The following is a 144,179-nucleotide window of genomic DNA, read 5'->3' on the forward strand; positions in this document are numbered from 1 at the left end:
TCATTGACTTAGGGGAAACTATTATATATTTTACGCATTGGTTTGAAAATAGAAATTTGTACTTGAGTAATTTTTAAGCTAGAGAGTGTTCTTGGGTTTCATATAAAAATTCTACCAATAAATTTCAAGTTGAAACAAACATTTACGTATTAACAATCTATTGATATCTATTACATTTTACAGAAAAAAGCCTAGCATAAACATTGGCAGTAATATACATAAACTTTAATTGCATCAAGCTGCATTTTATATGATAATAAAACAAAAGGGCAGTAGGAACTAAACTATATTAACTCTGAAGCAATAGCTAAGTTCAAATGTAGTAATGCATAAGAAATTAAATCCGTTCAAGTTTTGTAATTTGCCAGTTAGTGTCACAAAATGTCCAAATCTAAATTTAAGATGGTTCTAGTTTGACGTTTGGCACAGACATTTGTTCCAAATATTTAAAAAAAAATAAGATAGGAAAAGATCCTAGTAGTTTATATCGTCTTTATAAAAACGAAGTGGAGGCTGTTTACCATAGTTTGGGTTGGTAGCTATATATTTTACAAAATCTATTATGTTAGATTAAGAAGGGATGTCAATTTAATTTTAAACTTTAAAGAGAAAGAAAAATTAGCGATATTAAACAACTAGATTAACCAGATTTCACTGGCTTTTTTAAATACATGTATTACCTGTAGCGTGGTTAGAGTTTCGAAAGAAGTGAGGGCTCCAGCTGAGAAATAGTGTATCTACCACAAGTTCAGTAGTGAGTATTTTATTTGGAAAATGTGTAGACCTTAATATAGAATAAAATTAAAGCTTAACAAACAATGTCATTATCACTTAGCATTTCTTTTAACCATCCGCGTATTCCCTACGTAGGAAACTGTTAGGAAACTGCTACCTAAATTGAAAGATATGAATAGCATAAAATGGTATCGATACAAAGAAAAGAGTTTAAATCATTCATCGTTTCTCAAAATAGAAAGTCACCTTCTAAATTTCTCCTTTCTCTGGAGCCGTTAAGATTAGCTGGATAATTCAATAAACGGATCGGACGTTCTGGCACTTTAGCCTCTTCAGTTTGGTGGCTTAATAGTGAATTAATATCGAATTAATATCGAATTGTCGATACTCACACCTTTTCTTTTTGCTGCTTTGGATCATCATCATAATCTTTACTTCCTTCCATAGAAGACTGCATGATATAACAATAAATCATCTGGATACAATGAATAAGTAAGTACCAACAACAATAAAAAAATTAATATTAGAATACAAATTCTTACAGTATATCAATCAATAAAGTGTTCCTCAACTGCATAAGTTGCACGTTTTAGTACCTTATTTGCAGAAGATGGCTGCACACTGCATGCCAAAGTACGCTGCATACAGGGCGAATAGTTTGGAGTTTTCTTTGTCGATTACACTTGGTTGTAACCTTTTACCTAGAAGATGTTGTAGTTGCAGCTCATCTTCTGCATTAGATAACGTAATGTGCAGGCTCATTGGAAATTTATCAGTAAGGAAATCCCAGAAAGAGTTTTTGAAATTCGACATATGAGGACAAGCAACACAATAATGAAGTATGAAGTCTGTATAAACATTCCCACATCTAATACACATATCGAGCTGTGTTTGAGGAACAGCAGCCCATAGTTTAGCTACATATGTAAATACCTTAGTGTGCTGTCTGGTTTTAGCATACTGCCACACTGAGGCAGGTCGTAAGTATTCGTGTATCGAAGAGAATCTATCAAAATCTGCTTGACTAGACATACGAACTCTACAGAGACTATTTTCAAGACCAGCAATTTTCCACCTTACAATTTCTTTCCAATTTTGTTTATCTGGAATTTCGAAATGCTGTAAATAATCAGTTAGATACTCGAGCAAGTCAAACTTCTTTAACGTATAATATAAATTTGAAATTAACCCGTAGCTTAACATGCAAACGCTCAAAATGAAGTGAAATAACGCAACGTTAAACACACGTTTAATATGTACGCTATTAGGCATCAAACAAAATCTGTGTAAAAACATCAATTTTCTTCTATCAATTTTGGACTCCGCTGATGTCCATCCTAGCATTCCCAGGGCGATGTCTGATCTTGTATGTGTTGGGAAGCCTTGGAAATGTTTGGCAAAATACCTCAGAGTTTTATCCAATGAAGAGAGGTCACGTTTTGAAATGTTGCACCATAATTCACTTCCATAAAACATTGACGGAAAAATTACTTTTATGATTACATTTGCAGCAACCAAAGGATTTAAACCATTCGGTTTAATGCCAATACCAAACAGACTGTGAAAAGATTGTTTTCCTTTCTTGCATGCATAGAGTATTGCGACATGCAACGTCAGCTTTGAGTTAATCCGGTGTGCCAGGTGTGTTGCCGAATCAGTAACCGTCAAAAATGACGGCCCAAGATACCATTTCATATTGACATAATTCTTGTTTTGGGGACCAAAAATATAATGTATGACTTTGTGACACTAAGCTCGTATCGCTACTTATTACTGTAGGCGTATGCTGTATCTAGCAGCTTTTGTAGATTGCTAGGATATATAGCCAAAAGTGAAATGTCATCAGCTAGGGTTAGATTTCCCACAGCTAAGGATCCAATCTTTGCTCCAAATCCACTATTTTCTTACTGTAGCAGCAAGTCATTTATAAATATTGTGTACATCAATGTTGACAAAACACCCCCTTGTCTCACTCCTTGGCCAATTGAGAACCAGTCTGAAAATTGCCCATTGACAAGAACTTTGCTCTGTAAATTTTGTATACATGTTAAAAATATCAAAAGTGATTTACCCGTAATTCCCAACATGGATGATTTAAAAAGTAATCCTTTGTGCCACACGGTATTAAATGCCTTTTTTATATCAAGAAAAGCAGCCAAAACCCGTGAACCCATGTTTACATTATACTGTACTGACTGCAACAGCAAAAACTCCCTGTTGTGCAGCCTAAACCTTTTTAGTAACCATGTTGTTGTGAACTGGGTATATTAGAATTAGCATCTTTGAGCTAAGTTAATAAAAGTTCATGAATAATTTTCCCAAAAGTTTTTTTCTTGATAACAGGCATCAGACGTTCTGGCACTTTAGTCTCTTCAGTTTGGTGGCTTAATAGTGGATTGTCAATACTCACACCTTTTCTTTTGCTGCTTTGGATAAATAGTCCTGAATACACTTGATGTTTTCACATATAATCGTATTGTAATACTTTTCGAAATTACAAATAAAACCAGCTACCATGTTTCTCTGGCAGGTTGATCATTTTATAGGACAGTGTGTGTTCATAAGGCAGAGTCACAAAATATGTTACGAGGATATGTCGCCCTAACAAAGTTTCAAAATGGACTCCACCAGGGCAATATTTGTGTCAGCATCATTTCAATTTGATTAGTTATTAAGCATTTATGAGCAAAAATTACAATGAAGTTATATCTTGTATCATTGATTCTTTATGTGTATACAGACGGGGAACCTTCAACGTGTATGGCTATGTTTGTCAAAACAGGGAAAAACAATTTTAAATGCAATTGCTTCTTAACGTTGTAACACGGCTTCAAGGTGCGATATATGTCTGTCTCTCAAAGAAATGAAGAAAAAAAAAACATTCTCTTTTTCTCAGTAAAAAGGAATTCAAAGCTTGATTTTAAAAATTGCTTCGAGCACTCCTTCCCCTTTCTGATTTGTGACTATTTCCACAAAAAATGGTAGAATCTACATAGAATTTGGAGTCCAAATACATTTAGTGATTCCGGGAAATGGTTACAATTAGAAATACGTGTCACCTAGGTTGCAAGAGTTAAATTATTACAATAGCGTCAAATAATTTTGTTTTCTAAATGACATTATTTCGATCAACATAACGGGCATATCAAACATAATTTGAATGTTTCTTCGTTTAGAATTCTGAATGTTTCGCAAATGAGACGAAACTTGCATGTTGCCAGACATATAAACTTTCTGAAAGATCACGAAATTCATTGATATTAGAAATCGCATCCGAAACAAAAGTGGTTTTAAGTTTTAATAAGTCTGAAAGTTTGCAAGAGAATGGCGAATATTAAATATGTCAATACCAACTTGGTCTACGGTCGTTTGTTTAGCATCGCCAAACAACATCTAACCTACACAACGAATATTTACAATTGCTCAAAATAACGCATATATCAAATAAAGATAAGGCATTTAATTTTGTTACAACGCTTATATATCGTAGATAACTCAACATAAGCGAAAATATGTGACACTCAATACTCTACACATCAATTCAGTACTGTATACCGATTTTTCCCATTTGACATTAAGGAACCTATCCTACATAACGCTGTCTTCTCCAGACAGATAACAACGAATGCGATAGTGTTACTAATTAATCAGATACTGTGTGGACAAGATAATCTTGTCCTTTTCTAGAAACAAACCTCTTTAAATTTTCGTGCCTACTGGTATTGCTTATTTTTTATTTAATTCTAACCACCATAACTCCAACCTCCATAACGCCCAAATTTTAAACTCGATTTTTGGACATTTTTCAATGATAACAGAACCACATAACACCTCCTGAAGATGATTTTAAGCAGACGAATTTACAAAGTTGTGCTAGACGTGCCTTTGTTTATGAAATATTGTGGAATAATTAAGGCTGCATCGATATATAGATATATCGCGATACACATATGCCACGATATGATCGTGATACAATTGTAGCTTTTTGCAATATTTTGCACATATTTATGCACTATGAAGCAGAATATCGAAACTTAAAAAATGTTTTAAAATCTAAGCAATGACACGAATTATAGAATATTTAAACTGCAAAATTCAAGTTATTGTAGTTTAACCATGAATAAATCAACATATGTTTATAAGTCATGACTTTCTATGAACCCTATTTTATGTTAGTTGTCTCACTAACTTTTGACTGTTTTTGTTTCAAAGCGATTCAAATAAATATTAAATTCGTTGTCTTAACTTGAGAGACGTGACTTTGATTGACAACAATTCTTCATTAAAGGCATTCGGGAAGATTAAAAATAAATTCATAACAAATATATATAAACCTAATGAAAAATTGATTTCATTTTATGACGCTAAGTCCAAGCGGGCGGTCATATGGAAACAGAATAAGAAAAAGTTCCAAATATAAAAGCAAAAAGTCATGTTTGGAACATTTGAGCTGAGATATTTATAAGTTCTTTGTTGTTAAGGTCGTCAGGTTTTGCTGCATTTCTTAAAGACACTTTTAGGTTCTTTTCCAGTAAACATTTTTATTCATTTAAGCATATCATTTTACTTTAGTTTGTGGTGGTGTTATTTATTTATATAAATGGTCCAAAATATCGCAGTATTATCGCGATACGACATGAAATATCGCGATATGGCTGATCGTGTATCATTGCAGCCCTAATAATCAACGATCTATAGGTGGGTGGTAGGTAATTTGTATTTTTTATTTATCATCTACATCTACACTGTGTGTGATAAATAATACAAGATTTTTCAGGCATTTTTGTGTGTATTAATAGTCTGTTTCAAGTGACAACAGGGAATGCATTGTTGTCAGAAGGTGATGTTCTCTTGTGAAAGTGTCCGGTTTTGTCTACTACGCGGAACGTTATGGATGTTAAGTATTAGACATTGTCTTAATTTTATATATGTAAATAGCATTTCATAATAAATACTGATCTATATATTATAATTTCCCTCCCTAAAATAGCCTTTTTAGCTGCCTCTAGTTGGTGAATTTACAAGCATTTCTTACGGAGATTGTAAAATTAATAATCTTCATTTCTAGATTTCATTTCATATAAATTATGTACCTCTCTGGATTTTCCACTTAACATTTGATTTTTTCCGTCGTTTTTTTCGCAAAATAGCAGAATATACAGTTAAATATCCCATTTTTTCGAGCATTCATGTTTACTAAACTTGTTACGGCAGTTAGGTCTTTCATCACCGGAGTTTGATTTTTTTAAAATTTTGATTTAGTAAAAATAAACATCAGGATAGCAGTTCGTTTCAAAAATACTTATTTATAGACAATGGCTATCACAAAATTTCAGAAATTCCAAAACGATATCGTGAGAAAGATAAAAACGAGGATAATGAGGGATATTTAAAGAAAGAAGCCATTAAAATAAAGAGGTGTTTATATACCGTTACGGAAGTTAGTGTTTCAGACATATAACAATGAAACAAAATACTAAATTTCAATTAACATTGAAGTTTATCTTCGTGCAGGGATAGAAACTGCCAGTGTAAGAAGTTATAATATTCCCTTTGTCTGCACTGAAAAGTCGATTTTGTACCCAAAACAAAATTACATATGAATGTCAAAGTCGGCGATTAAGTGTTTAAGTTCTAGACTGGTTGATATTTTGGATTAATTGGGAGCATACAAAATCCTGAAATCTGATTCTGCGAATATGTTTTTATTTCTCTTATGGCAATGAAAACATATTATATTACCACAACATTAATTATTTTGAGGCAAAGACACCAACTTCTAAATTAGGTCTCGCGCTAGAATTAGCAAGACGCTTCTAAATTGGTCTATTAATCGAATCTGCATGGCATGGTTTTGCAAACACAATAATGTAAGAATAAGTGGGTATTTTGGGAGTCGGAAAGTGAGAGGAACCCATACAATTTTACTTTCAGCACAATCTAGTAATTATAACGTCTGATATTTGATTTAATAAATGGGAGGAAATTTTTATTGTTGCTATATAAGTGGTCTTAACCTTTAGCCAAGTATTTTCCATCACAAAACAATAATGAATTTCCTTGGAAACTGTCCACGTGGGCAAGCTGGTGCCTAGAGATTTTCATGGAAATAAATCTATAATGTTGTTGAGAATGTGGACACATTATTGGAGACTAAAATCAATAGGTTTATAATTTGGTATAAGGATATAATATACCCATTTGTCCAAGTACGAGAGTCTACGATTAAGCCTTGCTTGAGTCCTCAACTTGTGGATATTTGGATTTAAGAAAAAATGATGAACTCTTATTGTCGACTTAATTCACTGTTTTATTTATATCATAAAATCAATGAAGATATTGCTTTTTGTGAAAGTGGTTCATGTTCAGGTAAAATAATTACCTTTCAAATTTCGTCCTTCTCTAGGAGTTTTGAAGCTCCATTGCTCATTTGTTGAATCGTCAAAATGGCCATGCGGCTCATCAAATTGTCCTTGCGAATTTGACAGGAAAACTCCATTATTCTCGCTTCTTTCCGGCGATAGTGCACCAGCTTAACAAGCGACTCAAGTTTATAATGCCAATCCTTATCACTGTCTCTATCTCCTGAGAAGTAAACTCGGTTTCATACAGGATAAACATATGCATACATACACGAATCCATCCATCCGTCAATACGTAGAATGACACATCCTTTGTACACGTGGTTCAGGAGTAATTAAGAGGAACACATACATTCTCAATTTCCAAAAACTCTGTTAATTAGAATGTACGTTATTTAATTGAATACAGTACAAGAAAGATTTAAATTGCTGGTAAATGACGTTGACCTTAAGCCATTTACTTCCCATTAGAAAAATAACGAATTTCATTTTAAAAAAATACTGTCCACGTGGACATAATCTGGTGTGCAGAGGTTTCATGGACATATATATTCTAATTTTGGTGAGAATAAGTAGAAATTACTGGCAACTAACATCAACACGTTTCTAACTTGGTCTAAGAGTATAATATATCATTTGTGCAAATTGGAAAGCCTAGGATTAATTGTTGTTTGAATTCTCAATTTATGGATATTTAGATTCAATAAAAAATGTCGAAGTTTTAGGGCCGAATTAATGTTATGAATTTCCTGTAATAATAAATGAAGAAGGATATTGACTTTTGTGAAAGCAGCTTCTAATGAGATAAAATTATTAGCTTTTATTCTGCGTCATCCTCTAGAATTGCTCAAGCTGCCTCGTTCATGCATTGGATCGTCGAAGTAGTCAGGCGCCTCACTAACTTGTCCTTAGGAATTTGACACAAAAGTTCAATTTTTCTCACTTCTTGCTGGCGATTAGCGCACAATGGTTAACAAGTGAATCTGCTTTATAACGCTTATCTTTATTATTGTCGCTTTCGTTTGAAAAATAAACAGTTTCATACATGATAGATACGCACACACACACACACACACACACACACACATACACACACACACATACATACATACATACATACATAGGAAACGTACATATCTCGTTACAAAAATGATATCATTTTACTAAAAGTAAATGGAAGAATATCCTTTTAGAAAGAAAGAAATTAGAACTGTATTGGGAGAATTGTTACCGTCTAAATCTTGTATTACTCTAGGTCTGTTTTATCTAACTAAATAATCCACCAAGTATAGGAACTACCAAGTGCTGCATTGTCTTTCTTAAACGAAAACATTATTAGAAAAATATCTTTGTTTACGCTTCTTCTTTCTTGCGATAGGGTCATATTGCTATCAGTTGTTTTGATTTACTATGCCATGGTAGAATTGTGTCGCGTTTTGAAGAAACAAAATAAAGTTTTTTTTGTATCTACAAGTGACATACAGATAAACATAACGTTATTTGGATATTTAAATAGATAAGCAGAGAGATAAGTGTTGGAGATTTCCTCTGGTGGTACATTATCTTCAATTGTTTTTATCATTCTGACATGAAGATGCTTCTGTAGCACAGGATGGAAATTGACAGGCTCAACAAGAACATGTTCAGTGCAAGTGGACCTCGACATGGTATCCACTCTGTTCGAAGTTCATCTTCAGGAGGTACACTTGAGACCGGTATTTGTCTTGGATACGCGATTATTGCTCAAGCATATTAAGGATAATTTCAACGATTAGCAGTTAAAAAGAAGAAATGGTCTTCTCATGAACGTCCTGAAATTCTTTTAAGACCATCAGTTCCTCTGAGGGACCCTTGTTTATTAATTTCTTTATTTTCTTAAACAAACTGTTTGGAAAAGACTGATCAAACTTGTTTATCAAGGTAATGTGCAACACTTTAATGCAACAATCCGATGGTCATTCTTATTGATTTTGATTTTGTTAAGCATCGCCTTATATAAAGGATAACTACTGAAATTGCAAGTTCGATTAATTAGACCATTTTTCTGTTTCAGCCAAACATATCCGTGATTTCTGCACTTGCCTATTAATGATGCAGTCCATAAATGAGTACGTACTTATTATCATTATATTAAATCTAGAAATTCAATATATATGTGTGCACAAATGAAATCAAAATAAGATCAGAGAGTAATCCGACTAATGGATATCTCACATTTTGCCGCAAGAAGTACGCAAAATGTACACGGGAAACATTCACTAAGCCATAACCCAGTATCCAGGTTTCCCGCAGAAATGTCACACCTTGACTGAAAAATTATTTTGTTCCCACTGAATTTACTTACTGTGCCATTTCCTTTGAGCTCTTGCAAACCTCTTGCTAGAATCTTTCGAGTCATACTGGTGTGGTTAATTAAAACTTATTTAGAGTTAGGTTTCCAGTTTCTAGTTTCCAGTATAAACCAGGTGATCTGGTGACCTTCAACCATGTCATTCTACTTCGTCGAGATCAATGTTACAATTCGCGCTATGATACATGAAAAGTTTTCTTCGAAATTATTCTTTTTGTGTTTACATCATTATCAATCACACTTCGTTACTTTCTATTTTTATAATGAAAATATCTTCTTTTTAATTTAAAAGACTTTAGAATTACAATAAAATTATATTATTTGGAAATATATTTTATGAGCAAGCGTACTTGAAAAGGAATGAGATGTAGTTAGGCCAACTGAAGACCGAGCAAAACTAAGAGGCTCTTTGGGTGCACGCAATAATCAAGGTTAGGCTAGCTCTTTGCGTCCTAAAACATGAAAGATATGGAATGGAATATGAATGCATATTTTGCTGAATTCTACAGTTTGGTTTTATCTCTGCACATACATAAGAGGTCTACTGTCAGAGTTTTTATTTGCTTATTTAATCTAAACATCGTGAATAAACATCTTTTATGTTTTAGGATGCACAGAATTCTCCTAACCCTGATTATTGCCTATTCCCCAAAAGCGCCTTTTGACTCTGCCTCATTCTTGAATTGGGCCTAACTACAACTCATTCATTTTTAATTGCGCTCAAATATAAAATATAGTTCTGAATAATATATTTTTATTGTAATAGAACAGTCCTTCAGTTTTAAAAAGAAAATATTTTCATTAAAAAAAAAAAGTAATGAAGTATGATTGATAATTATGTAAACAAAAATTAATAATTTCGAAGTGACCACTTAACGGTAAATAAACCACTTTTATGTATAATAGCGCGAGAATAACATATATGTAGGTCACATGGTTATATGATAAACGTACCTGAAACTATAAACCTAACTGTAGCAAAGTTTTTATTAACCAGACAAGTATGAATCGAGAGAACATTGCAAGCGGTTTGTCAGATCTCAGAGGAAATGGCAACACTGAAAGTAAGTAAATTAAGTTGGAACAAAATAATTTTTCAGTCAAGATGTGACATTGCACGGAAAGTCGGGTTATAAGTTACGGTATCGTCAATTGACAACTAAACAAGATTTTGCATTGCACATTTTGACCATTTAGACATATTTGTTGTATACACGCTTAGTTAATACTATAAGTAATCCAGGTTTTTAAGCTCAATTATTATATAACAAGTATTATATAATGTGTGCTTTTGTAATTATTCGTAGCAAAGTATGGTAGCCCATTGAAGCGCGCTTGTAAAATTTTTCCCTGTGGTTGATATCCAGTGGACGGCATAATTTTCCCTGCCAGGTGCAGAAATTTGCAAAACTCAGCGGGAGGTATAATAGGGTTTGTTAGCATCTGTGGTAGGTCCTGGTCAGATTTTCGAGGGTCGTTTTAAGAGTTCTGGGTGATCAGACTGTGCGTGAGAAAGTCGTTTTACTATTTTACTAGGAAGTCCATATAAGACAGAGAACAAAGAAAAGGTAACTCTTGTTGATTATTTTTTTCCGACAATCAGCAATTTGCCGTCATTTCACAATGACGTTTTAAATAATTGCCAGGAAAAAATATGCTTTCCATAGTAAAGTTTTCTTGATCTTGTGTGGCCAAGTCAAGCGTTTCCTGCAGACCATTTTAAAATAATACTATTTAGTGAAGTCCAATAATAATAATAATAATAATAATATTTAGTAAAGTTCAAAAATAATAATAATAATAATAATAATAATAATAATAATAATTTGAGTGTGAAGCTACTGAGTTGTTTGTTACTTTCTAAAGCTATCGAGTGTTTCTCAAGGCTTTGTACATAAGTTGTTAGTTATTGTCGTTAACGACATTGAGCGTTTCCTAAGACTCTTTTTGAAGTTAACCCGTATACGTTAAATTAAATATATCTATGTATGTGGCATGTCAGCAGAGTACTGTCAAAGAATGCAGCAGGCAGTTGTCCGCACCTCGATCTGGCATGGACCATAGCCAATCGTCAGGTCAACTAAAAAGAAAAAACAAACAAAATGGCAATATATTTTAAAGAAAGAAAGGGTGGGTGTTATTTATATGTAATCAAAAGGCATACCAATTTATTGGTGTATTGTTTGCTGTGTTATTTATCTAAAATCAAGACATGCTAATGTACAGGCCTATTAATTGCTGTGTCATTTATATGTATTCAATATACAGGCGAATGTATTGGCATATTGCATGGCGTATTGCATGTTGAGTTATCTTTATCTAATTAAAAGACATACCAATGTATTTACGTATTGTGTGTGTGTGTGTGTGTGTGTGTGTGTGTGTGTGATTTGGATTTTTAACGTAGCTACCGACTGACGGCTTAGAGGCTGATATCTATTCAGCCTACTTTTCTGTAATTTTACATCATTTTCATAGCAGAATTTTTCAATGCATCATTCTATTTTATGTTTTATATACGTTTATGTTTTCACTGATGCCTGTGCATGTGTTCCATTATTGATACTTTGAATTTTAGAATTAGTTAATTATTTAGTGTCAAGCCAGACTCTTTCACATCATGTTGTATATACTGTATATGTTGTACATCACAGATAGAAGGCCTCAAGATAGATTAGTCCTGTAACTGAGTTACCTTTTCTAAATAAAGTCTTTATTATTATTATTATTATTATTATTATTAAAAACTGCACAAATTTGTTGCTACCTTTGTCTGCACACATCGGTGTATATTTGATACACTTACCCGTATTTCTCGCAGGTGTTGGGCTACCGTCGGCTGAAGGGTTCTTTTGGCAATATGTGCATATCATTTCCGGATCAAACTATATGTCTGGCGACTTGTAAATTCACGTGGAATAACACAAACCTTTGTTATGTGGCCATTTTGAATTTCGTGCTAGATACGTCTGTTTACAAATACCGGCAATAGTCTAAACGGTACTTAGGTTTGTTCCGGAAAGATTTGCATGCAGCAAATTTGCACATTTTAATAAACAGGTGACATCAGACCTACATGTCGTCCATCAGTACGGGCACAGTTTGGAGCGGGGGGGGGGGGGGGGGGGGCTGGCTGATAGACTAATCGCTACGATGTCTCCATTGTGGCAGTTTATAGTGATGTCTAGCAACTGGGCATCAAGCTGCAGACATGTAGCATCATGTCCCACCCAGTCACATTACCCTTACACCAGGCCGACCAGCTCTGACACTAACCTCTTAATGCTGAGCGTCAAGCGAGGCATCCGGCATCCAAGGGGGAGGCTCTAACCAATTAGGCCAACGGAGCGGTCGTATTGTATGCTGTGTTTGGGGATAAGAAGGATAACTCGTAAATAAACGATCTCAAGTGGTTCATATTTTAATATTGAATTTACGAAACGAGTTAAATAATGTCAAGCTTTTGCTAGCTTTGGAAAGAAAAAACTGGACATTATTCAACGAGTTTCATAAATTCACTATTAAATGATTACCCATTAGAGAGTCTTGTTATCACGTAGTTTTTATTTAGAGTAGAAAGAAATAGAAGGAAGAACCGATTTTCGGCTTTTCAGTCTGACTCAGACGATGAACTTATGAACTTTTGCGCGTGAAAAATAGTCCTAGACAGGAATTGTAGCAGTACTGAACAATTTTTTTTATCACAATGTCTGTATACTTTACTTATAGTGTGTTCAGTTTAATATTTTGATATCATAACATGTTAACATACCATTTTTGTGATTCTGATTGGTCAAATTAAGCTCATGAAATTCTTGTGCAGTAATGTCATTACCGATTGTTTGCGACCATGGGTATTTTCATCGCCCCGCCCATTAGAACTTCTTTATTTTACAGCTATTTACTATTTGGAAATGGACGCTGTATATCCAATAGGTACCAGAGTAAATTTTGGCAATACAAATACTATGGTAACAGAAACATATAGGAGAGGTGATGTGGTTTTCTCCTGTAGAGTGAAGTTTGACAACAAGAAATAAGCAATGATTCCAGCAGATCTGAGTCACATAGTTCTACCTCTAACTACACCTGAGGCAGAGCCACAGCAGCAGACGCTGACGACACAGCCGGCCATTGTGATAAACCTTTGAGGGAGTAATGACAATTTTCGATTTTGCCATAATTAACCAAATCCCGTAACGTCTCGTATTTTACCCATGTCTATGATGGGATACCGTCACTGAGCGGAATGATATACATAGCTTTCCGTCTCAGTCGAACGCGAATAAGGATGTTACAGTTGCGGTCGACTGCAATCAATCTTCTTTATAACCTGGCAGTCTCAGAGTTATGGCTTTATAGCATTGTGCTATGTATGTGCAACATTGTGGCTGTGTCTCAGATGCTAAAATATTTGGAGAACATTACCTTAAAGCTCAAAATTTTCAATGCAGTATACATTGACATGCATCTTTTTCTCCCATCACTGAAAATACCTTCTTGCTAGTACATATACAGTGCGAGTTTGTCTAAATACACTTTGGGGTCGTCAATTAATGATGTCAACAAAATGGGGGGAGGGGGTTTAAAGAAGTTTGACAATTGTTGACATGGGGGAGGGGGGAGTTCAAGAGAAATTGACGTCAACAATGTTATTTTTTACAATAAATTTAATCAATCAAAAAATAGGAAATTAGTCGGTGCGTTGGTATGGCACACACTCGCTCGCCCGTCAACAGCCCACCAGTTTAATCCTAAACCGGTTGAGCTCTTGCCAAGGAAGTCATAGTCTTGCATCATCATATTTTGTTTTTATTCAATGTAAATTGTAGACTGTAGACAGATTTTTAAGGGAAGCTTTATTTGTAGACCTTTTAATTTCCATAATTCTATTTTTAGCATAAAAGCCAGCCGTATAAAATATTGTTAGTTTGGGGGGGGGGCGGTACAATTTTATTAGGGGGGTCACTGAAAGTTTTACAGTTGTTGACAAGGGGGGTGGAGGGGGGGTAAAAAAATTGCCTAAAAATTGTTGACATAATTAATGGACATCCCCTTTTTGAATACTGCGTAAGAATAATTTTATAGTATAAGGAAAACGTTTGAAAATTCATGATGAAAGATAAAGCATTATTCTCTGAAAAATATTAACATAACAGATTGAAAGCGGATTCAGATAAGGACTAATTACGCTGTTAAATGTCGCAGCCACAAGGATCCGACTTTTTAAGCAATCGGACGTAAATGACCATAGCATAAAGACCCAATTCTTTGAGCACATTTACAGCGAAATTCCGGAAATGTCGTCCTAAAATGTTCTTGAGCTGAAGAAAAAAAATCAATAACGTGCAAAATGTCAACCATTTTTCAAAAGGAAAACAATGTCCTTAAAATGTCTACAGGATCAAATATGTCAGTAAAATGACAAAATATGGACCTTGAATATGGACCACAAAAAAACCCAGACGTATAGACTCCTTGTTTAAAGTCTTTCTGATCACCTTCACCTTGTGCATAACAAATTTCTTATAAAAATATCATGACAATTATAGACACCTCGATTAAAAAGAACAATAAATGTGTGGTACAAACATTTTAACCTGTTCATTTTGTTGTCTCTTGAGAAGATACTTCTTGCTGCTTGTGGGCAGGAGTCACAGTGGCTCAGTGGTTTTTTTCCCGTCTAGTGACCGAAAGAGTGCGTTTTTAAACCCTACCAACAGCCTGTGTTGACTACCACGGTTTGTCTTTGGGCAAGGCACTTTGCTACCCTTGCCTAGGCACTGAACAACTTCTTGTATTGCTTTTGCCATGAAATATCAAAGCAAACCAATCTTGAGCATGTATATTGAAAATTATTTTAAAAAGTGAATCGCGTTAGTAATCAGAGGTAGCTTCTTGGCAACGTTGGGACCAAACCTTCTGTTATGTTGGATATAACATAGGAGATAATACCAATCGATTATAAATACAGCTTAAAATATGAATTATTATTTCACTTCTCTTAATCAATGATTTATATGAATTCATTCATTAATGACAATATTCACCCCCAATTCAGTGCAGCAATATCATAATGTCTGTTATGTTTTTTGTTGGAATGGAATATGAACACAAATGTTGCTGACTTCTACAGTTTAGTTTTACCTGTGCACATATACGAAATATCTACTATCGGAGTTTCTATTTGCTTATTATATATATATATATATATATATATATATATATATATATATATATAGAGAGAGAGAGAGAGAGAGAGAGAGAGAGAGAGAGAGAATATAACGGTACTGAGCACGTACTCATTTATGGACTAAATCATCAATATGTAAGTGCAGAAAACACGGGTGGGTCAGTAGGGCTACGTTTGGCTGAAACAGATTTGGCCAAATCTCATTTTTGTTTAGAAAATATACGTCTGCTGATGATGATTTTAATGTAAGTGTCAATTCGATCATCATTGTGTACGTTAAGGTTTTACTTACAACTTTCGATCATAACTTAGACTGCCAAAATGGTGTAATTAATCCAACTTGTGATTTCAGTAGTTATCCTTAATATAACGCGATACTTAATAAATTCACTAGGAACAACCATCAGATTGTTGCACTAAAGTGTTGCACGTTACCTTGATAAACAAGTTTGATCAGTCTTTTCCAAACAGTTTGTTTAAGAAAATAAAGAAACTAATAAACAAGGGTCCCTCAGAGGAACTGACGGTCTTAAAAGAATTGCAGGACGTTCATGAGAAGACCATTTCTTCTTTTTAACTGCTAATCGTTGAAACTATCTTTAATATGCTTGAGCAATAATCGCGTATCCGAGACAAATACCGGTCTCAAGTGTACCTCCTGAAGATGAACTTCGAACATAGTGGATACCATGTCGGGGTCCACTTGCACTGAACATGTTCCTGTTGCGTCTGTCAATTTCCATCCTGTGCGACAGAAGCATCTTCTTGTCAGAATGATAAAAACAAATGAAGATAATGTACACCAGAGGAAATCTCCAACACTTATCTCTCTGCTTATCTATTTAAATATCCAAATAACGTTATGTTTATCTGTATGTCACTTGTAGATACAAAAAAAAAACAACTTTATTTTGTTTCTTCAAAACGCGACACAATTCTACCATGGCATAGTAAATCAAAACAACTGATAGCAATATGACCCTATCGCAAGAAAGAAGAAGCGTAAACAAAGATATTTTTCTAATAATGTTTTCGTTTAAGAAAGACAATGCAGCACTTGGTAGTTCCTATGCTTGGTGGATTATTTAGTTAGTCAAAACAGACCTAGAGTAACGCGTGATTTAGACGGTAACAATTCACCTAATGCAGTTCTGATTTCTTTCCTCTAAAAGGTTATTCTTCCATTTACTTTTAGGTAGGGAAATGAGATCATGTTTTAATGAGATATATACGTTTCATTCTATGTATGTATGTATGTATGTATGCATGTATGTATGCATGTATGTACCTATCATGTATGAAACTGTGTTTACCTTTCAGGCAAAAGCGACAATAATAAAGATCTGCGCTATAAACTAGATTCTGTTGTTAACCATTGTGCGCTATCGCAGGAAAGAAGTGAGAAAAACGGTACATTGCATCAACGAGGCAGCTTAAACAATTTAGAGGACAAAGTGGTTTAAAATGTAATAATTTTATCTCATTACGAACTATGTATTACAAGAAATTCAAAAAATTAAGTCAGCACCAAAACTTCTTAATTTAAAAAAAATATAAATATCCATATATTAAGAATTCAAACATCACTTTATCGTAGGCTTTCCAATTTGAACAAATGGTATATTATACTTTTAGAGCAAGCTAGAAGAAACCTGTTGATTTTAGTCACCAGTAATTTGTACTTATTCTCACCAAAATTAGTATGTGTATGACCATGAAACCTCTGCACACCAGCTTATGTCCAAGTGGACGGTAATTTTATGAAATTCGTTATTTTTCTAATGGGAAGCAACTGGCTTAAGGTCAACGCCATTTACCAGCAATTCAAATCTTTCTTGCACTGTATTCAATTAAATAACATAAATTATAATTACTAGACTTCATTGAAATTGGGAATGTATGTGTTCCTCAAACTACTCCTGAACCACATGTACAAAGGATGTGTCATTCTCTGTACTGATGGATGGATGAATTCATGCATGTATGCATATGTTTATCCTGTATGAAACCGAGTTTACTTTTCAGGAGATAGAGACAGATAAGGATTGGCATTATAAACTTGAGTCCTTTGTTAACCCTGATGCTTTATTGCCGGAAATAATCGAGAATAATGGAGTTTTCCTGTCAAATTCGCAAGGGCAATTTGATGAGCCGCATGGCCCTTGTGACGATTCAATAAATAAGCGATGGAGCTTCAAAACTCCTAGAGAAGGACGAAATTTGAAAGGTAATCATTTTACATGAACCTGAACCACTTTCACAAAAAGCAATATCTTCATTGATTTTATCACACAGATAAAATAGTAAATTAAGTCGGCAATAAGAGTTATCATTTTTCTCAAAGCTAAATAAGCTAAATATCCACAGATTGAGGACTCAAGCAAGGTTTAATCGTAGACTCTCCTACTTGGACAAATGGGTATATTATATCCTTATACCAAGTTATAAACCTATTGATTTTAGTCTCCATTAATGTGTCCACATTCTGAACACCATTATATATTTATTTCCATGAAAATCTTATGATAACCAGCTTGCCCACGTGGACAGTTTCCAATGAAATTCATCTTTGTTTTGTGATGGAAAATACTTGGCTAAAGATTGTCACTTATACCAACAATACAAATATCCTCCCATTTATTCAATCAAATATCAGAAGTTATAATTACTAGATTGTGTTGAAAGTAAAATTGTATGGGTTCCTCTCCTTTTCCGACTCCCAAAATACCCACTTATTCTTACATTATTGTGTTTGCAAAACCATGCCATGCAGATTCGATTAATAGACCAGTTTAGAAGCGTCTTGATAATTCTAGCGCGAGACCAAATTTAGAAGTTGGTGTCTTTGCCTCAAAATAATTAATGTTGTGGTAATAGGATATGTTTTTCCATTGCCACAAGAGAAATCAAAACATTTTCTCAGAATCAGATTTCAGAATTTGCATGCTCCCAATTAATCCAAATTATCAACCAGTCTATAACTCAGACAACACTTAATCGCCGACTTTGAAATTCATATGTAATTTTTTTGGGCACAAAATCCACTTTTAAGTCCAGACAAAGGGTATAGTAGAACTTCTTACAAAGGGCAATTTGTTTCCCTGCACGAAGATACGCTTCAGTGTTAATTGAAATCTAGTATTTTGTTTCATTTTTATATGTCTGAAACACTAACTTCCGTAACGGTATATAAACACCTTTTTAATGGCTTCTTTCTTTAAATATCCCTCATTATCCTCGTTTTTATCTTTCTCACGATATCTTCTTGACATTTCTGAATTTTTGTGATAACCATTGTCTGTAAATAAGCATTTTTGAAACGAGCTGCAATCCTGATGTTTATTTTTACTAAATCAATATGTTTTAAAAAATCAAACTGGCTTGACGAAAGACCTTAACGCCATAACAAGCTTAGTAAACATAAATACTCGTAAAAGATGGGATATATATCCGTTTGTTCTAATATTCTGGGATAAAACGACGGAAAGAATCACATGTTAAGTGGAAAATCCAGTGATGTACATAATTTATATGAAATGAAATCTAAAAATGAAGATTATTAATTTGACATCCTCTGTAGGAAATGCTTGTAAATTCACCAACTAGAGGAACCTAACATGGCTATTTTAGGGAGGGAAATTATAACATATAAATCAGTATTTATTAAGAAACGCTATTTACATATATAAAATTAAGACAATGTCTAATGCTTAACATCAAGTTCAATTGTTTCCATTGCTTACATTTTAAAACATTTTTAAAGTTTTGATATTCTGCTTCATAGTGCATAAATACGTGCAAAATATCGCGATAAGCTAAAACTGTATCACGATCATATCGCGGCAGAGGCGTATCGCGATGTATCTATATATCGTTTCAGCCTTAATTATTCCACAATATTTTTCATAAACAAAAGCACATCTAGCACAACTTTGTATATTCCTCTGCTTAAAATCAAGTTCAGAAGGTGTTATGTTGTTCTGTTATCATTGAAAAATGTCAGATAATCGAGTTTAAAATGTGGGCGTTACCGAGGTTGGAGATATAGCGGTTAGAGTTATGTACAAAATAAGCAATACCGGTAGGCACGAAAATTTAAAGAGGTTTTTTGTTTCTAGAAAAGGACGAAATTATATTGTCCACACAGTATCTGCTTAATCAGTAACACTATCGCATTCGTTATTATCTGTCCAGAGAAGACAACGTTATGTAGATTAGGTTCTTAAATGCGACATGGCAAAATCGGTGTTCATTGCTGAATTGAATGTTGAGTTTTGAGTGTCACACAGTTTTGCTTATATCGAGCTATCTACGATATATAAGCGTTGCAATTAAATTAAATGCCTTGCCTTTATTGAATATATGCGTTATTTTGAGCAAGTGGAAATATTCGTTATGTAGGTTAGATGTTATTTGGAGACGCTAAACAAACGACCGTAGACCAGCTTGGTATTGTAATATTTAATATTCGCCACTATCTTACAACGTTTCAGATCTATCCACTCTTAAAACTTAAAATCACTTGTCTCGGATGCGATTTATAATATCAATAAATATCGTTATATTTCAGAAAGTCTATATGTCTGGAAACATGCAAGTTGCGTCTCATCGGCAGCACATTCAGAATTCTAAAACAAAGAAAAATTCAAATCATGTTTGACATGCCCGTTATGTTGATCGAGACATTGTCTCTCAGAAAATCCAAGTATTTGACGGTATTGTACGAATTCAACTCTTGCAACCTAAGTGACACGTATTTCTATTTGTAACCATTTTCCCAGAATCACTACATGAGTTTGGTTCCAAATTCTAGGTAGCTTCTATCACCTTTTGTGGAAATAGTCACAAACCAGAAAAGAGGAAGGAGTGCTCGAAGCAATTTTTAAAATCAAGCTTTGAATTTCAATTTACTGAGACAAAGATAATGTTTGTTCATTTCTTTGAGAGCTAGGCATTTATCGCACTTTGAAGCCGTGTTCCAATGTTACGAAGTAATTGCATTTAAAATTGTTTTTCCCTGTTTTGACAAACATAGCCATACACGTTGAAGGTTCTCCGTCTGTATACAGACAAAGAATCAATGATACAAGAGATATCTTCATTTTAATTTTTATTCATAAATGCTTAATAACTAAAAAATTGAAATGATGCTGACACAAATATTGCTCTACTGGAGTCCATTTTGAAACTTTGTTGGGGCGACAGATCCAATATATTTTGTGACTCCCTATTGTACACACACTGCTCTATAAAATAATCAACCTTACAGTGGCAGATGGTAGCATGTTTTATTTGTAATTTCGAAAAGTATAGAATACAATTATGTGTAAAATGGTAACTCACTATACAGAGTGTCAAACAAGAATGATTTATACTGGATTTATGCTGGTCATTCACAAATCAAAACTGAACACGAAGTTGGTCAATTACATGAAACCCATTGAAATAATTAACATTTAAGGCCAAGGTTAAGTAGAGAAGAAATTTATTTCAGTACCATCTATTTCTCAGATTAATATATATTTTGGATATAATTACTCCATCAAAATAATTTTTCCAGGCAGAGGAGACGACAGTAACTCAGAGTCTGAAAACATCAAATGTATTCAAGACTATTTATCCAAAGTAGTAAAAAGAAAAGGTGTGAGTATTGACAATCCACCATTAAGCCACCCAACTGAAGAGGCTAAAGTGCCAGAACGTCCGATCCGTTTGTTGAATTCTCCAGCTAATCTTAACGTCTCCAGAGAAAGGAGAAATTTAGAAGGTGACTTTCTATTTTAAGAAACGATGAATGATTTAAACTCTTTTCTTTGGATCTGTATACTATTCTACGTTATTCATATCTTTCAAGTTAGGTAGCAGTTTCCTAAGTAGGGAATATGCTGATGGTAAAAATGAACACTTAGTGATAATGACTTTCAGTGTCATGCTGTAATGTTATTCTATATTAAGGTCTACACATTTTCCAAGCTAAATACTCTCTACTGCACTGGTGGCAGAAACACTATTTATCAGCTGAAGCACTCACTTCTTTAAAAACTCTAACCCATTAAAAATAATACTAACCCATTAAAAATAATACATGTATTTAATTAAAAAAACCAATGAAAACAATACAATAATCTGGTTGTTTAATATCGATAATTTTTCTTTCTCTTTAAAGTTTAACATTAAATTGACATCCTTGTAACAAGATAACTGGTTGGGATTTCGGATTTACAACAGAACACTTTTGATGGTGATACAAAATACAATGTTTAATAAAGAACGACTTGAATGAGCAATTAATCATAATTAATATTTGCATGAATATGATCCAAATATTGCACCAATTGACATAAAACGCAATGACTTAATAATGAAAATACAAATAAATGACCTACACAATACAAGGACAAGGGGTGAATGATTCACAGATATTTCGCGACGAAAAGATTGATGTGTTTTACTCAAATAGTAAAACAAATGTAGTATTTTACTCATATAGTAAAATGTATTCACTCAAATAGTGAAATTATGTAAACAAAAGGGACAGATATACAAATTATCTTTACAGTCCCTAAAACACACAGGGTTTTATAAACCCCCAAAATTAGCCCACGGCTAAAAGATTACATGTGTGGAGTTACACACTCCGTCACCAACACACCCGGCTACCAGTCACACTGGCCAATCAAGCCTTTAGTATTCCAGCTTGGTCTATCAAGCAATCAGCACCCACCAATCTTGGCCAGCAACGCCCGATCTCCTGCTACTCGACCAGCAACACTGTTTATTCAGCTCTACGGCTGCTATGGTTCAGCTTCACAGCTGCTATGGTCAACCTCTTATGGTTAGTTCTACAGCTGGTACCACGTCGACTCCGATCACTCCGATAACTCGGATCGTTCCGGTTACTCGGGTCACTCTGGTCAGTCCGACCACTCCGATCACTCTGGTCATTATGTATTCACTCGGGTCAGCTCAACAGCCGAAGATGTGCAAGTCCTTAAAGTAGACCGCTAACTGGCAAGACGTTCCGTAATGTGAAGATTTAATCTTACGGTGAGGCATTTATACACAGACGAAGTCGTCATACATTTTCTGTGCGCTGGAAGCATTCGGTTTTTCCCTTTGAAAGCACTTCGCATGTGCGGCATAGGATGAACCGAACTCACTATTTCGAAATATTGTACAATATATATAAATCACACTCGGGTGTCGTTCTACACAAAAAACGAAACCCGATTACATGTATTTAATAAATAAAAGGATTAATACAATTCCTTGATAATCCATTCTTAATCTAGCATAATAGATTTTGTAAAATATATACCCACCAACCCAAACTATGGTAAACAGCCTCCACTTCATTTTTACAAAGACGATATAAACTACAAGTATCTTTTCCTATCTTATTTAAAAGAAAACAAAAACTATTTGGGACCAAACGTCTGTGCAAAACTTTAAACTAGAACCATCTTAAAATTGGATTTGGACATTTTGTGACACTAAATGGCAAATTACAAATCTTGAACGGATTTAATTTCTTATGCATTATTACATTTGATCTAAGATATACCTTCAGAGTTAATATAGTTTAGGTCCTACTGCCCTTTTGTTTTAGTATCATACAGAATGTAGGTTGATGCAATTAAGGTTATTGTATATTACTGCCAATGTTTATGTTAGGTTTATTCCTGTAACAATTTAACAGATATTAATAGATTGTTAATACGTAAATATCTGTTTCAATTTGAAGCTTATTGGTAGAATTTTCGATGAAACCCATGAACACTCTCTAGCTTAAAAATTACTCAAGTACAAATTTCTATTTTCACACAAATGCCTAAAATATATAATAGTTTCCCCTAAATTTAATGTTTGTATTGTCTTATACTTGCAGAGACACATCAAATATATTAATGACTAGCCATACTCATCAAAAACATCTATCCAAATGTACTGAGTTGTTTTCAACATGATTTGTGAAAATGTATTTTATAAATGAAAACAGATTATTTATATAAAGTGATGAAGCTACCAATGTTTTGCAGTTATGATTTAAATGATAAAACCTTATTAATCAATTAAGTTGTATTGATTCGGTACTCTTGTTGTTTTATGCCATTATACCTTAGTTCCAGTAGTCTTTTATACATCGGCCAAATTTATTAGGGTTTCAATCTGAGTTGTATACTAAGCAGTATCTTATATTGCACGGTACTCAATTCTAAACCAAATTGTTTTATGCTTTCAGTGTTTACACCAGGTACATAAAACTTTACGAATTGCAGTATAAGATCTAATGCAGACTGGAGAGATTTTCACTGCCATCTAAAGTTACCCTATTACCTTTAATATGTACATTTTTCTGACCATAGGGGTCGTTATCTCGGCGCACATATTCAAAAGATATGTAGATTTTTCCGTTCAATATGTTGGTATAAATAATTATTCCATAAATGAGTGCAAATAAATTGTTACGAGGTAGAAGGTTAAATAAAATGGTAGAGAATATGATTATGTGAAGTGGATATTTATTAAATGAGCAGCGAAGAGGCGATAAATATACAAAATAATTTTGTGAACAGTTTATATCTGTGTAGTGTTTTAGTTTCAATTGGTAATAGCCGCAGTAATATTTTGTCGTTCTTCTACATCAGGAAACGATGCAGGAAACCGAAGCATATATAACCTGACTCGAGAAAACGAGGAGTTAAGAAGGAACCAATGCTGCATTGTATGCTTGACAAACCAGAGATGTGTGGTCTTCATACCTTGTGGTCACCTTGTTATATGTTTGTACTGCAAAAATCATGTTAAACAAACGTGCCCAATATGCAGAGGGAAAATTTCAGAAAAGATAAAAGTTTTATTTTAAATAGAGCTTCTTCACATTAGGGTCAAAACAGATATGTGTATATCAGGGAACAAAACAAGACAGTACATGCATTCATACAGAAACAAATATGAAAGGACACATTTATATATACGTTTGCATTCCTGTAGATAACTGTACACAAATACATACATGTTTATGCACGTGTTCTCCCTCAATTGTATTTATAGATTATTGCTTTTGTATGGGATTATATCGAGTTTTTCTGAATAATGCTGCATGACCTTGGGAGTGCAACATTAGTCCGAAGAAACAAGTTCATATTTTTTCCATACAAATGCAGTAACCTTTTTATTATATACTCATTTTGTTTTTCTACATAAGGCAAGTAATATTAATAATGAAAAGAATACCCTACAAGAAACAAAGTAATTGAATTCTGGTCAAAACAGATACGTTTATATCAGGAAACGAAAAAGACAGTACATGCATACATACATAAACAAATCGGTAAAGTCACATTTGTATATACATATGCATTTCTGTAGATAACTGTACGCAAATACATACATGTTCATGCACGTGCTCTCTCTCAAAATGCAAAGTTTAAATTTTGGAGAATGTATTCAACCATTATATGTTATGTAAAAGTGTGGAATTACTTTTACTGGGGAAGGTAGTAAATCATGCTTATTGTGCTTTCTGTTCTATTGGCTGTTCTTTAATCCCAATTGCCGTCGCTTCTGATCTCCTAACTGGTGGGGTTTTCTGTCCTTGCCTTCATTTAGCTACATGATGTCTGTGCCAATCGGTGTGAAGTCGGGGATTTCCAATATCTTTATGTCCAGAGTTTATAAAACCCTGATAATCAGTTTTGATTGAGTTAATGTCCTTGACCCAATTACTTTTCTTTTCAAACGTCTTTGTGGTTGTTTGGCACAAACCTACAACTCTGACTCATGCAAAATGTATTATCAGAGTCAACACTTTGTTATTTAGGAATATATACCCATATGGTATTTAATCAATCGGAATGTTGATTACGTGACATCACTAATAGTGACGTAAGCAATTGTTTGAGGCTATTGAAACAAGATTCTTTGAAATTTTATGACAAAGTTGCAGGAAAAGCATTACAAATGAAAGTGTTAGTATTTATTGATTTAGGCTTTAAAACGTTGTTGTTGACGAGTTATTACTTTTTATTGGAACACTTGGAGTTGCTTAAACACTATGCGGACGACATCCTCTCTCATGCTCATGTTGTTGGGCCCATCCTCACCGACAATCCCGGACCCACTCCCCCATCACAGGTGGTTACATAAGATGTGCATTGCTTTAATTCTCTCAAGTAAGTTTCTGTTTAGGAGAGCACAGGTTGCAGAACGAGGGCCATGAAAGTAGCATGCATTTTTTCAGGTTGATGTACACTTTACGCAACTTATACGTCATGTTCCCAACATTTAGACAAGTATATGCCACAGTACATATATTGTTTCAATATTACCGAGATATTATAGCAACTCCCCTAGCATAACCTGGAATCTACATGGCGCCTGATTATCGAACTTTTCCCGCAATTAACTTAATTAAACTGGAAATTAAATGCATTTTAGTTTAGAGCAAAGAACAACAAATAGACATTTAAAGTATCTTGAAGGTCAGTGGGTTTAGTTACTAATTTGCCGATCACTAACGTTAAGACCCGCGATCCAATAGCACCCCGGGCTAAGCAAATATATCTTGTGTTTTTGCTTGTTTCTCTCCTGTAAGGATTAATTGCGGTCCTTCACTCCAAAGAATGAGAGATATTGATGGCCAATTTAAATGCACTGTACACTTATAATAAAAACTATTTCTTGATGAAGGTGGTTGGGGCTGGAAGGATATTCAATCACTGTGATGATGCATATCATCAACGGCTGTAATGTTAATAGCACAAAGTGAATGCTTTGAGAGCAAACGAATGCATGCAGATCCATATCTGAATTAAACTCGATAGACACAGTTATCACTAATAAAAGTGTGGATTGGGATTGAGATGTGTTCGTGTAATAGTGTGCTACATACAAAAGAACTCAAAATCATGTTCCATGAGAATTATTTATTGTCGTGTGCAAAAGCAGTAAGCAAATACAAGCAAAATTGCACGCCTGGTCCACCGTAAGTTGTTGTTGAGTTGAAGCATCAGTGAAAACTCTTGCATGTACTCTAAGAAGAATTTTTAAAATGGAAATAAAATTCTCATGTATATTAAAACATTTTTCATATTGTTTATGTGCCGATGAATCTATTTGAGAGGATGTTGAGACTTTTTATGGATCAACATTGCAATGTCATCCACGTCATGAAAGGCTGGCCCTAGGTAGCAACCAATCATCGTTGCGCTGATTAATATGCTGACTTACTCCAGTGTAATCACATTAAATATTTGACAAGGCTTAACGAACCCATTGATGAAACATTGAAAATCATGCAAAGATTCCAATAATCGAAATGTTTGAATTCAATTTGATACAACTTACCTAACGAAACAAATCCTGAAAGATAGCAGATTTTCTTTTATCAAAGGTGACTTACCCTGTAAAATGTAAATGAATATAAAGTACCATTATATTCTTTATTAAATCTGTTTATTTGGATATGAATTTATCATCTGCATACAAGCATGGGCATTGAGTAGGTGTATTTTTTAAAACATATTCATCACTGATGGGAAGATAGTTGCATTTTTAGTGGAATTAAAAAAGTTGAATTTGCGTCTTCTGAATTCGGGCTAGAATTCACTCAACCGGTTGCTACATTTTGTTTGTAAAGATTCTTAAAATTTGTTAATATAATATGCAAATTTGCCATAGTATTTTCATTACTACATTCTTCAGTTATATCAAAATTTATTCACAAAGGTGGCCCTCTGTGAACTGTACTTTTACAGACTAAATAACCAAATGAACTTAATAAAATTGTGTTTCCACATTTGTTATGTTTTGTTATTGGGGATTTGTTGTTTAGGTTTTTTGCTGCTTAGAAGAGGATGAATTCAAACCAAACCAAACTCTAACTCTGTGAAGTATGTATAGAACCATGTCATACCAGAACATTTAAGGCCATGCAAGGAAATAAATGTTTAATATACAAACACGGCAAGTGTCTATGTAAGGAGTAAATTCGAATACATTCGTTGCATCCTTAATCCTTGTGCACTGTGTCTACTAGGTGACCGATATTGACATAGTATTTGGTACATGTAGGATAAAAGCTTAAACTTACCGTATTAGAAGCATTCAACTAATCCTCTAAATCTGCAAATAACATATGCATGCTACAATTCAATCAACAGCAAAAAAGATGAATAGACAGCTCAAGATTATTATTTTGAATACGACAAATGTTTACGCAAATTACATGAAATTAAACGTTATCATAAAAACACCCACACGAGAAAACATAATTCGGTGCACAGGTAGGATGCATGTGTGACCAGTATATAGACAGAATTCAAAATATAGTTCTACTTACAGTTTCACCATACAGTACACATTATACATATTGAACTAAATTGCAGCACACATATGGATACTACATCTCAGGTATGTAAAAAGGAAAAGTAAACTGTATAACAAGAAGTAAATAAATTTACTAAAACTATATACAGAATACTTATAAATGCACGCATTAAAAAGAAAATATAACTGTGGCAAGGAATGAATTGGATTAAACACAGATATATCATTTCTAGCATCGAAATAATAAAGTATACAACTGCTTGCAAAATTGTCCAAAAACATATTCGAATTGTACACTTTGATTTGCAAATGCCAATCAAGTACTACATAAGCATCACTGAATACATTTTGAGGCCAAACAAATGTGAGATAATTGTTCACGATATTTGGGCGAGTATGTTAATGTTAGATTCAGACGATCAAAGTTTTTCTGCTGTACTGTCGTTAGTAGATATATTCTGCAGACTACCAGCCATTTGTTCAACTCTATATGCATTCTATAAAGGCCACAGATGATCTATCAGAAACCAGTATGATGGGATATTGACCCTGGATTGTCATATAGAAGCATTGTTTTTGATCTTATGCCAGCAATTAAGATTTATGATTACCCAAAAAGCATCAGCCAGGTTATTGTAAATTAACTTATTTTCCTGGGTATTGATATTCACAGATGGAAAATTGTTTCTTAGATCTTTGAATAGTGGTTCGTATTAACCACAAAAATTAACGAACAATCGTATTCTATGGATATTCATAAATTCACAGTAGCCCAAAATCTAAACTCCTATGGCGATTCTGCTGGTTAGTCTATAATCATTCCAATATTAAGTAATAGTTTAAGTAAAGTTTGAGAGAAGATTTTCTCTAAGTTTGATAGAGTTGTACTATTTTTAAAGTAGAATGGGATTGACTATTTGACAAATAGGTCCAAAGTCTAATTGAATAGCCGTGTTTAATCAAGAAAAAACAATAATCGTTTTAAATGAAGATATATATTTGAACTCGTAAAAAATATAAAACGAGAGCATAAACAAAAAGGTAAACAAACACGCATAGTTAATAAAACCTCCACTTAGATGAGAAAATGAAACTTTACAAATGGTAGATTATGCAGATTAAGACTAAAACGCCTGATTCCCTTATTAGTAAAAATAATTCTATTGGACAATGTGAGCCTTGATATGACCTCTCATGATACAATTCTTGGTGTATTCGTAGATAATCTAAGCTGGTCTATTCACATTAAACATGTTAGTTCCCTTACCAGTAAAAGTAACTAGTATGTACATAAAATCACTTAAATTAAACATGAAAGTGGATACATGGGAAATGGTTTACTCCCTTTAGATACAAATGCTCTTTTGTTGACAGATCTCCAAAAGCAGTGTCAGGGAAAAGTCATAATATATCGTTCTATTGCTTAACTAAAATGATGTGCCAGGTTTCTTTTAAACACACTTTTGAAATATGGTTCTGTTTCTGAAACAGAAGGACATTGCTGGTATGAGAGATTACGTATATATTTCATAACAGAATTATTCTGCATCAAGGAATACCATTCATCGCTATGTGATGTACTTTAAAGGTCAAAGCGTATAATTGAAGCCTTGAGCCCAGGAAAGTAATATCTTGATGTAACGGTATCAAGATCTAACGTTCTGGCACAAACTACCAAGATTCTAGACCAATTAATATGTCAACGTTCCATAAAAGAATGATTGAAAAATAAAGCATCACAAAGTTGTTACTTTTCAATATCAAAATTATGCACAATGTCTGCCCTACCACATATCTAGCAACAAAACTATTTTGCAGTGGAAGTTAAATAGCAGCAAGGGGGAATGTAATCGATCGATATTGAGAATAAATCTGAACACTGCTAAGAAAATGTGTTTAATTTTGTACTTCAAGACACTATAATTTAAATCACGATCAAAGTGAATAACTTTTTGTGTTCTCAGCTTAGAAGGGATGTGAATGGTGACAAATAATGACTATGGACAGCTTTACTATATTGCATACAACTCACATGCGCTTTATTATACACTAATGATTGGTAAAGCCATCGTCCGTTTCTGGTTTAATCGAATATGTACACGAAAATAGAGCGAAATCATCATTAGACTCTATTAATAATAAACATCTTGAAATAAGTGACGAGTAGTAAATGCAAATAACTACTGCAGTATGTTCATCACATACTCTCCAACGTGTCACACTGTATTTGGCACAACTAGTCGCACAGAATTTCGTGTGCATTGCCATGAAACGTGCATAATGTTTGTCATCAATAGATTTAAACATGCGATATTGTCATAGTTATGAAGCAATTTGAGTTAGGAAACAAGTTATCCAACTTAGGTACAGGGCTTTCCCCTGCCTTGAAAAACTTAGCATAATGCTTGCGATAGAGACAAACAGGGACAAGCATATATCACTATTGAAATACATGAATATACCATGATGAAGATAATAATATTTACAGAATTATTAAAATTATTCATTTACAAAGAAAAGAAGAAAATCAGAGATATCTTCTTCCTGCCATTATAAAATGTTTAACAGCTATAAACACCTTATAATTTACATAATAAGTTGTTAGAGATGAACCTAGAATTAGCAGGGCAATTGTCGCAGGTAAAAGCATGTGGCTAAGATTAGCAAATAGGATCCAACGTTGACGGACATGATCAATAATTGATGATGCACAACTCGATAAATCACTTTACTCTGTCAATCATTGGCCTACATTTTACCTTGCTAGTTTTAATACTTCTCCCTTTTTGGTTATTGCTTAATACATTGTATAGCATAACTAGGCACACATTTTTTTAACAGATTGCAGTGAACGTTGGTAAATATTATGATCATTACCAGACGAACACAGCTTGCACTTTTTTATTGCTGTTTAACTTAGAACATCCTATGGCTATCTTTAAAAATGAATATGTTGACAAATTATTGTGAGCCCGTAAGTTCTACGAGGTATTTGCCCTCTTTGACTTACAGCTAAGTGCACTTTTTCTGAATACAACTATTCATGCAGTTTAAATGGATTGCTGAGAAACTTACTGCATATTATCGTAGGGAATTATGGTCATAATAAAAATATAAACGTGTAGACCAAGCATTGTACTTGCACTATTTGTACAAGAGTTATTCCCCTTTGTTACTATAGGCTCATACTTAAAGAGCCTTATTCCTGGCGAGCAAAAGGCATAGTTTATTAGATTCTCTTCCAGATGTCAAACTGTAAATAAGATAATTATACGGACTCAAGGTATAAGAAAATGACGATTCAGGACAAGAATAGCCTGTCCCCTCACTAGTACAACCAATTTATATGTACACAATTGAATTGGTGAAACGATAAAAAAACTGTGAAAGTATTCAATTTGTCGCAGGTACCACATCGGCAAATCCGTGAAAAAATGATAAAGTATTATTGGTCCCCCTCGTTTGAGAAAATTAAATGTAAAGAAACGAAACATGAATGTAATAAGACCATTCCATTTGCTTATAACAGACAACCATTTAGAAATGTATCATATCATGTGTATGTTTCTCCGTCTTAAGACAAATGATATATGTACACACAAATAGATCCAGAGAAAAGATTATTGTGATGCAAGATAATAGCTGCTCAGCAGGCTGCATATCAGCAAATTAATTAGCAATGACACTGCTTGTCTGTCTGTCTTCAAACCTTCTTTACAAAAAACAAAAACAAATCCTGGAGACACATGTAAATGAGCATGCTGCCTGAGCTCTGTTTCTAGATCGTGAGACTAATCCAAGGGGCGCGGGCTCCTGGCAGACTGCCTCGGTGAGTCCCACAGCCAAGGGCAGCAAAATTCACAAAAAACAAAGCAGATGACAATTTGGATATTCCTTGCTCAATAGCAGGCAATAATTAAAATATGAATTATACACCAAAATATGAAATCGAGATATATGTATATACATATTAAGGAAAAACCCGATGATTATGAATGTACTCCCTTAATTTACAGCAGATAGCACACGCGCAAACTAAAACAAAATAATGAAGTGGGTTGCTTTTTATCCTATGAAAAGAAATTGGACCGATTAAAGACGAAATGTTATGTATCCTGCTCGCTATATTGCAGGCAATAATTGTAATGCATATAACACACAATGCATGGTTGCTTCTAGCACGACAATGAAGTATATATACTTAACAGATTGGAAGAAAGATGAAAATTAACAGAGCACTCACTTGGAGATAACATAGTTAAACAAATAGAAAGGATGCATACCTGTACAGAATAAGGAAGAAAACAAACACGATGTCATTAAAGTATCATTAACTTGTTGTTGTCTAACATCCAATATACCACTAATTATATTGATGGATCTTATTTCACTCCTTCTCTGAAAGTAAACAAAGGATATATGAGTGCAAAGAATGAGGTGAACTATGCTGGAAAAGAAATGATCTCGACTGTTTTGCAAATTACGATACATCGTGCAATGTACAGAAAATGCTGAATGTCTAAACCTCTTTCTCGATAAGAAGTATGCACTCGAAGGCTTGCCAGTAATCTATCATAATGAAAGTGTTACAGTTATGATATAGTATGAGAAAAATATCAGGGAAATAGGAAAAATAGAAAATATTTATGTACAAAATAATTGGGAATACAATGATCAAAAACAGAATATCGCTGTTTCTAAAGAAGACAACGAACTTGCAATTTTACATATGAATGACACTGTATTACGCATAAGTCTCCAAAGAAAGCAAAGTATATGCATAATTAAAAAGAAAAGGCAGACTACCGTCAAAAACAAAGTAATCCCTTGCTATGTAGTAGCAGAAACACTGACCATTTAATGCGTCAGTGAATGCCTTGTGATCTCAATGTGCGATCACTCGAATGAGTATGGATATATTGGTTCTAGCCATGCATTCATGATGTTAGAATATAATCTAATGATACAACAATACCACTTACTTTTTAAAAATATAAAGGGCAGTAAAGCTACATTCTGCCGATACATATTTCAGCCATTATTCCCACAACATTCCAAACTAACTACATCCCTTAGTCCCCTATACAACACTAAAAGGGCAGCTTTCAGTTGTTAGATAGCGGTACATCTACTAAGCTTTCGTAAGTGTAACTCTCCCTCTAGAATCGTCCAGAAGGAGCTGATTAACGTGCGAACAAACAAAAAGGCAGCATTACAAATTTCCATAAATTAAAATCGGTGATACTAACGTCCGATGTCATACCATTTGCGACATTTATAACAGATCTTTACCCGTTAACTATACTGGCAAACTATCATCATTTTAATCCCAATAATATTAGCCAAATATCATCATATAAGAACGTATTCACTTCAGTGATATAGTTTTTCATAACAATTCCTTTCACATACAATACACATTAATCTCTAGCAAAAACTTTCACAAATAACTAGTTTGCATACATTTGTAAATATAATCCCATGTACAATATAACATTTGGAAATAATTGTTTTCCACAATCAAGAGGACTTCTCCTGGCTTAGGTAACAATGTTATTCCCATTAGAATATGATCTGAAACAAAAAAATTTGGCATCCGATGGACCGTGGACAAAAGGTACCTCATAAAGCAAACCGGGTAACTATGTTGCCCCTATACATCACTTTCTGCAAACAGGTCACAACAAAGAGAAGACAGTTAAGTTTGACTATATTATGAACAATAAGTTGATTATTAATCAAGTTCAAGTTTTGGTATGACGATCCTCTCAATAATCATTTTACATTTTGGGCACTGCTGTAGGCCGAATGCACAAACTGTACAAGTTTCCAGCAAATGCCCACACGGCAGAAAAACAACAAATGCGAACAATGTAGAACAACAAATCATTGTGGCATCCCGTGAGCATTTATGTCCCTTTTTCGGTTTCCTGTGCTTTATGGAAGCTGTTTCATTGTCTCTATTAGTCGACTCGGCCCCTGCATCAGCTCCATTATCTGCAGACCAACAAAGAGAGGTATAGAGGAAAACCTTTAATCAATTTGGTAAATGTGAGCATGTTGCAATAGAAAAAGGATGACACGTATTTGCAATCAAATGAAGTTTACCCAAAATAGAATCCTCACCGTTTCATAAAGTATAAATGTTACATGTAAAGCATTGTATTCTCAACCGGTTGTGAGCCAGAAACTGAATAACATTCTTGCAATTTACTGTGAATAATCTTAAAATCACTGAAACTTATAGATTGTATTCTGCATTAGCCCGACTACTCAAACAATCAGCTTCAGCAAAACTAGCACGAAAAATATATGAATTTGTGTTTTACTCTGAATTTGAGATACGTGTTGTAAAGTTTCCATTAAACAGGATTAGGTCTGAATGTAAGCTTGACAGCCTTCGCGTGGGAATATAAAAGGTAGGTACTATACGCATTATACAAGATCATTAAGTCTTATTACCAAAAAATAAAATGAATTAACAAATACTTGAAGACGTTAAACAACGAAAACAATAAAATACTTGATTCAAGCTTCTCGCTTTTGCGTTGTTCTTTTTTCCTTTCATCTTCCATCATGGGTATGTCCGTCTTATTGTCTGCTTCCGATAGACTGCCACGTGCTGATAATAAAGAATATTTATTAGTACTAAGTTTATTGACCTCTTGGTCAATGCAGAGAAAAGATTATGTTAAAATTGTAGTGGAACGTGAGTAAGTTGCCTCAGTTAATATATTATATCAGTTTAAGGTTGTTTCGGTTAGATTCCACAATAAAGGTTGTAAGACATTATAACAAGCAAAATATAGCTGATTTCTCAGTTTCCTATTTTAGGAATTTGTATTTAGCTACTTTTAATGCGTGTCACGTTATAACCCTTAATTAAAAAAGGTTTAAACCCAGAGACAAAGTGACATGTTTTCAGTTCACTGTATTAATACATTAAGTCCAGACTTTCGCTATATTAACGTTTATGCTACTGTTATGGGAACAATTATTGTTTATTTAAATTCCACAAATATTTACCATATTTACATGTCACTACAATAAGTGAGCGAGTCCGCTTGTTTGCGTTAATTACTTGTTATTTCATCATTCTGTAATTCACAACAAATGGCATCTATTTTTATTTTTGCTTTCGATGAAAATGACCAATGAAGAATGACATTTGTACTCAATAGCAAGCAAAATTATGGCCTTGATAAACAAACAAAATGTTTCTGTACCCCAGTCATGTATATTCTGCATAGGATGACACAGCGAACAGGTGATATTCAGTTAATAAAGGGAAGGCCTTAGGCACTAAAATTCTCAGCCGTTTCATTCACACATAACAAGTTCAGAAAATGTAACCTGACCTAAGCTGATTTTGCATGTATTGTCCAGGTTGGTGCTTAACATTGGTGTGATAGCCTTGGTACAGGTGAACTAAGACCAAATGCACACCATTTTAGAAAAAAGAAACAAATACACAAGGAACTTAATTGATGTAATGGACGTTAACAAACATTTAAAGGTTTGTGACCAATTCGTAAGACGTTACAATTAAGCTATTGGGAAATATTATCCTATTACATTACTAGCAAATTAACGCTAATTACCTAACTTACTTTGACCGTGTTGCATTATTTTGTACGCTTCACTGGTTATCTTTAGGCTGTAGCTAACATCCATACTGGGAATCTGCAAACATAATTTCGTACCAAAATATTACTTTAAATAATTTGACATAATATTGTGATATTTTCTTTTTGTCTAATATGGTATATTGGCAGTACAAGAGTCTTACCACTTGAATATTTAATCAACCGTCTTCCCTTTGAATTTGATATAACCACGCTTGCATATGTAAGATATTAAATTAATTACTCTACTCATTTGTTTCATAAAAGTTCAAAACACAGCTGCTTGGATCATACTTAGAGTACCACGATCAGAGCACACCTCCCATCTGCTCTGTACCCTACACTGGCTTTCCATTCGATCCAGAATCAAACACAAAATTTGTTCTCTGTGCTACATTTCACTGTCGGAGTCTAGTCCAACATACCTATCCGATCTCACTGATGTGTACACACCAGTAAGATACTTAAGCTCCTCTTCTGACAATCATATACTCATTATTCCCACTATGAAAACGAAGTCATATGGACAGCGTTCTTTTGCATATCAGGGCCCAGCAACGTGGAATGAATTGCTCACTGAACTTAGACACAAAGACACAGTGATCACATTCAAGAGGGCTCTCAAAACTCACGTATTGCGACTTCAAGAACAAACTTAAAGACCTAATAATGTTTCCTACCTGGAATATTCTCAGCATGTTTTTTTAAAATTATTTTTTAATGTTTTTCTAATTTCATTGTGTTTGTTTATGTAATATTATTATCATATTTTTTTAAATATCTTATAGGTGTTGTCTAATGTTGTAAAGCGTTAGAGCTTCTAAAAATTAGGCGCTATACAATGTCCTCATTATTATTATTATTATTGCAATTTTACCCAAAACATAGTTTCTAAATAACCATGACCAATAAAAAAAATTGTGAGCATTTCATTCTTTCTTTCATTGTGTTTCTTTAAAATATTTAAACTATTTTAGACTTTTTTATTTTTGTCTTCAATCTACACATAGATGTTGGATATGACTAAAATGATTTGTTGTTATTCTAGGTAATTAAAGATGAGATTTTTGTCAGTTCCTTGTAGTAGTGCAACATATCCACCAAAATATTATTAGAACTTATTGACCTTATCATTTAAAAGTGGACAGAGAACATAAACAGATTACCTGTTTTAATGCTTTTCTATCAGCATGCCAAGTAAAATGAGCTATTGTTTGAATGATGAGTGTGAATTATCCAACGAATGAAGATTATCATTGTAGGTTTAGAAGGTTATAAGTAATGTGTTTAAGATAACAATTCGCAGGCTATACACATCGATTGTGCGTTTATAGTTGACACAGAAGCGTCACTCAAATGCATGTATTGAATGGTCCACAAGATCGCTTGTTACAGTTGCACAAATGAAATAATTTTCTACTAATCCCCGAATGTATTTATCCATTGGGGAGAAGGGTGTAATAGGTTATTCAAAACCGAAAACATGCACCCGTAAACATGGATATCGTGAACTCGATACACCAGTTAGCATCAGAATCAAACAGTACCGACAGGAAAAAAGTGAATGCAGCCTACCAATAAGCTTTCTAGTGAATCAACATATCTCGCTGTTACTAACGATCTGAAATTTTCTATTTTATCAGACCTTTAATAAAATTGCATCATCTCGACAAGTGGACCCGTCGGCAAGCAAGTGATTTGCAAGACCATTAAACAATAAGCAAGGAGCACATTTAGGCTTCGTAGAGTGTTAAACATAATATATGTAATATTAAAGGTGATGTTATTTGATGCACAGAACAGAGTTAAAATTGTGATGGGAGAGCACTGAAAATTGACCTGGATTCATCAAGGAAGCATCCAGCCACAATGTTGTTACAAGATACAGAAGGACATTATCCACTTTAAAACTCTTTCCAAAACAAAACTTAACAGCATCTAATGATGATAGATAGATAGATAGATAGATAGATAGATAGATAGATAGATATGCAATACGAATTTGTGGTCATTAACGTATGTTGCAAAGCTAAGTTCTACTTGATAAAATGAGCATTCTGGTGTGGCTAAATTTTAATTCACACCATAGTTTAATGGTAGATCAAATAGTGATGTTTTGAAAAGCATTAAGTATCCATGATAACACCGTTAGCAATGAATGATACTTGTATATCTTTGTACAGTACAAATGTTGATCGCCTTTTTCAGACTAACTGTTGCGTTTTAATAAAAACTTAATAGCAAAATAATTATTGTAATCTTTATCAGTTTTGAAAAGCATTTTAAAATTTTGGTGTCTCTACATACCACTAAACAATCAGCACGTAGATTACACACCATATATCGAAACGTTTGTTTATCAAATATTATATTTATCATTGCTTGAAATGACGTTTCGTATGGGACTTTTAAAGAAAAGATTTAATTGTCGATGAAAAAAGTAACTTCCCTAGCCCAAAATATAAAAAGTTAGGCGCAAGGGAGTGCATTTGATAGGTTGGTATTGATCAAAATACTTAAGTATAGCTCTGAGTCGCACTTTACTCGATATCCCAGATAAGTAGATTCTATTTTGCAGAGTAATGATCACATGAATCAGATGGAAAAAGGAGTGATATCATATATCAGGTGTAGTTATAAGAATAACTTGCGTCACAGTTTCAGAATTATCTCTTAATATAAACAAACTAAATATCCACAACGGATCATTCTACAGAGAATCCTGCCATGGAAAATAGCTGCATACTATATATATAAGATCTAATATTTGATAGGGTTCATAGAAGTAATGTAATCAAAAAGGGATTGCAAATTACACTTGGATTGAAAGTGATTTTCAGATTTTAAAAGCTAAGCTAAAACAGCACTGTAGGTACCTGTGCTCGTGCAGGGCAGTCTTCTCCAGATGAAAGTTTTGTTGCTGTCTGTCTCGATGCAAATAGAGAATCGTCTTTCCCTATAGCTGGGTCTTGAGGAAAACTTTTTGTTGCAGTCAAGGGATCAGTTATCCGAACGGCCTTCTCATTTCTCAGTTGCTCTGGAAGATCTATATTTCTAATTCTTAGAGGTTCTCTTATAGATTGGTCACCACTCGAAATGTCTGAGTCGGTATTTAATTTCTCATATTCAGGCAAGAGCTGACTGCTTCGAACAGGTCTACCATAATCAAGCACTTGTGACACAAGTGATATGTTACTTCCTTCAAACACTGGACTGTATTCGAGCTGTTCGTGGGAAGAGGAGGGTTCATTCCAGCGTTCAGCAAAATAACATTCTAAATCGTCTGTTGCATGTGAATGATCATCCTGCCGGGCTTCTGGAAGGCTACTTAATTCTCCTAGCTCCCGTGAAGGGCAACTTAGCTGGACTTCAGGAACTCGTTCTAGTTGAATTAATGTTGACAAATGTTCATTAACATTTTCAGGCGGCATGCTAGCTAATTGTTGATGTAGATGATCACAATTAGCCAGATACAAGTCACCATACATCCCTTCACGCAAAGCCAGATTGTGGTTTTTCTGCGAGGCTGAAACGCTCTCTCCCCAGGCATCGCCTCCTAAGTGTTCAAGCTCGCATGGAAGTCCATTCCTAGGCAAGGTTGAAATACCAGCAGTGTACTCTGGCACAGGTAAATGTTGATTCCTCTGTACTACGAGTTCGATCTCTAATTGATTATGTGTGGCTGAAGGTTCAAATTCCACCAAGGTAGGATCACTCTCTAAATGGTTTATTTCATTTGAAGGGTAAATATTCCCAAGAACAGACTCCCTACGAAGGTGTTCCATTGCCGATGACTGGTCATCCATCTTGAGAGCCGGCTGAAAAGGCAGCTTGCTTTCGCAGGATGTTGTATCAGCAAACAGTACCTGTGAAAATCTTGCACTACTCTCTCTCATTACTTGAACAGTTTGGGGTGAGCTGTTGAGTTCTGATACATTAACAACCTCTATGGAACTTTGGTCATGATTGAGTTGTTGAAGGGAATTCTCGTGATTTGATTCAGCAGCAGCTCTTTTTGTTATGTCCTGATGGTTTGAAGTAACTTTAACAGGAATGACATAATGAAGAACAACATATCCGTATTGAATGAAGCTTTCGTCGAAAGTCTTCCCTTCATTCCCACTACTGTGAACTAGTGATCTACAGCGTGGGCAATTCAACTTATATGCATCATGATTGGGGCCAAGCGCAATTCCATTGCATGCCATTCTTATAACGAAGATATGTATTGTATATATTCCAAATGTAACCGACTCAGTAGGATTAAAGTTGTTATGCACCAGTGCATTGAAATCGTCATTCTTCTTGTCATTTGCATCACAAAATATATTGAGTTGTGAGCTGTGCGAGTGAGTCAGTGAAGACCCATGGCTATTTCTGCGAATAAATGATTTACAAGAATGTTGTTCTTGAGTACTGTCTGTGTTATTGTCTAAAGCAACCATTGATTGGTGGATTAATTCTTCCTGTAATAGCAGTAAATCTTTCCTCAGAATAATTGGTACATGTCGAAGTGATGATATAGGCTGTTCCTTCCTTTCATATTTTCCACAGGAAAAGTCCTGTTGAAAAGATGTACAGTCTTCTCTAATTGCTGGAAACGGAAGTGCCTGTATGTCGGTCTCCGTATTTACATTCCTTTTCAAATGTCTCTCACCAGGTGATGTTTCAGAGTGTACAACGGGGCTATTTTTGTCCAGCTTTGTTTCACAGGGAGATGCGTCCACCATTGGCGTGGAAGCATGTAGTCTGCCAGTAAATTCACTGGATGATTCTTCCTGGAAATATATAGAATCATCGGCCCTAGAAGAGGACTCAAGATCTGATTCTGCTGATTGGAATGAAACGTTTTGCATTCTCATATGTTGAATACCATGTTGCTCTGAACACACAAACTGTTCTATGGTTGTCTTTGCAGATTCAATAGCATATGCCTCAAAATTGGATCGTCCTGCTTCAGAAATAAAGCAATTCCTTCTGATATCGATTTCTGTGCTTGACTTCTCGGATATATTGCCAGGTAAATCTGTTCTAACACCAAGTTTTTGCCTTTGTGATGTAATATGTTCGTTCACTGCATGTTCTATTGTTGATCCGGAAACAGGGTCTCCAATGCTCAATTCAGGGCCAATAACAATCATTTGATACTGACAACATGGACACCGAAGGTGATATATGAATCCATTATGATCACTTCTTAAAGAAGAGAAGCGCATCTGAGAATCCCATGTGTGTGAATCCCTCGGTGGCAGTGGCTGGGTAGGAAGAACAACGAATTTACGATTCATTAAGGAAATAAAATCCATAAGAGGGTCTAGGTAACATATTCCATCTCCCTTCGTGAATAAATAATTATCAGGCTGATATCGACTTTTTCGACTCCAATATCGCACATTGTCTTTCAGATTTTGATCAAACCCTGCACGCATAGAATTGTCCTCCATAGCTATTTTATTACAATGCGGTTTTCTGCTGTATATGCCGGACTGTGAAACATTTTTTCTTGTCGCATACTTCGATGCCTTTATTTTTAATTTGACCGTTATCTCAATTGTTTTTGGACAAGTGCCTGTACCTATGGGCTGGCGTTTCCCCTTTCTTGCATTGATCTTGCTTTTTGAATAACCGTGACGTTTACAACCCAAAGAATTTGTATCTCTAAACTTGGTTTGGTGTTTACAAAAGCTTGCATAATTATTTACTCCTTTCTTTTCCGATTTTCTCTTGCTTCCTCTAATATTCAGCTCACCCTTTGTATCATCTCTGTATGCCCGCGTAACGTTTGCATTTGTTTTGTCAGCTTCTGCTTGTTTTATCTCTGGATTAAAAAGTAAAATGTGTATTAGATTAAAAAGAAAAATTACTGTAAAAGGTTGCTATTTTTATACAAAGCTTGCGATTGTCTGTGAACCTAAACAAAACAACTTGACAAATTGAATTTAAAACTTAAGGAGTTGGTAGTGCGTCGGACTAGTAATCAAAGGGCTGCTGGTTCGATACCTTTATTGGCTGCCTCTTTGTGTCCTTGGGAAAGTCATTTGGCTCCCATTTCTTTGGCATAATGTAACGAATAAAGTGTACGAAAATGTTGCGGAAAATTTTCATTTGCTTAATGTACAGTTTCGGAAGAAACACAATATTGAGAGACCACATGTAAGAATTTGGGCAACAGTTCGAAATTAAAGTCGTAAGAGCAATGGCTGGTGGATTGTGACAAGTCGGTGAGTGGTATCCCTTTTTGAATCAACTCAGAAACTTCTACACAAATGCAAAGGTTATAAGATTTTCTTCTTTTTTTATCGTTTATGCGCTACGATATTTATTTTAAGAAGTAAAGAGACATCGAGGTGCCAAATTTGTTCCAGAAAGGAATTTGGCGATTTTAAGTATGTTTTAATATTTCGAAGAGTTCGTAGTAATCACGAAGATAAACGTTTAATGAACCTCACGTATTTATAAATTTTGATGACTGAAGTACAGAAGAGAAAATAAACTTTATTCACTTCGTTTAGTATAAGGCTTCATAACCCTTCCCCCCGTTCACCCCGCCCACAACATACCGATTATATATTTTAATTATTCAGATCTATAATCACATGTTATGGTTGGAGTTGCACACATTTGGTCAAGTTATAATTCCCCTTTCACGCTTTAGATATTTCTTGGCCAATGAAGATGCTAAACTTAAAGTTTGGATTTACAAACAAAATATTTTGTGTAAGAAGTTTCGCATGTCTAATTCGACAGTATATTTCTTTATGTTTGATGATATTTAGTGGAAATTGTAGTTGTATGTTTAAATCGGATTACACTTCATATACTTATCAGGAATAGACATTCTTATTTTATTCAATTTTTTCTTTCAGGCAAGATTTTAAAACAAAAGATTTGTCATTAAAAAGTAAAACTTACCCGTGGAATACGAATCCTCTGCCGGATTGGCTTCCTACGATAATGCAAAAAAGTACTCACTTGAACAAATGCTTATAAGAAAAGACTCAGAAGAGAAGTAAACTATAACAAGAAGAAGAAAAGTAGCGCAGACAGAATAATTATGTCAAGTATGAAATATAATAATTTAAATATATTGGCAGACACATTTTGAATTATTTACTCTAGTTTCTAAAATGCTGCTTAAAGATTTTATTTCATGCATTTGATTAATGTTTAATTGATGCCTGTTAGAAACATGCGTGTTTAAAACAATGGCAGACGTAATATGTAACATATTATATTATTATTATTATTATTAATGGCGAGTAGAGATATTTAAAGGTTGTCAGTTAAAATGAGCACATTGTATAAATCTGTTTATATACGGATATCATGCGTTCTATTGACCTCAAATGGACCGTAGCGTATCTAGATCACACAAACGAAAGGACGAGATAAGTATGCGAATAAATGCGTTAAACGTCTGATTCTGTCGCGTTCATCGTCAGTCAATGCATATGCAGATTGTTGCATACAATTAAAAAGTACCTTGCGAATTTGGTTTTGTTGTTTGTTTTCAAATCAAAACAATAATTCACTACCCACCGTACCTTGGTGGTCGGAGTTGCAATTTGGGTACATATATGCAATTCAAGTGTCTATATTTTCAATTTGTTTTCGATGACTTAAAGCAAACGTTTCACAATACAAACTTTCATCCAGCAATGTCTTATTTTGCAAATATAAAGATTATAATTTCTATTTAGTTTCCAATCCATCTTATATAACACATGATGTTACTCGGGCAAACTCTTTAAAGAGCATCTGAACTTCCGGTTAATATTCACATGCGCAGACATGATAGTTTCCGAATTTAGGTTGGTTGGGGTCGTGTGGATGGGAAGAGGCGTTTAAAACGAACCCATCACTTCCTTTAAAAATGGATGGCATCCTGCCCTGACCCAGCCACCCGTCCCACCCTTTCTATCATACAAGACTGAGGATATGTTTGAATCGCCTACTGATGGGTCTATAAAATTGCTGATAAGAAATACTCCGCTTGATGATTATCTACAATCTCTTTCTTAAAATCTCTAGTGTAGATAGCGAGCATATATCCATTTCTTGTGTTTAAATGACGTGAACAATTATCATGAAAAACTATATTTTTGCACATCAGCAATTTCTCTAAAATTTGATATCGCTAATATGCTGACATAACGATTCTTTAAATGTTATTATAGTACCTTAGAGCAAAACCGGCGTCATATATTAAATAGCGTCAAAAATGTATAGAGCCAAACAGGAAATTATCACTATTCCAGATTTCTGAAATACATGTTGGCAACAATGTAAAATTAACGTCGGTCAGCGCTCTGACTGAAACGCCGTATTAACTCATACATTTCACATGAGGATTGTTTGTCATACTTAGGCGAAAAATGTGAGTTTGTCTGCCCTCTAACTCAGATGCTTGTTTTGCATTTCTTGATCAATATAGTAACATTACAGTACATCGCAAGGGCGTATCGTAACAAGAGTGCCTTATAAACGAAAGAAAACTCTATACTTCAATATATAATGTACCTACCCTCCTTATTTAAACAAAACTATCATTCCATTAACAAAAGGTAGAATGTAAAAAAAAAAACTTGCAAAAATTAGAATTTAAAACCCTTATTATTAAAATTACAGTCTCTGTAATTCACTGTCATTATATGATAAAGTTAAAATCCCTACCCACTCCACAATATCCCTACCCTCTCCTCACCTCGTTCTTTTAAAACAAAGTTATCATCTCTTATACCTAACTCATACATATCGCCTTAATGGAACAACAAACAGACATCTCATGTGATACGGTATTTCAGTTACAGTGCAGACAAACTTACATTTCACGCCAAACTCCTACCCTGTGTGAATGATTTAGTAGTTTGTTTGAAATATATGGATATGGGAGGGTGGCAGAAGCTCATAGAAAGGGTAACTTAATGTTGATTTCCCGTTTTCGTATAATAACGTAAAAGAAAAAGCGGTAGCCTATTTTTATTTCATTTTACATTCCATTAGTAATGTTATTTGGATTATGGGAAGAATAAAGTGGGAAAGGTAGTTTTAATTTTTTTAAAAGTAGGTAGGAGAGGGTAGAAACATGCGAAAGTTATATAAAATATATTTTTTGTAAAGGGTTGAAATTCTATTTCATACAAGTTCTTTTAATTCCTACCGTGAGTGAATGGGATGGAAATTTTGTTCAAAAATAGGCGGGTATCCAAAAGTCGAAGTCGACCGTTTAGGGGCATGGACAGACGAGCATCCAAAAACACCAATACATACCAATATAGTAAATGGTATGGAAAAAAATCATACCAACTGCAAAGTCAAATAACTGACACTCAACTATCGATCGAGTCAAGTAACCTTTACGTTTGCAAACCGTAAAATCACTAGGCTACCGTCAGAAAAAGCATATCCAATCGTCTAGCAGAAACGAGTGCGGATTCGAGGCGAAAACATTTTGCCGTATGGACACGCTGAGCTCCAGTATAAAAAATGGAAACGTTTCAATATTTCATTGCGAATACAAAAATCAACCTAGAAGGATAATGAATAATTCGATATAACAACGAGTGAAGGACCCACGATGAGTGAGGGGCATACTACCTATTCTAAGTTGGGTAATGAACTCCAATGCAGTGCTGGACCATGTGACCAGAGTGATGCCATACTCTACAACACCAGTGATGCAGCACGACTTTGCCGCTCTTCATCTACTATTGAAAGCGAAGCCGTTCGTAAGCCTTACCACTCTACTAGCGAAACCGATGCAGCACGACCATTCTGCTTTACTGCCGTGCATGTACATATCTACCGATCTCATTCGTGCGTTCGCAAACCACTTTGAAATGCCACTTGATCATCGAGACATATACATCAAATTAGAATACTTGTTTCTGGCAGCTTTTGTCTGGCTATTGTGACTTTGAAAGTCGACTCAAGTCGTTCAAACAAATGACCAAAAAGCATGGAAGGAATGCCAACTACTAAAACATTAGCCAGCCGGACTTGCTTACACGTAATGTGTAGACCATGCACAGCGTTTCCGTTGTGGTAAGAACATCAACGAATAAGAGTATAAGGACTCAGCTTTCCTGGAACATTCCGGTTGGTCTCCGTGTTGGCCCTATCTTCATTTGGTTGGGCATGATTATTATCACCATGACTTGCGTACTTTAGAATTTACCATTTTGCCTCCTGAACTAAGGGAACGCATTTACAATTAGCTCGAACTGATATAAAAGATATAGAAATTTAAATCAGTGGCACCTAAATTTTATAAGAAGGTTGATCATTTTGAAAGTGCCCAAATTTCAGATTTGATCAAATAACCACGACTAAGAATTTGAATGTAATGTATTCTACCTACAAGGTTGCAATGCTGCAGAGTATTCTCATCCAGATGATGAAGGTTTGAATAATAATAGAAGTGCCACCTCAAGATGAGACAGCTTTTCGGCGTGCAGTGCGTGAGTTAGTGACCAACACAGTTTTGTTCCACTCCGTAGCAATAGAGTCCTGTGTACAAAAATATGACTATTTCCTCAAAACAAATGACATTCCTGACAATGGCTACTTTAGAAGAGCATATTCAGGATCTGCCTTTGGAGTTTTGAGAACGCACTTTTAGAGTGTTTGTCTAGATACAAGTGAAACGCAAACTCCAGATTATGTATGAATGTTTAATATATTGCAATTTGCACAGTATAAAAGGCCATCACAAACACAAAACGCCACGTGGATATAAAGCTTACCATGCCACAACTTTTGTTCTCAATGTTGCAACAAAATCCCTTTTACAAGAACTGTTTCCACCTACTATGGTTCTGTTTAATTTTTGACTGAAGGTATTGTGCGTATTACTATATTTCTAGGAGAAAAGAGAGAAACTAATCGTATTTTCCAAACAAATGTGTACTTTATGTGATTAAGCATGCATGTACTTGTTTGAATTCCAGTATGTTGAAAAAGAAAACATAAAACCCCTTCTATGTGATAGAGTGTTTGTAAGTCTGTGTGAAAATGTGTCTCTACTTCATCCCCTACTTTTATCTCCTATCCACCTCGTGTATGATATCATGTTTGTGTGCATGTGTCAAAGTGTGTGTACTAACAAAACCTACCCTTTTCAATCGATGGTAGGTGTGTTTGTTTGTATAGCAATCAAAACGTTGGTGCTGGGTTGCCTGTATGGTGATTTTGCATACTAATATACAAGCGATTGCTGGATTGCATATATGACGTGTTAGATAGTATGGGTGTTTGCTGGATTGTAAAGAAAAATTGTCACGTTATAATTTCCCTTATCCCTATCAACATTCGACCATTCTTTTCCTTCACCATCATTTCCCTATGTCCTTATCAACATGTTTGTCCCCACAAACACTTTTGTCCCTATAAACACTTGGTTCCCATAACACCTTTGTTTCTATAAACACTATTGTCCCTATAATACCATTCCTATGTTAAACCTATGGATCCATTAACATAAGATTTCCCCTTGTACCTATGTAATCCCCCGCATGACCATACAAACTGATACACAGACTCAAGAATATTCAGAAGACTTAAAGTTGAGAATATAAGAATTAATAACGGAAATTGATAAGCGCTTGGTCAGTAAGAAACTGAAGATAGGTTGTACTTGAATTGCACAAGATCTAGTTCGGAAACTGATTTGATGGTAACACAATTCAAAATCTGGTTTTAGAGTAATAGGTTACCTCACAGACCTTAACTGAAGAAAAAAATGATTTTTTATTAAAACCGTGCATCGTATTATCGGCGATAATCTTGTTAGTCGATGACGATTAAATGTCTAACAGCTTTTAGCCCTAGCAAAGAAAGCACTGCATGTACTTTTGAATGGTCGTTAGATAAAAGGATTGGGTAAAACGTAATAAATGCATATTTAGAATAAAAGTGAATAAATGAATAAATATTATATTGTGAAATGATCGCTACAACTGGGTCATTCAAACAGAATACACGGTCACTTGAATCATATTTGTTTATCCCAATTGCCAGTTTCGTGACAAATATAGGACCGGCATGGAGGAAGTTTTGCTTTTAGGAAATAAAATTCAGGTTTGCACCAAACATTTATTTCTTTCAGATAGTTTTATGGTTATTCATGCCAGAAATATAACTTAAATATATTACACTCATTTGAAGTCTCATACATATCGCATCTTCCTTAATGTGAGGTCTGAGATACGTGGAGTTCAACCGAGGTAGAGGTCGACAAAATCTGTATGATAGTAGTATTTGGATTTTATTTAGGTAACCTTACTTGGAAAAAAGTGGTCGATTTTTACTGTTATTTTTCAAAAACCTGGCAAGGAAAACTAATTGTGCTAACGGAATACATCAAAATTATCACACAATTCGTGTAAATACGTACACTTACTGGATCTTACATTTAAGATTATTTGACTGGTGCCAAATAATTTCATCTATCAAACTATACCTTTGAACTTTGTGCAACTGAATTAATTAATCTTAGAATTGCTTAAAAGTGACAAACTCAGGGTAACATAAAGGTATTTCGAAATTACAAATACTTTCTTCCGCATATAAACCTTTTGAAGGAGTACATTATAAAGCTGATGATTTGTTCTAAACATTTTTCTCCTGTTGTTGCTTATTGTGTATTTCTTGTTTAAAGAAGACGCTCGTTGATTTTAATAATCTTGTTCTTTCTAAATGTACTTAGAACCTTTTAAGAAATAACGTACTTTGTTGCGAAAAGAGTCAGGGAAGCCGTCTCTGCTCTCATAATTCTCGTTCACTTCATCACTGCCTAATCTGCAAAATATAATCGTGTAGGACACGTGTGCGCAATAGTGTATTAGGAACTACTCTGTAAACAAATCATGTACACTCGTGTAGCAGACGCTTTACGTTTTGGTTGATTAAATTTGTTTCTGAATGAACTAAAGCAGATGTTTCGTGGACGGCCACATACCAGCTGCTTTAACACATTCTCTGTTGATTGTTTTGATACAATGTTTCGAGTTTAGGCTAGCTATAGACGCCATACAGTGTCCGTACAAATAACATGCAAGTGACAAGCAATAAACTGTCTTCTTTAGCTGGTAATAAGAATGGCAAAAAATATACTTACAGTTTTACATCCTGAATATCCTCAAAATGTGCATTCTTAGTTCTGCAAATCTGAATTACATGAACCATGTCATGGGTTCTCAAGCTTGATTACACATATCGAAATTGTACTTTAATTTCGACTATATTCCAAGTGCAGTTACATCCTCTTTACTGCACAGAAAATGAGAAAATAAACGTTATATTTCATAGCGTCTTTTTGATAATTACAGTTGAAAGACTTCATATGTTTCCCAGATTATGATTTCAAACATTCAATGACAGAGCAGAAACACGCTTGCAGATGTTAACACGCTGCTGAAATCCGATGTACTTCATGTAGAATTGGCACATATATATCCAGTCCATAATCACGAAACGTCGAAGAATCAACAAAAATACCAATATCTATTCATTCCAGATTAAATGGAAAAGTTGTTGCAGTGCGCATTCATTCACAATATGATTCCAAATTTCAATTTTAAGTAGACAAAATCCCATTTTCTTTCGAACGTTATGTGCGCATTAATGTTATTGTTGTTGTGTAATGATACAGTTGCGCTTGTGTATTTAGTTTGGAATACGGCATCCATTCAGTTACTTTGTTTATTGCAGTGTATTTTTGTTTAAATAATTAGGCCTTAGGTAGAATAAGAAAATAAGCATATAATAAAAGGGTTACTGCATTTGTATGGGAAAATATGAACTCGTTTTATCGGATGGATATACTGCTCCCAAGATCGTGCAGTATTTCCATTCGAAAAACTCGTTCATATTTTCCCATATAAATGCAGTAACCTATACATATATATCGTTGTATGAGTCTGTTGAATTTTCAAAAGTCCTAGAAGAACTCCACATTTATTCTGCAAACACAGGTATAGAATTAGTATAATGTTCAGGTAAGGAGACTGTTGTATAGAAGTAATAATGTTTGGCTTCTCGAAGGTATACTACATTCCATAAGATATTTGCCACGTCGGAAATAATAACCTAAGATCTAAGATCTTTTCCATCAACTCAACTGCCGTTTATTGTCTTAGTTTTTTAATATAAGGATGAGGTAAACAGAAGTTGTATTGCTTCTTTAAGTTCAGTCTGAGGAACCTTTGTTAGTTTTGTTTAGATAAAATTTGAAAGAATCATTTATTTAAATTATCGATTTGAATTATAAAGAGCTCATTAACCTTGTGTAATAAAACACTATTTAGGGATTATTTATGAATTCATTCAAAGACATTCTGGATTATATTATTGTGGTACATCGAAACTATTGGTACATCAACTCATTCAAGACTATTCGTACATCAGCACATTCAAGACTAATTAAATTCTTTCAGAATATTCTATCCTTTTGGTCTTGTGATCGAACGTTGAGGATTACTTGGGATTTAATTTACAATACTGTAAATTGATTTTAATTTTTCATCTTATTTTAAGGGAGTAAAATTGTATATTAAACTTTAACTGAACTTGTTGTGTCGCTTTCATTCTTCTATTTAGCTTAAAACCATCGAGTCATAATGAAAGTACAGTCGTTTTCGATTAACTGACAAATTCTCTAGATCAACTGTATTTTGGTCCTAACAGAAACCAATATCCCTAACTAAATCTCTCTCAAGCTAAATTAATTTTGAGTTTCTACCAATGTTGTAGCCTCAGTCTATGCATTATTATTATTATTATTATTATTATTATTATATTCCCTTGCAATTATACTCATACGTTTTCAGAGCACTGAGATACACTTCCTCCTGTGTGTCTGTCTGCATATTAGAGGTTGGTTACTTTAGATCGTATTCCGTTGACGTCATATGAATGATTTGTTTCTTGGAACTGATGACGATATCTGCAGAAGGTTTAGAAACTGCTATCAGAAAAAGAATCGATTTGTATTATTCTAAACCAAACTAATCTTTGAGTCTCCCTTTTGTGTTTGGCGTACAGATGTTTTGTTATTCCCATCCAAAACGCATTAATGCGTTGTAACATAGCAATCAAAACCAACAATACATTGCAGCCGATTGGTAACAAATTAGTAAGTAACTTTTTTCACCTAAACACTTTAACAATACCTCTCATCTTCATTGCAGTCATCCACCAAATCTGCCACGGCATCAGTAATGTTCAGAAAACCTTCTGCATTCTACAGAACAAAATACACAATTTTGGAAGGGAAGACGTTATTTAACATAACATTGGAATATAATGGTGTACTGGTTATTATTAATAATTTTAACAGGATTACAAAAAGACGTGAGAAGAAGAAATCAAAAGAAAATGAACATGCAAATAAAATGAATGTCAAAAATAATGTGGACTTCAGTATATATTAAAGGTGTAATACTTGTACTACAAAATAAGCAAGGATTTAACATGTGCGTACAAAAAAATTTAAACATTATTTTTTAAGAAATGGTGAAAAAAATCAAGATGCTTTGGTGTAATGTTCATTTCTTCCATAGAATATTATACGCCTACGGAGTACTTCTGCTAATGATTTAAAGTCTGTGACATGAAAATGTAATTATATTTATTCATTAAGAAGGACTGTGTGCTGGAGTATGCAGCTGAATGTCATCGGCAATGTATGTGATTACGCTAAGCGCTCGTTTTCTTAAATTATCATTTGAATGAGATAAGTAATTACAGTTATCGTTTCTGGTATAATATTATATTGGTTCATTAATATGACTAATAATGGATTATATTTTGTGTATAATTAATGCATTGTTTTTAACAGTTTAAAGTTTCTTACCTTTTTCTCAGCAGTCTGATTTTGGACGATATCAGCTTCAGTCAACTGACTGTTTTGGTATGATTCGTCTTCTTCAGTCAATTGACTGTTTTGGTATGATTCGTCTTCTTCAGTCAATTCACTGTTTTGGTATGGTTCGTCTTCTTCAGTCAATTCACTGTTTTGGTATGATTCGTCTTCTTCAGTCAATTCACTGTTTTGGTATGATTCGTCTTCTTCAGTCAATTGACTGTTTTGGTATGATTCGTCTTCTTCAGTCAATTGACTATTTTGGTATGGTTCGTCTTCTTCAGTCAATTGACTGTTTTGGTCTGATTCGTCTTCTTCAGTCAATTGACTGTTTTGGTCTGATTCGTCTTCTTTAGTCAATTGACTGTTTTGGTATGATTCGTCTTCTTCAGTCAATTGACTATTTTGGTATGATTCGTCTTCTTCAGTCAATTGACTGTTTTGGTATGATTCGTCTTCTTCAGTCAATTGACTATTTTGGTATGATTCGTCTTCTTCAGTCAATTGACTGTTTTGGTATGATTCGTCTTCTTCAGTCAATTGACTGTTTTGGTATGGTTCGTCTTCTTCAGTCAATTGACTGTTTTGGTCTGATTCGTCTTCTTCAGTCAATTGACTGTTTTGGTATGATTCGTCTTCTTCAGTCAATTGACTGTTTTGGTATGATTCGTCTTCTTTAGTCAATTGACTGTTTTGGTCTGATTCGTCTTCTTTAGTCAATTGACAGTTTTGGTATGATTCGTCTTCTTTAGTCAATTGACTGTTTTGGCATGATTCGTCTTCTTCAGTCAATTGACTGTTTTGGCATGGTTCGTCTTCTTCAGTCAATTGACTGTTTTGGTATGATTCGTCTTCTTCAGTCAATTGACTGTTTTGGTATGATTCGTCTTCTTCAGTCAATTGACTGTTTTGGTATGATTCGTCTTCTTTAGTCAATTGACTGTTTTGGTATGATTCGTCTTCTTCAGTCAATTGACTATTTTGATATGATTCGTCTTCTTCACTGGCTTCAATGCAATCCAGGAACATGCTTCAAATAATTAAAGGCAATTGTCCATCAGTTACCCGCCATGAAATGTAGGCCACGAGGCAAGTTAGATGTCCATATTATCATCATCAAAAAGAGGTTAAGTTATTCAATATGAATGATTTAGTATGAATGCATTGTCTGTTAAACTGTATTGTCTGATAAACTGTATTGTCTGTTAAACTGTATTGTCTGATAAACTGTATTGTCTGCTAAACTGTATTGTTTGTTAAACTGTATTGTCTGTTAAACTGTATCCACCAGGCTTGGACGGTCGAGACAGGAAATGTAAACATGATCCTCTTTAATTTAATGCAGGATCTTTTACTCAGTCTTTATTAATTATTCTATAAGTGAGATTTCAGGTTCAAATTACTAGTTTAAGTGCAAAACTGTTTTCGTGATGTTTTAGGATGATCGATATATCAACCAATTGCACTGAAGTCTGTTAAGACTTGAGTTAACTTTGATCTTTGCACAACCACATCTAACCAGTAATCAGGCAGGCAAACGTTATCTTTAGTCAGAGAATTACATAATTCGGTGCAAAATATTTATCTAAGACTTGAGTCAGCAACCAACTTTTATATTTATCATTTATATTTATCACAAGATTATGATAAAAATAGATCTTTTCGTAAGAACTTATATATATATATATATATATATATATATATATATATATATATATATATATATATATATATGTATGTATGTATGTATGTATGTATGTATGTATGTATGTATATAATGTAACAAAGCAATCACAATTTTAATATTAATTTGACAACCTGTGATAATCCGTGATTATCGTCTTTCTCATAGAGATTATTTATTTTTCCACTCTAATAAATTATACTTTTATGCCCATGAAATAGGTAAGAAGCAGCCTTATGCATCATTGCAGATACATTTCAAGTGTATAGTATTTCTAAAACTATGCAAAGTCCATTCTATTTTGTCTGCATTTTATATCAAACCGAACAGAGTTGAGTTCATAAAAGTAAATCAATGTTTTATCACATGCAACAATCTCGCTCATACTTTTCTGTCCCGCTTTTTATTGTGGGCGACTAGCTGTTTGGCGATTTCAACCGGACTATGGTTTTGGTCAGTCGTCAATAAATGCAGGACACATCTGGTTAAAACGGTTGGGAGCTTCCAATTATTCTTCAGTATATTAAGAGCAGTTAATAGAATAATGCTCGTGATAATAAAAAATATCCTCTACTGTGTATCAAACATCTTCATCAGCAACAACTTTCCGCTCACCAATCGCAGACACCTGTCTTCCAGAACGTGGGTAGACTTTCCATGGAATTCACTGCCATCTTTACAGCGATGAAATCACCTCAAAATGTACAGATACTCCCATCTATAAACTTTATCCAAATTGGCCTTCATAACAGTCAGATCGTCCGGATTCTACAGTTTTTTATTTGTTCAGTAGCAGAATACTTTCTCCTTCTCTGGCATTTTGACGTCACTGTCATTTACATATATTACGTTGCACGCACATATATCAAAATTATCAATAGATGCGTAGAGACAAAATATTGTAACCAAATACTCAGATCTTTTCAAATACGTATCGTACATGCCAACTGAATGCAGAAATGTTCAACGTATTTAGTGTCATTTTAGATAACAATATGTTACAATTAACGAAATGTCGAAAATACCTCTCATCTTCGTGGCAGTCATCCTCCGCGTTTGTTATGTCATCAACCTGGTCTGAACCGAATTCTTCAGCCTGTTGGAATAAAATATTTCTTCTTCATATACAGTTAGGGGTGGGTGAGTGAAAACTCTACTTAATTTCTAACAGGGATGTCTAAACATTTAAATGGTTTTTGAAAGAAAACAATATTTTGGTCTTAAAGAAATTATGGAGTAGATATTTGGATATTTTATATTATTTGAAATATGAAGTGGGCAAATTATTGATACGAACAAACGAGATTAACTTTCAATACGCGAACTAACAGAATATCGTATAGGATATCATATAAACTTGTTCATATATTAAGAATAATACTTATTCATTCCGTGAGCGCTTTTATATCTAGACAGGTTGACTTCATATCCATCTGATTTCAGTTTCAATTATTTTTATGTTTTGATATCACATTGCAACCTATACTAACTTCGGTACACAGTATTTCACAAAAGCTATTTCACTCAAAGTTCGCCCCCGATGCAGTGAATCTTAAAAGCTTAAGTACCACGTATTCTCACAGAGTTCTTAGAGTAAGTGCTGTATTTTTTTATGTTATTTATTTTTCTTTTTTTTTTATTTTTGTCTGTTATTTTGAAAATATAGTAAGTTCACATAATGAACACAGTTTTACATTTCTTGTTCATGAAATATGGCCTTACCGTAATGGTATGTAAGAAGGCAACATAATGTCAAAAATGGAAATATTTCTGAAAGCACTCTGATATACTTACAACACGCATTCGTTTTTTGTATAATGTTTCAATGTTCAGTATATCAAGAAGCAGTCATTCATTTAGTGCATATTATTTTGACGGTCTATACCTGTTTGCTTGCAGATGCCTGCTTCTGAACAATATCAGCGTTATTCAGTAGCCATTCTATGACTTCTGCGGCGGTGGCATCAATGCAATCCAGGAATATGCTCCTATGGGTTAAAATGAATTTGCGTTTAATTAGTCATCCGTCACGTCTCACGCTCATCTGGCCTATCAAAGACAATCCTAAAAGGCTCAGTGAGAGGAAAGAGAAAGCAAGGCAGACAGAAGAAGAGGTGAGAAGAAAACATCAAAGAATGGTCAGGTATGGACTTTGCAAAGTCCGAAAAAGCATTGGGAAACATTGCAAAATGGAGAGAGAATGTCGTAAAGTCATCAGCGGGGGCCCTACCATCAGCCAGGTTACAGGAAAAATGAAAATTAAAAAAATTACTTATTAAATAGTAAGCAAAGAAGACGTTAGGAATCTATTAATTTCAGTGTTCAGTTCTGACTGAAGAATCTGATATGAATGGATTCGATTTAGGTACCAGTTGCGAATTCAGCTCAATTCAGAAATTGTAAGCGATATACACAATAACTTGCATTTCTTAGATGTAACTTTTAAATGACAAAGATGCCATTCGAATCATCTAAACTAAGCTTGACTGTTTGTATCATGCATTGTCCAAAATACATACATACATACATACATACATACATGTTAAGTGCTAATTGTATACCCTTACCCGTTCTCATCTGGACAGTCAAGACTGTGTTCTTCTGACGACCCAGGCTGGTGAAATTATTCCAAGGGAGATTTTGAAAAGGATATAATTAAATATACTAAATAATCGTATAATATCGCATATGTATCTGTTAGATATCATTTTTGGATTTGTTTATAATATTCATTTTTTAAAACAATATTTACTGAAAGCTGTTTTATGATAGGTTTGTACGACAATTGAATATCTGTATAAACATTAATGTGCATGTACCTTTTAATACAACAGTACCTCTATTATTTTGAGCCACCCTTTCAACTATTTCTGACCGCTCTTCTTTCCCTCTATATTGATTTTTCTAAACCTTTGAATATTTTCATTCGAACTATTCTGTCAGTTAATTTACGTTTCTATAATATAGATATGGGATACGCATGACACGTATGTACTGCAAATACTTTTCCCTGAATGTTTGGTTTAGTTCACTGCAAAATATTTTTACGCTAATTTTGTGTCACAGAGATAGAAAAAGACAGAGAGAGGGACGGAGGGGGCTGGGCTAGGCAGGCCGCGGACAGGGTGGGACAACTAAAACAAAATTCAGGTGGCCTACCGCCGAAGAGAAAAAATGTTTGTGTAATACATAGGGGCTACTGGAGAAATTTTCTTAGATCCCACCAACTATGTCCGCGGCACTGGGCCAAGGGCGGGGGGACGAACCCTAATCTAAGATAAAAGTGAGAAACGCAATCAGTGCCTTTACAAATAAATGAAACTGTACCTCAAACATACTAATATGGGTCCCCTCTCAACCTTTATTTTCTCATCTCCTCCTCCCGCCCCACATATACAAATAGAGTAAGTAATATTCATCAACATTCAGTTAAAATAGGTTGTATATATCACCTATTCACAAACACACATTCGGCAAAAGTTAAAAAATAGTTGATAATTTTTTGTCGAAACGTATACATAGCAATCACGTTGGCATCTGTGTTAATATTGATTACAGTCCTTAATACGCCTGAACACTGAACACGCAAGTCAGGGTCAGCTTGTTGTTCATCTTAGAGTATACTATGTCTGAACTCGAAAGATGTGGTATTGAGAACAGAGAGATGACCTATTAACCTAGTACAATGAAAACCTGTGCAACATGAGATTTGCAATTTCGTGAAAAGCCCAAGGCATCTGGAGCTGTATTTGATTACACAAGATACAAGATATATCATTTATTGCTACCCACCGCAACCACCATCAAAAGGAAACTTTAATCGTTTGACTCAGTAAATTCGTGTTTTGAAGATAATATTAACGGTTCTAAAACCTAAAATTATCCAATCGCATGAGATTGAACATTTTATGATGAATGAGATCAGCAGATACCTATGTTGATAAACCAAGGTATAGACAAGTCCGATGTCTTTAAACTTCAAATAATGTTGATACTTTGGCTCGCCTTGATATGCTTGATAGATGTCGTGTCTATAAAATTTTGCAGTACTGTTAATTGGCTTTTATTTAGGTGAGTATAGATTTCTGTATTATTAGCCACAAGATTCTCTTATCAGTAAATAGTATGCAGATGCTATGAAATTAAAAATCAAGTTTCAGTTTAAAAACTGACTTCAATTTAAAAAAATCCAGAGTTATCGGAAGTCCCAGAACAAATTATAAGAATATCAGTTTTTAGATCAACTACCAAATGAATGAATAAGGTTGAAATATCTATAAAAATATAGTTACGAAGGTAACAGAGAAAAAAATTATATTTTCAAAATAGTAAAACAAAAAAATAACAGTTTAAATGACTTAGGGCACATATGAATTGATGAAACCAATGTTCTTTTTCCTTAAACTTAAGATTTTTCTGGATTTAACAGAAATATACACTTTCATGAATATTTTCTTCTGTAGCTTGAAATAATGCCTCTCAACACCTAATTACCAGAGTTTTCTAAATTTCGTACACGGCATTTGTATTAGGCAATGAAATTTCTCTGCAAAAGATAGAAAAATTGATAATAACTGCCGATTTTAATTATCTGCAAGTAAAGCTAAATAGTCTACATCTGCCAGATAGCCAAAGTTTATCTAATTTAACTCTATATTACCAACAGTTTTGTGAATGTACCTAATCATAACAAGCCACATAATAATGTATCGGCATTTTCATACAATATTGCAGTTGGGTTTAGTAACCAAAGACAGTTTGTTTTGTTTTGTAAAGGTTTGGAAAGAGTACCGTATATACTCGCGTATAAACTATTTCGCGTAAAAGCCGAGCCCCCAACTGAATAGGTATAAAATCTAAAAGTGCATACCCCGTGATGAGCCGACCCAAAAGTCCGAGACGACATCACAAGATGCACGCGGTAAGTTCTAAATGCATTTATTTCGGCATACTTACATTAGCAAAAATTGCCCGTATAACCAGTGGCGTAACTATCGCGGTAGCCGGTACAGCCGTACTGTGGGGCCCGGTCGTGTTGGGGGGAGGGGGGGCGGCCCAACCAAGAAAACAATATTAAAAAAAAATTAAAGTGACAGTAAGGGGGGAGGAGGTTACAAAAAAAAATTAACAATTTGCTGTGGGACCCGTGGTGAGATAGTTACGCCACTGCGTATAACTTTCTCTGGGCTGGCATGTACGATTATTACATAGAGATGGCATAAATTTGTTTGAAAAGTCAAGAAATTTATTTAATTGTCTGATATCTTATTGTTTTTGCCTAATTCAGATTTGTATACAACTTGATCGAACGATGAGAAGAATGGAGTATTCGTGGGTTGCTGTAACACTATCTGTCCCTTTTGACTCGATTAATTTTTGTTTGTGCGTTATTGCTTTGGACCTTTTATATCAGTGCACCGTTAATTACGTTTTTATTTTGCCTTGAAATTGTAAATACATAACTCATTAAAGTAGTATCCCAGTACAGCAACAATGAACAACAATAGGGTTTGATTCAACGCGCGCAATTAGGATAGTGAACATATTTACACAATTGCGCCACTGCATGTACATTGTAGGTTTGAACACGCGCTGAATGAAATACATTCCGCTGAATGAAGTAAATCTCTTGGATTCGAATCATGGGCACCACTGCACTAATCTTTAATGATAAATCCAAAATACAATAATGAAGTTTCAGAAATAATGCTTCGAAAACTATGCAAATACTGTAAAAACTAAGTTGTAGTTTGCTTTGATGTAAGCATGTAAGCAACCTTGCACATTATTTTACAAAACTAAGGTAATCGTTCTAATATTACGGAGTGAAAGACAATTACACATCATAGTACTGGTATAGTTACCGGTCAAAATTCACTTTTTACCCAAGCCAGTTTCAGTGTTTTAATGACTAACTGGCCTGTATTGCTGTCGGAAAACAAAAGAGAAATCCGCCAATTATAAACAAAGGAGACGACGAAACATCTAGCTTTCCAATGTGTGGAAAATCGTGATTTTGCTAAGCCAAAACACAAAAGTAAAATAGATTGATGATGATCTTAGTTGATCTATATTCAGAGTTTTAGCCTTATTAGTATCATACTTTCATAACCATGTAACATTTTTGTTGGGTGTCCTTGCACAATTGAACATGTGTACCTTTCCACAAAGATTAGCTCAATTTGTAGCATCGATTATATCATTAAAAAGGAGTAACTTGTGAGCACGTGGATGAACGTAAATGAAACAGCTATTTCCGACTAACTGAAGTGTTATCTGGAAGAATGCGATTTGGTAAAAAAAAAAATGAATAAAGCAAACTCTGCATCTAATATTTTGGGGAATAAATAAGGATTAAAGTCATGCTAGGCACGATTTGCACTGTGTAAGAACTGAACATTAAGGTACAGCCTGGTCTCCCGGGTAAACTCGAACCGGCCCGTGATTTATAAAGTCTTTATGACTTTTTTAATTTTGTGTTGAGGAAATCAGAAAATATGCACATGCAAAATAATAACAAAAGCAATCATACTAGATTATAAAGTCTAGTAAGTGTTGGTACACCGAAGTAGTGAAGTGGGGCACCCTACGTACAATGGAAATTCCACTCAAAACACCCCTGGGTCAATCTACGTACAATGGAAATTTAACATGGCGAAAAATCGTGGGTCAATCTACGTACAAGGGGAATTTAACATGGTAAATAAATCGTGGGTCACTCTACGTACAAGGGGAATTTAACATGGGATTTTTTTTAAATTTTAAAAAAAAATTTTTTTTTAAAAAAAAGGGGTAGGCAATGGAAAGGCTATCTCTTTTCGAGAAATATGGGGGCCCTGAAAAGGGCCTTTGGGTTTTATGTTAATGTATTCATTAACATAAATGGCACCGCATTGGTCTTCTTCTTGTCCTTAGGCTGCGTCTTACTGTTGGTCCGTACATCAGCACTCTTTTCAGGCATCCTTGTCTTTCGACGTAGATCCTACGTATCCACAGGCTGGTGTTTGTCCTGTGGACAACGGTCCACTTCGATCGGACATACATGAGCAAGTCTGTCCGAAACATCATGGAAGACACAAGGGTGGATGACTCAACTGTAGTCCACATCTTGAAGCGACGAGAACAGGTGAATCAATGCATTGAACGGCGCTTATTTATAGGCGGAGGAAGGATTGAAACGGATTGAGTTCATTTACCAATCCGAACACGCGTTACAGAATTCAGTCAGCTCGCATCCAATCCGAAGAGAGCAGTCTGTGACGTCACGTAGTCAATATAGATTTGCTAGCGCTTGTGTGCAGTCAATCTATGCGACAGTGATTCAACATGACGGAAACTCAGAAAACGATCCAATGGGGTGCACCAGCAGGGGAGACTGCCCAAGGGAACCCGGACTTACTTTCAGAAGAGGTACATTGGGATTTTGTGGATTTTCTCTCCTCGCAAGAATTTGTTCCGGAACCTTCGTTACTTTCTTCATTACCGCAAGTGGAGAATTTTAGACAGAGACAGAAAGAAGAATTGGAGAAATTTATACAACGACAAAAGGAAGCGGAACAGACTTTTCTCCTACAGCAACAGCAACAAGAAGAAGAGGTAAGAAAAAAACAACAGCAACAACAGCAAGAAGAAGTAGCAGCAAAGAAACAAGAGGGTGAAAATCAAACGGTCACGATACTGTTAGACATTTTAGCGGAGTTAAGAAGTCTGAAACAAATGTATCAGACTTCTTTATCACGACCGAAGAGAATACGACCTTCCCGAGCCAAACATGTCAACCCTGTGACTAAGCCTACCGTACCACCCTTAGTGATTTCAACCCAATCATCATCATCATCAACATTACGCAGTCCAGAAGTAGGCCTTGGCCGTGGCAAAGGCTTAAGGCAGTTAAAATTGATTGCTTAAACTCACCCCTACACCATGAAGAAAAAAGGCCCTTTTCAGGGCCACCCACATTTCTCGAAAAGAAATACAATTTCAATTTGCCAATAACTCAAAAAAAAACTCACCCATGTTACCCTTTTAATACGTATCTGTGTATGAGTGCGTGAGTGTAGCTTCTTATTTTAAAATCACAACTCAAAGACACTTACCTTATATCATTCATTTATTCTTTTCTCCATTTTTTTTACAATCCAATTCACAATTTATAACACAACACTTTAATTAAAAGTTCATTAATTTCTTCTTTTCTCCTTGTTTAGTCTCTCCGTTTTTTGAATTTCTTCACCGTCACACTCTTTTCCTCTTCTTCCTCCTCGCTTTCTTCCCTTCTTCTTTTTTTCTCCTGTTTCTTTTTCTTCACCTGTCTTCTTTCTTCCTCAGAAGAATCCCTCTCTTCCTCAGAAGAATCCCTCTCTTCCTCTGAAGAATCCCTCTCTTCTTCTGAAGAATTCCTCTTTTCTTCTGACTCCTCTTGTTTCTTTTTGGGGCAATCTGGAGACCAATGTCCTTTTTCTTGACAATGATAACAGGTATCTTGACTTTTGTCTCTTCTAACCCCTTTTTTTCTTTTTTGACGGTCTGGACACTCTGAAGACCAATGCCCTTTCTTCTGACAGATATAGCAAGTATCTTGACTTTTATCTCTAAAGGAAGGAGAGTAGTCCGTAGGCTGGTCTGAAGAGAATTTTCTAATGACCCCTCGCAAAGCTCTGACGAAACGTTCCATCTGGTCAGTCTCTTCCATCGTTGTGCTCGGCTCGAGAGTGAAATGAATAGTGAAAGGACAAGACACACACCCTTTTATATACGCTGGTCTGCTATGACTATAAAGTAGTTTATGGTGTTTGAACTTGAGTCATTTGACTTTTTGCTTTCAAGATGAAACGATCCCATTCATTCGAGAAGAAAGAAGAAAGTAAGAGGCAGAAACGTGATCTATCGCCTCGTACCAGGGCTGAGATCTTGGCACAAATTCATGCCAGTGATTTTGAAGAGGACATGAGTGAACCAGAATTTGAAACCTCTAAACCAAGTTCACCACCCTTAGTCAACCCTGAAAAATACTATTCCATTCGAGAGACGGAAAAGCGCTCCTCTAGAAAATTTAGAACCACGGCTTACAAATACACGGTGAAGTTTAAAGATTTCAAGTCCGAAGTACCGTTAGAGAAAGCAGAAGGGTTCATCACCGGAGTGTGGGATTCTCTGCTCACTGCACTCAAGCGACAATGTCAACCCAAAGAAGACGACCGCTTGAGACTTTCCTTACAACACGACGGTTTGAAATCCCCTGTTTGGATCGAGTTTAGCACCCCTGCAGAATTGACCGCTTCCAAAGTCATGGACAAGATTCAACACGTGCAACAATCTAATGACCAGTTTGACATCACCGATGGAAAAGCCACATTGGACATGACCCACGTCTCTCCTCCTCAAGGGACCGGACGCAAAAAGATGTTATTGGTGGACGACCTTCGCAACACCAAAACGAGTCTTGTCCGAATTAACAACCCTCATGACCAGATGTGTTTAGCCCGTGCCATCGTGGTGGGACGAACCTATGCCAACAAGAACGACACGGTAGAATGGAAAAGAACCTGGAACACTATTCAACGTTCCGACCGAGCCAAACAACGAAACGAAGCAGAACTCCTGTTACAACAAGTCGGACTGCCCAAAGACACATCCTGTGGCATTCCCGAGATGCAAAAATTGCAAGATGTCCTAGCTCCACGATACACCTTGAAAGTGCACCCTCAAGAAATGCGCGGGCCTCTATTGTTTCGAGGCCAAGATTTTAAGGACGGAAAATACATTCACCTTTATCATCACGATAACCATTTCGATACCATTACCAGTATCACTGGATTCCTGGGATATGTTTATTATTGTGAGAAATGTGACTATGGTTATAATAATCGAGAGCAACACAAACATTGTGGATGGAAATGCTCAGGATGTTTGGCCTCTCCACCCTGTCTGAGCGAAGAACCAGTGCCTTGTTCCACTTGTCTGCGCACGTTTGTCAGCCCTACCTGTTACCAACAACATCTGAAGACGCAAGGTTCACAGAAGAAATGCGCTTGTCAACTGCTGAGATTGTGCCCTACGTGTGGACAAGGCATACTTACCAATAATGCCAAGGCACACGTATGTCGAGGAAAGAAAAAATGTCACATTTGTCACCACATCGTGGACTTGGAACACCAATGCTACGTGCAAAAATACCAACCCTCACCAGAGAAAGAGGACGGTCACAAGAAGAAAGGCAATTTCATCTTTTTCGATTTCGAATGCATGCAAGAGACCGGCATTCACATTCCTAATTTTTGCGTGGCTCATCGAGCGTGCGAGAAGTGTATTCAAGAACCTATCTTCAGTTATTGCCCTCACTGCAGCAAAATTCCTGGAGGGCGTGAAAAAATCTTTCGAGGACCAAAGACGCCTGACGATTTTGCACAATGGGTCTTAGACCCCATCGACAAGACATGGAGCCAAGAGGACATCGAACGTTACGGAGATTGTCATCGTCATGCCACGGTGATGGCTCACAATTTCTCCGGATACGATGGACAGTTTCTTTTGAGGTACTATACGGAACATGGCACCGAGCGTCCTAAAGTGACTTTGAACGGAGCCAAAATCATTTTCATGCAAGTAGGACAAGTGCAGTTTAAAGATTCGATGAGTTACTTGGCCATGCCTTTGAGTCGAATGCCTAAAACGTTTGGAATGACAGAAATGGCTAAAGGGTACTTTCCACACTTTTTCAATACGGAAGCCAATCAACATGCCGTTCTACCCCATTTACCTGAGGCTCACTATTACGACCCCGACAACATGCGTACCGAACAACGAGAAGCTTTCTACGCTTGGTACCAGGCTCACGCCTCTGACCCTTTCGACTTTCAGGAAGAAATGTTAAAGTATTGTCGTTCCGACGTGGACATTTTACGGCGTTGCTGTGGAAAATTTCGAGAACTGTTCATGGAACACGGAGGGGTCGATCCTTTGAAAGAAGCTTGCACCATTGCCAAAGCGTGTTCCTTAGTGTATCGACAACGATTCATGCCTGAAAACACCGTGGCTGTCATCAGTCCTCAAACGACCCACTTTGTCAAACGTCAATACTCGGTCAAAGCCCTACGTTGGTTACATTACTTGTGCGACAAGGAAGACAAGTGGATTCAGCATGCCCGCAACGGAGGGGGCGAAAAGACCATCGGAACATATTCGGTCGATGGCTGGGACTTAGAAAACCCCAAGATCGTGTACGAGTTTAACGGTTGCTTATTTCACGGATGTCCCGTCTGTTACCCTGACCGTGGCACTAAAAATCAGTTTTTGCAACGAACCATGGAAGACTTGTACCAGGACACTTGTCAGCGACGCCTAAAGTTAGAACAGGAAGGATACCAAGTGGTGGAAATGTGGGAACACGAGTACGATCACCGTATGAAAACCGATCCCGAGTTTAAACGTCTCGTGGAAAGTTACCAGTTCATGGACCCGCTGAACCCGAGGGATAGTTTGTACGGAGGAAGGACCAATGCCACCTGTTTGCTGTACCAAGCCGACGAAGAGAAAGGAGAAGAAATCAAATACTTGGACGTGTGTTCGCTGTATCCCTACGTGTGCAAATATTGTCGCTTTCCTGTAGGGCACCCGCAATTGCTGACGGAACACATCGACCTGGTCAACATTCGACAATACGAAGGCTTGATCAAGTGCAAAGTTTTGCCTCCCACGAACCTATACCATCCCGTCTTACCTCACCATTGTCAAGGCAAACTGATGTTTCCCTTGTGCCGTACTTGTGCCGAAACGTGCAACCAAGATCAGCCTTGTCAGCACAGCCAGGAAGAACGGGTCTTGACGGGAACCTGGGTCAGCGTGGAATTGTTCAAAGCTCTGGACATGGGATACCAACTGTTAGAAGTGTACGAAATTTGCCACTTTCCCAAGACACAACAGTATTGCAAGGGTGATCCCAGTCAGAAAGGCATTTTCGCAGACTACGTGGATGCCTTTTTGAAACTGAAGCAAGAAGCCAGCGGCTATCCTTCCTGGTGTCACACTCCCGAAGACCAAATACAATTCAAAGAGAAATACTACGAACAAGAAGGCATCACTTTAGACCACATCGAGAAAAACGAAGGCAGGCGATCGTTTGCCAAAGTGATGTTAAATTGCTTGTGGGGTAAAATGGCACAACGACCGTGTTTACCCAAGACGGAATATTTGACAGAACCTTCCCGCTACTTCCAGATGATTCACGACAAAACCAAATACATGAAACACGTGGACGTCGTTCGAGAGAATTTGATCTTGGTCAATTACGAAGAAGATCTGGACTTTGTACAAGACGACCCTTTTGGAAATGTCATCATTGCGGCTTACGTGACAGCCCATGCTCGCTTAAAATTGTACGAAGCTTTAGAACTGTTAGAAGAACGCGTCCTGTACTTTGACACGGACAGTTGCATTTACATCCATCACCCGATTCAACATCACCCTAACATCGAAGGAGACCGTTTAGGAGCCTGGACAGACGAGCATCCCGACGACAAGATTCTAAGTTTCGTCAGTGGCGGTCCCAAAAATTACGGCTACGAATACCGTGACAAACAAGGAGAAGTGCACACGACGTGCAAAGTGAAAGGACTGACTCTGAATTATCGTACCAGTCGAGTGGTCAACTTTGGGGTATTGAAAGAAGCCTTGCAATCGGGAGAGGATGGAAACTTTAAAGTGACCACTCACCAACCGAACAAGATTGTACGTTTACCCACTCACCACATCGTCAGTCGGCCCTTGGAAAAAGTCTATCAAATTGTATACCAGAAGCGAGTTCGACTTCCCAATCATTTCACCTTACCGTACGGTCACGTCGGTATTGGTCTGTATATAAAAAAGGAACCCTAGGCAAGATCGATAGTTCATTGTGACTACCAAGACCGAGCAAACAAGATGAATACTTTGAAAGAGACATCGTTCCAGTTTGGGGATTGTAAAAAAGTTGTATCTTCCTCTAGTGTGACTAATATTGGATGGATAAGACCGATGCATTGTGACGGAAAATGTCCGGAAGGAAACTGCGATTGTCCATGTGGTTACCATTGTAATTGCGTAACGGAGTTTGCAGACGAGTGCGATTGTGAGCCTTGCGATGGATACGATGCTGTACCTTGTGACCTGAGCGATGCCGTAAAGCATCATGGGAACTTTAGTACCCCTACCCCTGTCATGGAAAGTGATGCTGTGCGTGTCAAACCTGTGGGATGCGAAAGCGATGCTGCTCGTCCTCTTGGACATTTTACTGGGTTTCGTTTTAAAGGGGAATGTCGACCTTCACGTTTACCTCCCTACGGATGTCATCCAGCCCTGAGCAAACTCCTGCCCATGTCACTCAACCCTCATCGAAACGAACCTGTGAAAAACGAATATTCGTTTCCTGTGCGTTTGTCGGAATACTGCGACTTTGAAAATCGTCTTCAATCGTTCAAAGGAAAATGGCCAAAGTATCTGGGAGGACCGACCCCCGAAGAATTAGCCAGAGCCGGATTTTTCTACTTGGGCGAAGGAGATAAAGTCAAGTGCTTCAGTTGCGGTGTGTCACTTCACCACTGGGAACCGCAAGATTCGGCCTACGTAGAACATGCTCGATGGTCACCGAATTGTCATTACTTACCTTTAGTGGGACCGAGACATTGAAGTAACTTTTTACCATAATCATCTGTTCATGGATACTTTACAAGAGAACATTCGTGCTTTGCCTGTGGAGTTGAGAGAACGCATTTACCGAGAGCTGGTCAAAATACAAGTGAAACGTAAAGAACAATTGCATCCGATACGTCACCGGTGTTTGAACCACTGGTACCTGAAGGCTATACAAGGACTGATTCAATTGAAAGTGTTCCATTGGACAGACATTGATCAACGACCTCCTGGTTATAAAAAGGAATGGTTTGGTATTGACGATTCTATCTACTACATTGTAAACGTATTGCATCGAATTCCAGAGGAAGAGTTAACAAATTACCAACATCTTTCACACAATGTCAACTTAGTGAAAGAGGAAACTTCTGAACGAATTGTCATGTGTAGATTAGTGACTCAACGATTTAAATTCGACACTGAAGTGAAACCATGTTTGTGCAAAGAGTACATTTCTTGTGTCAGACCAAAGAGGATTTAGTATGACCTATTCATGGATACTTTACAAGAGAACATTCGTGCTTTGCCTGTGGAGTTGAGAGAACGCATTTACCGAGAGCTGGTCAAAATACAAGTGAAACGTAAAGAACAATTGCATCCGTTACGTCACCAGATCTTTAACCACTGGTACCTGAATGGTATAAGAGAACTGATTCGTCAGAAATTCTTTCAATGGTCAGACATTGTTCAACACTTTGAGGTCGCTAATGATCGACATGTTCATGATTATGGTTACTTCGAGATTCACCTAGTGCAACGCATTGAGGAAGACAAGTTAAAGGATTACAAACATATTTTACGTGGAATCTACTTAGAGGAAGAGGAAACACCTAAACGAACTCTGACGTTTCGGTTACAGTATGCAAGATTTAGATTCCCTACTGGAGAACGAAGATCTCTGGCTAGAAAGTACGTCTATTGCATCCGAAAAAAAGAGAATATAAAAACAGGCTGCCATGCCACGGTTTATGTCACATGTCATCCAACAGATTCCGTGGAAGGAACTCAATGATCATATTCAAACCGTGGATCATTACCATCAATTATTACAAGAACTGTATCCATTCAATTTTGGACGACAAGTGGTGTGTGTCTTAGTGACTTGTTTTCTGGGATTTCGTTTACCAGCCGATTCTTTGTGGACTCTTTACGATCAGTACTTACCACCTCCATGGCCTTAAATGGTCACGAAAAACTCCTTTTGCTCAAAGCCTTGCGTTTTCATCTGGATACTTCTCGACCTCAACAGGAAAAAAGGATTCGTCAACTTTTAGCAACCCAAGACGTGTATGACGATGTGTGTGTAGCTTGTGACTTACACCCTCATTGGACAGATGTTCGTGATTGGAAAAAGGGGGGTTTTGAGGCTTGGACCCAAGAAGTGGCCCAGTATGCACAAGAGTTGTTCAAGGAAAAAAGTTACTTTTCAACCCGTGTTAGTGACGGTGCCAGAAGAACCCGTCACCGAGAACAACCACTCGCTTCAGGACAGGACTGTCATGGACATGCCTGAAAGGTCATTCCGGGAGGACACTTGTGTGACAATACCTCATGTAGAGACTGTAAGAACATTACACACTGTCCCTAGGACATCTTGGTTACCCAAAACATGTTGTACAGACACTTGTTTATATTCCACTTTGATCGCTTTGCTGTGTTTTATATTCCTGTACATCACTATTTGGGTTGTATGTATTTTTGTCTTTCGTGTTCATATTTGAAACATTCAATAAACGTGTTCTGAAAAAAGTATATAAACTCTTGTCTTGTTTGTTTTTTCGTGTCACAAGTGACATTTCTCACACCATGGCTACCTCTGCTGTCTCTGCTCCCTCTTCCTCTACTGTCAAAGTCATCGATGAACACTTAGATCGTGCCAGTTGGGAGGCTTTGTATCTTCGCCATCCCTTTAACATGCTCATTGCTGGACCTAGCGGTTCAGGCAAAACCGAATTCGTCAAACGTTTGATCGAACATAAACATCATTTGATCGATCGGCCCCCTCAACGGATCGTGTGGTGTTACAAAGAGTGGCAATCGGCGTACAACCTCTTGCGAGAAAGTCAAGGCGATTCCATCGTGTTTGTGGAAGGCATTCCTAAAGAAGACGATGGCATCGTCTCTGACTCCCGTCTAACCCATTTGGTCATTTTCGACGACATGTTAGGAGAAGACGAAGAAGAAATTAAACTGTGGTTCACGCGCAAAGGGCATCACCGTAATGCCAGTGTCATTTACATCACCCAAAATTTGTTTCAACAAAGTAAAGCCCATCGCACCATCAGTCTCAATGCGCATTACGTGGTCTTGTTTAAAAGCCCTCGAGATAAATCGCAAGTGCAAGTCTTAGCCAAACAGTTAGGAACGCCTTGGCTGACTCAGGCGTACGACGATGCCACTCAAACGCCACACGCCTATTTACTCGTCGATTTGAAACCTACGACCCCCGAGGATTTGCGATTTCGTACCCACTTGTTTCACCACTGGTGCCAAGACGGAGGGCCTGTCCTGTACACGTCTCCGTCCTCGACTTCATTTCACCCCTCCCATGAAAAAAATCTATAAAAACCTCAGATCCTTTTTCGTCTGTCTCACACAGTGTGAACATGACGTCCCTTCAGTCGCATCTTCCCGTCAAATTGATTCGTGCCTTGTATGGCATCAGTCGAGAAAAAGATCCACAAACACGAGCCCGTGTCTTAGAAGCTAGTCTCAAAGAAGTCTTACGATGGTTCACGGTGACGGCACGTCAATTACTCCAAGGAATCATTCAAATTCCTCATCAAACCCAACGCTTTTTCGATCGAAACAAAGTCGCTTTGGTCCAACTGGCCGATCCCCGCATCGACACTCAAACCAAAAAACAAATCATTTTGAAACCTGGAGGGAGCGGTACTCTAGGGGGGGTCATCATTCGCTCACTCTTAAGATGGGATCCTAATGCCCCCAAAGTTATCCCTAAGACAAAAGTCCAACGAAGCCCCAAGAAGAAAAAGAAAAAGACCAAGTCCCCAAGAAGAATAACTTCTCCAGTGGCAGGACCCTCCTCTTACCAGACACCACCACCATCACCCCGGAAAAAGAAAAGAAGCCCCCAGAAAAAGAAACAGAGAAAAAGTCCCCAGAAAAAGAAAAGTCCACAGAAGAAGAAGAAAACTAGTCGCAAGAGAGGCACTTCAGCCAGGACGCAACCTTACACTCGCAAGCCACGACCTGCCACAGCGTCTCCGGCAGCCTCACGTTTGTCCACTTCTCCGTTGATGTCACCAGGAACTGAAGAGTACTTGGAGACGTTGATCACACCAAGAACTTCTCCGTTGATGACCCCCAAAAGAACTTCCCCAGTGGCAGGACCTTCCAATTTAGCGGCAGTGGCTGCTGCTCACAAAGTACCTTCTCCCAAAATCAAAGTCCATGAAAGATCGGGCATGTTACAAAGTTTACTGGATTTGTCCAAGCAAGAACTGGCTCGATTTAGTCCGTTACGTACCCCTGCACGACGTGTCATGCCTGTCCTCAAACTAATAAAACGTAAAGACAATCAGTGGCGACGAGTTCCAGTATAAAAAAGACCTGTGACCAAGTCGGGGGTATCAGTGAACTTGTAAAAGATGTCACCTCCAAGAAGCCACAAAAGAAAGAGACAATGGCAGACGCGTCATCCGACAAAGCGCTTAGCCAAGCATCGACGTTACCCTAAAAAAAGACACAGTCGTTCCAAGAAAAAGAGGCGTCAACAAAGGGGAGGATTCCTTGGCGATTTTCGGAAAAACATTGTCACCTTTATGACAAAGCGATAGTCCCAGAAAAAAGATAAAAGGGTGTGCGTTAAGTCATCGACGTTAGTGTCTGTTCGGTGAATGTCCCGGAACCCACAAGCAAAAATGTCACCCTCCAGAAAACCCCAAGGAAAAAAAAGGAAAGGACTACCACCACGTTTAGCCAAACATGGGGACCTGTTATCTGTCCTGTCCAAAGCTTCTCCACCCCTACGAAAAAAACTCATTCAAACGGCCTCCAAAGAGGTCATCGATACCGTGTGCGAATGTTGTTTGAACGTCTTGAAAGGCACGATCCCTTTGTCCAAACACCAGAAACAATGCTTAGGCAAACATCGTCACGTTCTTCGGAAAATGGTTCAAAAGAAAATTCCCATTCGTCAAAAAAAGAAGATGTTGGTCCAACGTGGAGGCATTTTACCTCTCTTGTTAGGCCCCATACTAAAAGGAGTCTTGGGAACCATGTTGGGAGGACTGATGGGAGCAAGATAAAAAGGCCTTCGGAAGTCCCAAGATCTCAGAATTCATCCCTGACAACCCCATGGAAGGACGAAAACTAGCTTTAGTGCCTTACAAACGATGGATGGAATACCATCGGTGGCAAGAACAACGCACCCCGCATTTACCTCCCAATCCCAATTTGAGCGAGATGTCCCAGTTACAACACGAATTGCAATCCTTGATGGATCGCCAAGATTTGTCCGAAACAGAAAAATCGCAAAAGTATGGTCAACTCTTGCAACGACTGCAACTCTTTCACCAGAAAGCTTTAGACGAAACAGCTTTACCCACTCTAAAAGATTTTAAGACCTTGATGAAAAGTCCAGCACCATCACCAGTACCAGTACCAGTACCCGTGACCAAGACAGAAATAGGAGAAGAAGAGGAAGGGTTTCAAACTCCACCAGAAAAAGTACGCAAGTTAACAACACCACCTACCTCCAGAATTGGATGGATTAAAAAGATGATGGCCACCCCTTCTTCCTCACAAGAGAAAAAGAAAGTGAAGACAGAAGTGAAGACAGAAGTGAAACAAGAACCGATATCCCCCGCTCAGACATCCTTCTCCTCTTCGACACCTATTGCCGGTCGCACACGCAAAGCCTTGCAATCCAAGAAAATACCCCAAGAGAAAATACCCCAAGAGAAAAAGAGTAGCCTCTTCCAAGAGTGGGTGCCTTATTAACACATCAACCAACACAAAAAATGGAAAAAGTCTTAGCCAGCATTTACTACGATCCCTCCCATCCTGCAGGTTACGCAGGAGTTCAAAAATTGTATCGTGCTGCCAAAACTCGACTGAAAAGTCTCCGTTTACCTCAAGTGCAACGATGGTTACAAGAACAAGCTACCTACACTTTACACAAACCCATTCGACGCAAGTTTGCCAGAAGTCGCACCCGAGTGGAAGGCATCGATCATCAATGGCAAGCCGATTTAGCCGATGTCTCTCATTTGGCCAGCTACAATCGCGGCTACAAATATTTGTTTTGTGTCATCGACGTCTTTTCCAAATTTGCCTGGGTCGTGCCCTTGACTTCAAAATCGAGCAGCGAGTTAGTGCGAGCCCTGCAACGGGTGTTGAAACAAAGCGGTCGTCGCCCTCTTCGATGGCAAACGGACAAAGGCACCGAATTTCTGAACCAAGCTTTCCAAAAAGAATTAAAGAAACGTGACATTCATTTTTTTACCACCGAGAATCCCGAAACCAAAGCCAGCATCGTGGAACGTTTTCAACGTACTTTGAAAGAACGCATGTGGAAATATTTTACGCATCACCACACTCTGAAGTACATCGACATCTTACCGCACCTGGTGCAAGCGTACAACCAATCTTACCATCGAAGCATCGGACGTGCCCCGCAAGACGTGACTCCCGACAACGAAGTGCTGGTGTTTGAGCGTCTGTTTGGTACGTCCCCGACGAGGGCTGTCCCAAAGAAAAGTGGAGAGTTGACCGTAGGAGATTGGGTGCGCATTGGCAAAACCAAACGCACTTTCGACAAAGGTTACTTACCTAACTGGACGACCGAACTGTTTCGCGTCACTGGACGAGTACATGGCCGTCATCCTGCCGTCTATAAATTGGAAGACATGAACGGAGAAGTACTCAAAGGAACGTTTTATTTGCCCGAGTTACAACGTGTCACCAAAAAAGAAGACGACGTGTACGACATCGAAAGCATTCTCGAACGCAGAACCCGTAAAGTGGGCAAACGACGTGTCAAAGAAGTCAAAGTACGTTGGAAAGGATATCCACCCAGTTTCGATTCTTGGATCGACGCTTCGCAAGTCATCGACTATAAAAAGAAGAAGTGACCATCATGCCCTTTCACACAGCAGCAGACGCAGCTACGTCGACCAGTCCTTCTTCCCCTAGTTCTTCTGTGCAAGATTTACAAAAACAACCCTTGTGGGTGTGGTGTGGAGAACGTGTGCCTAAAACGCAAATCGTCTTTTTCTGCCAAATCTTCGTGGTGTATTGTGTCATCGGGGCAGCCATCGCCAATTTGAGTTTGCAACAAGGAGACAAACAATTGTGGACCATTTTATTGAGCAGTTGCATCGGTTACCTGCTTCCCAATCCCTCCCTGAAATTCTCCTCGAACGGGAACGTTGTGTCCGGTGCCAGTGCCAGTCACCACTCCAACAACCACAACCAGAACCCCATTTTGGGCGGAGACACACCTCTGACATCCACTAATATTCCTTCGGACAGCCACAGAACTCTGGAATTATGAGTCACCAAAACCAATTTTACTTAACCTTACCCAGTGACAGTTCCATGGAGGTGTTTCCCCACAACACGTTGTGCTGTTACACGGCCAAATTACCTCAGGCCATCCCCTTAGATCACGAAGCCCATTGGGAAGTGGCTTTAGTGGAAATCATTCACCCGACCCAAGTCCTCAATGTCATTCCCAATCAAAATTTTTTTAATGTGGAAGTTCATGACGAGTCATTGCAACAGGAGTTGAATAAGAAAGTCACGTATGACAATAAAATCTATAATGAGAAAACTCAAAAATGGACCTACCACTTTTTAATTCCCCCAGGTTATTATTTCAGTGGTCAACATTTGGTCAACGTCATAGCTGCCAAGTTTAATGGCGTGTTTGGGAAAGCTTTGGAGCATGCCAAAATAAGTGTCACCATGGAGTACCACAAAGTAGCTCGTCGCTTCTCGATGAGATTTGAGCGGAGTAAAATCATGTCCATTTTATTTTGTCCTGAATTGTTTGACATGTTGGGCGGAGACATGAACCTGAGAATGAGCATACTCAAGAACAACGAATTACCCATCGTTTACGACAACGAGTCTTTTAGCAAGTTATTTCGTACCCCAGTAGAACTGAACCAAGGACTGAATTTGATGTTCGTGTACTCCGATGTGGTGGAATACAACGTGGTGGGACACACCTCCGTGCCGTTACTGCGTGTCATTCCTTTCAAAGTGGATTCTGCCGCAAACGCTGACGAGGAAGGTGGAAACACTTACCACGTTCACCGCGAATTTGTCCATCCTCATTATTTGCCGGTCAGCAAGTCGTATTTGGACACGGTCAACATTACTATAAAAGGAGATCTGGGACAAAATATTCCATTCACCAAAGGAAAAGTCACGGTGAAACTCCATTTTCGAAAACGGTTCTCTCACGATTCGTAAGCAAGTCATGTATCCAGTGTACCAAGGGGTTGCACGACAGCGAGGACACGGTTTAGGAGATATGTTAAAATCGGCCTTTCGTTCGGTGGCCCCGGTGTTGAAACCGATGGTGACACGCGGATTGCACGCCTTGAAAGATGCGGCACTGACACAAGGCAAAGAATTTCTCCAAAACGTCATCATCGACAAACAAAACCCTAAAGAAGCCTTCATGAGGGCAGGCAAAAATGTCCTGCTGCAAACGGGTAAAGACATTTTGGGCCGACGAGACACACCTATAAATGCCCTGCACGCTACCGAGTCAGGCATTCAGCAAGGACAAGGCAGAAAGAGACGACGAAGAAAACACCCTTTCACCAGACTTCAAGCTAGAAAAGCCAAGAAAAGAAGAACCGTTCGAGACTTAGACGTTTTCGATTATTGAGACACAGAAAAAATGATGCACCGAGAGTCATGTGCTTGTTCCAAGACGGAACTGGATATGTTTGCCATGCCCCCCACCATGATGACGATGCAAGAATCCCAGTGGGTGGAATTTCATCCCGTCTCCTCTTTGACGGATTCCGCTCCCATCGAGTTCGAAATCAAAGGACAACCCGAAGATTACATCGATCTGAATAGCAGTTACCTGTATTTGAAAGTCAAAGTGATCAAAACTGACAACACCAATCCTGGAGCCAATGATAGGGTAGCGCCCGTCAACAATTTCATGCATTCCTTGTTCAGCGAAGTGGACTTGTACTTGAATAACAAACTGGTCAGCAGCAGCATGGATACTTACCCATATCGTGCCTACTTGGAAAATCTCTTGACGTACGGAAAAGAAGCCAAGAATACTCATCTGGATGCTTGCGTGGTATGGAAACCTGACACGGCAGGTGCAGGCACGTTTAGCGACACAGCCCTGACAGAAGATGACAATCCTCACAATGTGGGGTTTAACACACGTAGAACTAAAATTTTGCAAGGACGTAGTTTAGAACTGATGGATCGTTTGCATTTGGACATGTGGTTACAAGAAAAGTATTTACTGAACGGAGTTGATATTCGCCTGAGACTGAATCGTAGCACTGCCGCTTTCCATTTGATGGCCCATGCCAACGAATACAAAACTGTTATCCAAGAAGCCAGACTTTACGTACGCCGTGTGGAAGTGTTACCTAAAGTGGGAAACGACATCAGTCAGACGTTGAGCAGAACGACCGCCAAGTATCCCATACGACGTGTGGAAGTGAAAACGTTCACCATTCCTGTTGGACAGCGATCCATGATCGAAGATCATCTGTTCCAAGGACAGTTACCCAAGCGTTTGATCGTTGGTATCGTCAGGAATTCAGCTTTCAATGGACTTCATAACGAAAATCCTTTTGAGTTTAGACACTCTAGCGTGTCCAAAATCGAAGTCAGTCGTGACGGCAAGACCTTGTGTACACGACCCTTTGAGCCTAACTTTGCCCAGAACAATTACTTGAGATCGTACTTGTCCCTGTACGAAGCCACCGGACAGTTAGGAACCAATACCAGTCACGGTATTACGTACGAAGATTATGCAGGAGGCTACGCTTTGTGGGCTTTCGATTTCACTCCAGACCAAGGCAGCGACGAGGGACATTTCCACCCTATAAAATCTGGCCAGATTCGTGTGGAAATTCAGTTTGCAAATCGAGACCCTGCTGATCCAACGTTGAACGTGATCCTGTATGCAGAATTTGACAATACGATAGAAATCAACAGTTTGAGAGAAGTCATTCTAGATTACTAGAAGCCATGGAAGACTGTTATCCCTCTTTACCTAGTGAAGAAACTTTGGACATGAAATGTGAGGAGACCGTGGAAGGAGAATCCCAAGACAAAGACGAAGAAATTGTCATGATGAAGTCGAGATGGCCAGAACAAGAAGCCCATTTAGTCTCCTGTTTTGCCAAACACTTGGTCGACAAAATGACGGAATTGATCAAGAAAAATTGTTATGGATGTCAAAACGATCATCCCAGTCAAATTCAACACGATAAATGCCTGATGTTGAGTCAAGAAGAAAAATTGGACGAGTATCTGGACGAAGCTTGGAGTCTCATCTCAAACAAAGACGTGTTGCACCAGTGGTATAAAGACTTGCGTGAACATTCTTGTCCACCATTAACCACTCAAGAGATCCATCGTATCGAAGCTCTCCTGAATCAGAGTGAGGAAACAGAACGAATAACCGTTTATTCGTCAGACATTTTCAAGCAAAAAGTCAGGATCGAATTGACGACTTATTATTACCTGTGAAGAAGAAAAAAAACACAAATCAATGGATACCTGGGAACTTTATTACCTTTTGAACCATAGTTCGTATACGGCTTCTTGGAATCCTGTCGTCTGTGCTAAAGATGAACTCCCTCATCGCAAACCTAAAGACCATCAAGCTTACGTGATCAACACGGACGAAAGTCATCTCCCAGGAACCCACTGGGTAGCCGTCTACTTTCCTCAAGAAGGATGTGTGGAATATTTCGATTCGTACGGATTGCCCCCTTTGGAAGACGATATCATCGACTTTATGAGAAGAAATGCTCAAACCACCCGATTCAATAACGTGAAATTACAAGGCACAGATTCCTTGGTGTGTGGACAGTACTGTGTGTATTTTCTGCATCATCGCAGCCTGGGCTATTCCTTAGAACATTTAGTGACTCATTTTGATCCTCGTTCTTCTGCTAGAAACGATGTGAAAGTAGATCGATGGTTTTGTGACCATTATGCTTATCTTTTGTCTCAAGCTAGGAAACGTAGTGTCCATCAATGGCCTAATGATTTCCAACAGTGGAAATCACAATTTCATTCACAACGTTGTCAGCCCTGTTTAAAGTAGATAGTATTTGAAGAAAAAAATGTTTGTGATTTGAAAAAAATTGTTAGATGTTATAGTGTTGGATTAATGTTAAAAAAATGTTAGAGTTGTTGTTGTTTAGTGTTAAGTGATTTTTGAATAAAAATGTTGTGTTTTGAAAAAAATGCCTTTGTGGTTTGTTTAGCTATAAGAATATTGGATTGATGCTCTTTCATTTCTTACTATCCCTCTCATGAACGTTGCGGCTCGAAAACCGTGTGGGGGATGTTTTCCTTCACGTCCGCGCTTTAATTTTAAGAACCGGGGTTGTTCCCAGTCTAGCCATCCATTGTCGACTCATCCTCCTAAGAAGATGTGCTCCAAACTAGCTAAGCTCAACGAAGCCTACGTGAATTTGCATAGGGTCAGACACAGTCTGATACCGAAGCCAGAAGAAATAGAGAATGTGAGAATGTTAAAAATCACTGAAGACCTGATAGAAGAGCTCTTCAGAGAAGAAATGAACAGGGAAAAAGAAGAATGGACAGAGAAGTACAGACTTCAGAGACAGCAGCAACAGCAGCAACAACAACAACAACAGCAGCAGCAACAACCTGAAGCTGACAGAGGCTTTGTCGATTGTCGTATCGACACCAAAGAATTCTTCTTCTCTTTCCGAAGAAGCAGACCTATTGCCAGAAAGTCTATCCTCAGAGGACATCGCATTCTTAGAAACTAAAAAAAGAATGCCATAGCAAAAAAAACAGCCCTTTTCAGGGCTACCCCAATACTCTAGAAAAGAAGTAATGATCCATTTGCCAATGTGTGTAGGTAGAGTAGTGTGAAAATAAACACTAACTCTTTCTTAAAAATTTTGAGGGTATGTGTTTGTGTGTTTGTGTTTGTAAGTGATAAAGTAGGTTGGTGTGGATAGTAGATTAAAATGATGTTAGTTTGTTTTTTTTGGGCTGCTTGAGGTGTATATTTAGGGTTAGATTGGATTGCTTTGAGTATGTGGATAGTCTATTGAAGTGATGGGTAGAATAAAAAAGTGAGCGAGTGTTTCTTTTAGGTCCGCGCGTTGTTGTTGTTTTTTTTGGTCATGATCTAGGTAAGATGAATTTTATGTTTTTAGGGGATGTTTTCCTTCACGTACGCGCTTTCAGTATAAATTGAAACTCGTTCGGCAGTCCAGCTACCCTTGTTGATTGATCAACACAGCCAGAAGAATGACTAGCAGAATAGTGAAACTGTTAGAACTCCAGATGCACCTGGAATATGCCAGGCGGATAGTAAATGAACTATCAGCGGAGGCTATCGTAGAAGAAGCAAGAATAAAGAAGGAAGAAGAGGAGAGAAGACAGAGGGAAGAGGAGGAAAAGAAAAGAGAAGAGAGGATGTCGTTTAATATTCCTGAAACAGAGGATTGGGGTGCTGAAGCGAATCATCCTCCCTCTGCGCTCCCCAGAAGAAAGGTGAAAGAAGACTGGGGAAGAAGATGCGTGTGCGGCGCCAGGCCAGGAAGGTGCAACCATTAGATAGGTGCATCTGGAGTTTAAAAAAACAGCCCTTTTCAGGGCTACCCAATAGTCTAGAAAAGAAATAACTATTAATTTGCCAATGTGAGTAGGTAGAGTAGTGTGAAAATAAACACTAACTCTTTTTTAAGATAGTGTGAGGGTATGAGTTTGTGTGTTTGTGTGTTTGTGTTTGTAAGAGCTCAGGTATGTTTGTGTGAATAGTAGATTATGGGTTTCTTAGCGTATGTGAAGAGTAAAGTTAGGGTTTTATTATATGAAATGAGAAAGTAGGGGGATGTTTTCCTTCACGTACGCGCTTTGTTTGGTCATGATCTAGGTAATATCAATTTTATGTTTTTAGGGGGATGTTTTCCTTCACGTTCGCGCTTTAAGTATAAAACTAACAGTGTTGGCCATTGGAGCCCATTCTACGGAATAAGCAAACAAGAAGATGCCAGCAGCTTCAGCTTTGTACAACAACCTTATGGGAAGTTGGTATTGGATGGTGGATGGATTGAATGTAGCAGAAAGGCTTGAACAGGAATGGAGGCATGCAGTGACAAAAGACTTCGTCTCAAGACAAGTAACCAGCCTCCACTTAGCCATCGATATAGTAAAAGAAATGATAGAGGATGAGGAGAAGAGAATCAGAGGTTTAATTAACCCACCGTATGTGAAAGTGGGTAAGTTGAAAGAAGCGATAGTTTATGTGACAAGTGTAAGGTGTTTTTTAGAAGACATTGTGGAATGGACAGATTGGTCTTTTGTGAAGTGGGGCTTAGACAAGCTTAAGAAAGCGGAAGAAGTAATGAGGAATGTGCTGACCGAAGAGGTCAAGAAGATCAAAGAAAAGTGGTCAAAGGAAAGAAAAGAAGAAGAAAATAGAAAGAAAAAGGAAGAACTAGAGAAACTAAATGCAAACTGGATGAAAATCCAAGAGAAGTTCCGAGCCATGGGTCACCCGGACTGGTTGCCGGAAACAGAAAAGAAAAAGAAGAAAGGAATGATGGACAAAATAAGAGGATGGTGGAAGAAGTTAAGAAGTTAAAAGAAGAAAAAACCCAAAGGCCCTTTTCAGGGCCCCCATATTTCTCGAAAAGAGATAGCCTTTCCATTGCCTACCCCTTTTTTTAAAAAAAAAATTTTTTTTAAAATTTAAAAAAAATCCCATGTTAAATTCCCCTTGTACGTAGAGTGACCCACGATTTATTTACCATGTTAAATTCCCCTTGTACGTAGATTGACCCACGATTTTTCGCCATGTTAAATTTCCATTGTACGTAGATTGACCCAGGGGTGTTTTGAGTGGAATTTCCATTGTACGTAGGGTGCCCCACTTCACTACTCACCGAGAATGTATTTTTTCAAATGCATATACGTCTTAGGACACGGAAAATATGTTTTCGTGTCCCAAGATTTACAGCCATTATGGATGTCAAGAAAACAAAATCTTAAAAATTTTCAAGATAATACCTTGTCCCCTGATAAACCGACTCCACCATTCTTCCAGACCTTTATTTTTTCCAAACTTATTCGGCCTATACGCAAGTATATACGGTACATATGCTGTGAAATGTATTACCTACCTTTTTGTCTTCAAAATCATCACTCTCTTCCTGACCGTATCGATGATCGGCTGTCATTGTGCTTTCCACTATTGCTTCAACTACTCTATAAAGAATATGGAGTGATGAAGAAAATAAAACACTGAAAAAGGATATGTAACATTTATTAACATAAGCATTTCAGCCGATTCTCTCTCTCTCTCTCTCTCTCTCTCTCTCTCTCTCTCTCTCTCTCGTTTTATCTGTTAAAGATACATAAGATTTGTTGGCATGAATGAGGTCATTCAGCTGATTTTCTTTGTTTTCCTTTGTGCCAATCAGTGCATATAACATATCACTTGTGGCTTAAAAGAACCATGAGCTGTGTGCCTCGGCGTAAGGTGCCATTAACATACCTAGTCTTAGGAATGTGTTGAATGAATGAGCATCTTGTATGGTACCATGGACTACGCAAAATGCCCCTTCAATATGTTCAGTTGTGACACAGATTCGACATATTCCGGACAGGGAAATCATTTTAAGTAGCTCTCTTGATGTAGACCCAAGCATAATTGTTTCTGCAATCCTATGATTTCTCTTTATATTACGTGTTTAAAATTATCTTATTTTTTTTTTTTTTGCTGCAAGTTGTAGATCTTAAAACTATGTTTTTTGAAGATATAATATTTTTTCTCTCATCCCATGTCAGCATAATAATTATAATATTTGTAAACATTGTAGGCATCGTTTCGATATTATATTTGTAAAATTGTCAAAATTTTTAATTCTGTTGTATTTCTGTGGTGTGAAATTGTAAAATATAGAATCTAATGGTTTGTTCTAGCTTTGTTAGAAATTTATATCTAGTAATAAGGAAAATTGTAGTAATAATAAGAAATTATTTTTGTTAATTCTCATGGAAAAGATATTTGCTGCCAAATACGTGTTTTACGATATATATATATATATATATATATATATATATATATATATATATATATATATATAGTTAGAAATGAATTCTACATTACTTTAAACTTATACGCCATGATTCTTAGGAATTTTTGTTCAATTCATGCACAGCTATTTGCGAAATATTTTAAACATATTGGTTCCTACTGTATTGTAAGTATAGTTTGAATATTGTATGAATTTTCGATTTTTCTAATGGCTTGATATAAAGCTATCTTGCACGTAAACTAAAGATCCGTTCATAATCTACCTCGATTCTGAATGTCTGCTGAAAAGGCATGCTACGTAAATGAAAGCGTTCAAAAACACATCAAAATATATCCCATCTAGTTTCTGTTGATACCTAAAATCTATACAGGTGAAGTATAAACCAATTGCTTGCAGAGCTACTTATTGTATTTTGTTGTTTACGATGTTTTTTGTTTTTAAATCGCAAAATTTGTATATCTAGGACTTAAATTAAAGAATGAAAGATTTGTTATAAGAGAAAAAGGGATGATAAATGATGCGGTGGGTGAGTACGATCACTCAAACGGGAAAGTATAGAGGTCAAGATATAATTTCAAATATTCAACATTCTTGTTATTCATACAATTCATATCATCTCCGAATATTACAATCAGTTATTTACCAAGACGTTATTGAGAACAGTAGATAAGAAACAATAACGAGAAATATATCTCATTCAACAAGTTGCACAAGTTAATGATGGATGTTTTAAACGGTTAAAAAATGTTTGCATAAACAGTTTAAATTTCACACTTCCTACTATTTCCGTGGACCCATATTAGTTCACAATGCAAATTTGAAGCTCACCGGTATACAACTGCAACGTTCAGAGGCCATGATGCCACGATATGCTCCTGGTGAACACGAGTGGAATGCAATAAGGAACCGTTGCGACAATGAATAGATACACCAGAACCAACTACAAACATTACACAGATGATGATCGAAAAATTGAAAACTGTTACAAGTTTATGTTCTTAAAATAAGTAACATAAAGGAATTAACTAACTATAAAAAATAAAGTGAAAATGAGAAAAAAAGCACTTATGTTATTGCGAATTAAATTCCAAAATAATCCAAGAACTACAGACACAAATCCTTATTAGTTAAAGTCCTGAATTAAAATCTATTATAAGTCCAAAATAAATCCGAAAACAAAAGACGATGACGTGTCTGTCATAGTATATAGAGTGTTAATGTGTCAACATTCTTTTGTTGAATCACAATAATATAATTCCAGGTTTTGAATTCACTACAAATTCCAGGGAATGTCTTAATCCAATAATTTTAACAGAGCACTTTTCTATTTCCAGATAAAATAATCACATGAATTCATTAATTTGAATTAAAAAGATTCCAGCCCAGATCTACTGGTCACAGCATATATTATACAACTTGAAAGTGCTAGATGTTAAAGGACTAATGACCAAGTCTTCACAGTTGCAAGAGTATATAGTCCTCTACTTGAACTCAGGTCGCAAGTAGCATGTAATAAAAAAGACATTGTTTATGGAGAAAAAAACTTCTATAATGATCCTGATGTTTACAATACAGTTCCAAAACTTTGACCCAAATAAACATATTTACTTCTTCTATTAATAATAATACTGATTTTAAACCCATACATATAGAAAATAATTTAGCTGTTTTAGTTGTGTACAATGAATAAAATAAATCAATCAGTTTGGGTCAAGCATAAATGAAATCAGACGTTCTTCATTATAACACGATAGTAAAATGATATTTATGACACGGCTATGTGCAAATATATGCCTTTTTATGAATTTTAGATGGGCAACAAATTAACATTTTAAACGGAGAGAAAAAATCTCACTAATATGCCGGACGATAACAATAATGGGTACATTTCAGAATTTAATCTAAAAGTACAAACTCGCTGACAAAGCTATTTCAAGGACAATTCTATGAAATGATGATAGAATCTCTAATTTAAATATCAGAACGCCAAACTAAATACATTGAAGATGGTAAGGGAAAGAAACCAGTTTTACCATTATTACTAAGTATAATGAAAAACAATGAGAAAATAAGTAATTCGCTACACCAATCTAAAATCGTACCTACAGTTGTATTTAAACCTAAAATAGTAATACTTGACACTTTTAACAACAACCATGGTTGAATTTTTTATATCACGCTCAAATCAATTTGAGGTAAAACATTGATCAACAGCTTTAAAAAGGATTTTCAAGTTCAGGAAACAAAAGTAATATATATATATATATATATATATATATATATATATATATATATATATATATATATATATATACTATTATTTAAGGTGGGTCGTGGGCAGTTTTGTCGTCCTCGGACTGGTATCGTGGGCAAATGAAAGCTTCGTGGGCAGATGGAAATCTGCCCACGAAGCACGTCGTCCTTTTCTGCACTCTTGCCACAAATAGCAATAAAATAAATGCATATTTACGCTGCTGAATGTTAAATATTCGATAAATATTCATCTGCAAAATAAATAATTGCCTTTTTACCTATTTATTTCCATTTTTTCATTAATGAATTGAATTGAATAGCACAACTTGAGTTACCTCCCATTATGTACAAGCATTTCTTACATGGTAAAAATAGATTGACCCGGAAGTAGTATGTTTCAAATTTACTGCCCATGATGACAGGGGTCGTTACAAAGAAAATCAAGGGATGGGGTTCTAACCTGTAACAATATAATATGTTAATATTGTATCAGGTTAGAACCCACATCTGTTGATTTTCTTTGTAACGAGCCACTGTGCCCGTGATTATTATTGTGAGAGATCACAACTGCCCGGGAACCAGGATGTGGAGTGAATAATCTGCCAATGTCGCCAAAAAGCACCATACATATATACTATTTATTATGATATCTAAGAAGTTTTCAATAATGCTAATTAGTAATGTACATGTACTGTTTAAGGTACAAAACTGTTTTGCATACTTCATAACTTATTTATCTAATAGTGCAAATAACAGGAGACAGAAGACATTTAGAAAGAATTAATTTGTCAAAATAAGTTAAATATCAAGATTAGTTTAATGGACGTTTGAAAATTTACTATTAAAGTAAAATTGCCAATTTTTGAGAGAAAAACCCTAATAGTAATACATGTACTTTTATTTAAATTAGCAGTAATGTAGAGGATGCTGATTTATTTATGAAATATACCATAAACGTGTGTTTCATGTTCATTACTCCAAAGTAAAAATACCCAAGAACCACCTCAGAAAATAAGTAATGACATATTCATGTAAAACACAAAACACAATTCTAAAAAAGTGTTGGAGATGCAGTTATCAGCTGTGAGTCACATAGCTAACACATGTTGAGTAGCAGACTGGATGCTTGGTATGGTAGGAATTGTATTTGCCTTGTCAGAATAGTTGGTAAAGATTGTAAGAGGACTTCCTGGTTGGAAAAAAGTGAATTTGAGAAATGTATTATTTTTCTCATTGTATGTGTCCTTGTTTCACTTCATTAATAATAATGATATGACTTTTGACAAATCTTTTTGTCTGCGTGACTCAATGCTGATATGTGTAAAAAAAATGTCGAGGCTGCGACAGATGTGTCCTCTGTAGAAATGGGTGTTTATTAAACTAGGTCAAAATTAGGTAGTGTAAAAATAGGAAGTGGAACAATACACAATATGGAAAACGCTCGCTGTGGAAGACATTGGGCGGACATACAGACACATCAAGATGTACTTAATAAGATTCATACACATATTATATACTGTTGTATAGCTCTCCTTGTATGTTTCAGATTTATACTATTAACATTGAAGTTTGTGGTACCGAGGCAAACGGCAATGGTAGATGCACGTATCAAGGATATAAAGATCGTTAAATTCACAACCGATACAGAGTCAAAAATACCAAAAGTTTCATATTGCATTTTCTTACATTTCTACTATCACAGATCGATTTAAACTGATGCGAAACCTATCAATTTATATCAAATTTGTCAAAATCGGGGTTTATTTACTATTGTTATGAGTTATTCACCTGTATGGAAAACGATCGTATAGGAAGACATTAGGCGAAATGACAGACAAAGGAAGACATACTTAATAAGATACATACACATACTATTTACAGTTGTACGGCTTTAATTATATGCTTTAGCTATATAGCAATAGCATCGAAATATGTAGTACGATCGCAAAACGGCAATGGTATATTCACGTAGCAAGGATATGAAGATCGGTAAAGTCGCACCCGATATTCAGTAAAAAGAACAAAACCTTCTATTTTGCATTTTCACACATGTCTATTGGCACCGATCGATTTAGTATGATTAGAAACATATCAATTAAAATCAAATTTTTCATCTGATATCAAATGTGTCAAAACCTTGTTTTTGCGATTGTTATGACTTATTCGCCCATATGAAAAACTTTCGTATAGATCGGATCTAGGCGCACGGACAGGCAAATAAAGACGTGCTTATTAAAATATATACACACATTTTATAATATTGTATAGTTTTAATTCTATACTTCAGATCTCTAATATTAGCATCGAAGTATGTGCTACAATCACAAAACGGGAAGGGTGTATTAAAGTAGCAAGGTTATGAAGACCGGTAAAGTAGCACCCGATATTCCGTAAAAAGTGGAACTTTTTTATTTTGTATTTTCACACACGTCTATTGGCACAAATCGATTTAGGCAGATGAGAACCTATATATTAATATGAAATTTGTCAAAAGCTGTGTTTGTTTACTATTGGTATAAATTATTCACCTATATGGAAACCGTTCGGATAGGAAGGCATCGGGTGCACAAACAGACATATGAAACCGTACTTAATAAGATACATACACATATTCTTTAATGTTGTACATCTTTAGTTATATCATTCAAATCTATAGTATTAGTATCCAAGTATGTGATACTATCGCTAAACGGGAAGGGTAGATGCACATAACAAGGATATGAAGATCGGTAAAGTCGCAAGCCATAATGAGTCACAAATACCAACTTTTTTATTATTAATTTTCTCGACTTTTTTGGCACAGATCGATTTAAACTTATGAGAAACCTATATATTGATATTATATATGTCGAAATATATGGTTGTTTAAGATTGGTACAACTAATTTACCTATATGGAAAATGTTTGTGTTGGAAGGCATTTGGCGCACGGAAAGACAAATGAAGACGTACTTAATAATATATGTAAACATGTTATATGCTGTTGTTTAGCTTTAATTTTATGCTTGAAATCAGTAGTATTAGCATCGAAGTATGTTGTAACCCCCCTCCCCTTAGTACACTACTGCAAGCAGACTTTGTCAAATGCTAAGAGACACTAACTTGCTGGAAAATTATAATTTTAAAAATATTTATGGACTCGTATATTATAACCTTATAATGCGCCTTCATTTTCCATCAGGTAGGTCTCCAGGTCGAGTTGTCATGAAAAACAGGAACCAGTAACGTACATTCTTTTCTAAGCGACTTCTCCGATGGTGCAATGTGTCTATAGAGCGTCCGCCTCGGATGCGAGTGGTCGCGTATTCAAACCCCGGCCGAATCATACTAAAGACATAAAAATGGTACTAGCAGCTACCTCTTTTGGTGCCGATCATTAAGAGGTTAGTGTTCGGATTAGTCGGCCTGGTGTCAGGATAGTGTGACTGGGTGGGACAAGTTTGTCTTGTGTCCGCTAAAATGCAAAGCCTACTGAACCAAGTCGAACAGGATACGTATTATACAACTTATTTTCGAGGTTTCAGCGCCCCCACCCCCTTAAATGCGTACATATATTATCAGCATACCTCCATACGCAAGCCTATGCATTTGGGTTACCCCCCTCCCCCCTTTATGCGTACATACTAAATGGACGGCCCCTAACCATTCATGAGATGGCATTGATTCAAATTTATGAGTGCGATTGTGATGTACGCATTGCCCTACACAAACACGGGATGGTATTATTCAACCGTACATGTCCACAAAACTATATATATTTATAGATATATGTATACAACCATGGTACAGCAATTAGGTATCTAATTATATAATGACAGTGTAGTGGGTAGCAAATTTGAGAAATATACTTTTTTATTCAGACACCATGCCAAAAGGAAAGAACTAACTTACAGTTTACGCTAAACTAAATTAAATTTACTATTTTTGTTTCCAGCATGGTCGGAATATGTTTAAATGTTTCATATTAGGAAACAATTTGCATTATGGCTAAGTATATCTTAGAAGGAAATAAGATGTTCTTACAAACTCTTATTTTGTTGGTGTATTGGTTACCTCTCAACATATGAACCATTCTTTGCCATCTCACGATTATAATCCGTATGTACTTATGTGTTGTCTCATTTGTAGTATTAATTTTTAAATGTATACTTTGCTTGAAAAAATGATCCCACTTTATATAAATGTACAAACACCGCAATCGTGATGTGCTTACAGGAATACATTCTTCTGAGTTCTACTGAAGTCAATTATTCAGTATAATTTGTAAAACGATATGGACTGATTGATAAAAGTGACTGTTTTCTTTACTTTGGTTTGTCGCAATATTTTTCTAACACAATACTAATATACACTGGTCACACATGATGCCCCAAAGAAGCAGTTGTAGTTAATTCTTTTTTCCCTGTAGTAATGGGATTTTTACAATATATGGCAGTGGCAGATGTACGTCGATTATCAGACAATGGTCGGCTTTTGCGTTATTCACTTATTTCCCTATTTCGAGTGCGGACTGATTGACCGTTAAGCAAAATCTCAATTAATCTCTGCGATTTATGTGTTATCGTTTTGATGCAACGTACGATATTGTCCCCAGTGTTTATTTAATTCCATCATCGTTTAACAAAACTTCTTTTCTTATCCACTCTAAATCAACTTTTGTTGACCAAAGACAATACATTTTATAAGCAAGGCAGAACGTAAAATCTCATTGTCCATCCACGAATAAAATGAAAATATGTAAACAAAAATAGTTGATATAATTCCAAGGTATGTATAATATTGTAATATATTTTGGAGTATGCGCATTTGTTTACAGCTCTCCATTTTAAGGATTCATTATATACTTGCTTGAATATGGGAAGTCGGTGCTGGGATTATAGTCCTTAGATCGAAATAATTAGCCAATTACTAGGGGCAAACGTTACGGAGTGAAGTGTAAGTGAGTTTCAAGATGACATGGTTTACTTTTGGTGGATTCAGGTCAGAGCCGCATGAGTGTCCCTGTCACTCAGTAGTCCCTATTCAAATCTAGTTGCGTGAATTGATCGTGTGACTCCAGGTGCAGTATTTATGACTGGAGATTGGTAAATTATACAATGGAATCAACAGGAAAGGACTGTTCCGCCGTCGGCAGGCGCCATTTATTGTTGCTATGGTGGTAAATATGTTACAAAGTTACAGGCGAAATTAAGCAAAAAATCATGATTTAAATGGCCTAAGGTGGCATAGTAAAAACGGTTCCCTGTATTAAGTTGCTGAGTTGTATAGTTTCACGGCGTGAAATACTGGTGGTAAGTTACGGAAAGTTAACGAAGAGAAGCTTTGCAGTTGTGACCTTGACATTCAGTTGGAAAGTTGGGATTTGTGGTCATGTATTAATTAGAGTAACATTATTGATAGAATGGACGCGTTGGACTTTCCAGTTTGCAGAAGTAGTTGTACAGGATTCCTTTGAATCAGGGGAAACTTATGACTCGTAGCGGGATTCGCGCAAGGGCTTGACTTCGCTCAGTCAAGAAACCCCTTTGGTTGATACAATATTTCTTGCGCGAGCATAATGCAAATATGTATACTGGCTTGCACTGTTTTCAGCTATGATGTACGATGTTGAGATCTCAGTCGGTCAGGATATTCTTTAACAATGGTATCTTTTATCTTAACACGTCTTTCAATACGGTTCCATTTCAATAGGGTACCATTTACCCCTTGCAATAAAGCATATCAGTTGGTGGTTAAGGATGAACTAATCGATATTGAATTTCTCTAAGTACTGTTTAGTCAATGTTCGGATCTCATTATCTTGTTATTGCAAAAAATATATATCGGTTATAATCAATTACAATTTTACTTTTATGATTATTTAGACATTCTATTTAAATCCAGCATGGTATTAGTTAATATTTCGACGATATTATTATATGTGACCAGTACATTTGAACAGGTATGATTATAAACAGTAAATATAAGCATTTAAACTGTAGGAAAAAAAAATTCTACTGAAAAATGTTTCATCAGCATAAAAAACTAAGGATTGTCAAATCCGAGACTAGACAACATGTTATAGTACCCATATTTGCTCTTTTCAGGCCAAGTTCTCACAATGGCTTGTTTTAGTAGATATTTGAATTCACTTGCTTGTTTTTGTGTATTTTTTTTTGTGCTCCCACACAAAATGCGCATGCGCGGAATTTAATTTCCGTTGCCATGACGTATAAAAGTTACCGGCCATGCATCAACATTTTTCTTTTTGCATCAGATTTGCATAACATGATTAAAAGTAGTTATACTTGAACAAAAAGAACCCAAAAAAACTATCAAGTGTACAGAAAAAATAATTTAATTTCTCGAAATAAAAGTATACATCACTGTTACTTAGCTACGATTTTCCACCTATAGAGGACGCCAGCAGGAAATGACGTACATTTATCCCCACAAGACGAAGTACTGGGGGGGGGGTGAGGGGCACCAGACAGATCCCCCCCCACTTTTCCAAAAAATTATAGTGTTTTATGTGTATTTATTCCCCCTCCCCCCCATGTGTTGTATGTTTTATATTATGCAAAAGAATTTAGGTAAAAAAATTTTAATTCTAATTTTTAACGGGGTATTTTTTTTAAACTTAGTTTTATCTATAGAGTTGTTTTTCCGAGTAGGTTTCCATCTTTCCATCACCTGACTTGAAATCCCTTCCCTATACTCTTGGTTGACCTTGGCTAGAGGTCGCCTATATCCCGTGTGCGCTATATGTATATATACTATAGTTTGTGTATGCTATATTTTGCTTCCATGTTGGGATAGCCTATATTTTTTTTTCCCCAAATCTCCCCGGTAATCTTAGGACCTTATAATCGGATCAAGAAAAGGTTTATTTTTATTTATTTAATATATTTTGGAATTTTGGCGAAGTAACGGTGTATTATAATTTAATTAAGAAAAAAAACTTAATGTGTTCTGTGTGCAAATATTTTGTGTCATTATTCACATATTGAATTTGTAAATTGAAATCCGCTGTACTCGAGTTGGAGTCCATACACTTTTTTATTTGCTTGTATTTCTCCCACCTAGAGTTAGGCCGTCTCAAATTATTCATTGGATTTCTGCCAAAATCTCTAAAAATGGTTGTTCTTCCCCCCCCCCCACACACACACACACACAGTGGGGATTTACCGTGCAGTGCGAGAGCTGCACGTTTAGAGCGAATAGAATTAGAAGAGAGACTTATTAGATCCTTTGTTTTCGTGTTTGTATGTAAAGTTTCCTATATGGGGTGTTTTCCCCGAATATTTCATAGCCCCATGACGTCATTATCTCGTACTTTTCCCATATAGTTTCTCTGTCCCGATAATTAAGATTTGTGATAGGTTGCGTAATATAATTAAAGTCTATTTAATTATTTAATTTTAATTTTGATGGATAATAAAAAGAAACTGAAGCTTTTTAGGAAAATTTATAAGAAATTAAAAGGGTGGCGGCTACAGCAGATTCCAATCCGGGGTGGGGGTATGGGGGCAAGGGTTCACTTTGTGGTGGTCCCCTTTAAGGGGAGACTATCCATTGCCCCATTTCCCTCCCTTTCTTTTCACCCTTTGCAGCCCCGTCCCTCCCATTCACAAATCTTCCTAGAAGTTCTTTTTTCTAATTAATTTGAAAGGATTATAAAAAAATTGGCCTATTCATTTTTTTATGTTTATGACTTGGTCACATGCCATCATGGTTTTAGTTATGTAATCTGTTATTTTTCCTATTAAATTTTTGTTAAAGTTGCCGTCTTGATATAAAATTTGATTTCTTCTGTATTCTTATTTCTTGGATATCTCCATAATAATTGTATCCTGTCTTGTTTCCTAAACTCGCACTGTGCTATCGCATGATATTTTGTGGAGTTCGCACATTTGCACATGAGATATTTTACATGTATGCGTATCATTCTCCTTCGGAGTGCCACTTTACCAGTCAGCCATATGTCGTGTAGATATTTGAATATCAAGCTTTGTATTTTTGGAGAGCCGATGCTGGTCCAGTACCTCCAAGGTCTGTCCCAATTAACCGAGATATTTCCTCCTCTACTTTATTTTTAATTTTAGAGGTTAAGTTTTCCCTTATCCAATTATATGTTTCCTTAGTTTCAATTCCCCAAAGTTCCTCATTTTCCCTATATTTACATAAAAGTTCCTTTATACTTCTAAAGGTCCTTGGTTTTTCTAGTTTTTTTACCAGTTTATTATTTTTGTAGATGTCACTTATGTTTTTCATGCTAAAACCAAACCAGTAAATGTATAAAGCTTCCTATGGGGTTTTGGGTCGGATATTTACTTCTTTTACATTATAAATGAAATACTAGAGAGGAGGCCTAACTCGAATCGGCAGAAACACAAATAAATAAAGAAAGTGCGGACCCTGACTCGAATACAACCTGCCTCATTTTGAAAATAGACTTTAATGTGAGAAACGCCACACCATAGTCACTCACATAAAACAATAGGTTTTATTTTAATTTCAACTGGTAGTATACCGTTCATCTCGCCGGAATTCTAAATTGCAAATTAATTCAAAAGCAACTAAATTTATACAAGGACAAACAAATAAATTTGAAAAGTCCATAGAAAAATATATATTAAGACAACAGGGACAAATTTGACATAGTATTGCTGTCCCTATACACAGACTACATAGCATACACACACCATAGCATTGATACACGTAGCATGCACGGAACATAGGAAATCCTTGGCAAAGATCACTAAAAATCAAGGATATGAAATCTGAAAATGGGAATAAGACCCCTGTTTCAGACTACTACCCTTTAGAAAACACTAGGACTAATTATAAACTAAACGTTTGATCAAAATTCCTTTTTTAAAACTTTAAACAAGCACACACATCTTGGGGTATACAAGAGTACATGAAAACACTTTATTTTTTGTGGTGGGGGGTGCATCTGTCTGGTGCGTCCCCCCCCCAAAAAAAAAAAATAATAAAATAAATAATAATACTTTCGTAATCCATACTAGCGAAAGATTATCATTTGCAGTCACATTGTATGTTCTTTAAAATAATGATTTTTTTTTTATTTGCGAGATATCGTCGTATAGTTAACCTGGATACAATACACTCTTGGTCCGTTTGCACCTTGTAACTTATCATGCGTGAATGGCAGGCGCCTTCAAGCAATCTGGTGATATTTTCGTTTCTTTTGCGATATTTTTTTTTTTTTATCTGACATTAGCGATACACACACAGTAAGGATGCATACGCATGCCGGCATCCGCTACATTTACGGAGTTCGTTGATATATTTTGTTCCGTAAATTTCGCATGATGAAAAATGAAGGAATACATTATAACAATGCAAGGTTAGTTTCTTTTATTTTATTTTCAATCAAGTGTTTGTTTATTGTACCGTGCCGGGGTGGGGTGGGGGGTGGGGGCACGAATTCAACACAAAATTAGTTCCTTTCTTATCTGCATGGAATAATGGAGCAAATATGATTGACGATATTGACTAGTAATAACAAGCTTTCAATTTACACACACGAAGACAACTTGAAAAATAGAAACAAACAATAAAATTAACTGGTAACTTCGCACTTGCTCAAGGCTTTGTAGTTACAATGGGGGGGGGTCTTTGCTATTCTTTGGTTAGGCATGACTATTTCGCAGAAATACAAACAAATCTTTTGAGATGAGCATAAAAGGCAATTTCTTTTCCTCCATACATTTACGATGCTCTCAAAGGACCCACATATTTAGGTAAAATTATGACCGTTACCAGGCGTTACTGAGTTGAAAAGATGCCGAGTAAACTTACGAATTACGCCACGTACAATGTATAAACAACACTTGGCAACTTTTAATGATAAAAGTTGGTGTTTTTATTTATTTACTTATTGATTTAGTTATCAGAACTCTTTCAGAATAACAATGTAATTGCCGATTATACAGCTCGCCTCTAAGAAGATTTTCGTAGTTTCCAACTGCCATGCATAAAATAAGTTTATGCCAAAGTGATCGTGACCTACAAAATGTTGGCCATTGTCACAGGGCATAACATTCATAAAACAATAAAGAGCATTCCTTTTTGTTCTATCAAAGCAGCGGAACCATAATGAGTTGATAAAACACAAGGATATTTGTTGTTGTTTTGCAAACCATTGCTAATAAAATCAGCTTCAGCAACTATTATTATTGTCCGCCCTAGAGGAAAGATTTTACAAGGTGGAAATCACTGACTGTCAGTATCCCTGGAATGACAACCAGTATGACAACTCTAACTAGTTTGTGCATCAGTAAATAATCTTGAGTAGCCACTGCACCTGAAATGCATGCAGTCCATTCATCGAATACCTATTCATTCATTGTATAATACACATTTTACTTACTAAGAATACCCTATCACAGTATAAATGTTTAGTCATAAATCGGGAAAGTTTACAACTGGATATGCATATTTATTTCTATTTTAACGGTACTGTCATAAAAGTACTTCTGTGGAGGCTAGTGTGTATATGTCATGATGAAAGGTTATGTCATCAATAGTTTTCTTTCTTTGCTCTTTACAAAAAATCAAAATAATAAGACTTTCGTTCATCTTTTGTTAGATTTCATATTTTCTTGAGAAATTTTCTAAAAATGTATCTGGAAGGTAAACATAAAAAATACGATAATTTAAAAAATGAAATTTGGGTCTCCATCTAAAGAATTTATATATTCTTAGTTACTACTCAGTAATTTTTAATTATTCATAAATGATTGTAAGAGAAATTAGTTTTACAATGTAAAAGTGCGAGTTTGCTCCTTTTACAGAAGAGTTTACTTGCTATTCTCTTTGTATAATTCTCCCAGCTTTAAACTGCAGATACAGAACATTACATAAGACAGCGAATTTCAGTCTTAACCTAAAGCTCGATGCTGGAGAAGAGGTCACTAAATTACCGTTTCCATAGTTACACACTGATCAGATAGAGCAGTCTCCCGCAGGTATCATTCCCTATAGATGAATTAGAGGCCAAGTAAACTGCCTTCTTTTCATGAGCTATACTAGTGTAGTATAGATGAAATAAGTTTTAAATTGCAAAAGTTGTCTCTTTTGTAACCAAAGTGCAAATCAATAAAGGAATATAATGACATGTAAAATTACATGAACAACAATGAAGGATCTTTTACGAGAGTCGCAAAAGATTGAAACTATTTAACGAATTTCATAAATTTCATTATAAATAATCTTAAATGTAAGATTATGTTATGTGTATCACATGACAGAAATGATATTCAATAAAAAAAAAAATAGGTTACATAATTGACTTTAAATTACATTCGTCATTACACCTTCAATTCATATGTCGTCATGCCGGCATTTGCTGAGTTATTGGGTGTTATTAAACGTATCATATAGTTACGTATGATACTGGAAAATATCATATGGGTATATTAATCTTAAGAGGAGCCACATTGGCTCAGTGGTTAGCGTCTCAGACCTGCGACCGAAAGGATGCAGGTTCAACCCCTGCCATCGGATCAAATCCTCGACCTTATTGGAAAATAATGAGATAACAAGTACATTCTACAAAGACATGGAACCTATTACCTCCACTGAAACGTACGAAATGATCATCTAAATTTGCAAAAAGTGATCAGAAGTTCGACCTGTTGAACTCGCAAGTTTGATATGTTACACATTTAAAAAATTATGATAAACAGTTACCGCATTTTGAAGTTAGAAATCAAACTTTTATTTCTGCCATCATTATATATAAACAAGAAATTATTGATGTAATAACTAGTCTTGACCTAAACAAAACCGCTGGAACCAATCCAATAAGTAATAAACTTGTACAAGTATAGTTGAAGAAATGTATGTTCCATTGCAAATACTTTTAAATAAATCACTCCCAGCCAGCGTGTTCCTAACACAGTGCAAGCTAGCGTATGACATACCGATGTATAAGAAAGGAGATAAAACACTACCGTCTAAATACAGACTAATTGTTGACTTCGGCTAAATTATATACACTATTCATAAGTCCAACCTTAGAATATACTTCTGGAGTCTGGGATAATTGCTCTATTGAAGATTCGGAAAGATCAGAATAAAGGGGGAAAAATCAGATGGAAGATGCACGGATCGTCCAGATCTATACCCATTAATTCTTCTAGATAGTCTCTTTATGCGGAAACTGTGTGGTTTGCACAACGAAGGGAAAGGAAGAGATTATGCATTATGTATTCGATTATAAATACTGAAGTACCTAACTATTTAAGCGAACTTCTTCCACAAAGGAGATATGAGGCATCTAATTATCGTCTACGTTACTCTCAAAGTATCACACCAATCTCTACCAAACTTTATATTTTCACACGACCTTTTACCATATACGATTCGTCTTTAGAACTCTCTCCCTGATGATATCCGAAATCCTCCAAATCTTTCTATTTTTAAGAAACGTTTCTCTAATTTAACTAACGGGTCATCACACAAGCAGAAAGACATCTTATTGTAGGTGGGTAGTCACGTCACTTTTCAATGATAAATCTAGACTTAACCAAGAAGTGTGTTGAAAGGTAGAGCGAAAGAGCTGAGATCTTTGGCATTAGGTAAGGGGCAATAGACAAAGTGCTCAACTTCTTCATTATCATAAGCACATGTACACGTGAAAGAGTTAACTAAATTCACCATGTAAAGGTCGGAATTCAGGAGACTACCTGCTTGTCTAAGTTTAGTATGTAGGATATTAAGATGACATTTGTCAGTTGCATAATTTTAGCGTGATGACCCGTTAGTTGAATTAGAAAAACGTTTCTTAAAAACAGAAAGATTTGGAGGATGAGAAACCTATAAATTGATGTCAAATGTGTTAACATCGGTGGTTCTTTACAATTGGCATGACTTATTTGATTATATACAAACCATCAAAAAACGGCAAGGGTAGAAGCGGGAAGCAAAGATATGAAGATCGGTAAGTCTCAAGCAATACCGAAACAAAAAAGGCAACTTTCAAGGTAGCATTTTCACACATTTATATTGACACGGGTCGTTTTAGACTAATGAGAAACCAATAAATGGATATCAAATATGTCCAAATCTTTGGGGGGTTTTTTTACGATTAACATGACATATTTAGCCTTATAGAAAACGATCATGTTGCAAGGATATAGGCGCACGGACAGAGAAATGAAGATGTACTTAATAAGATACATACACATAATTTTTACTGTTTTATTGCTTAAGTATATGCTTCATATCATTAGTATCAGCATCGAGATATGTGATACCATCGCAAAACAGCAATGGTAGAGGCACGTAACAAGAATATGAAGATTGGTAATGGTAAAGTCGCAAAGGATACTGGGTAAAATATATAAACTTTCCTAGGTTGCATTTTCACACATTTCTGTAGGCATAGATCAATTTAGACTGATGAGAAACCTATCAAATAATACCAGATTTGTCAAAATCTTTGTTTGCTTACGATTGGTATGACTTATTCGACTCTAAGATAAACGTTCGTGTTGTAAAGATCTAGGAGCACTAACATTCAAATGATTATCATCGAACTAGATGGTACCATCTCAAAGCGGCAAGGGTAGAGGCACGTAGGTAGAATATGATGATCCGTTGATGATCCGTAATATCGCAAGCGACACCGAGTAAAAAATATCAACTTTTTACTTGCATTTTCACACATTTATATATTTCACAGATCAATTTAGATTGATGAGAAACTTACAATTGATATCAAATTCGTCTAAATCGCGTTTTTAAAAAAATTACTATTGTTGTAACTTATTTGCCTATATGGACAACGCTCATTGAGGAAGACATTGAGCTGACATACAGACACATAAAGATGTACTTTATAAGATGCATACACATATTATATACTGTTGTATAGCTTTACCTATTTGTTTCAAATCTATACTATTAACATTGAAGTAGGTGGTACCGTGGCAAACGGCAATGGTTGATGCACGTATCAAGGATATGAAGATGGTTAAAGTCGCAACCGATACCGAGTCAAAAATATAAACTTTTTTATTTTGCATTTTCGCACATTTATGTTGGCACAAATCGATTTAGACTGATGAGAAAATATCAACTGATATCAGATTTGTCTAAATCCGGGTTTATTTAATATTGTTATGACTTATTCACCTATATGGAAAACGATCGTATAGGAAGAGAGGGAGAAAGGACAGACAAATGAAGAAGTACTTAATAAGATACATACACATATTATTTACTGTTGTACAGCTGTAATTACATGCTTCAAATATATAGTATTAGCAACGAAATATGTGGTACGATCGCAAAACGACAATGGTAGATTCACGTAGCAAGGATATGAAGATCGGTAATGTCGCATCCAATATTCAGAAAAAAGAACAAAACGATTGATTTTGCATTTTCACACATGTCTATTGGCAGATCGACTTAGTCTCATGAGAAACCTATCAATTGATATTAAACTTGTCAACATCGCTGGTTGTTTGCGATTGCTATGACTTATTCACCTATATGGAAAACGTTCGGATTGGAAGGCACTGTGAGCACGGAGAGACAAATGAAGACTTACTTAATAAGAAACATACACACATATTATTTACTGTTGTACAGCTTTCATTATATGCTTCAAATCTATAGTATTATCATCCAAGCATGCGCTACCATCGCAAAACGGGAAGGGTGGAAGCACGTAGCAAGGACACGAAGACAGGCAAAGTCGAAATCGATATCGAATAAACATATACCAATTTTTTAGTTTGCAATTTTACACATTTCAGTTGGCAAATATCGATTTAGACTGATGGACAAAATATTAATTGATATTAAATTTTTCAACATCCGTGGTTGTTTATGATCGGCAGGACTTATTCGCCCATATGGACAATGTTCGTATCGTTCGGATCTTGGCGCACGGACAGACACATGAAGACGTACTTAATTAGATACACATAATATTTACTGTTGTATTGCTTTAATTATATGCTTCAAATCATTGGTATAAACATCGAAGTATGCGATGCCTTCGCAAAAGATCAAGGATAGAGGTACGTATCCAGTTTATGAAGATTGGTAACGTCGCAAAGGATACGGGGTAAAATATACCTACTTTTCTAGGTTGCATTTTCACACATTTCTATAGGCATAAGATCGATTTAGACTAATGAGAAACCTATCAATTAATATCAAATTTGTCAAAATCTTTGTTTGCTTACGATTGATATGACTTATTCGCCTCTAAGGTAAACGTTCGTGTTGTAAAATGCTAGGCGCACAAAACAGACAAATGCTTATCATCGAATTATATGGTACCATCGCAATGCGGCAAGGGTAGAGGGCACGAAGGTAGGATATGATGATCGGTAATGTCGCAAGTGACACCGAGTGAAAAATATCAACCTTTTTACTTTGCATTTTCACACATTTATATTGGCACAGATCCATTTGGACTGAAGAGAAACCTATCAATTGATATCAAATTTGTCAACATCGGTGGTTGTTTATGATTGGTATGACTTTTTTGCCTATATGAAAAATACTCTTTGAGGAAGGCATTGGGCGCACGGACAGACACATGAAGACGTACTTAATAAGATGGATACACATATTACATACTGTTGTATAGCTTTCCTTATATGCTTCAAATTTATAGTATTAGCGTTGAAGTATGTGGTACCGTGGCAAACGGCAGTAGTAGAGCAAGTATCAAGGATATAGATCGGCAAGGTCTAAATCGAAACTGAGTAAAAAATACCAACTTTTTTATTTTGCATTTTCACACATTTCTATTGGCACAGATCGATTTAGACTGATGCGAAACCTATCAATTGATATCAAATTTGTCAACATCGGAGTTTTAAAACTATTATTATGACTTATTTGCCTGTATGGAAAAAGTTCTTTGAGGAAGACATTGGGCGGACATACAGATACATAAAGATGCACTTTATAAGATGCATACACATATTATATATTGTTGTATAGCTTTCCTTATATGTTTGAGATCTATAATATTAAAATTGAAATATGTGGTACCGTGGCAAACTGCAATGGCAGAGGCACGTATCAAGGATATGAAGATCGTTAAAGTCGCAACCGATATCGAGTCAAAAATACAAACTATTTTATTTTACATTTTCACACATTTCTGCTGGCACAGATCGATTTAGACTGATGAGAAACCTATTAATTGATATCAAATTTCTCTAAATCGGGGTTTATTTACTACTGTAATGACTTATTCACCTGTTTGTTAAACGATCGTAAAGAAGACATTAGGAGAAAAGACAGACAAATGAAGACGTACTTAATAAGATTCACACACATATTATTTACTGTTGTACAGCTTTAATTATATTCTTCAAATTTATAGTATTAGGATCGAAATATGTGGTACAATCGCAAAACGGCAATGGTAGTTTCACGTAGCAAAGGATATGAAGATCGGTAATGTTGCACCCGATATTCAGTAAAAAGTCTTTTTTATTTTGCTTTTTCACACATGTCTATTGGCAGAGATCGACTTAGTCTCATGAGAAACGTATCAATTGATATCAAACTTGTCAACATCGCTGGTTGTTTGCGATTGGTATGACTTATTCACCTATATGGAAAATATTTGGTTAGGAAGGCACTAAACGCAAGGACGTACAAATGAAGACGTACTTCATAAGATGCATACACACATATTATTTACCGTTGTGCAGCTTTTATTATATGTTTCAGATTTATAGAATTAGCATCGTAAAAATGTGATACGATCGCAAAACGGGAATGGCAGATGGACGTAGCAAGGAATCGATAGCAAGGAATCGATGATCGGTAACGTTGCAAGCGATACTGAGTGAAAAATATCAACTTTCTATTTTGCATTTTCACCCATTTATATTGGCACAGATCTATTTAGACTGATGAAAAACTTGTCAACTGATATCAAACGTGTCAAAATCGTTCTTTGTTTGCGATTGGTATGACTTATTCGCCCATATGGAAAACGTTCGTTTAGGTCAGATGTAGGCACACGGAAAGACAGATAAAGAGGTGCTTAATAAGATGCATACACATATTTTATAATTATGTACAGCTTTAATTCTATGCTTCAGATCTATAGTATTAGCATGGAAGTATGTGCGACCATCGCAGAACGGGAACGCTGTATGAACGTAGCAAGGATATGAAGATCAGTAAAGTCGAACCCAATATTCAGTAAAAAGTACACTTTTTTGTATTTTGCATGTTCACACATGTCTATTGGCACAGACAGAGTTAGACTCATGAGAAACCTATATAATAATATGAAATTTGTCAAAATTGGTGTTTGTTTACTATTGGTATGACTTATTCGTTTATATCGAAACCGTTCGTATAGGAAGACATTGGGCGCACGAACATATATATGAAGACGTACTTAATAAGATACATACACATATTATTTACTGTTGTACAGCTTTAATTACACTGGACAACAAATTTTTACAAAAGTCATGTTACTGAAATAAAATTAGTCAATTCTTATCAATTTTTATGTGCTGAACACGAATATGACAGTCAAATTGCAAAATTGGCTCTAGTTTTTTTGTAATCTGCAAGAAATTAATGTTTACATAACGAAATGCATTCCAATAGTAAAAGGTCAACTGTAATAGCCTACCTATAAAAAATCAAGTCATTGACTACATCTTAGATTTCTTCGCCTGTCTCTTGTACAGCTGTTCGGGAGCATCTCTGAGGAGTGTCCAGCAGTAGTCAGCCAGCATTGTAGTGGACCATTTTCCCTGGTATCTTTGTTCCATTGTTGCGATATCTTGATGAAAACGTTCGCCGTGTTCATCACTAACAATACCACAGTTGCTAGGAAAGAAATCCAAATGGGAATGAAGGAAGTGAATCTTTAGAGACATATTGCAGCCAAGTTTCTTATACTTCATCAACATGTCTTCTACTAGTTCCTTATTGTTTTCTGCCCTAACATTTCCGAGGAAGTTTGTAGAAACTAGGCGAAAAGCATTCCATGCTTGTTTCGCGTCACCTTCCAGCAAGTTGTTGAACCGGTCATCTTTGAAAAGCTCTCGAATCTGAGGACCCACAAAAACTCCCTCTTTAATCTTTGCTTCGCTGAGTCGAGGGAATTTTTCATGCAGGTATCGGAATGCTGGCAAAGTCCGGTCAATGGCTTTCACGAAGTTCTTCATCAAACCTAGTTTGATGTGAAGGGGTGGTAGCAAGATTTTCTGAGCCTCAACCAGAGCTGGGTGTTGGATATTCTTCTCTCCAATGGCTACATTCTGCCTGTGAGTCCATTCCTTCCTCATGTAGTGCATTTCCCTTGCTCGGCTATCCCACTCGCATAAGAAACACATGTATTTTGTATATCCTTGCTGCAGTCCCATTAAAAGGGCAACTAACTTCAAATCACCACAGAGGTGCCAGCTGTACTTGTTATACTCAATGGAATTCAGTAGCTGCCTTAAGTTATCGTATGTCTCTTTCATGTGGACAGCATACGCTACTGGAATAGATGGAAGAATGTTTCCATTGTGCAAAAGCACAGCCTTGAGACTCAGTTTCGAAGAGTCCACAAATAGTCTCCATTCTTGTGGGTCATGAGTGATTTTTAAAGCATTCATGAGGCCCTCAATATCGGAACAGAATATCAGATTACTTTCCTTTCTGAAGAAAGGCTCCAATTGCTGGTGGCGCTTTCGATATGCAGTAATTGTGACATCTTCTTCTAGAAGATTCCATTGTTGAAGTCTTGATCCTAGCAATTCTGCCTTGTTCTTTGATAAGTCCAAATCACGAATCAGGTCATTTAGTTCTTCCTGTGTTATTCTGTGTGGGGTTGATGATGCACCACAGTGAAAATCTGGATCACTGCATGCTGATGGACCAGGAGAAGAACAGGTCGACTCACCTTTGTCTTCGTCAGATGAATCAAGAGAATATTCTGCTGGAGGTTCTGGAATAGGAAGTCCCTCACCATGTGGAACTGGTCTCAATGCAGACGGAATGTTTGGGTAGACTATTCTCGACTTCTTTCGCTTCGTTATTCCGCCGGAAAGAGGAGGAACCAAGCAGAAGTAACAGTCATTTAGGTGGTTGCTTGGCTCTCTCCACACCATTGGGACTGCGAACGGCATTGATGACCTTTTGCAATTCAACCACTGTGAAAGCTGTGTTGTACATGTAGCACAGCATATATGCGGAGCCCAAGGCTTGTCTTGGTCACCAACCTTGCATCCGAAGTAAAGATGATATGCCTTCTTCACTTGAGAATTGATACTTTTCTTCTGGTTGGCAAATGTCACTTCCCCACAAATATAGCAAAAATTGTCCGCGGTATTAACACACTTTCGAGGCATTACTGTTCTTTATTGTACGTAAATGGATAAAATAATAAGTTTTATGTAACAGTAGCTTGAACTGTCTCGCACAACGTCTAAAATATTTTAAATGCTGAACCTATCTGATTGGGCTTTATATAGTACACTGCTTACGTCAGCTTCAGCAGCCGCCTGGCATTAGTATAATAGGCCTACACATGTATAGTACACTGCTGACGTCAACTTACTTCAGCAGCCGCATGGCATTAGTATTGCATTGCATCAGAAAATGATGCAATCAACTGTGGATGATGTGAGCATGATGGTATTATGCAATGTTACATCATTATTCCGGATGTTGCTGCAGTCCTACTGGAGAAATTTACACAGTGAAACATAGAAAATGAGGTATATGAATATCTTCAAAACGAGAGCCAATACAAATTTTTCACGGTTATATTCGTGTTCGGCACACCAAAATACTACAGATTAGGGCCTTTTCAAGTCAGTAATGATTTCACTGTTGACCAGTGTTATATGCTTCAAATCTATAGTATTAGCATCCAATTATGTGCTACCATCCTAAACGGCAAGGGTGGAAGCATCAAGGATACGAAGATTGGTAAAGTCGCAAGCGACACTGAGTCACAAATAGCAACTTTTTTATTATTCATTTTCGCCATATTTTTTTATTGTGTGTGTGTGTGTGTGTGTGTGTGTGTGTGGCATAGATCGATTTAAACTGATGAGAAACCTATAAATTGATATCAAATATGTCGAAATCGGTGGTCGTTTACGATTGGTACAACTTATTTACCTATGTGGAACATGTTCGTGTAGGAAGGCATTTGGCGCACGGTAAGACAAATGAAGACGTACTTAATAAAATATATTAACATGTTATGCTGTTGTTTAGCTTTAATTTTATGCTTGAAATCAGTAGTGTCGGCATCGAAGTATGTTGTTAATTCCCCCTCCCCTTAGTACGCTACTGCAAGCACACTTTGTCAAATTCTAACAGGCACTAACTTTCTTGAAAATTATAATTATCAAAAAAATTCTGGATTCGTATATTATAACCTTATAATGCACCTTCATTTTCCCTCAGGTAGGTCTCCAGGTCGAGTTGTCAAGAACAACAGGAACCAATATCGTACATTCTTTGTTAAGCGATCGCTCCGGTGGTGCAGTGTCTCTACAGAGCGTCCGCCTTGGATGCGAGAGGTCGCGGATTTAAACCCCGGCCGAATCATACTAAAGACTTGTAAAAATGGTACTAGCAGCTGCCTCTTTTGGCGCCCATCATTAAGAGGTTAGTGTTCGGATTGGTCGGACTGGTGTCAGGATAATGTGATTGGGTGGGACAAAATGCTGTATGTTTGTGGCATGATGCCACATTGCTACACATCATTATAAACTGTCACAATGCAGACGTGGTAGCGATATGATTGCATTTTTTTAAAGCTACGTAAAAAATTACACACAAACACACTTTGCTAGGGTATTTGCTATTTGAAGAGATGGAATCTTGTTCATATTTCAACCGCTTTTTATTAATGATCATAGCTGTGACCAACATATACGATAATAATAATCCCGATGATGATGATGATGGTTGCTGTTCATGATTTGTTTTATTACTACTGCTCCATGGTTTTATTATATATCGAACTTGAAAACAGAAGCACTACCAGCAATAAAGCAACTTTGAAAACAAATCGCACTTAGTCGATATAAATATATATTGACATCAAAATGAACGTCAAATGCTCTTGTGCAAATGTATCGAAATGAACTATCACAAGCTGGGTTTTTATTTTATTTTTATAATTTTTTTTTTTTAACATTTCTAAACCGAAATAAGTAGTACTTCAAGGCTCTGTCTATGGTATAAATATGTTCATGTACACTTTTCCATTGTAACTTTAAGTGTATAGACTGCAAATACGATGAAGCACAAATCGAGGACGTCGAGTGGTAACATTGGAACAATATTACTACTTCGGTCCAGAAGGATAGCGACCTATATATATATATTCCTGCCCACTACCATGTAGGATGTATCAAACTGTATATTACTCAAGCGCTCTTTGTCGAGCGTGCTGGTGTGTGTGTAAAGAAAATGGAATATAATAACTTTAACTGAAATATATACAATTAAATTATATTTAAAAGTGATGCGGCACCTGGGAGTAAAGCAAAAATGGAAGAAACAAATTTCCGGATCGCTACTATCAACAGCAATGGGATATACAAAGCGAAAGCAGACAAAATAGCCAAAGAAACAAACATTGATATAATAATGATACAAGAAACACACTATGGAATTAAGCCAGAATTCAAAATTTTAGTAGAAGACAAACTTAACGCAATAAAGATATGCAACAATTTTACAAACAATGATATTAGAGTGGGTTGCAACAATAATATTTAAAAAAAAAACAGGGAGTAAGCTAGTAAAGGTTTGAGGGGGGGGGGGAATTTTTTTAAGGGACGGTTGCTACATGTTAAAATGTTGAATTGCCATATTATAAATGTGTACATGCCAGCTAATAGAAATAAGAAACTAATTTTAAAGAAAACTTATATACCCCCTACAACAATATTCGATGGAAAATCTAATCATAGGGAAGATTTCAACTGGGTAGGGGACGAAATTGACAGAACGACTGACCTAACAAGTGACAACATATACCGAACTGAAATGGTAAATTTATTAAATAAACACAATTTACATGACATTCATAGAAAACTGAACATTTTAAGAAGAGAATTTACCTTTAACTATAAATAAAACCAGTCTAGCAGGTTTTATAAATTTTACGGGAATTTTTATGATCCATTAATATATATTAATACTGCAATAACCAACCAAAAACCATCAGACCATTTCATGTTCACTATTGACCTAAAAATTAAAAAGAATAGAAAAACATGGGCCAGGACTATGGAAACTAAATAATAAGATTTTAAATGACAAAGAATATGTCGAAATAATAAAATAAAAAACGAAATTGAAACCTTCAAAAATGAAGAAAATATTAATATAATAATTAATTGGGATGTTTTGAAAAACATAATAAAAAGAATATCTATTCAGTACTCAAATAGAGGGCGGAAAAACAGAAAAAAGACAAACACGAACTCAAATTCGAACTAAGCAAAACAACAAACGACGATGGAGAAAAAAATAAACGATTGACAGACAAAATTATAATCGTTGAAGAAGACGAAAATCAGGGGAGAATAATAAGGGCGGGAAAATTTATAGAGATCTACAACAAGGCAAAAAACCTATATAAACGAGAAGAAGTTAGAAAAGGAGGTGATACAATTTTAAACAAAATCAAAATAAACAATGTAACCCATACTGTAAAAGAAGATATCCTAAATAATATTTCCCAATATTATAAAGAACTATACACCACACAGAACATATACTTCTGCACAATCGACAGCTACTTAAAAAATGTCGACTGTGAGATGACATCAACAGAACATAGAGACCAATGTGATGACGTCATCTCAGATGAAGAAATCACAAAAAGTATATCTACACTCACAACAATCGCCAGGGAACGATGGACTCGCCGTGGAATTCTATCAAAAGTTCCACGGTGAACTGACCCCGATCTTAAACGCTTTGTATAACAATATATTTTTAAGTAAAAATAAAATGACTACATCTATGAGGGAGGGAGTTATCACACTTATATACAAAGGGAAAGGGGATAGAGTCGAGATTAAAAAATGGAGGCCCATATCACTTTTAAACACGGACTAAAAGATTTTAAGTAGGATTTTAACAAATAGAGTAACGGGTAGGATAAACAAAATAATTATTGTAAATCAAACTTGTGGGGGAGGGATATACAAAACAATATTTTAAACATTAAAACTATAATTAACTACATAAATGAAACATGTATGATGAGTGTTATGGTATTCTTCGACCAGGAGAAAGCTTTCGACCGATTTGAACAAAACTATAAAAAGAATGTTTTTAAAAAATTTGGTTTCAGACCCAGTTTCTGAAATGGACCAAAATCCTACAAACTGGGATAATTTCATGTGTACAATTAAACGGGAAATGCACGAAATAATTTGAAATAAAACGATCAGTGAGACAAGGATGTCCACTATCAATGCTACAATACGTAATGGCAATAGAAATCCTAAGTCACACGATAAGAAACAACCCAGAAATACAAGCAGGGGCGTATTAACCATTAGGCAGACTAAGCACTTGCTTAGGGCACCAGGGCCAAAGGGGGCACCACAAAGTTGAGAAAAGGGTGAAAAGAAAAAAAAAAGCGAATGAAGATTTGTAAAAAAAAAATTGATAAAACTAGTGCCAATTGATCATAATGTTCTGTTTTTTGATCATGGTACACCCTAGGGTTATCTTCCCAGGTGTACGTGGAAAGGAGGGGGACACCAAGATTTGTCAGTGCTTAGGGCACCAGTGAGCCTTAATCCGCCCCTGAATGCAAGGCATACAAATACCAAACCTAAAAAAGAATAAAAAATGCTCTAACATGCATATGATTGCACCAACTTTATAAGAGAGGGGAAATGCTATATGCATCTAGTAGAAGAATTTGAAAAATTTGGTAAAGCGTCGGGTTCCAAAATAAACCACAACAAGCACGAAATCTTAAAAATAGTTAACTGGAGGGGCAACCACCCTGGATTGCCCCCCCCCCCAACACACACACACACACACCTACTGAGAGACACGGTAAAGGCTCTAAGGGTTTACTTTGGTAAAAAAAAAAAAAGAAGCTGTAGAAAACTATGAACATATCATCAACAAAATAAGAGAAAATATGAAAATCTGGCCATGGCGCCATTACGTATCATGGAGCGGGCCCAAGTGGCCAAGACTTATTTATGCTCAAATATTAACTACATAATTAAATCCATATATATGGATAATACAATTTTAAACAAAACAGACAAGGAAATAATAGATTATATATGGAATCATAAAATGCATTATGTAAAAAAGAGACATGATATAGGGCCAAAAGTAAAGGGTGCTTGGGGTTGCCGAGCCCCCTACTACTATAATTAACAAACATAATCAATAGATTAAAAAAATTGCAATCAGACCCGGCTACAGCGTGGAAGCACTGTACATCTACTGGTTCGGCTTCACCTTGAGAAACCGACCAGAGATATACAAAAATAACAAATTAATATAAAAAATTGAAGTGCCACGCAAATTTAAACATATAAGAGAACTAATTTTAAAATATAGAGACAAAACAGATTTATGGAAAATAGAAATAAGTAAAAGTGACGCTTGGATTAGGGAGGAGGTAACCAAAAATATAAAATGTAGATTAGAGCAGGACAACTGGGGGGTAAATTGGACAAAAACTTGGAAAAATTGGTGAAAATAAGATCTGTCAAAACACAAAGTATAATTTTTTAAATACCTGCACAACACCTGGCTAACAGACGAAGAAGCAATCAAACGTCGTATGCTCAGGATAATGCCGAAATGCCCTTTATGTAAAACAGCGAACTTCACCAAACTACATACGATTGCCCAATGTGAAAAAACTAAACATAATAGGATGAAGTTAATAATGGAAATTTGCAAACAAATATAAGTATAACAAAAATAACATTTTATTCATAGATGTAGACTACGAAAACAAAATCGTTCTAAAAATGTATAGACTATATAGTAACTACGATGACATCCTGTGAACAGGTGATAAAGATTTTTAAATAGGATACGCCGTAAAAATAAGAATATTAACCTCAGTACGAACTCAGGACGTCTTACGACGAATAGATACTTACCGTCAGGCTGATATAACGCAATTTATGTTGGAATTGGGGAAGAGAGGAATAGGTATGACAGACCGAAGGGTCGCGTAGCGCAATTGCGAGCTGATGTCATACCCATACCCCCTCCTCGCACCCCACAACAGCCATATTTTAAAGAAAATTTCAAATTATATTTCAAATATTTCAAAGAAACCCATATAACTTTTTTTTTAAAAGAGAAAAGGGAAGAAAGGAAGAAAGAAAACAATAAAAGAATTTTGTAATTTATTTATTTTTTCTTTCTATGAAAAAATTCTAAGACATATATAGTAAGGGATACAGGGAAAATATAAGGGGGAAGTAAATAGCGATGACATCATGGGGCTAAGTCACATGGCGCTAAGCGAAGTGGACAGGCCCATCAAAAGTCTTTGAAAACACCCCATGTAGAACATAAACAGACAAAACAGAGACACAAATACATACTGTATAACACTTAGTTTAAAACCCTACTAACTTCTTCTATATCTTAAAATCCATACAGCTCCCGCACTGCATGGTTGACCACTGCACAATAATGTGGTGTCATACATACGTTTGGATCTTTCAATAAAGCATAATCAGATAAACTAAGTAAAGGAAGCCTAACGCGACCCAGGAGAAACACATAAAGAATAAAGAAGCGTGAACCTTGGATCGAGCGTAACCTACCTATCAACATCTTTAAAACCTATTATGAGGAACGACACATATTATCACTCAAATAATAAAATGAGAAATTATTTTTTTTAAACAAAATCTAAATAGTACACCATTCCATCGTCAAAATTAGAAAACAATAAAACAAATTAAAAGATACAATATAACATCATAAAGGAAGAAATACAACTGGGAAAGATAGCTGATCTATACTTGCTGTCTCAAACATAAAGAAAATGTAGCATACATACAATATAGCACCATTACATAAAGCAAACACTGAAACCTAGGCGACATATAGCAAAGGTCACAAAATATTTCAAGGGAAGAAACTTCGAGCAAGATGAGGGAAACCAGACTCGGACGAACAACCCTTTAGATAACACTATGGAAACATAAATACTCCATCAAAATATCTACAAACTAAATTTTTTATATAAAATTTTGTTTTAAATAAAACATACAACACATCTGAGGGGGAAAGACACAAACATAAAATACTTTTTAATTTTTTGGAAATGGGGGGCATATTTCCGGCGTCGCCCCCCCCCCCAAAAAAAGTGTGTGTGTGTGCGTGTGTGTGTTATTATACCCATTACATTACTTGCAAAATATATATGGTGCTGACATTTTCGGCAAGAGGGAGACACACCGATATTCTGCACATAAGTATTTTAATGTTTTTCAGAGCGAGAGTATTGGGGCCTGATCTGTTCAGTATATTTCTCAATTGATATAGCGGGTATAATAGAGCCCCCCCCCCCGCCCCCCCGCGAGTTCGCCACAGAGCGCTCGTATAATATACGGTTTAATACAAAATACATGATCGTGGGCAGGAATATACAAATTTTGGTCGATATACATGATCGTTGGTATCTATTCAAACGAGGGCCATGAAATACATTAGCAAATCCCTACAGTATTTAAGGCAGGCGATTACGAATTATTTAAACCACATTCTTCATCTGTCACAGATTTTATAATCATTTTGAAGTGGCTGCTTTATCTCGAGGAAAACGAGCGGTAAGTGTTATATAAAACAAAATCTTAATAGCAATTTGATCACTTTTGCGTCATTTTACATTAAGAATAGTAACAAATAGAGGATAATTTCTTTTCCTACGTTAGGCCTAATACCTGGTATGTTTCTTAGTGTGATACACACACACAAAAACCAAAACAACACCAACAACATTTTAAAAAACCCACAAAAACGAGTGGCGCGCCGAAGCCACGGGCTAAAATGTTTTTTTTTTTTAAATATGTATTTATAGTATCAATCACAAACTGAAATATATCCAGTATTAGCGTTGGAAAAGAAAGTTTTCTTTTTGTTATATTTTTTTAAAATTATCTCATCCTAGCGAAACACTTTCTGCAAATGACCTTAATAAAGGAAAATAATAAATTAACCTAAACCAATTTGAATGTCGACCGTAACTTGTATTTACACGGCATCATGCGCGGAAGAAAATACCAACTGAACCGGGATTTCAGACAGCAGATGAACTTGATTCATTGAACTTCATTAGTGATTTGTACAATCAAACAAATGCAACAGTGAAAAAGTGGAACTATGAAAAATCGAGAATGTTAGATTTGCGGAGGATTTATTCCGAATTATTGACTGCTAATAGAGAATTCATGTCAGTTGCTGTGTCAGGGATGCCCACACAGCACGCCGTCCAAATGTGAAGTTGCGTCGTGCTGAAAGACATAACACTGTGCCATAATTTATCTTATGTCATGTAAAGAAGCTGCTTAAATTATAGTATTTAAAATTTTCTTCATTTTGTAAGAGTTCAAGAAATTAATTCTGGTTTGAAAGACAAGATGACGGTAAAACTCAGAAGACGTAGCTGTACAGTACCGTTGGTGTTTGAGACATCATAAAAAAGGTAACTGCGTTAACTTCGCTTTTTGTTTGGTAATATGTTTGAGATTATCTTTTGCAGATCTTCTTTGAGCTTGGAGTAACTTTTACATTCTAAACATTTTTATTTGCACTTATCTGCTTAACATGTATTGCTGGGATATCATATAGAATATGAAGTCAGTATAATGGTACTATATTTTAAATATTTGATAATTACTGATAAATGATATAATGATAAACTACAAAATAAATAATTTGCCCATTATCCCAAATATGTTAATTAAAACAAACATTGAATGTAAATTCAGATATAATGAGCAGTTGTAAGAAGTCAGAAATAACATTTTATCAATTGAACCAGTTATGTGTTATCATCATCAATTGTAAAATAAACACATGGAGACAAGTATGCTTAAATTCTAAAATGAACACACACACACACACACACACACACACACACATATGGTATTTTAATCTAATACAGAAAAGGTGACATTAATATATGCAGACCAATAATTTTTTTCTTTTTCAGATACAAATTAAAAAGCCTAATTCTGAGTTTCACCTACAACATTCATGATGGGAAAGGGCCACTAATTAAGAACTGACATATGTGGAAGAAAAATACCATCCATGTTGAAAAGGGCTAGAGGTAATGTGAGAAAACATAATTTATCAATCTGAATTAACATTATTGTTGCTATTTTATCTCAACTGGTCAAAAGGCTAAGTGGGTTTATGTAATGGTCCAGAGTGTGTTATTTATTTCACATCCCTTCTGTCTTTCAACAGTAAGAAATTAGCTACTTTGGAGTCCATAGTTCTGATCAATTTGTTTATATAAAGCTTGGTTTTGGGCTTAAATCAACATCTTGGATAAATCTAATAATTAGCAAAATCCAAGTATATACACGAGGTGATCATGTATAAGATTAGTTGAGTTCTTTTAACCAGCCTAAAAGCCATACTTCCACAATATAGACTAAAATCATTAAGTTGTCCTCGAAGTTTGATGAGTGTTAACCATTAATAATAATAAAGTGATCTTTCACCTGACTGAGCATGTTACCACTGCATGCAGTATTTATGCATATAGTGCAGTTTTTACTAAATTTAGAATACATGCTTATATAAATGAGATCTAGATTGAAGAAGTGAAGATGCATACAAATACACGAGGTTATGACCACTACTGCTGATTCAAGTTTGATCATACTTGGCCATTGGGCTTATATAGTCAAGCTTCACAATGATGCTTATTATGAGTGTGATAAAGGTATGTTAATGAAGTGACCTTGCATCTGATTGGCAGAGTTTTTTGCGACTTGCACAACAGTGTTTATGATCAAATTTAGATCTGACTTGTTTAATTATTTGCTTGTATGTCTGAGGCTGTAAGCAAATTCTATGCATATAATGTGGTGGTTCTACATCTCACTAGCCATTCTTGCTACTGCTCTTAAAACTATTTCTCATTAATTTTATCAGACTTGGTAAATAGATTTATCTCATCAAGATATAGCAAAGGAGCAATTTTGTAAAAAAATATTCATTCATATTAAACTCAAATTCTGCATCTGATTGGTTGACCTTGCAAATACTATAAGGGCTCTATTTCTGACAAAAAGATTATTTTGATCTAATGTAGCAGAAATGCTTATATGATCAAAACATCTAACATATTTGATAACAAATAAGAAATAGTTTTTCATGTAAATTTGATAAACATTGATAAATCGGTTCATATCATTAAAAGCTTGGAAGAGTTTGATTACATGCGAGACCATCACATATTAATCATGCTTTATTTAGAGAATTATTTTTGTCAGGATTTAGTAAAATAGGTAAAAATCAATATGGACTGGTTTTGTTATGTACAGCAACACTAGTTGTTTACTGAGTACTGAGGGAATTGGAGTAAGGCAAGGGTACATTGCAGTAGGTAACCTGGTTGACTTGATAACAGGATTGTAACACAAACATTTTTATCAGGAGTCTATCATACATACCATTGATTCACTGCAGATCCTGCCCCCATTAGTTACCTTTTAATACATAAAGCATTTGGGTTTTTTATGTCACAAATCCCATAGGGATTAAAATTAACATCATAGGTCTCACTGGATAGTTTCGTATTTTGACATACACCTAATTTTTAAGGTAGAAGGCATGAACCTAATTATCACAAGCCTAGCATTTCTAAATTCACACATAAGCTAAATCTATAATGTGGTTTAGATTTACTTTGAGTTAGGCATGGAAATAGGTTGGCTTGTTAGTGACTGCCTGTCACAGTTAGATGAGCATTGGAGATCAAATGCGTAACTTCATCTGCAAATGAGCTGCCGACCTTTATGTGTGTCTGCTACAGAGGCAAATATAAAAAAAATCTAGATGGTTGAGGGGTGATGAAAAGTATGCTAATTTGTTATAGTACTAGTGAACTTTATTCATGCATAAGGCACATACTGATTCTTTTAGCTGCCTTGTCACAGAAAAATATTGAAAATAGCTATTTCTTGTCAAAAATGAATGTAAAATTTAGGAGATGGTGGCAGTGATGGTTCAGTATAGAAACCAATAGCTGCATCAGGAATTAACCTGATTACTGCAGTCAAAATCTCACATGTATGCTTTCTACAAAAATCATTAGTTTGTTTTTGTTAGTGTCTTCAGTGTAAAATTATTCTCATTTTTCTGTAATTGGTCATTGTCGGATGAAAATTCACCAGATAAACTGTCCAGTGAGACCATAAAATACACAATTAGAAAATAAAATAAATTTATTCTAGAAAGAAATATTGCATGCAACTCTGTGACACAAATGAAATTAATGAGAAAACACTTAAACAAATGGCTAACATTACTCATCTGGCTTATATAACTTAACAGTTGGCCATTTCACTGTGGAGTAGTCAGGTATATCTAGTATTGTAAGAACAGAGCCTAAACAGTAATCTCAAAACTTTTATCAGATCAATTGCATACTTAGGTTTGGAAAGTATTACATGGGAATTATGTTAATTTTTAAAGATCAAAATGTACCTGCATGTTTTAACCCTACCAGAACCAAACTAAAAGCTCAAATGTGTGCAGCTGCTTTTGCTCGTCACAAACATAATTGGGAGTATAACTGCTAACCCTACCCTGTAGCACACATTTAAGATCTTTAGAGTTTTTAAATACAGCCTTCTAATTATATAAGTTTCATTACATTAGTTAATAATTAGTCACATGTGATGACACTTGTAACTAATCAAACCACAGCCACTGAAAGCAGACTAAGCACTGATATTTATATGGTACAGTGGCAATATACAGTCTGTCTGCTGCACAGTTAGTTACCTGCCCATTAAACTGACAACACATGAAACAAACTGGACAATTCTGAAAGCCTTGAATTTGACTTTATTTATCTGTATGGTAGAACAGAACATGAGTTGAAAAGCTTTTAATGAAAGACCTTGATATCAAACCTAATAATAACTGCAGGAGTTATATTATGGATAATTAACCATTCTCTCAGTTTCAAGCTGGGCATTCCATCCATGGGGTTCTAAATGTAAACCAGTGTAACTGATATCCTGATGAACTGTAAAGACCATAGCAGCACAACAGCAGGGGACAAGATATGTCCAGATCCAGGAATCATAGACCAGTTTCAAACTGATAATGAGCCACATAAAAATGACACATCTGCTAGAACTTATGTGATGAAGATAACTTAAACTGCATTATTATTAATCCTCCTCCTCCACATCATCATAATTGAGACGCATCATATATGTTTTATTGTAAAATAGTTTATGCAACATAATTCAGTGAAGACCTTTACTGCCAATTTACCAGTGAACCATTTGTTTCAATGAACATATTTTATGTTGTAACAAGGAGCATCATTTAAACATTATAATACACTTATCATACCTGTATATGAAATCTTAATACTAACACTTATACTTGCAATACTACTACTAATAAAAACACCTGCACTGATAATTTGATTATGTTCAATAGGACTTGTATCTAAATGATCACCAGCTGTATGAAAAGACATATTTTGATATATAGATATTGGATGGAATACTAGTTACCACAATTGAATAGTCATATGATAAATGATATATTATTATTTTAAACAATTTATATTTGCAGTGAAACATACTTTTACATTATCTTCCCTTAAATTTCATTTATAGAGCAGTATACTCTGCATTCATTAAATTACTGAAATGGTTAATAATACAACAACAAATGCTGCAACTTCCAGAACCACAAAAATCAAAAGATATAAACAAAAACTTCCCTACATGTATCAACAGTTGTCACTTTATAGACAGAACCATGAAGATTTAGGACAGGATGTTAACAAATTAGGTATTCAAGTTAAAAAGAAAAAAATACCAAGTAAGCTTACTACCAAAAAAATCAAACAAGAACAGTGAATTTTAGTACATTCCCAGGAAACAGAATATATAATTTTTCTTAACTTGATCTGATACATCTTAAATCTATAGAAAATGATTCATATTGTATGACTAAAATATTATGTAAACAAAAATTCCATCACTTTTTTCAGATGCAACATGCATACCCCAACCCATCCTTCTTGATCATAAAGTATACCAGCATTCCACTATAAGATGGGGAGCTGTAGTTGCTCAGTGGTTAGCTTTCTGGACCTGTGAAATAAGGTAGGTTCAAATTCTACCATCGGACCAACCTGGGTTAGCTACCATGGTGCGTCCTTGGGCAACACACTATACTTAAAGTGCCTTGGCACTAAATAACTTACTTGTGTTGCTTTACCATAAAAAGCCAAACCAAACACAAAACAACAACTTTAAAATACGAGTTTTGTCACTACTAAGTAAAGGAAAATCATACTGAAGAAATGTTTTTGTTAATACAATTTAATGGATCTAAAAATCTCGTTCTTCTGCAGGAGTTTAAAATGTTAAATTAAAAAGGTCATGGTACACATTGCTTTGTTCGTACACATCAGGCTCCGTATCCCATATCCAGCTAAAATTTTCAGTAGAGTCTGAATAAAAAATATTTTAATCTGGATGATAATATTCTTTCTCCATTCATATATTACACCAGCAAGATTGATCCAGATAAGATTACATTTTACTATAATACTGATGATGAGTATGCCTCTTAACAACTGACAAATGCGGAGAGAATGGAGTTAAAATGAACTTTGAGTTCTTTTCAGCCATAACACAAGATGATCATTTATTATGAAAAAACCTGAATAAAGTTGGAGTTCATAACCATGACAGTCTTGATATAATATAAATTCAATATATTATTGTTGTCTTGAGGTATAGTTCTGTATATTACAATCTCACACAAGATCAGGGTATATTTTAGTACTATACAGTTAATTCAGGATTGTATTAATACCTATTCTGGTGAATGAAAACTGAATAAGATTTACTATTTTGGAACCAGTTGCAATAAAGTTTACTACACAAGAGAAAATATGACTTTACTGTAATATCTAAAATGTAAAATCTGCAAACAGAATACTTGCTTGACTTTACACTTCAACTATATCATAATATTTATTTGAAATGAATTTATACAAATGGCATTAAATTGGGTTTCAGGCTGGTAATGACAATGGTCACACTGACTTAGACCCAGGGTGGGCAACCTTGTCACCAATTGCCACAAGTGGCAAATTGGCCATGTACGTTTGGCTCAGTTGTGGCATCATATGTTTTTCACTTCTCATTCACCACACCTGTGGCTACATTGAAAAATAGTTTGCCCACCTCAGACTTAGACAACTAGTAAATTATGAAAGAAAAATGTCATTAAATTATGCTTTTCTGGATTGCTAGATTAATAAGTTATTGTTGACTTGTAGTTAGAATATTATGTCAGTGAAGATAACACTCACAGTGACTTTGACATTTTGAGCTTTTTGTGAAGACATTGGAATTATGTGTATGAAGTGCTAGATTAAGTGTGTGTGTGTGATTTGGATTTGTTACATTACAAAATAAATGTAATGTAATTTAAAAAATTACTAGTTTAAAAAAACCTCAATCATATCATGGATTAAGTAATGATTAAATTGTATTGCAAAGATCAAATCAACAAGGATAACACTCACAATGACTTGGGTATTTTATATCCCTAAGAACATTTTTTGACCTATACTGTATAAGAAATTGAATCATGTATTGCAGCATAAGAAAAATTTCTCAGGCATGGAATTAGAGTCTTAAATACAGAAAATCAGTACATACAAAATAAACATGTTGGTATGTGAAGATAACACTCACTTGACAATATAGCCAAGTTCTTATAACAAATGATATAACTATATGTAGTTTGCTTGTAAAATAAGTTAGGAATGAATATTAATTATATAATTTAGAATAGAGAAAAGCACATTAAATTCCATCAATAAATATTTTGTGCTTAAATAAAATCTTAAAAATGTACAAGTCCAAAATATAGTTCTACAATGTAAGACATAGCACATGTTGTTTTTGTTTTAGTGCTATGTCTTACTACCCAAATAACGGCCATGTATATGTGTTCCAATGTCAATTGACATCGGAATGAGTAGTCCAAGTTTCAGAATAGCTCACACACTTGGCAGCCTATATCGACACTCTTCCACTAATTTATGTGTAATTAATATAATCTTACAGTGCTGTCTTTATCCTGGTGGAGTGAAAATATGACACTAGTAAATGGACACATTTTCATGTTCCATTGACATACATTTGAATTTGTTGCAATGCAACGGTAGTCGAGGTACGCCAAAGTTTGTTTAAGTAGGTTCATGTGGGGGATATGTTTCTTGAATGAAACGAAACATTGCTTACAGTTACAAAAGGCAAAACATATTTTTATTTGTTTCCTTAAAGAATAATGTTTCAGCTTAACCCGATTTTGGCATTCCTGACTTTCATCGCTTTCCAGCCAACTGAAATGTGGGCCAACAAAACTTGAAAACAGGTCTGGTTCTTTTGTGAGAATTTGAATTTATTAGAGAAAAGACATCAGGGTAAGTAAAGTCTGACAAAAACATTATAACTTTACTTTGTAGAAATGCATTGTTATTGGTTACCAGTTGTGTGTGATATTTCTGAAAATTTGACTTTCATTACACTGTTAGTCGACATCAAAACGTTCCACACAGCACCCTTCGTTAGGCAGTAAGACCCATCAGCCCCCCAACAAAAATATTGGGTGATGTGTCTTATGTTACCGGACTAGTCCAAAATATTGCTTAAAGTTACTAAACTATATACAGAACAGTAAAAAACAACTTAAAGAAAATAAATAACTTTTAAAAAAGCTCATAGTAATTGCAATATTAGTTAGAAAGCTGCTGAGCTGTCTTCATACATGCAGCCCACAACACCTTATATACTTATGACATATTGCATAAAACCCCCAGCTTGTTAGAACCTTTAAACAAACATGGGACTTAGTATCGCAAAAGTACATTTAGTAAATCTGCACGATAATTATATTTAAAAAATTACCAACTTAATAGTTTACACATTAGTACCTAATGATTTTATAGCCAAGAAGAAAAAAAGTTGATTTCTCATGGTACATGCCATGTTTACTGCTGCTGCTCATAGCAAGAGTTCGAAACCTGTGTTAAGCTATGCACTTTTACAGTATGATCGAGTTACACCGCATGACAAGATTAGTCAGCATATGTTTGTATCAAGTGAAATAAAACAGAGAAAATCAAAACTTAAACACAGTGACATACAGAACTTAATATTGGTATAAACACATTGAGAGTAGTGAAGTGGGATGATATAGCGTCAATGGGACTTACCATTAAAAACCACCCTGGGACGATATAGCGTCAGTGGGAAATTTAACATTACGGAAACCCCTGGGATGATATAGCGTCAAGGGGAATTTAACATGGGAATATGGGACTGTTTAGCGTCAAGGGGAATTGAACAGGGTGGGACTGTATAGCGTCAAGGGGAATTTAACATGGGCAAAAAAAAAAAAAAAAAATCTTGGGCCTGTTGAGCGTCAAGGGGAAATGGAGCAGGGTCTGGACCCTATTTTAATAAGGTCCTGACCTGATGGGTCTATGGAAATGGAACAGGCGAAAATTGAAACGGGGAGGGGTCTCTATTTTTTTTATTTTTTTTTAAAACAAAAAATAAAACTAAAAAAAGGGTAGGCAGTGAAAGTCAAGATCTTTTCGAGACCTATGAGTGGCCCTGAAAAGGGCCTTTGGGTTTATGTTAATATGCCCTTAACATAAAGGGCATCTGTGACTTCTTCTTGCCCTTAGGCTTCGCCTGACTGCAGGACCATAGACTAAAACTCTTTTGAGACATCCTTGCCTCTCCACATAGATCCAACGTATCCATAGGCTGGTATCTGTCCTATGGACAACTGTCCACTTGGATCGGATGTACATCGGTATGTCTGTCATGAACATCATCGAAGACACAAGCGACTGGTCTGAAGAGAATTTTTGGATGACCCCTCGCAAAGCTCTGATGAAACATTCGATCTGGGTAGTCTCTTCCATCGTTGTGCTCGGTTTGAGAGTGAAATGAACAGTGAAAGGACAAGACACATACCCTTTTATATACGCTGGTCAGCTGTGACTATAAATTAGTCCATGGTGTTTAAACTTTAGTCATTTGACTTTTTGCTATCAAGATGAAACGATCCAATTCATTTGAGAAGAAAGAAGAAGAAAGTAAGAGGCAGAAACGTGCTTTATCGCCTCGTACCAGGGCTGAAGTCTTGGCACAAATTCATGCCAGTGATTTTGAAGAGGACATGACTGAACCAGAATCCAAACCCTCTAAACAAACTTCACCACCCTTAGTCAACCCTGAAAAGTACTATTCCATTCAAGAGACGGAAAAGCGTTCCTCTAGAAAATTTAGAGCTACGGCTTACAAATACACGGTGAAGTTTCAAGATTTCAAGTCCGAAGTACCGTTAGAGAAAGCAGAAGGGTTCATCACCAAGATGTGGATCGAAATGCTCAGCATGTTTGGCCTCTCCACCCTGTCTGAGCGAAGGACAAGAACGAGTGCATTGTTCAACTTGTCTGCGCACGTTTGTCAGCCCTGCCTGTTACCAACAACATTTGAAGATACAAGGTTCACAGAAGAAATGTGCTTGTCAGCTGCTGAGATTGTGCCCTACCTGTGGACAAGGCATACTTACCAATAATGCCATGGCACACCAATGTCGAGGAAAGAAAAAATGTCACATTTGCTGCCACATCGTGGACTTGGAACATGAATGCTACGTGCAAAAATACCAACCCCAACCAGAGAAAGAGATCAGTCACAAGAAGAAAGGCAATTTCATCTTTTTCGATTTTGAATGCATGCAAGAGACCGGTATTCACATTCCTAATTTCTGCGTGGCTCATCGAGTGTGCGAGAAGTGCATTCAAGAACCTATTTTCAGTCATTGCCCTCACTGCAGCATGATTCCTGGAGGACGTGAAAAAATCTTTCGAGGACCGAACACGCTAGCCGATTTCGCTCGATGGGTCTTACACCCCATCGACAAGACGTGGAGCCAAGAGGACATCGAATGTTACGGAGATTGTCATCGTCATGCCACGGTGATGGCTCACAATTTCTCCGGATACGATGGACAGTTTCTTCACAGATACTATACAAAACATGGCACCAAACGTCCTAAAGTCACTCTGAATGGAACCAAAATCATTTTCATACAAGTGGGACAAGTACAGTTTAAAGATTCGATGAGTTACTTAGCCATGCCTTTGAGTCGAATGCCTAAAACGTTTGGAATGACAGAAATGGCTAAAGGGTACTTTACACACTTTTTCAATACGGAAGCCAATCAACACGCCATTCTACCCCATTTACCTGAGGCTCACTATTACGACCCCGACAACATGCGTACCGAACAACGAGAAGCTTTCTACGCTTGGTACCAGGCTCACGCCTCTGACCCTTTCGACTTTCAGGAAGAAATGCTAAAGTATTGTCGTTCCGACGTGGACATTTTACGGCGTTGCTGTGGAAAATTTCGAGAACTGTTCATGGAAGACGGAGGGGTCGATCCTTTGAAAGAAGCTTGCACCATTGCCAAAGCGTTTTCCTTAGTGTACCGGCAACGATTCATGCCTGAAAACACCGTGGCTGTCATCAGTCCTCAAATGACCAACTATGTTAAACGTCAATACTCGGTCAAAGCCCTACGCTGGCTACATTACTTGTGCGACAAGGAAAACAAATGGATTCAGCATGCCCGCAACGGAGGGGGCGAAAAGACCATCAGAATGCATTCGGTCGATGGTTGGGACTTAGAAAACCCCAAGATTGTGTACGAGTTTAAAGGTTGCTTATTTCACGGATGCCCCGTCTGTTACCCTGACCGTGGCACTAAAAATCAGTTTTTACAACGAACCATGGAAGACTTGTACCAGGCCACATGTCAGCGATGCCTAAAGTTAGAACAGGAAGGATACTAAGTGGTGGAAATGTGGGAACACGAGTACGATCACCGTTTGAAAACCGATCCCAAGTTTAAATGCCTCGTGGAAAGTTGCCAGTTCATGGACCCCCTGAACCCGAGGGATAGTTTGTACGGAGGAAGGACCAATGCCACCAGTTTGCTGTACCAAGCCGACGAAGAGAAAGGAGAAGAAATCAAATACTTGGACGTGTGTTCACTGTATCCCTACGTGTGCAAATATTGTCGCTTTCCTGCAGGGCACCCACAATTGTTGACGGAACACATCAACCTGAAAAACATTCAACAATACGAAGGCTTGATCAAACGTAAAGTTTTGGCTCCCACTGACTTGTACCATCCCGTTCTACCTCACCATTGTCAAGACAAACTGATGTTTCTTTTGTGCCGTACTTGTGCTGAAATGTGCAACCAAGACCAGCCTTGTCAGCACACCCAGGAAGAACGGGCCTTGACAGGGACGTGGGTCAGCGTAGAATTATTCAAAGCTCTGGACATGGGATACCAACTGTTACAAGTGTACGAAATTTGTCACTTTCCCAAGACACAACAATACCACAAGGGTGACCCCACTTAGAAAGGCATTTTTGCAGACTACGTGGATGCCTTTTTGAAACTAAAGCAAGAAGCCAGTGGTTATCCGTCCTGGTGTCACACTCCCGAAGACCAAAAGACATTCAAAGAGAAATACTGGGCACAAGAAGGCATTGCTTTAGATCACATCGAGAAAAACGAAGGCAGGCGATCGTTTGCCAAAGTGATGTTAAATTGCTTGTGGGGTAAAATGGCACAACGACCGTGTTTACCCAAGACAGAATATTGACAGAACCTTTCTGCTACTTCCAGATGATTCACAACAAAACTAAATTCATCAAACACGTGGACGTCGTTCGCGAAGATTTGAACTTAGTCAATTATGAAGAAGATCTGGACTTTGTAGAAGCCGACCCTTTTGGAAATGTCATCATTGCGGCTTACGTGACAGCTCATGCTCACTTAAAACTGTACGAAGCTTTAGAACTGTTAGGGGAACGCGTCCTGTACTTTGACACGGACATTTGCATATATATCGATCACCCGAGTCAACAGCACCCTAACATCGAAGGACACCGTTTAGGAGCCTGGACAGACGAGCATTCTGACGACAAGATTCTAAGTTTCGCCAGCAGGTGGTCTTAAAAATTACGGCTACGAATACCGGGACAAACAAGGAGAAGTGCACACGAAGTGTAAAGTGAAAGGATTGACTCTGAATTATCGTACCAGTTGAGTGGTGAACTTTGGCGTATTGAAAGAAGCTTTGCAGTCTAGAGAAGATGAACACTTTAAAGTGACCACCTATCAACCGAACAAGATTGTACCTCTACCCACTCACCAGATCGTCAGTCAACCCTTGGAAAAAGTCTGTCAAATCGTGTATCAGAAGTGAGTGCGGCTTCCCAATCACTTTACATTGCCATATGGACATGTCGGTATAAAACATTGGTTGTAAGTGGATGGCCACTCATGAGAAGCATGACTTCGCCACAGCAAGAATCAAGTGAGAAACCTGATGAGAACTCCAAGTTCAAGCCCTACCATTTTCCAGTCTTCTTACCTGACTATTGTGATTGTGCCCGTCGATTGGACACGTTTCAAAAATGGCCTACGGATAGGGAATGATTACCTTCTTCGCATGTTTTAGCTAGAACAGGATTTGTCTACTTGGGACCTGAGTCAGGATTGGGATACGAAGTACAGTGTTTCGCTTGTGGACTGAAGTTATGAATGGATCTATGTATCTATAAAGGTTCAGCTATTCTGGAACATACTCGATGGTCTTTGCACTGCCCTTACCTTTCTATGGCCTTTCCACCCATTACACTACGGTACAATTATGACGGTACCTTAGAGATGGTACCTTCCAAAACTAGACATAAAAAAGGAATGATGTACAAGCTTGAGAGTGCATTGCGACTAGTATAAAAAGGGGCTATGGTCAAGATCGATAGTTCATTGTGACTACCAAGACCAAGCGAAAAAGATGAATACTTTCAGAGAAACACAAAACAAGTTCAGAAAGGCACAATTCAAGTTTGGGGCTTCTGAAGTGGAATGTGATTGTGAGCCTTGCGATGGGAACGATGTTGTACGCTGTGACCTTAGCGATGCCGTAAAGCATCATGAGAACTTTGTTCTCACTACCCCTATCATGGAAAGTGATGCTGTGCGTGTCAAACCTGAGGGATGCGAAAGCGATGCCGCTCATCCTCTTGGACACTTTACTGGGTTTCGTTTTAAATGTGGATGTTCACCTTCACGTCTACCCCCCTTCGGATGTCATCCAGCCCTGAGCAAACTCCTGTCCATGTCACCCAACCCTCATCAAAACGAACCTGTGAAAGACGAATATTCGTTCCCTGTGTGTTTGTCGGAATACTGCGACTTTGAAAATCATCTTCAATCGTTCAAAGGAAAATGGCCTAAGTATCTGGGAGGACCGATCCCCGAAGAATTAGCCAGAGCCGGATTTTTCTACTTGGACGAAGGGGATAAAGTCAAGTGCTTCAGTTGCGGTGTGTCACTTCACCACTGGGAACCACAACATTCGGCCTATCTAGAACATGCTCCTTGGTCACCGAATTGTCATTACTTACCCTTAGTGGGACCGAGACATTGAAGTAACTTACCATGTCGTTGAAGAAGAAACCAGATTGGTTAGGAGTCAAATGTTGGACATCACCGAGACCAGTATTTAAACTTCATTTCAAAAACGATATTGAATCATTACCTAAAGAACTGCAAGAGAAGATTTACAAGGAAGTTTGGCAGGGGCTTGCCAGAGTGAAATCTCAATGGGTAACTGTAGAACTTTTATTCCGAGAAATTCACAAGAGATAAGTGAAAAAAGTCAACCAGTGTGTTAGATTTCTCTGGGTCAAGGGTGCATTCATACTATTATATCGCTTTAGACCATTTACATCAAAAGAGTTCAGTGAGATTCTTGAACGTTTCCCTGAATGGCAGTGGTCTGAAATTACTCACTATGTGGATTACTTTTGCTCTAGGAGAAGATTGTGAATTGTACGTTTTAAGTGATGATCTAGGTAATATAAGATTTTAGTCTTAGGGGGATGTTTCCTTCACGTCCACGCTTTAACTATAAGAACCCACAGTATTCGTCGTTCAGACCGTGTGATCGACGAGAGAATCTAATCCGAAACCGGCTAAGCAATGAAATTATCTAAATTACTCTAATAAATACTTAAATAAAATATATATATATATATATCAAATTTGGACCAATGGCGAAGACAAGGATTTGGTCTCCCCGAACTCTCCATTTATGAGAGGCGAGTGTGATCAACGAGGGAATCTAATCCGAATCTAGTCAAAAGTATTACAAAATAAATACACTCACAAAACAAGTACCAAATTCTGAACAATAGTAAAACTCATTTTATCAAAACTAGCCCACTGACTGATAAAACTCTACAAACAAATATCATTAAATTAAAAAACACCTAGTTCAAATAACAGGAAGAAATATACAGGGGGTGGGTGGTGGGAAAAACAAAACAAACCTTCTCCACTTCTCCTAACTTAATACTCACCTAACACCCTAACTAACAGCTCCAAAAGTCTATCTTCTACATAGGTGACAGCTAAGACAAAAACTAGATATAACCATATAGTCCCAAAATAGAACGTATAAGGTGGTCGCAAGAATAGACCATCAGGGATCCACCGTATTAAGACCCTAAACTTACACATATAAGGTAGTCGAAAAAACCCAACGACTATCAGGCCCGGCAGCACAATGCTGCAAATATAACAAATATATAGAATACCACCCCAAAAATTACTTGTATAAGGTAATCAAAAAAACCCAATGACTATCAGGGCCAGCAGCACAAGGCTGCAACCAAAATTTACAACTAGATAATTAGGACCCAAAAACAATTACTCAGTAAGATGGAAAAAGCACCAACTCCATCCAGGGCCAGCAGCACAAGGCTGCAAAACCAATCGACAAATGCTGTCACCTAAAAGCTAACATCGACCTCAATAGACCCTATCTCTCTTAAAAACAGCACAGAGTTTTTATGATTCAAAATTCCAAAGATGGAAATTTAGAACAAAAATACCCTGGATCGGAAAAACCCTGCTAACCTGTGGCAAGACAACTCCGCCCGAGCCTGACCACTTTCGCCCTTTGCGACGGACAGACATCAAAACACATACGTGCAGTGCACGCATCATAAATTAAAAATACGGACTAGATCGGGTCCAATCCCACTAGTCGCTAATCAATGCAAATGAATGACAGAGTGTGTGCTGGATCCAATCCCACTCAAACAACACATAGGCCTTACAATCAGATCGATGTGTACACAAAGTACCTTGACCTGACGGCCCAATCAATTAGTGTTCTGTGAACACAGAAATGCCTGGACGAAGTGGCTGCATTCCTTCCTCCAAGGAGTAATCAGTTAGGTGCCTGTGGCATCATAAACCAGTGGTACATGCTCAATGCGAAGCGCACGCCACTATAATTCAACTCAACAACAACAACAATCGTTCAGACCATTCCAAGGAATAAACAAAGAAGATGGAGGTGACAAAATTATTCAATCTATTAAGAGATATCTATTTTTGGATAATGGATGTTGAATATGTTGTAGGAGGAATAGAAAAGGAATGGAGTGATGGAAATAGGCAAGACTTGTTAACTATTCAAGTCAAAGGACTAAAGGTGGCTGGAGATCTCATCGCAGGGATGATAGAAGAAGAAGTCAACAAGTCAAGAGGATTTACTGACCCACCTTATGTCAGAGTGGGAAGTTTGAAGGAAGCACTGGACCATGTCATCCAAGTCGGGTGCTTCCTAGAAAAAGTATTGTATTGGATGGAGTGGCGATACGTAAAATGGGAGTTCGACCAGTTGACAAAAACGGAAGAAGTAATGAGGAAAGTGCTGACGGAAGAGGTAAAGAACATCAAAGAAAGGTGGTCTAAGGAAAGAAAAGAAGAAGAAAATAGAAAGAGAAAAGAAAGCTTTGAGAAACTCAACAATAACTGGATAAGAATACAGGAGAAATTCCGAGCGATAGGTCATCCTGACTGGATGCCTGAGTCAGAAATAAAGAAGAAGATGACAGGAATATTGGTAAAAGTTAGAAGATGGTTGAAGAAGTGGAAGAGTTAGAAGAAGAAGAAACCCAAAGGCCCTTTTCAGGGCCACTCATAGGTCTCGAAAGGATCTTGACTTTCATTGCCTACCCTTTTTTTTTTTTTTTTTGTTTTAAAAAAAATAAAAAATAGAGACCCCTCCCTGTTTCGATTTTCGCCTGTTCCATTTCCATAGACCTATCAGGTCGGGACCTTATTAAAATAGGGTCCTGACCCTGTTCCATTTCCCCTTGATGCTCAACAGGCCCAAGATTTCTTTTTTTTTTTTTTGCCCATGTTAAATTCCCCTTGACGCTATACAGTCCCACCCTGTTCAATTCCCCTTGACGCTAAACAGTCCCATATTCCCATGTTAAATTCCCCTTGACGCTATATCGTCCCAGGGGTTTCCGTAATGTTAAATTTCCCATTGACGCTATATCATCCCAGAGTGGTTTTTAATGGTATGTCCCATTGACGCTATATCGTCCCACTTCACTACTATTGAGTATATATTTATAAATCTGAAATGGTTAATTAAAAATAGTTATTAGTCAAATTATCAAGGATGCCAGTTACTAGCTTTGATACTCTGTTTTTGTTAACTGAAAACATGTAGACTCGAGCCACATCTATAATGATAATTTCTGGCACTTTCAAGGCTGATATAGCCCTTTAATTAAAACCTGCAAAAATTTTTGACAATTTTATCTGCACACATTGCTGTACATTTTATACACATCTGACTTGCCAGTATTTCTCCCAGCCATTGAGCTACCATTGGCAGAAGAGATCTTTTTGCGAAAAATATTTCCAAATCAAATCCTGTTTGGTTACTTGTAAATCGACATGGAATAGCACAACCCTAGCACAAATATTACTACCCCTACTTCGTGGAGACATTGAGGCTATGACATTGTAGCTACTCAACCTTCTGTCCTATGACCATTTTGAATTTTGCGCTAGATATGGCTGTTACCAAATACCAAATACAATATTTCCATCAATATCAACACAGATTGGGGGGGGGAGCCATTGAAATTGTTTCTACATATTTAAACAGGTTTTCAATGAATTGTTGCTTTTTGTTTTTATTAGCAGGTATTTATACACTTATAAAATGAGTGTCCTCTATCACAATATGTATCAATCTTCCTGCAAAAAAGTTTCCCTTGTTTTTTTGCTCCCAAGTTACTCCCATTTTATTCTTGATAAAAGTAGCTACCCCTCCCCTTACATCTCCTTATAATCATTCACAGTTATAACCCCATTTAATTTTTCCTCACATAAAGTTATTAGTTCTTTAGTCAACTTATTATGTGTTTCTTGTATGAAAATCATATCGTAATTTGTCTTGTTGTTTAGTTTAATTATTTTTTCCCTATTTATTCAGTTTAAATTTGCTGAGGCTATATGGAAGTTTTTATATCCATTTTCGCCTCTCCACCAGGTTGTCGCATTTTTGGTTATACATTAAGTATCATTAGTTTTAATTTAGAATTGAAATATCACCCAGGGGATCAAATAGTAATTTATTAGTCAACATGTAGACCCACTCCATGACCTTCTTGAATCTGTAACCCAGAAATTCCGATTAACTATGCATCTTTTAGAATCATACAATACATTATATAAAATATGGTAATGTATACCTTAAAACAATACTGCATTTTAATCCAAGTTTCCAATTTTGCAAGAAGTTGTCCCGCACATGCAAAATCATCTGCTACCCAATATGTAAACTTGTCGCCAGAACATAAATTCTTAAAAAATTCCCCAGCGTATAGTCTGTTTCTAAATTCTTTAGTAATTTTCCCCCATCAACAAGACGTAAACACATTGCATCCTATTTCATTGTTGTTTCTCTTCCACATAATAGCTTATATTTTATAAAATGTTAAAATTTACTAATCTTTTTTCAAGATCACTTTAGTTTGCAAAAATATATCTTGTCATTTATTGGCATTCTACATTGAATTTTGTAAACTAGCTATAAACCTGACCTAATTACTCAACTTAACTGCTGACAGAAACAGTCTACAGTAAATGTATTTCATTTCTATAGCTCGATGGATAAACATTACATCTTTTCAAAGCTGTGCACAGAATAGGCCGACATATCACGAGTCAGGAAAACATGGGGGTGGTATCCCCTGTGTCCAAAATTAATATCATTTTGAATAGAACATTCTAGTGACAGTTGCCTCTTTTCAAATGGTAAGCATTGCTTTATTTTATTTTCGTCAATCTGTCAAATTTGGTATGCATTTAGCTGTAATATTTGAGATGGAAACCTTAGGTGCATAGAAATGTTAGACAGCATTGTACATCGTGGATGGTGTCCAACATACTTTTATGATCAGAAAACAAAATCCCATTGTTTTAGTTATGGCCACTGATTTTAAAAATATTCATCCAAGCTAAATATAATAATAATAATAATGAGGACTTTGTATAGCGCCTAATCTTTAGAAGTTCTAAGCGCTTTGCAACATTCGACAACATAAAAACATACACAGTGATATGATTACAAAAACAAACACCATGAAATTAGAAAACATAAAAAACATGCTGAGAATATTTAAGGTAGTTAACATTATTAAGTCTTTAAGTTTGTTATTGCAGTCAGAATAAGTAGTTTTGAGAGCACTCTTGAATGGGATCACTGAGTCTTTGTGTCTAAATTCAGTGGGCAATTCGTTCCATGTTGCTGGGCCCTGGTATGCAAAAGAATGCTGTCCATATGACTTTGTTTTCATAGTGAGAATAATGAGTATATGATTGTCGGAAGAGGAGCATAAGTATCTTGCTGGTGTGTACACATAGGTGAGGTCGGATAGGTATGTTGGACTAGAGTCTGTCAGTGAAACGTAGCACAGAGAACAAATTTTGTGTTTGATTCTGGATCGAATGGATAGCCAGTGTTGGGTACAGAGCAGTGGGGAGTGGGGAGGTGTGCTCTGATTGTGGTGCTCTAAGTATGATCCAAGCAGCTGTGTTTTGAACTTTTTGAAGTCTCTGCAGTAGATATTAAGATGAACCAGACAGAATTGAGTTTCCATAGTCCAGTCTTGAAAGTAGTAATGAACACACAAGTGTTTTAGTGGCATCAACTGAAAGATATCTGAGAATGGAGCTGATGCGTCTCAGCTCAAGATATGCAGCCTTGCATATGTTCATGACATGTTGGTGCAATGTGAGAGTACTGTCCAGAGTAACACCTAGGTTTTGTACTAATTGTGTGAATTTAATATTGATGTTGCTGATATTTATTGTGTGAGGTAAAGGATGTGATTGAGAAAGTCTTTGTGTTGTGATCAGAATGGCATCAGTTTTATCATCATTCATCTGCAGCTTTTTACAAGTCATCCATGATTTCACATCAGAAATGCACATCTCTACACCTTGGATGGCAGCATCAACTTCATTTGGGTGGACAGATTTGTATATTTGGGTGTCATCAGTGTACAATTGGTGAGACACTGGATGATGATCTATGACACTTGAGAGCAGCGGAGTGTATAGAATGTAGAGAACAGGTCCAAGAACAGACCCCTGTGGAACACCACAACATAGATCAACTGGGCTGGAGTGTAATCTGTTTGCAGAAACAATTTGTGTCCTGTGGCAAGGGCGATATGCAGATTGTACATTGCTAAAAAGACTGTTTGAATTCAGACAAGATACAAGCTGGGATCGAACAACCTTTTCTAAGATTTTTTTTATGAATTGGAAATTAGAAACTGGGCAGTAGTTCTTTAAATCGTTATGGTGTAGTGTTAGTTTCTTCAGCAGAGGTTTTACAGTGGGAGTTTTGAAAAATGATGGAAATTATGCTGACGAGAGAGAGGTATTAATAACATCAGTTAGTGAAGGCAATACTGGATCTAAGCACTGAAGCAGCAGTAATGTTGAATTGGATCAAGTTCACATGACTTTGGTGCATTCTAGGATGATTATTACTTAAGAATGCATTTATTGGTGGTGAGACACTAAATACATGACTTGATACTTGTGTTTAGCATTAATTGGAAAGCTGAAGATTAGTAATCTTTTGACATACATATCTTAATTGTACCATTTAATTTGCAAAATTCAGTGTAATTTGCATTGGTAAAATGTGTAGCACAAGAAAAGTCATTATGAATCAGAGATAAATCATATCTTTGTTTTGTCTGGAGCTTGATTAATTTATTGCACATTTCTGTACACTATTTTGTCTTTGATCCAGGATTATTCACTGCATTCGGATGCATTTCATGGTGAAAATTCACCAGCTGGATTTAAAAGTGGTGAATATTGCTAGTGATTGTTCTGCAAACCCTGTATGTCACAAGGAGTCAGTGTATTCAAGGACTCATACAGTATTTACAAGTTCTCATTGATATTTCAGATGAAAATGAAGAACTGAAAAAAAGATGAAAATCTCAAGTGGAAACCTTTCTGGTCAGCCATCTCATCCAAAACCTCCTGAAATGGAGTGTATTTTGCAGACTCCAAGATTTCCTCTTATCCTGCTGGTATGTTCTATTTAGTTTATTTGGTCTCTTTTTATCAATTGCTTTTATACCATGCCACAATTGGAAATTCCTTATCAAAAGTATGTATAAATTTCATCATTTTTCTGTCTGTTTAATAAGATGTGTTTAAGAGTACTTACTTACTCATGATGCTGTATATATGAGATTAGATGTTTTGTTAAAAAAGAATGCATTTTGTGATATATTGTATCACTGCCTTATATACAGTGGTCATTGCAACCAGTATGCATTTTGTTTACATGCCAAACAATCAAGTCTGATTACTTTGTTTCTTTTTTACTGCAATTAAGGACTAGTGATTATTTTTATATATTTAGCTGCATCAAGAAGGACAACACCATCACCATCCCCATCCACTCTGGAGTGGAGAATATAAAGATTTCTCTCTGCCAGTTCCTCTGCAAGTAGTAAGTATTGAGGATGGAAAAAAATGTACATTATAGAATAATGAAACAAATACTACAGGTGTGGACTTTTATATAATCTCTCTCTTATTTCATTTACAGCTCACTAAGTACAAGTAAGTCAATTATACACTGTATTCATGAATTTAATTCTCATCTAAGGTAGTAGAACTGTTTTATGTTTGACAAAATGTTGGGTAATTTGTGGCAGTACACTTAAAACACATTTTGTAGCATTTAAAAATGCTTATGTTCAGTGCATGTAAAACTCATTGGTTTGTTGTCACTTCAGTTGATAATAGTTTTGTCATCTTGTAGACATTTTGAATGTTAGTGTTCAATGCTAAGGTCATATACATTGAGTCAACATCAAAATTTGTTTGGAAAATGACATGAAAGCACAAGCTCTTGTAGCTTAGATACTGTTATTTCAGAACATTGTGAGATGTTAATTAATTAAATTATAGGTCATAAAACATACTGTTCAAGACTTATTTGTGCAAATAAACAATGAATTGTTTTTCATTGATGTGTCGACTGTTCATCATTCCATTGGTTTTTTTTATTTTCCTTTCTTATGTATACCATTGTTTTCTGTAAGTCAGACGCCTAAACCATCTACATTGAATGCAGACTTTACAGACACCAGCAGTGAAACAACATATCCAGGGAATAAAAACATAAAGGAGTATAGGGAAAAGTTTTATTTATTTTCAAATAAACTGTACAAAAACCATGTATTTCATTCCATAAATATTTTTCATTGTTAAACCCATGTTCACTGTACAGATCTTTATAAGGAGTTTATAATAATGATCTTGATCTTTCAAAACTAATTTCATCACAAATCTCTTACAGATTTCCAGTTCAATGTACTTATGAAACTGGACACAAATGTTGAGAATTTGTTGGAGCAGCTGGCCCTCCAAGTTCATACACAAGGCCCAGACACAGAATATAGAGAAGAAATTCTTGCAATGACATGTGATTCAGTGGAGGAACTAGAGGGCCTTTGCCAGAGGTTGGAGGAGAATCCCAAACTCTCCAAGAAGATGGTAAATTGGGGCCTTATTTTCTATTTAAAAAAACTGTTATAACCTTTATTTGCTGTTGTGAACCTCAATATGCATTATGCAAGTTCTGCGGCGCCTGTATAATTATTTTTGGGGATGGGGTGAACATGTAGTGGTCAGCTGTTTTGTTTTATGGATGTAGGCCAAAACGTGTTTAGAGATGAACATGTAACAGGTATTTTACTACATACACTATTACATATTATGTGGCTATTTTAATTCAATCCTTGAGTGAATGTCATTTATGAAGTTAATAGATTCACGGTGGTTAATTTGGTTTATAATTGCTGTTAGTGCATTGTGTTGCATAGTTAATGTTATCAAATTTTTTTCAACTTAGAGAAAATAAATTTGCTTGCAAAACCATGGCAAAAAATAACCATATACAAGCATATTTTGTCACATCGATCATGAAATACTACTACTAATAATAATATCAAAATCAAAAAATAGTATTATTATTATTATTATTATTTTCAGATATGCTACTTGAGCTCCCTTGGCAGGTTTACAATTGGGGATAGTGTCTGCAGGATGATGAAAAAGCTTGGAACAAAAAGACTGGCCAGAGTATAGTCCAAAGGGACGTAAAGGGAAAAAAGCATTTCAAGAGCTTGTGATATGTCAGGTTTTGATAAGTAAATATGGCTTGATTTAAATTGTGTTTTTCATGTGACTTGCCAGAGATTTTTAAATGAATTGATAAAGTAACTTGAGACCACATTTCAAAGTACGTTTTAAAAATATTCCATTGATTATTGCGGGCATTTAGAAAAATGCAATGCATCCTTTGTTGTGAAACTTATTTTAAAACATTGTATTACTCTTGCAGAAGCCTGCTTGAAAAATAATGGCAAAGCAAAGGCAAATGGAATGGAAGAGGCCATATCAGAGACCCTCAAATATGCACCCAACCAACGCAGAATGATAAAAAACAAGGTAATCCAAATGACTCTTATTTCATCAATATTGGATTCAATTTCGTCTTTTAAAGCATAGTATTTGCAAAGCGGATTCATTTCTAAACTGATAACAAAATCAGCTTATCCTATTGCCCAGGACTATCAGAACTAGAGTACAGCTAACTACAATATACATACATCTTGTCTGATCGGACAAGTGCCTCCATTTGGAATTTTTATTCACATGAAATATTTGGACGAAATAAATTCATCTTTGTGCAAATTGATTGCACTATCCACTTGCCAGAAATGACAAGTGCAAAGTTATCTTGTATCTTGGCTTAACGATATTAAGGGAAGCACAAGTGCAGTGAAGAAAATTTCATACATTTTTATAATGCTGATTAACATGACTTCTGCATATATAAGTAGTGCTGAGATGATATGACTTTATTTAAGCATTACAATTTTGTTTTAATTTGCAGGTGCCTGAGCATAAGAAGTAATAGATAAACTTTACAGTGGAGTTGGAGACTGATTCTGATTATTAATCTTAATTAAATCTAGAAAATAAATATTAAAGTCATATTAAAATATCTGTTGTATTGTTTCCTTCTTTCATTTTTCTCTTAAAAACAAATGTCTGAACCTTTAGTCTGTAAATTCAGTGGATTCCTTTTCAACCCATCTACTTTTACCTTACACCATGCTACTTTAAAAAAAAAATGAATTATCCCCATTGGAGTAGGTCTTCCCATCCCCTCACCCTACTTTGTCAACTTACCTGCCACATTTAAATCTAATGGAAGGCCCTGCTGTAAAGCCTGTTAGTAAAACTACCCAACAAGAGGATTTCATACATTTGCAACTCCTAGATGGATGGTAATGTTTTCATTTTTGTAATGTAGATTTGGACATTCTTGCCACCAGTATGGAATATGTGTTTCAGAAACAGAAGCAGCTTTCATCAGATTTGCATATAGGTTTTATATGTTGCGAGTATGTTGTAGGAAGTTTTTTTTAATAACGTTATACAGCATTCCAGCAAGTTCACCAAATCACATTGCCACAACGTTATATGACGTTGCCACAATCTTATGGCAATGTCATTTCAACATGTAACTGTTAGCGCTGTTACACCTCTCCATGATGATGACACCGACAGCCTGGAAGAGGACCTCTCCACAGACTATTATGAAAGCAAGTTCAATTACAAATTTTATTAAATCTCTCTAGGTCTTCATTGCTTTCATGGCCAAATACATGGAAATGGAGGAAAATGAGGGAAGATCATATGATCTGAAGCCAGTGGAAATGGCAGAAAAGTGTCTGTATTGTTCACCAACTACACCTTGTTCTTACAAAATGTGGCTGTTACACATTCCCATGATGATGTCACTGACAGCCATCAGTGAGGAGTGCCCCAACAAGCATAATACAAATTGCTTCCATTGTAATTGTTACAATTCCATTCTGACCGCTCCGATGTCCTAGTGGTTAGAGCATCCGCCTCAGAAGCGGGAGGTCATGGGTTCAAACCCCGGCCAAGTCATACCAAAGACTTACAAAAATGGTATTAACAGCTGCCTCGCTAGACGATCAACATTAAGAGGTTAGTGTTAGGACTGATTGGCCTGGTGTCAGGATAATGTGACTGGGTGCAACATCATACCACATGTTTGCAGCATGATGCCCCAGTGCTATACATCACTATAAACTGCCACACTGCAGACATCGTAGCAATATGACTGAAAAATTATTCAAGCTACGTTAAAAATCCAATCACACACACACAATTCCATTCTACGATCCAGAACCGACACTAATTCCGTACTACAGTTCTTGCATTTCAATCCAATTTTGCTTTTGAAATGTAGTGCCACTCGATTCATAATGAACCCATTCATTTCAAACACTCGCAAATACTTACTATTCCTGTCTACAACTGAAAAATATCTATATAAAAAAACGTGTAACTGTGTTTTATGCAAGGGCATGGACATGCACAAAAACTTGCACCTGAAGCTTGAATAAAACCCCGACTTTGGGTAAGACTTTACCCATCGATTACTCCAGCTTGGGGTAAATTCCGACCATGGCGATTTATTATATATCCATTGACTGCTCCAGCTTGAAGGCAAAATCCAAACACATCCCTAAAAAGATAACAAGTATAACTGCTCTTTACCTTCTGTAAATGCCACTTGAGCTTCCTGATGCTGTTGTATCTGCCATTTGACAGAATCATGAACGTGGATATATTTCTTAATTGCCTCTAGTTGTTGAGCTAGTTTAGGTGTATGAAATTCCATAGTGCAGACTCACTTATTATTAATATTACAACAGTGATTTAATTGCACATCCCCTGTCAGCACACCAATGATAAGTCAGTTATTTTATAACACATCAACAAGCTTGCCCCTTGCACCCCCCCTTTTTATTTGGGCACCTGTGGACATGAATCTGCAAGGCTCAAATTGTCATTTTTAATATAAGATCTCAACATTTTTAAGGCCTTAATTTTAAAGACTGATCCTTAAAACCCCCAAAAGGTCAGTTCACCCAACCCGTCTGGTGGATACAAGGCTCAGATCGGCATTTTACGAGGTTTGTTTACCCCTGTCCCTGCTGGTTAGAAGTACATAATAAATACAAAGTAGAACCTTGGTATGCATTTTCTTTGGCCATGTTTCTCACTTCCTCACACTTGTTTTGAAATCATTATGTTATCAACTGGGTCACCAGCCTTCGTTTAGAGTAACAGCAAGTACATATATATTTAGGTCAAAGGAAACACAATAAAAATGTTTGATTTAACAATGACATATTTGCCTCAGGTCTGTGATCCTGAAGTGAATATTAACTGTCCATTTATTTTCTTGGCTTTTCTTTACTAGGAAATTGATAATAGAGATTTCTGCGATGGTGAAGGCAATGTAAAAATTGGTTACTATAACATACTTTTTACGCCATGTTTGAAAAAATAAATCCAATGGAAAGGTTATAGTCTGAAAATCTTCATTAAATTAAGTTAATATAGGGGAAAAAACTTCAAGAGTTCATAAATATTTTTCAGTGCTGAATAAAGATATAACATAACACTTTCTGCTGTGATTTTAATAGTTTCTGGCAGCATGAAAAATTTCTAGAACTCTAATGTATAAATGTTCTCAAAAGATTATGTTAATATGGGGGAAAAATCTGTTCTGAAATAAACCGACAAGATCTTGTATGAATTCATGTTATCTTTAAATATGACGTTTGTGTGAAAATATCTGGAAGAAAAAACAAGATGGTGCCACTCACACATACAATGTGGTTGCCACAGTGGCCATATTAAGAAACTTTTTATCGATACTTCTGAATGGATAATTGTGTCAGCGTGTCAACATGTGTACAAAATACTAATGTTGATGTCTAGCAGGACCTGAATGAGAATTATGGTGCTGTACAGACATCCTATAAGGCCACCAATGTGGCCATCCTGAAAATCTTGTTATCACTACTTCTCCTGAATGAATCGTCATATCAGTGAAAGACTTATGTCTAGTTGGATGTAAATGAAAATAGTGCCAATCTAACCTCCAATATGGCTGTTTTAATGGGCATCTGGAAAACCCTTTCCTTGCTACTTCTCCTAGATGGCTGGTCATTTTGACATTGTGCTTTCACTAGATGACCTATTTGATGTCTAGTTGGCTGTAAATGGAACTATGCATATGGTTTTGATGTCTAGTTGGTCCTAAATGTGGTTTTTGCTCATAGACTTCTAATGGTATTATAGTTGGTTCCTTAATGAAACTGCTGTACAAAATTAAAAGGCCTTCTCGCTTTCTACAAAGTTTGGATACAATTATCTTCACCAGCTAGGATTTCTTGATCCTCTTTTTTATACATCAACCCTTCGCATATGTAGTTAGCTAAAACAGTATTTTGAACAATTAATTGCCCTCTTGCAAATAAAATCCCAATTGCATGCTTTTACCAATGTGAGAGCTTCTTATATAAGTAGCTAAGCATTCAGTAACTGAATTTCCACATCCACATGCATCAAATCAGAATTAAAAGTTGCAAAACATATACAAATTGGAAAATCTTGAGACATGTGTCACTTTGCATGGTGGGTGTTATGATTTAAATGCAACAAGGATTTTGAATTAGGGTTAATTTCTTTAAGCTGTATTCAATCATGGGGCCCTGGGTTATAGAATGGTCTAGGCATACACATCACTCAAACTAATCAACTCTCTCTAGTCCAACCAATGTGTGTATATGAGAAAGCTTGCCAGAAGCGTTATGTGTGTTGATTTCCTCCAATAAATATGCTGGCTGCCATGTAAAGCCTATGATGTCCTGAAAAATGGTGTTAAGCTCCATACAAGCAAGCTAAACAATCAATGATGTAATGGAACAGTAGATACCATTTTAGCTAAATATGCCAAGAATTGATTTAGACACTTGGTTAGTGATGATGACTTAAAATTGGCAAGAGATTAAAAAGATAAAAGAAAAGACCTTTCATGGCACTGTAATATAACAAATGAGGAAAAACAAAAGTTTATTGCATCTGAACCTTTTGCTTTTTCACAGTTTCAATTTAATTTAAGTCCTAACGCCCCTTATTTTGCCTTACCAAACATATAGCAAGTTATTACCTTAAGCCCTAGCACTGATAATGCCTCACAAGTAAGCAGTCTTTTATGCAGTCTCAGGTCTGAGTATATGTCTAGCAATACTTATGTCCAGTTTGTTTATAAAATTCTTTCTCACATGGTACAGTTTTCAGAGAGACACGATAAATTCAACAAGTGTGGTAATGAAGGGACAGGCATTCTTTATTTATGCACACATCCCAAAGGGACATTGCTATGTTTGAATCAACACTGAACTGAAGAATGGAGCATCAGCTGCATCAATTAAAATATTGTGGCCCACACAAAATATTGCAAGGACTGTGAACTATTTATGAGTGCAATGGGCATGAATTACTGTAGCAGACTGGAGGAAGTAATCCAAATTTATTAACATCTTGAAGCTAAATAGAGTAAAGTTTTCATCTATAATCTGTGGAATCGTTTTTGCATACAGTTTGCAGGATTTGTCTTTGGTCATTGTTTTTCTTTTTCTTCATCTTTCTAGCTTATGGTATCTTGATAAGTCTTATGGTGCCGTGCAACTGCACTTGATGATTACCATAGCCAGTGACATTGTATCAAATCTTCTGGGATCAGATGATTCAATGCAAATTCCACATAACCTGTCACCATCTGACTTAGTAAGTTATTTTGCCTAAATAATAATAAAAACAATCTGGTCTGATGTATTGATAGTGTTCTGAATGACCATATTATATTCTCTGTATCTACCCTAGAAAATCCTGAGTGGATCGCTGTTTGGTTTTAATAAACCAAAGTAATCCAATGAAAGGCACTTTGCAGACACAAGTGTCTGTTTCCTGTATGCAGTGATTAAATGATAGTATTATGTCTTTATTTTTTAAAACTGATGATACATATGATCACCTTCAATGTGCAATATTAGTTATATTAATTAACGAGCGGGCAATATTTGAATTTCAAAGATAAAGTGTATGCCATGATCACTTTAGTAGGATGATTTGTCAAGTGAGGTGATCTTTTCTGTTAGAATAAATATTGTTAACAAAACTATTTTCGCAAGTTATGACATAAGAATGATTCAAAGAAAGAAAATTTATTAAATTGAACATATAAAATGTAAGACTGCAACAGAGTCTAGATGAACTATTTCTTCAGAGACATAATCCAGACTCTGGCAGCAAAATTATCAAATAGGACACAACTAAGAGACAATCACATTTTCAGTCACAATGGTTTGACAATTATCAATGGCTTGAATTCATTGACTATGAAGGCAAAGTGATTTGTAGTTACAACAAAAAAAAAGTTCCCAAACTGTCACAGATTTTAAATTCTACCAGTGGACTTGTAAGTGTAACTGACAAATTCAGGATTTAATCAAGCAAGTCTCATGATAGTTTTATACCTAATAAAGCAAAATGTGACACTTAGGCCAGCATGTACAAAATATTCCTCAAGTTACAGTTGCTAGCACTCTACTAAGAAATGTCATTTTATAATAAATAAAAATGTAATGGAAAAAAAAATCGATAAAGTGATTGCACTCTTTAACATAGCCTACTACCTAACTCAATAATGAAAATGATTTGGTTCATTATATCTTTGTGTTTTATGAAATAAATGCATACATCTGATTGAATTTTAGGCAAGAGACTGAACTTTTGGTTAAGTTAAAATGTATGTGGAACAAATGCATTTTCTGAAACCACTTGTATCAGTGTGCATTGTGACTCTTCTTTAAGATAACTCTAAATGGTAATGGTTATATATCATTTTCTTCAACTGCATACTGTTGTCTTCCATTTGATTTGATGACTTACAGCTATACTGTCTACACAGTAGGCCTCAGCATCAGGAAAAATTCTGTATACTTCAGTTACAGCTGAAATAAGTTTTGCATTAGCACCTGAATCAGACAAAAAAGGTTGTGTTCTGGTGTGTGAATAGAAATGGCTAAAAGTAATACAGACAAAAGCCATAAGAGTACACAAGTTACATATGAAAACCACCAATTCACTTACATGTGTGGCATACAAGTTCAAAGATTTGCTTCATGTTTATTTGTGTACACACATTATTCAACTCATAAGATATTTTAAGAGCTATTTCTCTATTGTATGCATAATTCATTTACAAATATGAATAGTGGGCCACACCGAAGGCCATACTATTAGTTCACTTGGCAATATGGTAACGTCAGCTGAAAAGCATAATCATCCATTAAAAGAGCATTATGATATGAAAATTAGGTATTTAGAACATACAGATTTTTCTTTTCCAAATGGAGTCCAAGTAATTATTGCCCAATCCAGGTATAATTTTGTACACAAGTAAAGAACAAAATAAGATAAATCTTCATTTATTTGCAATTGATAATACACTTCTTAATGAATATACACTTTTACATTTATTTTGTATCACTTGAATAAACAATATTTCTTTCAGTTCATTTTAAACTTTTATTTTATATCACTTGAGTAAACAGTATCTCTTTCGTTTCATTTAACACTTAGAAACAGGTTCTTCCAGTTACAATAATCAACTTTGGAAACAGTAAACAAACTGGAACTTTTGACCTAATTATGTTACATTTACTAGGGTTAAAACAATAAATTCCTTAACATAATAAATTAACAGTTCCAGTTAATCAAACACAAAATCATCTTTTATACAGGGTGTGAACTGTTAATATTTACAGGATAAAGCTTATAGTTTCCAAATCGATTGAAGCTTACATGTTGCAGTTGCTGGCACATATCTACTTCCAGCATGGTTTGCATACATTCCACCTTTAATAATTTTGTTACTTCCCCACCACCCCATTCAGTAACGAGTATCAAAAATCAGGATCATTCTAAGGCAAAGTTTGTAACTTGTGTACCACAGTCATCAGAGAGACAAAGATGCAAAACTTTATGATGCCTGTCAAAGGAAGAAAACACTTTGTTGTTTTCCCAAGTTTTGAACCAGTTAACTTGAATTCTCAGACCATCAATTGCTACAGCCCCACTAATTACAATTGTTAGGGAATAATGAGAACTCACCTTCAGTTAACTGTGTATATATATAATTTTAATAACCAAGAATACCACATGCCTAGGAACATTATAGCATTCAATGGTAAAGTCAGAACTGAGATGAGAGAATTAAACAAGCATAGTACATGACATAATATATCCATAAATTATTGACTGGGAAAAATATTACAGAACACCATTTCTGCTGGCAGTAAGATGTTGAACCTATGTCATAAATATCAGGTTGGACATCTAGGACCAGTAATATTCATAATGGGTAGTAATCCCCCCCGCCCCCCCCCCCCCCCCAATTGAGAAGGGCCTGATTTGTAATCTCAGCCACCCATCCTATCACAGCCTTTATAGTACTTGAAACATATATTGAGTAATAGTAAAACAAACTCTGAAAGTTACTGAAACCAATTTGTTATATTTCCATAACTCTGCTTAGTTAACTGTGCAAGCAGACTTAAGCATATCAGTGTATGACAGTTAAATTGAGCTATAGCATCGATTAACAGAAGCTACGAATTCATCAACAAGCAGTGAACAATCATCTTCACAATAAATGTCAGACATTAGCATCCATAAGCTGTCAAGACAAGTTGTTACACTGGATATATAATCATCCATTTATTTCAAACAAGCTGTGGAAAACGAACCTCACGTCCGCTATATGTACGCTGGCCATTGCAAAGGATGCTTTAATAGATTAATGTTTATCGTCGTGTCTTGACAACCATTTTGCGCGCGCACACCGGAAAGTCATGCTATATATTTGTTACTTGTGAACGTATTTGTGGGCAGTACGCTATGTATTGTTCCCGTGGGCGTATTCGAGGGCAGAATGCTATATGTTTGTTCTTCGTGAACGTATTTTTGGGCAGTTACTTTGTCAACTTCAACCTAAAGGTCAAAACTGCCCATGAAATGTATATATCTGCCCACGAACCGAAAACATGAATAGGACTATAACATAAGTATATATACTTATTTTCAACATATACATAATTACTATGTAAGAAATACAACCTATGTATATATATATTTTGATTTGAAATGTAAACTATATCATGTCCTTCCCGTAAACCCACTTTCGGGATGACTGCCCACAACGCACCTAAAACGTGTATATGTATATGTATATGTATATATATATATATATATTACCAACGATTATCAACTTCTACCAATTTGTAATGTCTTATGAAAAACAGAAAAGGACAGAAGTATACAGAGAACTTGTAAAAATTATGCTGTCCCATATATATATTACATCTGTTCCCAATCTCGCATTACACAGATATCAAACTTTTCTTGATCAGGAGAGAAAAGTCTCTGAAGGTGAAACGCAACCCACATTAAAGGAAGAAATTAAAGACCAGGCAAATAAGGCAGTGACCGGCCATCGCGTAAACATTCAAAGTATTGACAGACTACAACGTAAATCCTGAATTATGTTATTTCATGTATTTCTTTAAAATGTCTCCTAGATTCAGATTTTTCTTCAAATTCTGCTGAAAAGACACCAACTAAGTCTACCGTGTGCATAACGTCTACGCCGGTATACAACTACAAACTTATTCATGGTGTCTTGAGAAACATAATTCAGTAAAAATGGATTTAATGTTTTAGGTAAAATTGTATTGAACTCATTAATGCAAACTGAAAATCTCTAGGATGAGTTGGATTTAAATAGAAAACAACTTGAAGTGATCACATTATTCGACCACGATATTGCTGCAAAGTTTTGAGTTTCTGGTATTTGCAGTTTTGAAAATTGTAAAATTGGCCAAGTGACAGAAGTCTCAAAGGCTACACTACTATTATTGTGCTTTATAGCTAGTTACCCTTTCATAGTGATTATTTATATAAACACATACACCCCCCATATATATATATATATATATATATATATATATATATATATATATATATATATATATATATATATATATTCTCAATCGTGACAACATGTCAGATAATATTCCCATATAGATAATTCAAATACAAATTTTAACAAATATCAGCTTAATTTGTATTTCCCTTCTCGGGCTACGCCCAAAAATACACACAAAGAAATCGAAACCGAAACTTTAGCGGCCATTGTGGTTTCAATTGTTACATGTATACGAGTATGAAAAATAAATTGTGACGGCTCAAACAGATTACTTACTACTAACAATTAGATCAGGATCAAGTTCAAATGAATCTTGTCTTAAGTAATAATTCATATCTTTGTATATTACTGATGAGATTTCGAATACGAGACTATACATGTACAGGGTGTGGTCTTACTACAATAAACTTTGGCATTTTCGATTACTTGTATTTTTCATGCCATTTTATATGTTAATATGTGGAATTTCCTTGTCGCTACAAAGTAAAATATTAAGAAAGAAATACTCGAGATGTTATTACCTCAAAGAAACGACAGGTAAATTCTTGAGAAGAAGGTGTCTAGATTCCTCAATAACAATCCGAAACAAGAAAGGCCTACTGACGACACTCTATGATCATGCCAGTACCTGCACTGTGCATGTACTGTTGTTATGCCGTAACGGGTGACTAAAATGTGAGTAAGAGTCTCGAAATCAGACAAACAGGTATGCATATTGTGGGTTTGTGTTATATAAACTTATATATGCCGTTAAATCAAGAGTTGAATTGATAAGATTTATAACAAATTAACTACCCAACAATTAGTGATATCGGAATGAACATTTTACTGTTTGATTTTAACTGACTTACCAAAAACGAGTATTATCTTAAACTAGATATGCAGTGATCATGAAAAAACATTAAATTTATTGCGTCTCTGTCAGCTCTCAGCAAAATGCTTTTCTTAATTAAAAAGATGGAAAACTTCTCTACGTGTTTGGTTCACTTGGGTGAATCGCATGTTTACCTAATCAATATATTCGATATTTCCAGTGAAGTTTTACACTCGACGTCATTATTGA

The 144,179-nt window shown here is 36.1% G+C and overlaps 2 protein-coding genes and 1 long non-coding RNA gene across 4 annotated transcripts; 2 read left to right on the forward strand and 1 right to left on the reverse strand.

Annotated features, from left to right (window-relative positions):
- The first annotated feature begins 10,396 nt into the window (after positions 1 to 10,396).
- On the forward strand, positions 10,397 to 27,026 carry LOC149796495 (uncharacterized). The gene is made up of 4 exons (XM_089961212.1): positions 10,397 to 10,511; positions 17,666 to 17,867; positions 21,201 to 21,407; positions 24,289 to 27,026. The coding sequence occupies exons 1-4, from the start codon at positions 10,497 to 10,499 to the stop codon at positions 24,504 to 24,506; spliced, it is 642 nt and encodes a 213-aa protein (XP_089817338.1). The 5' UTR covers positions 10,397 to 10,496; the 3' UTR covers positions 24,507 to 27,026.
- Positions 26,549 to 80,256, reverse strand: LOC149796496 (uncharacterized). Of its 2 annotated transcripts, none has more exons than XM_089961211.1 (12): positions 80,171 to 80,256; positions 55,709 to 55,755; positions 55,027 to 55,129; positions 54,167 to 54,237; positions 51,449 to 52,487; positions 50,766 to 50,836; positions 48,324 to 48,393; positions 42,508 to 42,541; positions 38,472 to 41,413; positions 35,581 to 35,653; positions 34,494 to 34,592; positions 26,549 to 33,967 (listed from the first exon to the last, which is right to left on the reverse strand). In XM_089961211.1, exons 1-12 carry the CDS (start codon positions 80,225 to 80,227, stop codon positions 33,705 to 33,707), a joined length of 4,869 nt encoding a protein of 1,622 aa, XP_089817337.1. In that variant the 5' UTR covers positions 80,228 to 80,256; the 3' UTR covers positions 26,549 to 33,704. The 2 variants fall into 2 exon arrangements, with proteins under 2 accessions (XP_089817337.1, XP_089817336.1); XM_089961210.1 differs by having other exon boundaries at positions 35,572 to 35,653.
- Positions 80,257 to 110,660: 30,404 nt separating this feature from the next.
- Positions 110,661 to 134,176, forward strand: LOC149796497 (uncharacterized). Its single transcript, XR_016421436.1, has 9 exons — positions 110,661 to 111,040; positions 111,551 to 111,670; positions 115,598 to 115,712; positions 131,054 to 131,180; positions 131,519 to 131,608; positions 132,464 to 132,660; positions 133,159 to 133,316; positions 133,511 to 133,617; positions 134,066 to 134,176. It is a non-coding gene; the product is annotated as an uncharacterized LOC149796497 (long non-coding RNA).
- The last annotated feature ends 10,003 nt before the right edge of the window (positions 134,177 to 144,179 follow it).

This window comes from Sinohyriopsis cumingii, chromosome 6 (genome assembly GCF_028554795.1).
Source record: "Sinohyriopsis cumingii isolate HCF-2022 chromosome 6, ASM2855479v2, whole genome shotgun sequence".
Lineage (NCBI taxonomy): Eukaryota > Metazoa > Mollusca > Bivalvia > Unionida > Unionidae > Sinohyriopsis > Sinohyriopsis cumingii.

Coding starts and splice junctions, on each gene's coding strand:
- LOC149796495 (XM_089961212.1), top strand. Junction 17,868..21,200: donor AGAAGGACGAAATTTGAAAG/GTAATCATTTTA, acceptor TAATTTTTCCAG/GCAGAGGAGACGACAGTAAC. Junction 21,408..24,288: donor AGAAAGGAGAAATTTAGAAG/GTGACTTTCTAT, acceptor CTTCTACATCAG/GAAACGATGCAGGAAACCGA.
- LOC149796496 (XM_089961210.1), bottom strand. CDS start 80,227: ATGACAGCCGATCATCGATACGGTCAGGAAGAGAGTGATGATTTTGAA. Junction 55,756..80,170: donor ATGATTTTGAAGACAAAAAG/GTAGGTAATACA, acceptor TAATTTCACCAG/CCTGGGTCGTCAGAAGAACA. Junction 35,654..38,471: donor ACTGCCCTGCACGAGCACAG/GTACCTACAGTG, acceptor TTATGTTTGCAG/ATTCCCAGTATGGATGTTAG.